Genomic DNA, 144,179 nt, shown 5'->3' with positions numbered 1-144,179 from the left:
TATATGCTCCAGTGACTTTGATTCCTCTCAGGCGACTACCCCGAGGACTACCCCTGGTCCGACTCCTCTCGGACCTAGCACTACGACTACCCCTGGTCCGACTCCTCTTCCACGTAACACTGCGACTACCCCTCGGGGAACTCCTTTGCTAGCCGCGCATGGCTTTGTCGGGAGTCCCGACGAGTTTGTAGCACAGATGAGTGATGAGGAGGCAGCGAGATTCTTCTCTCTGCTCTCTCAGAGGACCTCAGCAATTCCTTCCCCTACACCAATGGGTGGACGTACTGCCCAGCCATCCCCTCGCACCCCTAATTCGACCACGGGATCATCACTTGCGCATGCCTCTCGCAAGGGAAGGAAGAGTAGGACGGGCGGCTCATGTTGTGCTGACTCGGGAGATGTAGACGAGTCAGCACACTCACGCTCCTTTAGGTCTCCACTTGGTCCGGAGACACAGTATCAATCAAGTCCCTTTCCCTCTCCTACTCCCACTGCTACTCCTCGCTCCAGAAGCGCTCGCACAGCTTCGACTCCTTCAGACTCTGCTACCGTCAGTCCCCCTTACTCATCAGGGGATCTCTCCTATCAAATCACATCTGTCGGAGAGATAATGGAAGATAAAAAGGGCAAAGCAGTGATGGCCACCATGAGGAGGTTGATGAGTCATCACTTCAAGAGTGGCATAAATACTGATTGGCGGTATCAAGATGCCCAAAAGAAGCAGGCGGTGATCGATGAGTTAAAACAAAGATACCGTAATCTGCCAAATGTGGAGTTTAATGACAATTATATGCGAGAGCGCATGGGTTTGGTCCTGAAGCATCGTAGATCAACCTTGCGTACTTCCATCACAAAGGGGTTGTCTAAACCCAGTTGGGCAAACAAAGTTGATTGGAAGTACTTCAAGAAGCAACATAGGGACCATCCCGAATGTTCGAGGGTCAGAGGAGGGCTGCGAAGAGACAGCTGGACGTCGTAGGTACTTTGCACTTTGGTGCAGGCAGACAGTATGTGCTTGAGGCAACCGTGGTAAGTCTACTTCTTCTCATTTAATGTATTTTTCTATTTGTTTTACTACATATTACATGTACTTTAGCTAACTCTAACTCTCGTAAATTGGATCCACAGCAAGCTGCGATGGGTCATCTTCCTATAGATGCAGAGACGCGAAGCGCATTTCGGATAGGAACAAAGCTGTGGTTCATTGAGCAAGAGGCAATGGGAGCGACGATCGATTGGGCTGAGGTGGCTGCTCGCACGGTATAAGTTTACTCCTACTTTTAATCTCACTTTTTAATTTAAGTTCCAATCTAATTTTTGATTTATATGGTTCACTCTTAGGGTCAAAGCTCAAGCGTCCCATCATCGGAGGCGAGCGATCAACAGGGCTAAGGATCAACGTAGGTGGTGAGGACGAGGGAGAAGATGCAGGTGTCGAGGACCAAGGAACAAGCCAACAAGATGAGGATGATTCGGATTCGGATGAGTAGTAGTGGTAGTAGCATTTTGTATATCCGCTCGTTTGAGCAATTTTGTATCGCCCTTTCGAAAGGGTAATTTTGTTACAAACACTGTTGTATATGTCCGACATGTATATGCTTTTGTTGCTCATCATTTCACAAGAATGATTTTGTATCACCCTGTAGGCAAGGGAAATTTTGTTATAAAAAACTTTGTTTTGTAATTACCAAAAAAAAAAGCTAAACAGGACCAAAAGGAAGCCCTGTTTAGCCCCACTAACCCTTTTTTTTTTACTTCTGTTAATCGTCGCTATATAGTGATGTTTACCAGTGTCGTTATATAGCAACGATTAACAGTGTCGCTATATAGCGACGTTCCCAGCGTCGCTATATAGCGACGTTTACCAGTGTTGCTATATAGCGACGCTTTATAGTGACGGTCCTTTTCCAACGCTTTTAGCGACACTTATAACGACATTTGCACCCGTGAAAAAAAAAATTTAATGTAAAAAGCGTCGGTATTTTCGTCGAAAAATGGCCTATGCCTTGTAGTGATTAAATGAGAAGAAGTAGACTTACCACGGTTGCCTCGCATGCCAACCGTCCGCCTGCACTGAATTGCGAAGTACTACGGAGTCCAGCCGTCTCCTCGCAGCCCTCCTCTAACCCTTGAACAGTTCGGGATGGTCCCTATACTACTTCTTGAAAAACTTCCAATCAGCTTTGTTTGCTAGCCTTCCCCTTTGCAATGGAAGTATGCAAGGTTGACCTATGATGCTTCAAGAGGACCCCCATGCACTCTTTCATGTAATCCAAATTGAACTGCCAATTTGGAGGGTTAGGATATTGTCTTTTCAATTCATCGATGATTGCCTGATTCTTTCCCTCATCTTGGTACTGCCAGTCAGTAGAGCTATGCCGCTCCTGAAGTGGTGGCTCATCAACCGCCTCATGGTGGCCATCACTGATGCTGTGTCCTTTTTATTTTCTATTATCTCTCCAGCAACCATGATTTCATAGGATAGGTCCTCGACCGGGTAAGAAGGACTCATGGTAGTGGCAGAGTCAGAGCGAGTGGTGTTTGTGCGAGCACTTACGAAGCGAGGAGTAGCAGTGGGAGTAGGAGAGAGTAGGGACCTGACTGGTATTGGGTCTCAAGACCAAGTGGAGACCTGTACAGATGTGAGTGTGCTGACTCGTCTACATCTCTCGAGTCAGCACAACATAAGCGACCCCTCCTACTCTTCCTTCCCTTATGATGGGCACGCCCAGGTGATGACCCCTCAGTCAAAAGGGACTAGCGGGGATGGCTAGACAGTGGATCCAACCATCGGTGTAGGAGAGGGATTTGCTGAGGTCCTCTAGGATAGCAGAGAGAAGAATCTTGCTACCTCCACATTGATCATCTGTGCGACAAACTCGTTGGGACTCCTCACAAAGCCATGGGCTGCTAGCAAAGGAGTTCCCCGAGAGGTAGTTGCAATGCTACTCCGAGAGGAGTTGGGCCAGTCACAGGGCTAGGCCCCTGAGGTGTCGCCTGAGTGGAATCAAAGTCCTCTAGAGAATAGAGATCATGATGTCTCCTCCTATGTGCGACGTGATCCCATGTCTAATTTGAGGGGATTGGATAAACGTAGACACAAACATGAAAACAAAAACCAAAAAACAAGAGCAGGGAAGAAGTGGAAAGCATATGAGGGAAGAAATCATGATGTCTCCTCCTATGTGCGACGTGATCCCATGTCTAGTTTGAGAGGATTGGATAAACGTAGACACAAACATGAAAACAAAAGCCAAAAAACAAGAGCGGGGAAGAAGTGGAAAGCATATGAGGGAAAGCATAAGAGATTGATCCTTTTGATTGACAAGACCTTTGACATTGTGTGCCCAAGTAGTTTCTCATGTATTTCAAGGGACACCAACATAGCTAATGTCATCCTCTTTGCAGCTATTTGATCTAAGCCCGTGTTCTTCTTTCTATTGGCGTGCAACTGCAACCGCTTCCTGTTGCTACTCTACAAGCTAAAGTTTTCTTTCTTCTCGTTGCTTCTCCCTTTCCAAATGCAAAATTGTATTCTGTTACTGTTTTGATACTATGGCATTACCTTACTCAACCTGCAGTCAATTCCTTATGCATTGACCAAGCTTTATTATCTCGCAGCCTCTGTCTACTTCTCTTGCAAGTCATGACGAGATGCATCTGGCCATTGATGCCATGGAAATGGTCAATGAACTGCCGGAATAGAACCTCTATAACGTAGACCAGCTAGCTTGTGAGGTGAGCAAAGAATAGAAAACTACTGCTTACTTGAGTCGTCCCACCTCAATGTTGTTATGCATCTCCGTCCACCCACTACTACACATCCTCTAGGATGCAAGGGCCATCTCAGCATTTAGCATCTCAATTCGGATGCTCCTTAGAGGAGAGAGGTTTTGGGTTTATGTTCAAGGGCAAGATTGATGAGCAAGGATTACAGTGCAGGTTGGAGCATCCGAAGACTTATAGGCGAGAGGTGTGAATAATCAAAATTTGCGGGAGTAGTAAAATTTACATCCCCCGACACTTCCCCCCTCCGACGATATGCGTTAGCGAAATCGAATATCCCAAGCAAGTGCAATGTAAACTAAATTGCTTCAAAACACAAATAGGCCAAAGGGCACTCCATCGACTTTGATGCTATGTATGATGAAAATGCAATGACCTTTGGCATGCTTATGAGCCATGTAGCAAGTAAGTGCATGGAAAAAGAACCGATTCAAAATTGTAAATGGTGTTGCAAATTATTCCATTCTAGGGTGAACCTAGATAAAAATATTACCAACTATCAATGTCTTAAGACCACCATGCAGTAGTCCTAGTAGTTTGGATTCCAAATTTTTAATCCTTGGTTTTCTACAAATCAAGAAAAATTATGGAGCATGCCCTTGGATACTCTTCAGGATGCATGCTTCAAATGCAATGTAGCAATTATAATTCTTTAACGGTCCATTCTAAATTTTTATTACATATTTTTTTGGTCTCATGTTCAAGATTAACAACTTGAATACAAAGTATGTCAAATTCTGTTGAGCTATGCATACTAGGATTTTATCAATATAGAGTAAGGCATGAATTATGTTTCCTAGTTTTGCATTATTAGTTCAAAATAATAGTGTGAGTAAATAAACCTTTTATTGAGAAAGAATATTGCCAAAAAAAATTTTTGATTTGGGAATGATATTTTCATAAAGTAAACTTATCATTTGGAAAGGATTTTTCGGATGTGGACCCAAAAATAGGGAAAATAGTCCAAAGTTAATGAAATGTGTGTTTCATATAATACACCATTTATCCATGTCTTCATTGCACTGAGTTATCCCTATGAATTTAACCATGTTTGGAGGTGCTTCCAAATTACTACCTTCATTCACAACAAGACAAAGCAACATAGACGCACTTGATAGATGCGCAAAATAGTGGGCGCATCTATAGGCATAGCCAGAATAGTGAAAATATGGGCGCATATATGAGCGTGTCTATGAGCGCATCTAATAGCACATCTGCACTATGATTTAGACGCCTTTATGAATGAAGAACAGAGAATATAGAAAGTGATGTTTTGGTGTAGACTGATAAATGTGCATCACTGCTTTCCAAACATTGCCCATGATTACCAAAGCACATAATTTTAATAAAAATATCAATGCTTTTTGGCAAATCCACATATACAAAAATTAAGTGAGGTGAGGAGAATCAGACAATATGTAAAATGGCTTTGCCAATATCAATGATGTTTGATCTCATCCTCAATGAGATCAACCCTTGCCAGACTATCTACTTTAAAATCCAAACCAATGTTGAGATATACAAATACATTCAACCCACTACTACTTATCCTACTAATGTGCTCATCGAAATCAGCATCACCATTGGTAGGCTCATCCTCACGGGTAATGGTCTCAACATGTGTATCTCCTATCACATGATCATCCTCCTCTCTCGTATCACGGTCATCATCACCTCCATGGCCATGATCATCCTCCATAGACTCCATACTAGTAAATATACTATACATCACTTTGGAACATGGCATAATAGGTATGACATTCCACCACCTATTATTATCCACCATTGGTTGATAGACAACCTAATTCAAACACAAATACAATCATGTTATTTTCCTTGCATCGAAGGTATCTAATATTTAAAAGATAGTATTTTTATATGTGTACACTACCTGTTCACATTATTGCAGTAGTACTAGTGTGTCCTTCTTGCTTTACCAAAACTTTGTGGAGTCAATAGTTACAAAGCCACTTGCATGGAGTTTGATTGTTGCATTAGGACCTCTTTCCACTACGTCATTAAACCACTTGACATCCAAAACATACACAAAGAAGCATCAAAAGTCAAGCTTAATAATAGCTTGGATTATGCCACAATAATCATCCATGGCTCCATTGGCTCCCTCAAAGCTAGCAATGTTGACGCCACAATCTTTTGTGTTTCTCTTATCATCAATCCATTATGTCTAAAAATGCTTACCCTCACACCATATAGCATTGAACATAGTACACTACACCAAGACAAAATCAATTAAATAACCAATCTAAATTGTTGAAAGCTCCTACTTATGCATAACATTCTATATACCAACCTTGCTCATGCATCCTCTAGCATACTCCCATTCTTCCATTATGATATGCATCCCCTCATCTCTCTCTGCTCTCTCCATTTCGTCAAGTAGCCAATCCACATGAATATCCTTTAGAAGTGTCTCTTCGATGTTGAGGGTATGGCACACGAGATCCGTGTTTTGTAAAAAAGAGGACCCTTTCTCCTTGTCTTCTTGCCTTTGCATCCTTGTATCTTGTCACCCATCTTTTTATCACATCACTATTAAGCGTGCAATAGAGGTTGATATTATTAAGCAACTCTGTGTCTATTACTTTGTTCCGTCCTTTCCCTTGAGGCACAATAGAGATCATTGTTAGGTCTTCATCATCTCTCCATAGTTGTGGGAGAGAGCTATCCACATCAATAAGAAACTTAGAAATATATACAAGTGACACTTGTACCAATCAACCCTCGGCCATGCTACCTTTAGGCCTTGCATTTTGCCTCATGAAACCTTTCAAGGTCTTCATGAAGTGCTCGAGGAAGAATAACCATCGTGCATATACAATACCGCATATAGCAATCTCATCCACCAAATGCACTATGAGATGTAGTTGGCTTGTGATAATAGAACATGAAAAGGTCTTCTCCACTAAGCAAACCACCTCCACTGACATAACTCAAGCATTCTGAAGCATGGTGGGATCTATTTCCTTTGAGCTCACATACATAGAAAGAAAAAAGTACACCATATTAGCAATATGAAGACCTTGCATGGAGCATTGATATGCTTCATATTTTATATCCTGTAAAGTACCTCACAAGCTCGCCCATCTTGTAAATACAATCCTTCACATCCTTCGATGCACTATGAGAAATGCTAGTAGGTAGTATGAACTGAACACATGAGGAATGGTTGATTAGTTGCTTCTAATTCACTCACAAATTTGGAAGAAAAAAGATATTATGCACATTGAATACTTACTTGGAGCATCTTATGCAAATCATGAGATTTCAAGCCATATAATTACTGTACATCTCTTTTCTTACTCTTTGTGAAGGCCCCCTTCAAACACCTAATGGATCTAGTGGGAGTATGAATTGTAGTGATAGCTCGCTTCATTGCCACCATCTCTAGCTTTGAGAACCTCCACGGTGCACGGGGTAAAAAGACACCCATTTGGCCTCTCTTGTGGCCAAGATTCACACATCCTCCTTGTGATCCGTAGATCCTCCCTTATGCCTGCAAAATCTCGTGTCCCATTCAAATGTTCCCAAATGGTACACACCACATTCTTGAAGATATGCATGGGATCAAGCAGGTGATTGACCTTGAGGTGGGACTAATATGGTAGTCGATAAAAGATGGAGTATATAAACAAATGATGGTGTTAGCGTGCAATCTTTATTTCCATTCAATATAGCACACAATAGTTACAAACCCTTCCCACCTCTCTTATGCATAAGCATAAGCATATGTCTCCTTCTCTTATGCTCATGCATAACATTAGCATATGTCTCCTCTTATGCTCATGCATAAGCATAAGCATAAGCATGAGCATATGTCTCCTTCTCTTATGCTTATGCTTATGCATGACCATATGTCTTCCTCTTTCAATATCTTTTCCTCTTTTCCTCTCTCTTTCCCCCCTCTTTCCCCTCTTTCAATCTCTTTTGCTCTCTTTTTCTTTTATGCTTATATGCTCATGCATAAGCATAAGCATATGCTTTGTTTCCTTTCCCTCTTCTTCCTCTTATGCATAAGCATAAGCATATGTCTCCTTGTCTTATGCTCATGCATAAGCATAAGCATGAGCATATGTCTCCTTCTCTTATGCTTATACTTATGCATGAGCATATGTCTCCCTCTTTCAATCTCTTTTCCTCTTTTCCTCTCTTTCCCTCCCTCTTTCCTCTCTTTTAATCTCTTTTTCTCTCTTTTTCTTTTATGCTTATATGCTCATGCATAAGCATGAGCATATGTCTCCGTCTCCTTCTTCTTCTCCTCTTTTCCTCCTTTCCTCTCTCTTTCCCCCCCTCTTTTCCCTCTTTCAATCTCGTTTCATAAGCAAATGTATTTGCCTATGCATAAGTATAAGCATATGTCTCCTTCTCTTATGCTCATGCATAAGCATAAGCATGAGCATGAGCATATGTCTCCTTCTCTTATGCTTATGCTTATGCATGAGCATATGTCTCCTTCTCCTTCTCCTTCTTATGTTTATGCTCGAAATTCCCCTCTTTCAATCTCTTTTTCTCTTTTCCTCTCTCTTTCCCCCCCTCTTTCCCCTCTTTCAATCTCTTTTTCTCTCTTTTTCTTTTATGCTTAAGCTTTCTCTCTTTTTCTTTTATGCTTATATGCTCATTTTCCTCTTTTCCTCTCTCTTTGTCCCCCTCTTCCCCCTCTTTCAATCTCTTTTCATAAACATATGTATTTGCCTATGCTTAAACTTTCTCTCTTTTTCTTTTATGCTCATATGCTCATGCATAAGCATAAGCATAAGCATGAGCATGAGCATAAGCTTTCTCCCCCTCTTCCCCTTCTTTCGATCGTAAGCATATGTATATGCCTATGCCTATGCCTATGCTTATGTTTGTTTTTCGTTTTCGTGTTTGTGTCTACGTTAGACATGGGATCACGTCGCACGTCCAATGAGTATGGACAGCCTCGTAGGAGGAGACATCATGATCTCTATGCTCCAGAGGACTTTGATTCCTCTCAGGCGACACCTCAGGGGCCTACCCCTGCGACTACCCCTTGCTCAACTCCTCTCGGACGTAGCACTGCGACTATCCCTCGGGGAACTCCTTTGCTAGCAACCCATGGCTTTGTCGAGAGTCTCGATGAGTTCGTAGCACAAATGTCCAATGAGGAGGCAGCGAGATTCTTTTCTCTGCTATCTCAGAGGACCTGAGCAATTCCCTCTCCTACACTGACGGCTGGACCTACTGCCCAGCCGTCTCCTCGTGCCCCTTCGACCAAGGGGTCATCACCTGTGCGTGCCTATCATAAGGGAAGGAAGAGTAGGAGGGGCCGCTTATGTTATGCTGACTCGAGAGATGTAGACGAGTCAGCACATTCACATCCCTACAGGTCTCCACTTGGTCTCGAGACACAGTATCAATCAGGTCCCTTGCCCTGTCCTACTCCGACTGCTACTCCTCGCTCCAGAATGCTCGCACAGCTTCCACTGGCTCTGACTCTGCCACTACCATGAGTCCTCCTTACCCAGTCAAGGACCTCTCCTATCAAATCACGGCTGCCGGAGAGATAATAGAAGATAGAAAGGGTAAAGCAGTGATGGCCACCATGAGGCGGTTGATGAGCCACCACTTCAAGAGCAGCATTGCTATTGATTGGCGGTATCAAGATGACCAAAAGAAGCAGGCGGTCATCGATGAATTAAAACAAAAATACCCTAACCCACCAAATTGGGAGTTCAATGAGAATTATATGCAAGAGCGCATGGGTTTGGTCTTGAAGCATCGTAGATCAACCTTGCGTACTTCCATCGCAAAGGGGATGGCTAAACCCAACTGGGCAGACAAAGCTGATTGAAAGTTCTTCAAGAAGAAGAATAGGGACCATCCCGAAATGTTCGAGGGTCAGAGGAGGGCTGCGAGGAGACGGCTAGACGCCATAAGTACTTCGCACTTTGGTACAGGCGGACGGTTGGCATTCGAGGCAACCGTGGTAAGTCTACTTCTTCTCATTTAATGTATTGTTCTATTTGTTGTACTACATATTACATACACTTTATCTAACTCTCGTAAATTGGATCCACAACAAGCTGCGATGGGTCGTCTTCCTACAGATGCAGAGACGCGACGCACGTTTCGCATAGGAACAAAGCTGTGGTTTATTGAGCAGGAGGCAATGGAAGCGACGATCGATTGGGCTGAGGTGGCTGCTCGCATGGTATAAGTCTACTCCTACTTGTAATCTCACTTTTTAAATTGTTTTATTCTTTAAGTTCCAATCTAATTTTCAATTCATATGGTTTCACTCTTAGGATCAAAGCTCGAGCGTCCCATCACTAGAGGCGAGCGATCACGAGGGCTAGGGATCAGGCACACCTGACGAGGGTCAGAGAGCAGGCGCAGCTCACGAGGACCAAGAATCAGGCCAGCAAGACGAGGATGAGGAGGAGGATGACGACAATTCGAATGAGTAGTAGTAGTAGTTTGCATATACTTCGCCACGTATATCATTTTGTATATCGGCTCGTTTGAGCGATTTTGTATCACCTTTTTCAAAAAGGTAACAAACAATGTTGTATATCTTCGACATGTATATGCTTTTGTTGCTCAATCATTTCATTTGAGTGATTTTGTATCACCCTTTTTGCAAGGGAAATTTGTAATTAAAAACTTTTTTTTGTAATTACAAAAGAAAAAAAACATAAGTGGGGCAAAACAAGGCTTGCTATGCCCTGTTTAACCCCACTAATGCTTTTTTTAAAGTTCTGTTAATCGTCGTTGTATAGCGACGTTTATCAGTGTCGCTATATAGCACCTTTTACCAATGTCGCTATATAGCGACGTTTATAGGCGTCGCTATATAGCGATCGCTCTTTTTCGACGCTTGTAACGATGTTTGCACCCGTTTTTTAAAAAATATATAGTATAAAAAACATCGGTATTTTTGTCAAAAAAGGGCCTATGCCTTGTAGTGGATGAGCTCTGCAATGGATTTGCACTTGAACATATGTTAGATGTAAGGGATTATGGTAAACCTTAGAGGGCCTTCCCACGCGAGCCACTGGCTCTAGGGGAGCCCTATTGGTAGGGTGTATTTGTAGCCCCATGGAGCCGGAGAGCTAGCTTAGCCGGGCTCCCTGGCAGTCCAAAACCAGCCCAGAGGGCTTGAAAATTGAGATTCTAGCCCAGCATTGGATTGCTGGGAGGAAAGATCCTCTCCCATTGGTGGAGAGGGGGACAGTGCAGGCTGTTAAGCCACTGGAGGATGCAAACCCAGCAGCAGTAGCAGTATTCCAACTTTCTTCAAAGCATGGGGATGCGGAATTGATCGCAGAGGCCCCTGCTATCTCAGCAACCTCCCTAGTGTCTGGCGCGACGTGGGGAGCTGCTCTTACGAAATAGATCTTTCGTCATTGTCATGACCTACAGAATCACACCCCCTCGCTTTCAATCCTCGCAACGCCCTTCACATACGAGAAAGTGTCTCCGTCAGCTTGAGAGGCTCCCGACCGACGACTCTCGTGTCCGTTTCCCTATGGCCTTGCTCCCTTACCCAAAGGGTTTCTATTTCTATATGACTAGTTTGAAACCCGTGCCAACCTGTTGCGGGAAGCTCTCTCAAGCAAGGCAACCGGTAAACAACTGCAATGAAATGTAGAATAGAGCAAATACAACGTTTCAAGCTATCTAATTATATGGTGGTCAATTTGTCCAAAATTCAATGAGTCCATATATTTCATGTTATTACAACGCCATGAGATCCGAGAGACGTCGTGAGATTTTGATCCCATGATCTCACACCAAGTAGCATTGTTTCACGATTCGCGAATCCAGCGATAAATAGCACAGGACAGCCATTATCTAATTTCTTCGCAAAGCGGGATCATCAACCCTGCCTTTCACACGCGAGAACCTAGTGCCTTTTACATATATCAACATTCCGCGATCTCTGCTTGCAACATCATAATATATTAACTACGCATTCCAATTATAATTATGCGCTGAAATTTCACTTCTAGCATGTGAAATCTTAAAGGTTTGATTTTCTCCTATAGATCTTTGGTCGAAGAGCAATATAAGCTGTCCCAAGTGCTTTTTCCGTACTGACATATTCGCGTAATGATTGCTTTGCCTCTCATCCTCTGTCCAAGCAATGAACGCATCATTTTTCTTCACGAACCAAACAGTAATCTTGATGGAGAGGATCTGTGCATGTGTGTTATTTTCTTTCGCCCGTTTCGGCCTGAAAAGAGCTTTTGCCACAAACAGGGACCGGTCCTTCAACGCATGAATGGTTGAGATTTACGTTCTCATCATCCTTCGTAAAATCAAGTCCGCCACGGAGACATTCTGATTGTACATCCCAGCAAGGGACGACCATGTTTGTTCAGTTTATCCCTTTCGACTTGGATACCGTGAGGCAGCCCAATGAAAGTCTTGGAATAAGCAGGAGGAATTCTCAGATCCTCCAAACGTAGAGCTCGTGGGGCTTTAAATCCAAATACGTTACCTACAATGGAAGTGAATAGATTGGTGACTGAACACTCTTCAAATAGATCCAAAGTATAAGCTACATATGCGATATATTGATTCTCTTCCGCAGCAACGTATTGATGTAGACGAACGAATGTTGAATGGACATGCCAAACGCTGAACACGCCAATCTAACTACCACTTTGCATGGAAACTACCAAGTGTACCACGTATGCAGCCAAATTAGCATCTAATGGTACACAATGTTCTATTTCAATCTAACGATCTAGAATTACTCAATCGTTCTCCCCCAAACCTCTCCTTAAGAGTTAAGCAGGTAAACGAGATTAGCTTTTCTATAACAATATAAAAGTAGCTTCACTAAAAAAGTGTTTGGGTGTGTGTGGATGTGCCCTCTTCCACTCATCTCACACTCCATCAAGTTTTCCTAGACCATATTTTGCTCACAAAGTTGTTGCTGTAGGTCCCCTTATATGCATCTATATGCTTTTAATATTTTCTTGATACATCCTGTTTCAATGCATGCACTCCTCACCTCGTCCTAGTCTTATATCTTCGTCTTGTTATGGCCTTTAGTGCGCTTTAGGCACCGTGACGTACCTTGGGAGCTCTTCCTTCTTGGGTTTGCTTGTCACCGCTTTTGTTGACCGGCCAATTGGCACTTGAGGAAGAAAGATTGTTCAATATAATTGCCGTTGCTCCTTTCTAAACTGAGTCAATCTTGATTATAAGTGCTGGTGCCAGTTACCACTGCTCCTCTCGCAAAACGAAACTATCGGCAACGCCATGGACAAAAGTTGAGTAGATAACGGATATCTTAAAGCCTGCCTTGATCAAGCATCGTATACAGAGAATTGGAAAGAGGGTTGCGAAACTAAGATTCGCCAGCTTCACTTCCCATTACCAATAGAGGTAATTTCCATTGCCATGGATAGTTGAACAGCATAACCTCCCGAATCGTCGAAAGAGAAAAAGCTGCTCAGTTGAGTTGATGGTAGGTCCTTTTCACTTTCATATTGACTTTCAATTTTGACGGCGTCTCTCGCCCTTAAGCTTAACGATTGCAGCATCTTTGATCTACACGTTGAATTCAATCTGCTTATTGTCACGTGGGATTAGTAGAATGCTATGTCAGTGGGGTTGTGTAAGAAACATCCGGGTTGCCGATTGCCTTCGTTCCATTACTGGGGACTGTGAATCAATCTTCGGTTCTATAAGTTAAATTGCAATTTCGTTCTAGAGAGAATTGTGCAGGAACACTACAGAATTTTGTACTACAGGATATGGCATTCAAGTCGTAAGAAGAAACAATTTATCGTAATTGACTGATCTCACAAATAGAGGACTATCTATAAAATATTAAAGTACCGTAATACCATTTTTTCCATCTTATTGTATTGTTGAATTATTAGGATAAAGGGGTAATTTACGATGAAAGCCAATGCATATATCGAAGAAGGTGGATAAAGTTTTCGATTCCATAGAGTTAGAACTTTTGTACACATTGACACATTGACGGAGACAACATCAAAGGAGAGTACCACAAAGCTAGAAAAATTACATCAAGAATCATAGGGCACCAGGTAGACATAAGTTGTCTCCTCATTGAAATATATGCTTGTGCAATTGCAACAACAATATATGCAATACATGAATTGAACAATGCAGATATGAATTTTGAATACAAGGACCTTGTTCCATGGAGCTCGTCATGGCTACATAGAACAAGTGTCAAGTGGGAAAGGGTAGAGAGATTAGAGGCAAGGATCTTTCACACACAAAAGTGAGTAAAGAGCAACTGAGAGAGCAAGTCAAGGGTGGGGATATGACCAACATCCATCCACTCTCATCCCTAGAGTAGTTATACCTTACATTGCATACTCCTCCTAGAAAGAGAATTTAGAATTGTAGCTCTAGCCATCACTCAATAGCTCACAAGATCACAAGAACAATGCATCAAAAGGTTGAGCAGCGAAGTGGAGCTCCTGTGACATGCTCCACCACAACAATCTCATTAGGCTTACAAGGAAGCACATCTTGAACCAGCTTTGATCCTGCAACCTTTAGCCCTTTTAGTGATGCTTTTTGATTAAAGAGATCAATCACAGGTAGCTTGCTCGCAAGGGGCAACTTCCCCTGTGGTAGCATACTCCAAAAGTCCTTTTGCATCAAGGGAACCACAAAATCTTCCTTAGCATGTTGGACCACATTGTCTGCAGCACTAATATGTGCTCCTGGCTCCATGTGATTCGTTGAGAAGCTTGTTTGGTTGGGAAAATTTGGGTAGAGTGCCACATAGCCTCGTAGATACATCATATCGATGAGGAATTTCTTCCATGAAGCTTGCCATCCATTGGTCCTAGATTTGGGGATTTGTACAGAGTTGGCCTTAGCATCCTCAGTGTAGCGCATCCCCATGTAGACATAAAACTCACGCCAGTGCTTGGGAAAGAAGAGAGCACCCCAACTACAAGGCAATTGATGAAGGTAAGGAGTGTTAGGATGGGTAGACTTAAAGAAATTAGTGGCATTCCACTTGGGCCTTTCTTTGACAACCTCTACGAGTCTAGGAGAGTAGAGAGCAATGGCACTAAGCTCTGGGAGAGAGACTTGGGGGTTGTAGTGGTAGGCAAGCAAGGTGGATTTAAGCCACATATAGTAGAAAGGAGAGACCTCAATGTCATCCTCTAAGAGCAGGCCAAAGTCATCATCTGTAGTAGGATACCAGCTCTCACTCACTGCCCTAATGAGCCCTCCTTGGATGATCCGACGTCGTAAAGTCTTAGGACCGTGAGGCCACTGGAAGCTTTCCACCATTTTGAGTGTCTCTACATCTACCTTGCTATCCATGTTGAAGGAAAGAGGTATCTCATCACCTAGATAGTATGCATCAGAGAGAGCTTTGAGAAGGCGTCGAAGGGAGTAACTCCTATTTTGTGTGATCACATTCACTGATATCCTCATATTCTTCCAACCTAGAAAACAAGAAAACAAATGTGAGTTTGCAATGGTCAAATCAATAAATAGTGAAGGTAGATGATAACAACATGGAATCATTGGCAATTTGTTGCACATAAACACTAATAGATTAAATGGCAATATTGGCTAGTCAAATACAAAAAATGATAACATTAGTAAATTAAAACAATGAATAAAAATAAATGACAACACATTATCTCTTGTTTATGACAAGCCATAAACATTAGAAGCAACTAATTTGATGATCAAGCTAACCTTAGAAGAAATATGAATTTGGGAAATCTTCAAGTAGCAAAGGACTATATGAGGTAAAAGATTAGAAGCTCAATTTTGTAGGATAAGGGTGAAAGGAGGTACCACTCATGAAATTTTTAGGGGCCATGTCAACATTTTGGTATACCATTGACCTTGGTAGCAATAACCTATAGGACTATGACATTCATGATATCACATTTTCAATATACAGGGGGATTGATGATCCAATATATAACATTTCTAATTGCATAACTTGAGTTGGTCAAAGATGATGGTTGACAAAATAATCATCAAATCATCAAATCGAATCGTTTTATAAGGCCCCAAATCAGAATCCTTCCCTTGCTATTTCAAACATCCCTTCTACTTTAACTAAACCGCCAAACCCCCCAAGGTTTAATAGTTGCATTCAATTGAGTTGTTGGTTGCTGGATCCTCATCCCCATGCATTTGCCAAATGGGAAGGAATTGGAGCTTATATTTGACCTCAACCCACTAGTTTCTATGGTGGAGAGCTTTGTTAAGGTCTTTTCGTATTCCCTTGATAAGTGGGTAAAGACACAATATTTAGTGGTGTTCGAATGAATGAATGAACAAACAAGCTTTGATCTATCATGACTCACCTTGCTGGCATTAAGTCAATGGAAAAGATCGTAAGTATCAGATTAACAAGGTATAAGCAATGGGCAACAAGCATATTGAAAGGCTTGCCCGAAATTCTAGTAAAAGAAAAAATCTATACTAGCTCGCAATTTTTATCTCCCTCCCTCTCCATCCACTGAGCCCGCTCTCTCTCACTATCTCGCTCTCCATCCACTGATCCCCCCCTCTCCCACTATCTCCCTCTCCTTCCCACTCTCTCCCTCCGTTCAACTTGCTGTCTCCCTCTTCCTCCCCTTGTCTCCATCCTCTCAATCCCCCTCTCTCTCTCTCCTAAGAATGCCTACCCCTTGTCTTGACACAATGAGTGGATGAAAGTAGGATTAAGCAATGACAGAGGGAGCAGACAAAATGAAAAGAATGGAGCAAGAGAGTACAAGTACTCGTAAGCACTGATTTGGGAAGAGAGGGGGAGAGAGAGAGGGAGAGGGGGGGAGAGAGAGAGAGAGAGAGAGAGAGAGAGAGAGACGAGTTGATTTGGGAAGGGGGGAGGAGAGAGGGAGGGGGAGAGAGAGAAAGAGAGAGAGAGGCATGAGAATAGAAAGGAGTATGAGTGGGGAAACATGGCTAAAAAAAATTGGAGGGACACTTTTGAAAAGAAGTGTCAAGAGAGCAATGTCTGCAATGCAGTGCCAATAAAGGAAGAGGAAGAAAAAGAAGAGATAAAGGGGGAGGAAGCAATCACGAAGGGAGTGGACAAAATGAAAGGAGTGGAAGAAAGGGAGAGTGCAGAGAGGGAGCGATCACGAAAAAGACAAAGAAAGAGGGAGCAGGGAAGAGTGAAAGAAAGGAGGGGCAAGGAGGCATAAAAGAAAGGAAAGGAGGAGTCAAACAAAGGGGCTGTAGAGAGGGGTCAAAGAAACAAAGAGCATAGGGAGTGAGTGGAGGTGAGCTAGAAGAAGACAAAGTTCGAGGAGAGAAAGAAACAAGGAAAGGGATAGGACAAGTGAGATTTTTATGCTAGGCCAAATCAAATTTTCATGTGCACTACTTAGGTTAACTCAATCTAGTTCTCATAGCCAAGGTAATCTCATTATTTTGTGAAGGGAGGGACGAAGCTAACTAATTGAATTTCGATTAAAATTTCTCTAGGGGGACACATTCATTCTTTGAAAATTAATATATCTCCCCTCTCCCCAAGTGATAAAGAATTAAAGGCTCTTAACCATAGGGTCAAAGGAATAATGTGAATCCCTCTCTTTCCCTTAAGGACAAATTCATGTGAATTTTTGCATTAGAAATAAATAGCTTTTAGACATATCTAAAAGTTTATCCTATTGTTGAGAAGATTACCATATGTAAAAGCATAGGTTCATTAACCCTTGTAAGCTAGAATTTATTAATACTTCTTTGAAGTCTTTTAATTTGGGGAACTATTGGGTGTTTACAATAAAAATGAAAGTGCTCTTGGGATCTTTTCACACCTATCCTCTGCCTTGTACTAAGTAGTGGGAATTTAAGGGCACCTAGTTACTCCCTAGTTATAATGTGTTCGATATTCATATCTCATTAACCTCTCACCTCTCCCTTAATGTGGGCCCATTTTTACCTCGATATTCAACAAACCCTCTAAAGCATTGTTTTGAGCCCCTAATTCTTACATATATCTAGCTATTTTCCTTTAATCTCAACAGAGTCTTATTATTCCAAACATATTATTTGACCTATAATTACCATCTACCTATTCTCCTTGAATTTCAACAACTCCTTATTGTAAACATATAACTTGATTTGATCTATCATAAAGATTGGCCTTAATCTCAACAAAATTTGCCATACATGTAATTTGACCTAAGGCAAAAAGAAAGCCCAATTTAGCTAAGGTCAAAGGGGTAACTTCAAAATTTCCTCCAAAGGGGGAAGCTCAAGACATCATTTACCCACTTATAGGACCTTTCCACTAAGGCTATGTGGGATGTTAGGAAGAAAATATTGTTATGAGTTTTCATTCTTACCCTCATAAACAAGAGTGCACAAGGGCACATAGGTACATCCTCATAGTGTAGGAGTAAAGCAAGCGCTTTACTTTTTTTTTTTTTTTAAGTTTCAATCCTTCAATATTTATCCATTCTTTTCAATTTGAGGACGTAATTGTTCGTGTTGGGGCAACTCTCTATCTAAACCTTTTAAGTTTCTTTTAATGATGTTCATCCCCGTTCCTTAACCACCCCTCCCTCTACACCAAAGGGTTGATGACATGGAGGGAAAAGGGTTTCCATGGGAAAAACAAATTTCCTATGGTTGAATGTCATACTCCTTAGTAAAACATGGATTTTATGTCATTTTCAGCCCTTAAATGCTTCACAAACTTTGTTCCCACAAAACCATTGAGGTCAAGTGCTCAGCGGTACTTTTGTGGGAAAAAAATGTTTGGGGGTCCTATTTTGTAAGGCTTAGTGCACACTGGTGGCATTGAAGTTTTGGCCACACTTAAGAAGAGGATGGCGCATTTGAGCGCCCTCAGGTGCTCAAAAATGCACCTTCAATTTCGAAGGTGCACAAAGCAGCACCTATGGATAGATCAATACTTACAGGCAGCAGCCAGTCATCCAGAAACTATTACCGGAACTTGGAGGTCTGGTGAGCTGAAGAGCCTCAGCAGAGGGTACGACAGACATAGGAGACAGTGACTATTCGCACCTTGTAAAATTGCGCATGAGCTACACTATTCCGTTTCAGGCTTAATTTCTCATTTATAGGGGATGCTTGAAGACTTTCTTGTTAACTGTTGGTCCTCTGTCCAGCACCCGTGAATTACTAGAGGTACAATCTCGTGTCCATTTCTACATATTATCACTTGTCCATTCCTATATATTCTCCATCAATTTCCATTTCTATGTATTACGAGACTCAATGCGATTATACGTACAAAGTACTTACTTCTCAAAGCTCCGATCCGGACGTCCGCAATCCAGAGACTGTGGGGAATGGCTTTGCGGGGCAGTAACGCCACAGCTGTGTTGTTTCCATGCCTCGACGTAGCCAACGACAGCGCCTCGCTCACGCTCTTCGGCGTGTCGTCTACCGCAACAATCAGTGCTGGATTGTGTATCGTAATCAGACCCTTCATCGATGCGTAGATCTCCTGCAGCAGCGACACATCCGAGTGCTGCGCCTTGGCGATCGATCCCACCTCTATATCGATCATCTTGAACCGTCGGTCATGGCAGCTGCCCGCCGGCCACCCCAGCTGCTTTGCAGCGGCCTCGCAGGGGCAGAACGTGCCGCCCGACACCACCACGAACGCCTTCTTGCCTGGAATTGATCGGATTCGGTTGACGAGGGGAGCTAGAGCAGCCACCTCGCTGATGGAGTGCGCGTAGAAGAGTATATCGCACTCCTGTGGATGCATGGTCGCCCACTGAGTCACGTAGCCCCTTGTCAGAGCTCTCCACCACTGGTCGTCTCGTACCTCCACGATGTTTTTGAAGATCACCGTCGTTTCTGAGATTTGGGCCAGCCTGTGTTCGCTGTCGCCCCATGAGTCCTTGTCAACGGGGTTAATCGGCATCACGAACGAGCCTGCGTCTCTATACTTCTGGAGCTGATAGCTGTAACGAATCCAGGAGACAAACAAATCCAGTAAGGCTCGGGAGTCATTAGCAACAATATTTTTTTTGGCAAAGGAGCAATTGCTTGTCATCCCGACTAATGTGAAACAGAGACTTCTCGGCGACAACCCTACTTGATTGAAACGAAATCTTCGATGGGATGCGTGAAAAATGCCTTCATCGACGACTATTTTAAATCTCATGCAGTTCTTTAACACCAAACGGATTCACATTGCGCAGACACGGTGTTTATCCTACACACCTCAAATGCAAATCCTCGCCAGTCGAAAACGTGAATGGCGTTTCTATGAACAGCGCCTTCACCAGCTCGCTTGACAAAAACCATGAGCTCGAGAGAAAGTCCACCTGCACTATCCTGTTCACCTGAATATCGTAAGCAGGATCCGGTAGATACAGTCCTGCTTCCTTCGCACCGAATTTTCGGTAGCTTGGAAAGCTGTAGTCTTTCTGCCTGAACGGTAGAATTCGGCCTATGCTGCCCAAAACGGCATTGCCGTATTTTTTGGTTCCGGCAGTGTGGGTGAGGATCTTCAGCATCTTTCTTCCCGGAATCATGTCGTCGTCCAGAATGTAGACATAGTCAGCCCCCTCTGCCTGCAAAGCCATTTGGAACCTCCCATAGTACTTGAAGTCGTAAGAAGAGCTCACAAAACTGATACGAGAATCGTTGTATTGCTCCACAATGGTCCGCAGTTTCGCTTCATTGGGGCTCCCAAAAGCTAGTATCCACGCGCTATGGAAAGGTAGCGTCTGCTTCAGCAATGCATTTAGCTGGGCACACAGTGTCTTTCGCTTGAAATGGTTGAGAATTACAGTCACGTTAGGCTGGCGGCCTGTAGTCCACTTGGAGGGAAGGGCCATGAGATCTTTTAGGGTCTCACAACCCCTTGTTTTCTGCTGAAAGTCCATAAGCTCTTTGTAGAACTCTTTTTTCAAGTTCAGCATTTTTGTATCGTTAGACTTCTTTTGAACGAAATCAATTTTCTCAAACTCGCACGCCGTCTCCTTTGAGACTTCCAGCAACTCCACACGTGCAGAGCGAGAAATGAAGCTGTTCCATTCTTTGAGAACCTGAGATGCCCAGGAGATGTTGCGGTGAGTAAGCAAATCTATGGTGGGGCTCATGAAGAAAAGCAAGAAGGTGGCGTAAACCGCGAACCCGAATTGAAGGCAAGTGAGGCTGACAACAACGCGAGAATTTTTCTTGGGTCTCTTGCTGTTAACAGAAGGGAGCTTCCTCAGCATTTGTTCGGCACCCATTTTGGTATAGGCTGCAGCTGCTCAGGGCCCAGGCACTAGATTAGCAATTGCTCTGAGCTACAAGCTCAGGAGGCTGATTGCATGGAGCTATGGTTTCCGAGAGGTGAATTAGCATCGAAGCAGCACTACATAGATAGGGGGACTAAAAAGTTGTTAGGAAGAAGAAGCAAGCCATGGAAGGCGTGGCGAAGTTGCGGATCCTAGGGGAAGAAGGGCAAAGATTGAAGGACCAACAAAGAGACGGACGAGGAGCTGCAATAAAAAGTGTCGGAAAGATAAGGTGGTGACCAGGGAGCACGAGAGCCACATGCAGAAGGTAGCGTAACGCGCAGCTCGTGAGGTAGGAATCTGTGTACCATCTTCACCAGCTCATATCATGCAGACTCCAGACTCGTCCACAGCTCCAAAGCTGTGAAGAAGCCATAAAAGCTGGCGCATCCTACACAGGCGGTACAGATTCACAGTGCACACCCATCTCTCAAGTAGATTTACCAATTCCGCAGCGTTTTCTTCTGCAGGAGGTTGCAAAACTAACCTCCACGATCATTCCTCCTGAAATCTGCATGAGCAATGAGGCCGTTCCAACTTGCCAGTAAATCAAGGCTGACAGCTCTCGTTAGCTGCAGGCTTCAGCCCGCAGGCTTTAGCCCGTTGCGTCGACATGATTTAAGGCTCTATCGAAGGCACTCTCCGCATGCAAGAACCTGTGATACTCATGGTCACATTAACTTCTAACGCAACTAGTTTCAAGAACCCTCACGATTCAAATTTCACCCCGTCATTCAGGGTGGTAGACGAACTGCATTCAATAACAGATTTTGACTCTCTCTTTTCCAGATCACCTGTGCTTATGCTGTCCTGAATTTTGCGATGGTTCCCAAAAGTCGGAGCAACTTTTGAAACTTTTGGAAAGATGAGGGTGACCACAACCACAAATTACAACATCCTTCACAAAAACGCCAGACCTTGTTTAATGCAAGTTCACAAACACCCAACTTCATCCACACTCCACAGCTACTCGCTATTTTCACCTTGGTTTTTTTAGTGCTACTCATTGCTCCACGTGGGATAGATTTCCCCCTGGTGTGGAAGTAGTGTTCGTCAAGGGCCGCGGTCGGGTGGAAGCTTTCTTCCGCGGTCTGACCGTTGGCTCTTCTACCAAGGAAGACGCATCATGTGAGCTCGTGCATCTCAAAATTCTGCGTCAGATCAGGAATCTCGTCGGAGGATGAGTCGCAAGTCACCATCAAACGTTGGAAGACTTAGGGAAACCTCCGTATTCCGAGGTGGCACACAAAAGATGAACCTCTTGTCACAATCAATGCCTCCCGCGGCCCCTCAACGACGTGCGTGAAAAGCCCGCGAGAGGCTTTTCCCCAATGTGAAAATGGCTCACGATAGTGCCGCTCACCATTTTCACGTTGAGGAAAAGCCTCCCTCAGGCTTTTCACTCATACATGAAAAACTGGGCTACAATGTCAGGTGAATGGCCTAGAAATTAACCTTCAAATTTGAAAATAAAAGTTCTTAAAAATTGCAAAATCTAAAAGAAAAACAAACCTCTTTAGCTTGACAATTTTTGTATATGTTAAGAAAGCGGTTTTCTATGAACATTGTGTAGGAGAGGAAGCAATGCTTTACTTATTACTTCATATTGATTATAAATTCCTTTTATAAATAATCTGTTGCAAGTCTATCATGTAATGGAGGCATGGGCCTATTATTGCAACAAATCAAGGAGCATAGTTCTCATTATTTAAAATTGTCTTAAATGGAAAAAGTTCCATTTTGAGCTCATTTCCACTTTGTCAACCTACCTACTACTTTCTTTGCTTGACTAATTTCCTTAGGTTCTAGTCATGTTTTTCTAAAATAACCTAGAGTCTAACTAAATTAAGGGCTAAAAGACTCCAAAGATGTAAACTTGGAGAATTGTAAATTTAATGGTATAAATCTTATCGAAACATTGATCAGAGTATAGCTGTATAATGTACCATCGTGTACGATACAATGAGGCCACGAGGACATGTAGCATCATGTACTATAAAACAAGGCCATGAGGGCCTTGAAAGTGTCCTTCACAATAATTTCTCTATGTATTGGCACCCTTTTCTGTATGAACCCCTCTCTTATTCGCTCCCTCTTTGTCCTTTTCATCGTCTTCTCCTCTCCAAGTGGTAGGAATACAAACACATATATAATGTGTGCCTATAGATTTACTTACCACAGCATTAGACAACAAAAACTCTCTCATGAATGAGGTTGTAAAGCTTGTCTCTCTCAAAAAGACTCTTGAATCCCAACTTTTTGATGTTAGAGAGGAAGTAAAGAAACTTGATGAAAAGATTGGAACTCTAGAAGTACAACTGCAGGATGAGACACAATGTTCTAAGGACATCGACACCATGTATTAGGAGCTCCAGGAGCAGCACTCATGCCCTATAGTGTAAGACATTGATTGATTGCTTGAAATTGTATTTCCATCTATGAAAATGAAAGTGGTTGCAAGATAAGGATGCCCACTTTTGGCTCCCTTTCACATCAGTTTTGTACACTAAATGGCTAATCTCACCTACTTTCCAAGGTATATCACTTTGTGGGCTTCTGCGAAAGCATCACATAATATCTTCTATGCACACAAGGATATGGTTCAATCAAAGATCCAATTTTTAAGTCCCATCACTTTGTTCATAGTTTGGGTATAAATTGACCATCCTAGCTTATAGGTAGAGTTTATGATATTGAATTAACTAAATTTTCCCTCATATTACATCTCAATTTTTAGGTGAATTGCCTACATAGTGTGAAGATTAACCTAATTTTTTTTATAGTTTTATAATGTATTTCATAAATAAAATTGACTTTCCAACATTAAAATTTTGAGAATATGCTCTTTGATGTGCACACTTTCACAAGCGGTAGGTTATTTATTTCAAATGTTTCACCTCATAGAGGGCTAGTAGACACATAGTGTATGCACAATCTATTATCCAATGGTGAGACATCGTAGGATATATTTTTATTTTCCCTTTAAGTTGTAAGACATTTGGTCCAGAAAATTAGAAACCACAACAACACAAAGCACCCATAGACGCGGACACAGACGTGTTTCCTTAACTAAAAAAAAACTTACAGGTGCATCTATTTGTGCATCTATTAGTGCGTCTACAGACCCGTGTCTATAGCTGCATCTATATAATAGACAGACGTGCCTATAGACACACTTTTAGATGCTCTATAGAAATTTAAAAAAATAGAAAGATGCATTCATAGACACGCTTATAAGCGCTCTGTATTTTTTGTTTTTTGAATAAAAGTAGAATTTTGTGTGGCTGAATAGAATGCTTTGTATGTTGTGTATGTTGTGTGGTTACAAGAATCCCATTTTCATAGTGTGCAATTCAATTCTGATAGCCAACCACATTTTAATTAGCATGATTCCAAGCATGTCTTTAGTCGACGATTATAATTCCAAATAAAACATTACAACTCCAAAACATTTAGTTCACAAGGCATTCATTAATAGAACGTTGCACAAGGAAATTGAAAGCCAAAAAAATAAAAGGAGTATATATTGATTCATAGACCAAAAAGTGCTTATATGTACATATAGCACGATGCCAAGCCACGTCCTATGCCTTCAAGTACAAAAAATAAGGGAAGTGTATATACAAGAGAGGCACAAAGCCAAACCAATGGATTTAAGTACAAAAAACAGAAGCTAGCACTACTTCTACAACTAATCTAAGTTCTTCGCCTCCTCGCTCCCTTCTTCGTTGCCTTCTTCCTCATGTTCTTCCTCCTAATCAGTCCTAGGGCTTTGTAAACGAGGGACAACATGTATCAATGTATGAAAAATCAAATCTTTATTTAAATTATTGACATTATTTAAGTACTTTTAAATACCTAGTGGGCGCTCCAGTAGCTTCGATATACTGCTCCTCAGTAATCAACCCGTCATCATAGAAGTGCCTCCATGTATCTCCTATGCGATGGTGGTGGTGGCAGGCTACTGTCTCGACAAGAGAAGGGCACCTACCCACGATATCAAGTTACAAGATGACACAATTTACGGAGGGGTTAGTACAAAGAAACAACCTCCTAATAAACCATATATAGACAATATAATTTGAGATCGATACTTACAAATTGGGCCTCCCATGATTCAACACCCCCTGCTCCAAAATGCACATTTCCATATTGCTCCATTTGGATCCTTCGTGCCTCCACGTGCTGCAGACTGGGGTCCGCCTTCACTACCTTCATTACTTTCTTCCACTCATGCTTGTGAGTGGTGTGGGGCTGGCCCCTTGGTGGTTGAGCTCCCTCTCTCCTGGCAATCTCGACTAGTGCTCGCCTCTTAAGTGAAGATCTTTTATTGGTAGGTATAATAACAATCTTTGACTTTTCCCATTTATCTGTGAGCTGAACATTGGGGGGATTGGGATACCTAGAACGTACAGCAGCGATGGTCTCATTAGCCAACTTTTCTGGCTGCTCTTTGTGGTGAATAAAGCAATCTACGAACAACTACAGAGCGCATGAAGGCCATGATGTCCTTCCCCCCTGCATCCATCAAGATGCCTCCTTTTTGAGTGATGCCAGAGAAGATCGTACCATCAGTACCCTGTGGCATGTCTGAATCATCCCCGCCCCCACCATTACCCCTCCCAAAGCAATGTGCCATGCATGCCTAACCGCTTTCCCTGCTACTACGCGTGCTGCCTTGTCGTGTCGAGCTAGTATGCTAGCCACTCGTATCTGGAGATGCGACTCTCAACTGCATGGGAGTACGTTGGCAGTTTTGCGAGGCAGAAGGGCCTCCTGATCGCAGGGGGGGAGAAGGGGCTCCAAATCACCATAGGGGAGAAGGGAGTGCTGATGATCGAGGAGAAGGGACACTAGACCGCAGGGGAGAAGGGACTCCTTATGATTGAGCAGAAGGGGCACGGCTCTGTCACCTACTGGGCTATCTCGAGTCCATAGGAGTAATCTCAGTTGGTGTGGGGTTTGGGTGGTTTGGAGGCTGTACTGCCGACTCCTAGGGGTTGCTTAGAGTACTTGTCATGTATGTGTATAACTCCTCCGGAGTGGGAGAGTGCCCCAAAATGTTATATAACTCTCAAAAGATGGCATCCTGAAGATCAGGCGAGGCTGAAGAGCTTCCTAGCCACATGATGAACTAAAGAAAAGAAAAGAAGAAGATTAGCATCGAGCATGCCCTCTTTCCATCATGCATGCAATTATTGGGGCAAAAGAAAAAATTAGAGTGACAACCCGACATTAAGCAAGCATTTACAGACTCTTGCATTCTTTGAATTAGAGCGACAAAAGTCTATATCTGCTTGCTCAATGTCAGGCTATTGAAGCTTCACATGGGAAAAAAGAGAGGAAAAGAGAGGGAAAAAGAGAGGAAAAGAGAGAAGGAAAGAGAGGAGAAAAAAGAGAGAAAAAGAGAGGATAAAAGAGAGAAAAAGAGAGAAGGAAAGAGAGGAGAAAAGAGAGGGGGAAAGAGAGGAGAAAAGAGAGAAAAAGAGAGGAGAAAAGAGAGAAAAAGAGAGAAGGAAAGAGAGGAGAAAAGAGAGGGGAAAAGAGAGGAGAAAAGAGAGAAAAAGAGAGGAAAAGAGAGGAGAAAAGAGAGGAAAAGAGAGGAAAAGAGAGAAGGAAAGAGAGGAGAAAGAAAGAAAAAGAGACGATAAAAGAGAGAAAAAGAGAGGAGGAAACACAGGAAAAGAGAGGGGAAAAGAGAGAAAAAGATAGAAAAAGAGAGAGAAGAAAAGAGAGGAGGAAAGAGAGGAAAAGAGAGGGGAAAAGAGAGGAAAAGAGAGGAAAGAGAGGAGAAAAAAGAGGGGGAAAGAGAGGAAAAGAGAGAATGAAAGAGGAGAAAAAAGAGAGAAAAAGAGAGGATAAAAGAGAGAAAAAGAGAGAAGGAAAGAGAGGAGAAAAGAGAGGAAAAGAGAGGAGAAAAAAGAGAGAAAAAGAGAGGAGATAAGAGAGAAAATCACAGGAAAAAAGAAGGAAAGAGTGGAGAAAATAGAGGAAAAGAGAGGGTAAAAGAGAGTGGAAAAGAGAGGAAAAAAGAGGAGAAAAACGAGAGAAAAAGAATGCTGCATCATGCATGTCCTCTTTCTTTATCTTGCCCTCATGCTTCAGTCCAAATTTTCTCTTTCTTGGACCCGCCCTCATGCAATCACTTATTTTCATCATTTATGCAATCCCTTATTTCCTCCCAAATGCTTAAGGCATTGAAAATTCGACTTAAACATGCATGCAAAGGAGAAAGGAAAGAGAAGGAAAGGGAAGGGAAAGGGGAAAGGGGAAGGGGAAGGCAAAGGGAAAGGGAAGGAAAGGGAATAAAACATAAGAAAATTGTTGGAGCGCGTCTATAGGCACCGCTACCTCTTTTTCAAAAAATTAGATGCGTTGTTAGATGCGCTCCGACAGATGCCTTTTAAAAAAAAGGTAAAAAGGACATGCGCCCAATCCCAAAACGAACAACACTAGTACCAAAAACATCCCTTCCCTGCATACGACAAAGGACGAGAATCCAAGGAGAGCAACTTCCAAAGAAGACCAACCACCAAGAGCCTTACCTTGGATAGAGGTATGGAACACAACAACACAAAGCACCCATAAACGCGCACAGATGCGTTTCCTTAACTTTAAAAAAAACTTACGGGCGTGTCTATTTGCACATCTATTTATGCATCTACAGACCCGCATCTATATAACAAATAGACATGCCTATAGACGCGCTTTTAGATGCTCTGTAGAAAATTTTTATAAAAAAGAAAGACACGTATATAGACGTGCTTATAGACGCTCTGCAGAATCTGTTTTTTTAATAAAAGTAGAATTTTGAGTGGTTGAAGAGAATGTTGTGTATGTTGTGTATGCTATGTGGTTACAAGAATCCCATTTTCACATTGTGCAATTCAATTCTTATAGCCAACCGCATTTTAATTGAGAGTGGAAGGCATTGTAACATTGTGATTATATGCACCTCTTGAGTAGAAGCTGAAATCAAAGGTGCCCTCTGGATAGTAACCTTGAAATTTCACAAAAATGGGAAATTTTGGCAGCCACTGAGGAAATATTAAAGACATCAACAACAATACGTGAAGGGCACACACTCACACGAGCCGAGGTGCCAGTGTCCTGTGAAATGGTGAAATCAATGGAGAAGGTTATATGAGAAAGAATGACCGCAGAGGAGCGCTATTTCTTCAAGAAGTTTTATTGAAGGAGAGAGTAGGCAATGGAGATGAACACAACAACAAGAGAAACAAATGTTGGAGATTCAAGCACTTAGAGCGAGAGCAATAGAGCAACAAGAAAGGTGCAAGCCACTTCACAGTGTCACGTAGTACATTTGCAAGTTTCATTTGGCTAAACAAATCTAACCCATGGAGGAATGATAACCCAGCATGGTTGTAGTTATTGTCGTCACTAGATTCTGGCAGTTTTAAGATATTCTCAACATGATATTCTAAATCATTGCCCACACTAGAGCCATGCCAGATTCTCGAATAGTAGATATGGTGGCTATGATGCAATACAGTGAGGGGATATGGCGGCTATGATGCAATGAAGTCCCTCTCTTCCTCATCCTCCCATCATTTCTCCCTAGACTCCTCTCCTAAAAAAGAATCTCCAAATCAAGTGCATCACCTTTTCTAATACTTTGCCAATTTTTAGAGGTGCAACATGCAATTTGCATGTTTTTGTCTATCTTGTGCATGAAGGGTGGTGAAAAACAAGGAAAAATGAACCCTCAACCATGAATACAAGATATTATGGGCACCATACTGTGCATGGGTCTCAAGGTGGAGGATATTGAGGATTGTGCAACAGAGATTTTCATGTTTGAATGAGGCATCCCGATGCATGTTTTTTTTACTCGTGCATGACGGGTGGTGAAAAACAAAAAGAATGCATCCCTGACCATGAAAATGCTATCCTATGGGCATGATACTTTGCATAGTCCTATAAGTTCTTAATATTGAATTAACATAACCACCAAAGACTCGCATGTTTAAATGGGGCACCCCGCTACATGTTTTTTGACCCTTCTGCATGATGGGTGATGAAAATTAATAAAAAATGCATTTTGAACCATGCAAAAAACATTTGACGGGCACAATAATTTGCATGATACTTAAAGTGGGTGAGTTTATGGCCCTTACAAAGTATTATTCCCATTGGAGACTTGCACATTCGAATGAGGCACCCCTTTTAACCCTTGTGCTTGATCGGTGGTGAAAAACAAGACAAAATGTATCCTTGACCATGCAAACAATATCCAATGGGCATGATACTTTGCACAAGACTTAAATCAGATAAAATTTAGGCCCATGTGAAATATCATATCTACCAGACACTTCCACATTTGTGTGAGGCACCCTAATGAATTTTTTTTAATTCTTGTGCATGATGGGTGGTGAAAAATGAGGAAAAATGTGTCCCAAGATATGCAGAAAATATCCAAAGAGCATGATAATTTGCATGGGTATTAAAATTATATATTGAAGCTTGTATGAATTAGCGCACCAATTGGAGACTCGCACATTAGAATGAGACACCCCGATACAAGTATTTTTCTATCTTACACATAATGGGTGCTGAAAAACAAGGGAAAATGCACCCCCACCACACAAACAAGATTTGTGGGCACCATAGTTTGCACGGGTCTAAATTTGTGTGATTTAGAGGATTGTGCAAATTATCAATCATTATATCTAGCAGTTCCCAATCTTCATTTGTCTTTCTCTCCTTGTAGACCAGTTGAGGTCATATATTAAGGATCCCGTCTTAGTTTCGCATGTTTGAATGAGGAAACCTAATGCTGTTTTTTTACCCTTGTGCATCCTTGCCCATGAAAATGATATTCAATGGGCATGCTACTTTTCATAGGCCTAAAAGTACTTGAGATTCAAGTACTGTGTCGATCAAAGACTTGCACATTTAAATGAGGCACCCCAATATTATTTTACCCTTCTTTCTGCATGATGGGTGGTCAAAAACAAGAAAAAATACATCACAAACCATGCAAAAAGTATTTTATGGCTATAATACTTTTCATGGTACTTAAACTGGGTGAGATTGTGTCCTATGAAAAGTATCATGCCCATTGGATATTTGTGCATTTGAATGAGACAAGGAATCTTGAATGCATCTTTGTCCATGCGAACAATATCCAATGGGCATGATGTTTTGAGCATGCCTTAATAAATTTGATATTGAGGCCCTTGCAATCTATCATGTGTATTGGAAACTTTCATGTTTGAATGCCAAACCCTAATGCATGTTTTATGACCCTTGTGAAAAACAAGGGAAAATGCATCCCTTACCATGCAAATAATATTTGAAGGGCATGATACTTTGTTATGGCCTTAAAATGGGTGGTCCATAGAGGCTAGTACAAAGTAGCATACCAATTGTAGACTCAAACATTTGAAAGAGATACTTGACACTTGTTTTTTTAAATCTTATGCATGACAGGTGGTGAAAAACAAAGAAAAATACATTCCCAACCATGCAAACAATATCTAGTAGGTCCATGGGCCCTTAAGTGGGTGATATTAATACACCTACATATTATCATGCCATCAAAGACTTGCTCGTTCGAATGAGGTGCCCTTATGTGTGTTCTTTAACCCTTATGCATGGTGGGTGGCAAAAGATGAGAAAAAATGAGTCCCCAACCATGTGAATGATATCCAATGGGAAACAATATTTGCACATGCCTTAAAGTGTGTGAGATTGACGTTGGTGCAAAGTATTATGCCCATCAAAGTCTTGCACTATCAAATGTTCAAGGCACCCTGATGTGTATTTTTTTCTATTTTGTGCATGGCAGGTGGTGAAAAACAAAATCAAATGCATCTTCATACAAAAATGAACAAATGGAAATGATAAATTGTATGTGAATTAAACAAAATCATATTGTACCATGTGCAAAGTGTCATGCTGATCGAAGACTTGCACATCCGAATGAGACACACCGATACATGTTTTTGACACTTATGCATGACAAGTGGTGAAAAACAAAGAAAAATACATCCTCAAATTTACAAAATGATATTATAAATGGGAACAATACTTTGCAAGAGGAAGTAATTGATATTGATGATAATTCAAAGTATGGTTCCCATCGAAGACTCACTCATTTCAATAAGGCACCCCGACGCATGTCTTTTAACCCTTATGCATGATGGGTGGTGAAAAACAAGGAAAAATGCCTCCCTTACCAAGAAAAGGATATCCAATGGGCACGATAATTTGCATCAGACTTAAAATGGATGATAGTGAGTCTTTTGTTAAGTATCATGCCCATGAGAGACTTGCACATTGGAATGAGACACCCAATGTGTGTTTTTTGACCCTTGTGCATGATGGGTGGTGAAAAACAAGGAAAAATGCATTCCCATTCTTGCAAAAAATATCTAATAGACATGATAGCTTTCATGAACCTTAAAGAGGGTGAGATTCATACTTGTGCAAAGTATCATACGTTGAACAAGACTCACATGTCTGAAAGAGGTAACCCTATGCTTTTTGACCCTTATGCATTACAAATGGTGGAAAAACAAGGGGAAACGTGTCTTTGACCAAGAAAATGATATCCAATGGGCACGATACATTGCCATGGTCCTTGAAATGGCTGAGATTGAGGCCCATGTACCCATCAAAGACTCACCAATTTAAATTAGATACTCAAAGCACATTTTTTTCTATCTTGTGTATGACATGTGGTCGGAAACAAGGAAAAATACATCCCCAACCATCTTGCTCATCTGCGATTATTTTTTCCATTACTATCTCTGATTGCACAAGTGGAGAAATGGATATTAGGAATTCAATCAACATGTCATTTACTTTTGTAAGGAAGAAGCTTCGTCCTATAACCCCCCCATTCCTTGAGATCTGTAAGTGTGCCAAGCTTTGACTCTCTTGAAGTACAATGTTGATATCAACATAAAAAGAGATATTAGGAGAGGTAGCGAAGCTAAAAAATCAAGTGGGGAGCAAATGATGATATTAAGCACTTCAAGCCCAGAAGTCACACCAAACAAGGAAGAGCACCAAAAGAAACAAAAGTTGGTAGGGGGTCAGAAGTGGAGACCAATGAAGCTAAAAGTTTGATGTAAATATATTTTATTTCTTTCATCATGCTACATTATCAACATTTCACATCCTTAATGGTTGTTTCTTTAAAGTGTGGTGCCCATCAGATATTGATTGCTTAGTTAGGGATGCACAAGATTTAAAAAACATGCATCGGGGTGTCTCCTTCAAATTTGTGTCTTTGATGGGCACATTACTTCACATAGCCTTCAATCTCACCACTTCATATATTGTGCAAAGTATTTTGACCATTGGATATCATATGCATGGTTAGGGATGCATTTTTCCTTTTTTTTAAACCATCTGTCATGCACATGGGTAATCAAGTTGGCTCATTCAGGCGTTTGCGTCTTTTGATGGGCATGATAATTTGCATGAGCCTTAAAGTATTATGACCATCTAATATTTTTTGCATGGTTGGGGGTACATTTTTCCTTGTTTTATACCATTCGTCATGCACAAGGGTCAAAAAACACACATCAGGTGCCTCATTTGGATGTGATGGGAACAATACTTTGCAGGGGCCTAAATCTCACGCAGCATTAAATCTCGTGCAAAGTATCATGACCATCAGTTATTGTTTGCATAGTTTGGGATGCATTTTTTGTGTTTTTTACCACATGTCATGCACATGGGGTCAAAAAACATGCATCGAAGTGCCTCATTTGAATGTGTGACTCTTTGATGGGGCACAATAGTTTGTAAAGTATCGTGCCCATCAAATATCATTTGCATGGTCTAGGACACATTTTTTGTTGTATGCACAAGGGTCAAAAAACACGCATCGGGGTGCCTCAATCAAATGTGCAAGTCTGTAATGGACACCATACTTTGCAAGGGCCTCAATCTCACCATGTTTAAGACCAATGCAAAGTATCATACCCATAAAATATTTTTTGCATGGTTGGGGATGCATTTTTCTTTGTTTTTCATGACTTGTAATGCACAAGGTAGGGAAAAACATGCATCAGGGTGTCTCATTTGAATGTGTGAGTCTCCAATGGGCATGGTACTTTACATCGAGATGTCTCATTTAGACTTTTTAGTATCCAATGGGCATGGTACATTGCATAGGACTGAATATGAACTACTTTAACTTTTTTGCAAAGTATCATGCCCATTAGATATAATTTGCATGGCTTGGAATGCATTTTTCCTTGTTTTTCCACCACCCGTCTCATGCACAAGGGTGAAAGAACACGCATGGCAATGCCTCATTTGGACGTCCGAGTATTTGATGGAAAAAATATTTATATGGGCCTCAATATCACCCACGTTTAAATATCATGCAAAGTAATGTATCCATATGATATTGTTTGCATGGTTAGGGATGCATTTTCCTACTTTTTCACCACTTGTCATGCACAAGGTAAAAAACATAAATTAGGTGCCTCATTCAAATGTGAGTCCCCAATGGGTATGATACTTCACATGGGCCTATATGTCACCCAATTTAGGGCCCATGCAAAAAATCATGCCCATTTGATATCATTTGCATGGCCAAGGATGCATTTCGCCTCACCCATCATGCACAAGGAAAAAAACATTAGGGTGTCTCATTTGAATGTGCAAGTACCTAATGGGCACGATACTTTACACGGGCATCACTATCACCCACTTTAAGATTTGTGCAAAGTATCATTTTCGTACAATATTTTTTGCATAGCCAAGGACATAATGTTTTGTCTTTTTCACCACCTATCTTGCACAAGGGTCAAAAACATGCTTTAGGGTGCCTCATTTGAATGTGCGAGCTTGTTACCACCCGTCATGAACAAAATAGAAAAAACATGCATTGGGGTGCCTCATTCAAATGTGTGAGTCTCCAATAGGAATGGTACTTTGCACATGCCTCAGTATCACCCACTTTAAGGCCTATAAAAAGCACCATGCCCATTGGATATCGGTTACATGGTCAACACATTTTTCCTTGTTTCTCACCACCTATCATGTACAGGGTCAAAAAACACACATCGGAGTGACTCAATCAAACATGTGAGTCTCTAATGGGGATTACACTTTGCATGAGTCTCTAATGGGGATTATACTTTCGATGGTTCTCAATTTCACCCACTTTAACATCTCTGCAAATTATTGTGCCCATCAATGATATTTTTTGCATGGTTGGGGATGCATTTTTCCTTGTTTTCATCACTCATCATGCACAAGAGAGAAAAAAGCATGCACCGGGGTGTCTCATTTGAATGTGTGAGCCTTCAATTGGCATGATACTTTACACATGCCTCAAAATCACCCTATTTAAGGCCTATACAAATTATCATGCCCTTGAAGAAGCATTTACATTATCAGGGAGGAATTTTTCCTTGTCTTTTCACCACTTGTCAGGCGCAAGGGTCAAAAAGCATGCATTGGTGTGCCGAGGGTGTGCCTCATTTGAACTTGCAAGTCTCCGAGGGGAACGATAATTTTTATGTTCATGAAACACACCCAATTCAAGAACTGTTCAAAGTATCATGCTCATGGTATATCATTTGCATAGTCGAGGATGCATTTTTTTTTATTTTTCACTACATGTTAGCACAAGGATAAAAAACGTGCATTAGGATGCCTCATTCACCCCACACGATGCCGCCTTTCACAACTCTATTTTGCAGGAAAAGAAAAAAAAATCTCCTCCTTCATTATACTTCATGACCTCACTTTCCTCCAATCTTTTCTCCACACTCCTCACCCCTTGTGCTCCCTCTTCACCCTTCTCCCTCTCTGCTCGTCTGAAAGGATGTTTTTCAATAAGGTGTGTCTCTTCAAGCAATGCAGGTTCACTTTTTGTGAGATTTCATTTTGTGAGTGTTGAAGCATGTTTCTCCTTGCATTGCTAAACCCATGTGCTAATTTTCATGCTTGATTTTTAGAGTTGGACAAAAAACGAGATTTGGTGAAAAAAAGAAGACTCATCTCTTCTTTTTTTAGTATTTCCCTTCCTCCTCTTTCCCTTCCTTTCATGCTTTCTCCTTGTTTGTAGGCTTATGCTTGTCCCCTCAATCCAATCCCTTTGGAAAGTTGTTTCTCCAAACTCCTCCTGTCACTAATTAGTTATCTGCAAAATGGTATGTTTCCTCTCTTTTGTAGGGTTAGTCCATGAAAAACCTCCTCTTCTGAGCGGGACTTTTCCAGGTAAAAAAATGCTTCCTCTCTTTTCCTATTTTTATTTTCGTGATTTGCATTGGCCTGCAGCTAGCACCTTAAGCGCTAGCTGTAGTGATGGGCGTAGGAACCCTCTCTTCCCCTCTCTTCTCTTATTTCCTCTTCTTCCCCTCTTTCCCTCTTTTGCTCCCTCTTTCCCCCCTCTTTCCCTCCCTCTCTTATTTCCTCTTCTTCCTCCCCTCTCTTTTCGTCTCTTTTGTGTATGCTTATGCTTATGCATGAGCTCATAAGCATATGCTCATCCTATGCTCATATGCTTATGTTTATTCTTATGCTTATGCATGAGCTCATGAGCATATGCTCATATGCTTATGCTTAAATGCATGAGTATATGCTCATATGCTCATGTCATAAGCATAAGCATATGCTTTCTCTCTTCGTTTCTTTTTCCCCTCTCTTTCAATCTCTTCCTTCTCTTCTTTTTCCTTTTCTTTTCTCCTCTCTTTTTCATCTACTCTTTCATCATCTCTTCTCTCTTTTCTCCTTTCTTTTCCCCTCTTTTTTCCTCTCTTCCTCTCTTTCGTCCTCTTCCTTCTCTTCTTTTCTCCTCTCTCTTCTCCTCTCTTTTCCTTCTACTCTTTCATCCTCTCCTCTCTCTTTTCTTCTTTTCCCCTCTCCTTTTTCCTCTCTCTTCCTCTCTTTCATCCTCTTCCTTCTCTTCTTTTCCCCTATCTCTTATTTCCTCTAATACAATCAAACTTGCATTGCTCGGTCTACAAGTTTAGTAACTCAAGGGAGGCACGTAGAATAGAGAATGTGCACCCCTCAAACAGTGGAGTCGATGCTGCAATAAAAAGATCATCCTACTCCATGCTATTATCCCTACCTGAGGACTGTTAGGCATATAAATCCCACACCATATCATCAAACACCTCCTCCTCCACGGCATGGCGGAGGGCTACTATCACCATCACTCCATGCATCTGTAACGGTCCCTCCTGAAGATCCCACTTCATATCGCCGATGCTTTGCCTCCTCATGATGAGCATAGGGCAACATATGCCAGTGTGGCACTGCATCCTGTATTAAATTAAAAAAGGATCATATATCAAACACATGAAAACCCATAGGTATCTCAATCAACCTTAATGATTTAACACTTACCCGAGATACGATCGCATCCCATCCTCCATGCTTTGAGACGTGATTGAGTGTAATTCTGCATGCACGATACATGTTTCCTCGACATCGATCACACATATATTTGGATTTTTGCTCCAACCACATTTTGCGATGGAGGATACAGAGGGATTCATCCTCACTGGAGCTATGTGTTGAGGATGAAGACATCCTATAGATAAAAGAGTTGTAAATGTCAAAACTCTATGTAGCATCTAAAACCGAATCTAACACTGCATCTGTACTGTGGAACATGTCTATAGGTGCATCTAAATCACAATGTAGATGCGTTAATAGACACGCTTTTAGCCGCTTTGATAGATGCGCTTTTAGATGTGCAAACTGCGAACTGGTTTTCAAACCTACTTTTAACATGCTTGCTTTTGAGGTCATAGGTTTTTTTTTTCCTTGCTATGTAGGCAACAGGATCGTATGTAATTATTTTGCTACTTTGATATAGTTCTCCTTTTTTGCTGCAAAAATTCTCTTAAAAAGATGTATATAAGGAAGCATTTTCTTATGAATTCTAATATTTTATTGTCAAGTATCGTAACAATCTTTGACTCTGCCCATTTATCTGTGAACTGAACATTGGGGGGGTTAGGATACCTAGAGCGAACAGCAGCGAGGGTCTCATCAGCCAACCTCTTTGGATGGTCTTTGTAGTGGATAAAGCAATCTCTGTAATTGTTAGCAATTATAGAGTGCATGAAGGCCATGATGTCCATCCCCCATGCATCCATCAAGATGCCTCCTGTCTGAGTGATGTCATAGAAGATCATACCATCACCCAAAGGCACGTCTAAATCATCTGAATCATCCTCGTCCCCACCACCACCCCTCCCAAAGCACTGTGCCATGCATCCCCCACCACTCTCCTTGCTACTACGCCTGCTACCGTGTCGTGTCGAGCTAGTACATTGGCCACTCATAGCTGGAGATTGCACGGGACTACGTGGACCACTCGTAGCTAGAGAACCGAGTCTCGACTACACAGGAGTACGTCGACAGCTCTGCGAGACAGAAGGACCTACTGACAGCATGGGGGAAGGGGCATAAGACGGCATGGGGGAAGGGGCTTGGCTGTGTAGCCGGCTGGGCTATGCTAACTCCGCTGGGGTAATCTCAGCTGGTGTGGGGTTGGGGTGGTTTGGAGTCTGTAGTGCCAACTCCTGAGGGGTGTTCTGAGTACCCCTCATGTAGCCATATAACTCCCCAAGACTGGGAGGGTGCCCCAAAAGGTTATATACTCCCGAAAGATGGTCTCTCGAAGTTTAGGTGAGCCTGAAGAGCTTCTTGGCCACATGATGAACTAGAAAAAAGAAAAAAAGAAGATTACTGATGAGCTGAGAAGAGAAAAAGAAGAGAAAAAGAGAGACAAAAATTACCACGAAAAGAGAGGGAAAGAGAGGATAAAAGAGAGAAGGAAAGAGAGGCAAATATAGGAAAAGAGAGAAGAAAAGAGAGGCAAATCCTTTTCTTGGAAGTGGAAGTGGAAAGGAAAAGGGAAAGGGAAGAGCCGGAAAAGGAAAGGAAAGGCAAGGAAAGAGAAGAGAAGGGAAGGGAAGGGAAGGGAAGAGAAGGGAAGGGAAGGGTCTAAAACTGTCGGAGTGCGTCTATAGATGCGTCTGAGTGGCATGTCTATTTTCACGTATGACAGCGCATCTATAGATGCTACTATCTATTCTGAAAACAAAGTAGATGCGTCTATAGACGCGCTTGTAGATGTGGTTTTAGATGCGCTCCGACAGATGGACTATTCTAAAATCTCAAAAAGGACATGCGCCCGACACAAAGGCGCAACACTGATACCAAAAACATTCGTTAATTGGATACGACAAAGGACGAATCCAAAGAGAGCAACTTTCAAAGAACATCAACCGTAAAGAGACTTACGTTGGATAGAGGTATGGAATCTTCTTGTCCTTCTTTAATTTTGAGCTCACATACCTAGAAAGGAGAAAGTACACCATATTAGCAATATGAAAACCTTGCATGAAGCATTGATACGCTTCACATTTGTATCGTGTAAAGTACCTCACAAGCTCGCCCATCTTGTAAATACAATACTTCACGTCCTTCGATGCACTACGAGAAATGCTAGTAGGTAGTATGAACTAAACACACGAGGAATGATGATTAGTTGCTTCTAATTCACTCACAAATTTGGAAGGAAAAATATATTATGCACATAAAATACTTATTGGAGCATCTTGTGCCAATCATGAGATTTCAAACCATATAATTGCTTTATACCTCTTTTCTTGCTCTTTGTGAAGGCCCCCTTCAAACACCTCATGCATCTAGTGGGAGCATGACTTGTAGTGATGGCTCGCTTCACCACCACCATCTCTAGCTTTGATAACCTTCATGGTGCATGAGGTAAAAAGACACGCCCATTTGGCCTCTCTTGTGTGGCCAAGCTTCACGCATCCTCCTTGTGGTGCATAGATCCTCCCTTATGCCTGCGGAATCTCGTGTCCCATTCAAATGTTCCCAAATGGTAGATGCCACATTCTTGAAGATATGCATGGGATCAAGAAAGTGATTGATCTTGAGGTGGGACCAATATGGTAGTCGATAAAAGATGGAGTACCTAAACAAAAGCTGGTGTTAGCATGCAATCTTTATTTCCATTCAATATAGCACACAATAGTTACAAACCCTTACCGGCTCATGCCAAGTGGTGGAGTCATGCAACCATCCCAAATTCTCATCCAATCTCCTGCAGTGAGTGACTGTGGGGGGACTTCATTCCAAGGAGTGACATATCTAGGATGATCAGGTGGGAGAAATCGATGGTGATTCTCATAGATGACCTTATTCAATGCATCTACCCATGAGGTAACTAGCGAAGGACTACAAACGGGACATGCATGGTAACCTGATGTAGTGACCTAAACAATAGATGCAATTAAAGGTTCCAGGTGGGTTCAAGGTGCCACAGCGATTTCCTACTCATAATTGAAAGTTCAATGCTTACCTGAACACTCGCCATAGCCTAGGAAGTCATGCATCATCCACATCAAGACTACTTTGCAGTTGAAGTCTCCTCTCCAAAGTTTTTCTAGCCCATCAATCAAAGGCTCCAAATAAACATCAAGATTTTTGATTTTATGTTTCCCTGGAATTAGAAGGGATAACATAACATGTCCTTTCTTAATTGCCATAGAGGGTGGAAGATTATAATTTACCAATATCACTGGTCATACACTATAAGAGGTGCTTTTGAGACCCAATGGGTTCACACTTATCCATACCCAATCCAAGTCTCAAGTTCCTAGGTTCTTCCTTGAAGCTTGGCCATGTGTCTTCAATATGCTTCCACGCAAGAGTGTCTGCGGGAGTTCTCCACTTGCCATCAATTGATCGATAGGAGGAATGCCATGACATGAGCTCTGCAATGGATTTGCACTTGAACATATGTTGGATGCGAGGGATCATGGGAAAATGTCATAGAACCTTATGAGGCACATCCAAAGTTTTGAGATCTTCTCTATATCTTGCCTCTCCACAAGTAAGACACTCTCTTGCATCCTTATGTAGTCCACGAAATAGAACCCAATCGTTGATGCATGCATGGATGCGCTTGTAATGTAATCCTCCAAGAGGGGTCACATGTTGCCTTTCCATATCTCTTGAGGTCGGTAATTTATTCTCCCTTGGAAGCATTTTACACAATAGCCTACACGTGAAGACCATAAATGAGAAGAAGCATTTGAGTAATTGACCCACTAGCATAATAGACTTTAAAGCTTCCTTGAGTAATGCATTCAAAGTTGCATTGCTCCATCCATCAATGGTCTGCAAGTTTAGTAACTCAAGGGAGGCATGTAGAACAGAGAATGTGCACCTCTCAAACAGTGGAGTCGATGTTGCTGTAAAACGATTATCCTACTCCATGCTATCATCCCTACCTAAGGATTGATGGTCATATAAATCCCACACCATATCACCATACGTCTCCTTGTCCACGGCCTCATGAGGTAGTGGTGGAGGGCTACTATCACCATCACTCCATGCATCCATAATGGTCCCTCCTGAAGATCCTACTTCATATCACCGGCGCTTTGCCTCCTCACAACGAGCATAGGGCAACATATGCGGGTGTGGCACTGCATCCTATATCAAATTAAAAAAAGATCATATATCAAACACATGAACACCCATAGGTATCTCAATCGAACTTAACTCTTTAATACTTACCATGTTTATGGTCGCATCCCATTCTCTGTACTTTGAGACGTGATTGAGTGTAATTCTGCATGCATGATACACGTTTCCTCGACATCGATCACACTTACATTTGATTTTTTACTCTAACCACATTTCGTGATGGTGGATACGAAGGGATTCATCCTCACTAGAGCTACTTGTTGAAGATGAAGACATCCTACAGATAAATGTCAAAACTCTGTGTAGCACCTAAAAGCGCATCCGTACTGTGGAATGCTTCTATAGGCATGTCTAAAACATAGTGTAGACACGTTAATAGACACACTTTTAGATGCACATACTGTGAACTGATTTTCAAACCTACTTTTAGCACGCTTGCTTTCCTTCACATACTTTTTGTGACGCGCGGCTTGCTTTCCTATTAACAAACACAACTCCAGACATCCACACTCATCTCCAAGCGCCCACACTCATCTCCAGGCTTATACATAGTCATCCCCAAGCATACAAGAGAAGAGGGTGAACAAGGAAGAGAAGAAGGAGAAGCAACTTTGAAGAAGGACAAGAAGCTTCCATAGCTCTATCCAAGGCAAGTCTCTTGCCGGTTGGTCTTCTTTGGAAGTTGCTCTCCTTGGATTCGTCCTTTCTTGTATGCAGGGAAAGGATGTTTCTGGTACTAGTGTTGTTCTTTTTGGGACAGAGCGCATGTCCTTTTCAGCTTCTTTTAAAAAGGCATCTATCAGAGTGCATCTATAGATGTGTCTATGTCTAACATCACGTCTAATTTTTGGAAAAACAGGCAGCTGCACCTATAGACGCACTGTTAGATGCGTCTAGTGTGCGCTACAATAGCTTTCTTATGTTTTCTTGTGTGTTCTTCCCTTTCCCCTTCCCCTTCCTCTTTTCCCTTTCCCTTCCCCTTCCCCTTCCCCTTTCCCCTTCCCCTTCCCATTCCTTCTCTTTTCCTTAAGCATTCGTGAGGAAATAAGGGATTGCATGAATGATGGAAATAAGTGATTGCATGAGGGTGGGTCCAAGAAAGAGGAAAATTGGACTGAAGCATGAGGGCGGGATAAAGAAAGAGGGCATGCATGATGGAGCATTCTTTTTCTCTCTTTTTTCTCCTATTTGTTCCTCTCTTTTCCTCTATTTTCTCCTTTCTTTCCTTCTCTTTTTTCCTCGCTTTTTCTCTCTTATCTCCTCTCTTTTTCTCTCTTTTTTCTCCTCTCTTTTCTCCTCTCTTTTTGTCTCTTTTCCTCTCTTATCTCCTCTCTTTTTCTCTCTTTTTTATCATCTCTTTTCCTCTCTTTTCTCCTCTCTTTTCTTCTCTTTTTTCCTCTCTTTTCCTCTCTTATCTCCTCTCTTTTTCTCTTTTTTCTCCTCTCTTTTCCTCTATTTTCCTCTCTTTTCTCCTCTCTTTTCTTCTCACTTTTCCTCTTTGTTATCCTCACTTTTTCTCTCTTTTTCCTTCTCTCTTTTATCCTCTCTTTTCATCTCTTTTCCTCTCTTATCTCCTCTCTTTTTCTCTCTTTTTTCTCATCTCTTTTCCTCTCTTTTCTCCTCTCATTCCTTCTATTTTTTCCTCTATTTTCTCTCTTATCTCGTCTCTTTTTCTCTCTCTTATCTACTCTTTTTTCCTCTCTTTTTTCTCCTCTCTTTTCTCCTCTCTTTCCTTCTCTCTTTTTCTCTCTTTTATCCTCTCTTTTTCTCTCTTTTTTCTCCTCTCTTTTTACCTCTCTTTTCCTCTCTTTTCTCCTCTCTTTCCTTCTCTCTTTTCCTATAGAGCCATGCCCTTTCTCCACAATCATCAGCACTCCCTTCTCCCCTACAGTAGTCTGGAGTCCCTTCTCCCTTCTTGCGATGGTTAGGAGGCTCTTCTGTTTCGCAGAGCTGTCAGCATACTCTCGTGCAGTCAAGAGTCACTTCTCTAGATACGAGTGGCCAACGTGCTAGCTCCACATGACAACGCAATAGGCATCGTAGTAGGGAGAGCGGTGGGGGATGCATGGCATAGAGCTTTGGGAGGGGTAATGGTGGGGACGGGGATGATTCAGATATGATGCATACGTGCCACAGGGTGATGGTACAATCTTCTATGACATCACTAAGACAAAAGGCATCTTTATGGATGCACAGGGGAAGGACATCATGGCCTTCATGTGCTCTGTAATTGCTAACAACTACAGAGATTGCTTTATTACTACAAAGAGTAGCCAAAAAAGTTGGCTGATGAGACCATCGTTGCTATTCGCTCTAGGTATTCCAATCCCCCCAATGTTCAGTTCATAGATAAATGGGAAAAGTCAAAGATTGTTATGATACTTGCCAATAAAAAATCTTCACTTAAGAGACATGCACTAGCCGAGATTGCCAGGAGAAAGGGAGGTCAACCACCAAGGGGCCAGCCCCACACCGCTCACAAGCGTGAGTGGAAGAAAGCAATGAAGGCAATGAGGGCAGACCCCAGTCTGATTTGCAGCACGTGGAGGCACGAAGGATCCAAATGGAGCAATATGGAAACGTGCATTTTGGAGCAGGGGGTGTTGAATCATGGGAGGCCCAATTTGTAAGTATGGATCTCCTTTGCAGCTTGATATCATGGGCAAGTACCCCACTCCTGTCGAGATAGCCTACCACTGCCACCATCGCAGAGGAGATACATGGAGGCACTTTTATGATGACGGGTCGATTACTCAAGAGCAATATATCCGGGCTACTAGAGCGCCCCCCCAGGTATTTAAAAGTAATTAAATAATGTCAATATTGTAAATAAAGATTTGATTTTTCATACATTGATACATGTTGTCCCTCATTTACGGGGCCCTAGGGCTGATCAGGAGGAAGAAGATGAGGAAGAAGGGAGCGAGGACATGGAGAACTTAGATTAGTCGTAGAAGTAGTGCTAGCTACTCTTTTTTGTACTTGAAGCCATTGACTTGGCTTCGTGCCTCTCTTGCATATACACTCCTCTTATTTTTGTACTTGAAGCCACAGGACGTGGCTTGGCTTCGTGCTATATGTACATACAAGCACTTTTTGGGCTATGAATTAATATACACTCTTATTTTTTTGGCTATCAATTTTCTTGTGCAATGTTCTATCAATGAATGCCTTGTGAACTAAATGTTTTGGAGTTGTAATGTTTTATTCGGAATTGTAATCATTCGCTATAGACATGCTTGGAGATGTTGCATTCTCAAGTGCAGAGTCAATTGAAATGTTACAAGAGCTCCCTATGAGCTACGATTATGTTTTGTGTGAGTTGCCACGAATAACTTCAAGGTCTCCTATTCAAGGAATTGAGCAAAAGAATGATGGGCATGTATGGATAGAATACACCACTAGCACACAAGATTTCTTCAAAAGTATTGTTAGAATGAGCAGATGTGAAAGGTATTTGAGATGCTATAATGTGGATTGTGCTTATATAGAACACAGTGACATGGTGAAAGAAACACAGTGCAAGGGCAAGTTGAAAAAGGTTCCCCATGTTGGCCCAATCTTGAAAGACAAGGGAATGCTGGTTTGTAAACACTATGCTGAGTGACCAGAGTATGTTGCTATGTGTAGTGCAATAATCTACTATTGCTTTCCCACGAACACAACAAGATTACAAGATGTGCAATACATGTGGGGATGCATGACTACCTAGTCGAACTACAAAACTCAAGATTGAAGAGCAAATGGGTGGAAGACATGGTGTCAATGCGAGTTAAACTAGCTCCATACGATTCTTGCAAGAACATTTAGATGTCGATGACAAAAGACATATTGATGGACATGCTGCTTGTTGAAGAGGGTGACATAGGTGATGAGCTAGATGAGTCCAGGTTCAACGAGGTGCTGGAATCAATGACACATTGTGCCACCGTAGGCATCTTCAAAGATCTGTCGAATGTGCAAGAAAAAGTTCCTACATAGGTGAAGGTGGCTTGGATGCAATTTTGGCTTTAAAGAAATGGTGTACTTATCCTTTCTTGAAAGCATATTGTTTTGATGACATCTTGAGGATAATGTCCAGCCTCATATTTTTAAAGGTCAGAATGACCAAAACAGGTGCCTGACAATAGTGGGCTTAAGAAAGCAAATTTGGGCAATTTGCCTAAGGCACTTGACAAGAGTGTGCTTAAGAAAGTGATTTGGGAACTTAGCCTGGGGAGCCTAAAAATAGTGTGTTTAAGAAAGCAATTTAGGCACTTGGCCCTAGGCCAAGTGCCTAAATCACTTTCTTAAGCACACTCTTGTCAAGCGCCTATTTCAGTCCTTTGACCCCTCCCAGTGGCCAAATTTAGTGATTCAAAAGCTTTTTTTGAGGGTTTTCACCTGCTTTAAACACAATGGTCATGCCAAAACCACCAATTTTTGCACTATTTTAGTAGAAAACTATTTGGTTCCTTGGACAAAGTATTTTTGACACACTAAAAAATGCTCGAGTGGGAACTTTAAAATATCAATTTATCAATTTCTCGATTTATATCTCTAATTGAATGCTTGGCCGTATAATTTTGTGCTTCTCACTGTTGAAATTTTTCATTTTGAGCTAAAAATTTTTGAAAATCATGAATTTCTTACAGGGCCCCAAAATGAGCTCCTATTTTTCCTAATCATTAGGAAAAGACAAAGCTCATTTTGAAGCTTTTTTAGGTTAGACAAAAATTAAAGATCCTAATATAAGAGAAAATCCAATGTTATGTTAGAAATGTTTTTTTAATAAAGGACTTTATCTATCTAGAGACGCTCGATGCACAGACATTTTGAAGTTTCTGCTCTTGTTTCCTAGTGCATTATAAATGCTACACCAAATCTTGCAACTAATAAAATGAAATTTTGAAGTTTCCACTAGAGCATTTTTTAATGTGTCACAAATGTCTTCCCAGAGAGGTCAAAATGACCAAACAAGTGCCTAACAAGAATGTGCTTAAGAAAGCGATTTGGATACTTGACCTAGGGTCAAGTACCTACATCGCTTTCTTAAGTATAAATTATTTTCCACTATTTTGTGCAAATAGTGGTGGTTTTGGCATCACCATTGTGTCCGAAGCAGGCATAAACCCTCAAAACAACTTTTGAATCGCTAAATTTGTCCTCTCAAAGGGGTCAAAATAATAAGACAGGTGCCTGACAAGAGTGTGCTTAAGAGAGCGATTTGAGAACTTGGCATGGGGAGTCTGACAAGAGTATGCTTAAGAAAGCAATTTAGGCACTTGGTCCCAAGCGAAGTGCCCAAATCAATTTCTTAAGCGTGCACACTCTTGTCAGTCACCGGTTTGGTGGTTCTTACCCCTCCGAGAGGCCAAATTTATTGATTCAAAAGTCGTTTGGCATCTTTTCACTTGCTCCAAAAACAATGGTGATGCCAAAAGCACCAATTTTTTCACAAAAATAGTAGAAATTATCCTTTTTGGTCCTTGGGCATAGCATTTATGACACTAAAAAACACTCGACCGGGAACTTCAAAATTTTAGTTTATCTATTTCGTGATAAATATCTCCAATTGAATGCTTGACTATATAAATTTATGCTTCTCACTCTATAAACTTTTAATTTTGAGCCAAGAAAATTAGAAAATCCTGAATTTCTGGCCCCAAAATGAGCTCTGATTCTTTCTAATATGGATTATTCCTCATGCACCTTAATGAAAAATGGTTCAAACAGTTTCCAATTGGATATTTCCCTAATTAGTATGCAATATTTGAATCATTCTTATGAGGTTTAGGTAGAAATTCAATAAAGAAGATGTTTAAACAAAGCTAAGTGAGCTAAAGTAAAACAACGGAGAGTCAGTCTAAGACTTTGTACTTAGAATGTGAGCACTGAAGCAAAACAAAGGAGAGTCCATCCAAGACTTTTTACTTAGAATGTGAGATCTTATCAATCAATTAAGTGTGTCCTAGATGACAAGTCTATGTGATCCTGGTTGATCATAGGTCGCACTCATATAGATTTGTGCAACAGATAGTCAATCCGATTGATTAAGACTTATGAATAATTGCTAGACCAAGTTGTCACTCAACAAGTCTAGAAAACAGTAAAGTCTTAAAGAGCAAAGCAAAGAAGAAAGATGCTAACAGCGACACCGAGAAGATGCCAGCAAAGAAAGATAAGCTCAAAACTAGGAGGAAGGACTAAATGTATTTGGCATTTAAGGAAAACAGGAAACAATGAAAAATAGTGTAATAGGTGTTCTAGGTATGTGGACACTTAGATTTGGAATGCAAAACTAAGTATTGCAATACTTGTACCAAGTTTTGGCTTCATAACTCATATTGCTAATTCAATGGTAAGCATTGCTAAGTGTCAACGAACAAGGTGATGATTGATTGATGCTTGACCAACAAATGGTAAGCCACCATGCCCCAAGTAGAAGGAAAAAGTTAAGAATGATAAGAAGAAAACATATCATGTAAGAGATTCAAGTGTTTTTGTTGTGGAGAAAATCATATATGTTATGATTATCCCAACATGGGCTGAAAATTCAAAACTAACATGGAAAGAAAGGAAGTGGATCCAGAACTTGCAACCAAACTGGTGGATGCAGTTGATGCCAAGGTGGTTACTCGATCTAAAGGATCATTTACAACCACTGTAGACACATATTCTTCAAATAAAGATATTAATTGGAAGGCTCAAAAGGAGTTGGATACTAAAATTGCAAGAGAATTAAAGGGGAAAACTCCAGTAATGAAAATGTCTGAACATATTTAGTAGTCCATTTCTGAGCAAGGGGAATCCTCAAAGTGCAAGGGAGTAATAGTAGATGGTGGTTCTATGGTGAACATCATTTCTGAAGAAATTGCTAAGAGGTTGAAGTTTAAGTCCTACAAACCCTCATCTCTCTAAGTACTTTTGGTAGATCTCTTTTCGAGTAACTTCACTGAAGACATTGAAGGGGAATGAGAGCTAGTTTAAATACCGGTAATTATTACAAGACTTGGTACTGATAAGTAGGAAGTACCAAAGACAACACAAGAACTAACTCTCATAACTGTGCAATGGTAGTGGTAAGTGCCAATCTTTCTTACGAGCACCTAAGGGCTAGAAAAGATTTATTTTTCAGTTATAAGGATGTTTTTGCCAAGATTTACACTGACCTACAATGAGTTTCTCCTAAGTTGTGTCAACATAAGATACATTTGGTGCCAGATGCCAAACCTGACCTTTTGTACATAAATGCACATCTACATTACATACTTGTAAATAATTGTACAAATGATCAACTTGTATACTTGTATATAGGAGCTCGGGCTTTTCCCTTGTGCTCCCCAAGGGTTTTTTCATCCGTAGCTAGAGACCTTTGTTTGAGTGGGGGTGTTAGAGCTATATATAGCTTGTCCTAACTTGAACTAGGTCTCACCTATATATGTGTAACTAGTGATCAATATGAATTAGTTTTTGGGAGTCTATTTGGTGCGTCTATCGTCTCTTCTTCTTCTCTCTCAACACAAGAGACAAGGCAACGCCAACTTGAGTAACAACACCCACCATGGTGGAATCAAACTACAAACTTTTGTATGCCTAACAAACAATTGGTGGCAAGTCAATTCCAAATCTAAAGAAGAGAGACGCTCTTGGAAGAGGTAGAGTTGGACGTGGAGGTGATGGAGGAGAAGGCGATAAAGGTGGAGGTGGAGGTGGAGGTGGAGCTAGAGCTAGAGTTGGAGGAGCTAGAGGACCCCCTAGAGGGAGTCGTCAGAAGAAAGCCTGGCATGAAGGCTTTGTTTGAAATTAGGAAGTATCAAAAAAGTGTGGAGCCCCATTTGCTCAATTAGTAAAGGAGATCATGCAAGAGTATAAATATGGCCTACAGATTCAATCGCTTGCATTGTTAGCTCTACAAGAGGCATGCACTCATATCCCTTCTTGAGGACACCAACTTCTGTGCCATCCATGCCAAGAGGGTTACAATCATGGCCAAAGACATGCAGCTGGCTAGGCAGATTAGAGTTGTGGTGATGAAGTTGTTACAACAACGCCTCAACACTACTCCAAAGCTTCACCACCAGTTTCCAGGAAAGAGAGTTTATATGGAAGGATCTTGTATTTGGCATTGAAGGTTATCAGCAATAGCTGAAAGGTCGATTTTGTTGTGCTAAACTTATCACTATTCATCCACGGTATACTTCCTACTAGTCTCAACGTTCAGGATATATTGGTTTGTTGCATTCCCAAAAACAATTCTTTTATGCAGCTTTTCTTTTGGTTGGCTTCCCGATAGTAGCCCAATTTTGTAATGCTACGATGAGTATATGTATATAGAGCTCCATCTTCTATTTTGCTGCCATAGAGTTGCTTTGGTGTTGTGGTCAATCGTGACGTTCGGGTTGCAAGAGTTTTAATGCATACTTTATGTATCAGTACATGAAGGCATTGCCATTCCACGGTGTTTCCTCCAAGTGGGTTATCTCTAGCTACATGATTTCTTTCCTCTAGAGTTGCAAGCTACAACTTATGTCTCCAAATATGGCTTTGTTTTGTTATCATGGAGCCATTGGTTTAAAAAGGGTCATGGTTGGCTTGTGTTGAGTGTTCCTACTAAAGAAGCCCTTTCTTACTATGCGCATATTTGCTTGAAGGTATCACCTTCTCTGTTCACCCAAAGTTTCTCATGGAAGATCCGATCTTAAGTGTATGGGAGGAAATGCATGAAACAGATCATGCAGAGCCATAGAAACAAAGTTCCTGGAAAGAATATTGCAGTTTAGGTAGACCAAACACGAGGATTGAGAGTAGTGCTGTGGCCTCATCATTAGTAACCCCTACAAAGATTGATGAGAGAAAAAACTCCATCAATATTTGTGCAGAGGGTTATGATGAAAGAGAAGCATAACAAATTGTAAGTTAATGACGTCAATATTTATGATGTGATGTTTTTAATTCAAAGATTTCCAAAAAAGCTTATTGATCTGATTATTACAGCTTTCAAGATATTATTGAAGTTGATGATTTGCATTGCATCATGCGAGCTGGTAGCATCGTTGTAGACTCTGCAACTCCTCTGCGATTGGACATTACATGGGGATGTTTAAGTGTCAGAGTCTTGTTGTCATATGCATTCCTTGTACTCACCTCACGAAAAGGGGGAGCTGATCAAATGCAAGGCACTTTCAAAGCTAGTGTCTATTGTGTCCTCACCTCCATCAATCCATAAGTGCATTTCAGTTGGGCAAGATCTTGCTCTTGCAACTTTTGGGGAAAGAATGGTAGGAAGGCTTTTGGCAATTGCTGTTATGGGGGCTTTGACAGGTGTTTATGATTCTAAAAAAATTGTGGAGATGTTAACAGAACCGACTGTCTTTACAGCCCAACAAAGAGATGCAATCTTGGACAAAGTGGAGGATGTAAGCAAGCAAATATCTTGTACAAAAAATCATGAAATCATGTTGTGATGACTTCAGTTTACTAAAAATATTGTAAATACAAATGCAGATCTAATATACACATTTTTTTTCCATGGTAGTCTTAATTTGCAATGATATTAAATTTTACTATGATAGAATTATCTTTATATTTTGTGTAAACAATTTTGATGCATAATGTGTTTCAATATTTTGTATATAAGAAATTCAAAATTTTTACTAAAAAATGCCAATATAGGCTAACACTGTTGAGTACACACTATGCTTTCCCATAACATACCATTCACTTGGCCACTAAATCAATTGTCTACACATTTGGTATGATTAATAATATGATAGATATTGGTGAAATGCCATGGTTGAGGTGATAATTAACTTAATGATAAGTGCACATTCCAAGTGGATCCTATTAATGACATAAAAGTCATTCTAAATCATCATGTCATTGATAATGTGGGAGGCTAAATTAACTCAATCTAGAATTTCCAATTATAATTCCCAAAGTCTAGCATTAACAAGAGGTTATTCTAAGGGCAACAAGAGAGCAACATCTGGTCAAGCCTACCCGTACCCACAGGTAGGAAAGATGTAGAATCTAAGTGCTTGTTGTGAGTAAATGATGAACCAAAAATCACAATTCATCATTTACTCAAAACAACAAAAAAACTGGTATAACCAACTTTGGCTATGGCTAGGGTAAATACTAGCAGATAGGTGCAATTAGTCTTCATGAGAGGATTAAAGCAATGCAACTAAGTGATAGGGCTAAAGGAGCGAGAAACCAGGCTTTGATACCATGTTACTAAACAAGGGAGTGAGAGGATGAGGCGAGAGAGAGAGAGAGAGAGAGAGAGAGGGGGGGGGGAGAGAGAGGGGAGAGAGAGAGAGAGAGAGAGAGAGAGAGAGAGAGAGAGAGAGAGAGAGAGAGAGAGAGAGAGAGAGAGAGAGCTAGTGTGAGCACACTTGGGATGAGGTGGTAATGATGACAACTTTGCCCCAATATGTGTGTGAGTTAGACTTTTTGCATGGAGAGCATCTAGATCTAGCTTCCTCCATCAAGGTCTAGATTTTTTACTTGTCTCTTGTTTTCAAAAGTGATGTGGGTAATGGTCTTTTGGTGGGTGATTCCAATTTTGGCATAGTACCATTAGAATTGGAGAGCGCCATATTCATCACTGCCATCTGTCCAAATCATCTAGAGCATGCAACCTTTTTGAGTCAGAACCATCACATGGTGCTCCTAGAACTTTGGGAATGTGTCACTCTTGTGTTAGATTATGTAAGTGTAGGTGTAGTTGTGAAATCATCTACAAAAATCAAGAAATGAGTGGTGCTACCCAAGGAACGAGTTCACATAGTGTCATAGAGGTTTGAGTGTACCAACTGAAGGAGCATCGTAGAATTCCTCCCAAGTAAACCAAAGAAGGTGTCAAAATGTTTCTTTCCATAACACATGGCTCACAAGAGTTAAAGGTTTGTAGACATGTGGGTAGCCCATCAACATTGTGAGAAGTGGCCATTTTGGAGAAAGCAACAAAGTTGATGTGGCAAAAAATTTGGTGTCACTAGGAAGACTTGCCAACAAGATCATCACCATGAAAATATTCTCAAACCCTAGAGGGTACAAACCATTGGCTTGGGCACATTTGATGGGTGGGACTTCATGTGGATCACTTGCATGCATGAGAAATGGCAAGGGATAGAACTTAATGACAAAGCCTTGGGAAGTGAAAGCATTTGACTGTAGGCGTGAAACCAATAGCACATCAAAAATCATGATGATGCCACCATCTAGGACATGGACACATGTTATGCCACTAATACTTGCCTTGAGGTTGCAATCATACCTCCCAAGAACATTTTGAGGGGTTGTTGACTGGTTTGACATCAACAAGCAAGGAGTTTTGGAAGGTCAAGTGATGTGAGGTCAAGATTAAGGTTAAGTTTACGTCATTTCAAATGGGTTGAGAGTGAAGATTGAGGATCAGATGGCTTTGATACACCATGTATTAGAAACTCAAAACATAGATAGCAATCACAAAAATGCTGGTGCTAATTCCATGAGAGTGCATGTATATGTGATATGTGAGTATAAGGCATAGAATCCTATTAAAGACCTACACAACCAAACTAATATAGATCATATATCTTAGTATGTCTACTCGAGAGAAAATCACATAATAGATTGACCAATGTGATTGATGCTCTTGTTACAATCAACAAGAGTCCATGGTCAAACGTAAGAAAATATCCATAGTCCAATTTCTGAGTCTACTTTTCCAAGGTCACATCTACAAGGCGAAACATCGACATCAATCTTTTGCACATCTTCAGCACATAAAGTGAAACACCCAATATGGGCTCAATTGGAAATCACTTGGATTGCATTCAATACAACACGTGCATCGATTTTCAACATACCTCTTGATGTTTTGTGGGCCTTAGAATTTTTTTTCTATTGTGGTTATGGGAAATGTCGATACCATTTCAAGTCAAAAAACCATAGGTATTGCCATCACTATTATTGTCAGTATTTCCATCAATATAATCATCAATACTCGACGGACATACCGATGATTATGTCGATGGTAGTACCGATGTTGATTTTGGTAAAACATTTACCGACTAATATTCTGACTTGTATACCAACTCTAGCATTTCCCGATGGAATTTACAGAATGTTGTTTGAAGTAGAAGTAAAATTTATTTTACACACTACAAGTTTGATCATTTAATGACGATAAGACTTCTAAGAGTATGTACACCAAATTTGAGTTAAAAATACTCAGACATTCATGATGAACTTGATATATAAATCGACATAATGCAAGCATAAAAGTGAAACAACAAAGGATAAGAAGCCTTCTCGATGGCAAAGGAATCAATTACTAGCATTTACATCAAATGATGGAGTCTACATCAAATTTTGTGTCTTCAGCCAAGTCCATCATGCCAAATAAGTCTATCTCTAGCTTAATAAATATTTGAGAATGTCTTTGAATGTAGAAAAATTTGATTATGATTGTCATTTTCTCCATATACTTCTATCAAATTGCTTGATTTATTCTAGGAAATGTTCTCACATTGGAATGATATTTTTGATTTGTTGATAATGTTTATATCTTTCTAGCACATACCAAAATGTTTATATAACAAAGGATATTGTGGTATTAACCTACTATTAATATGTTTCATGTCAATCTTAAATAGTATCTCAACATGTAGCACCATAACATAGCATATTATAAAATGCCCCTATATTAATGTTTTCTTGATTATGTTAACTATAACATGTTTCACATACAATCGTCAATAGTAGTTCAACATGCATCACTGCACAATACATCCCCTATATTTACAAACCTTTTCAAAGATTTTACTTCCTTTTCTATGGAAACATGTTCTACTTTTGAACTTGAAGGTCCCCTTTGTATTTTCACATTAAATAACTACATTGGATATGTTCCTTTTAAACCCCTTCATGCTTCTATAGTCCCCCTTTAAAACATTACATATTTGTAATGTGACCAGTTAAGTTTTTGTAAGATGTTTGAATTGGATTTATTTTTTAAGGCCTTGTATTAATTTAGTCATTACCATAAAAGTTGATACTCTCTCTCTCTCTCTCTCTCTCTCTCTCTCTCTCTCACACACACACACACACAAAAGTGATGATATGTATTTCTCTCTTTATTACCCAAATCTTAGCTATGTTCCTTGAGCAAGCATGTTGCAACCTTTATCAATGTTAATTTATAGACATAGTAGTATAGGGTGCTTGACTCTACGAGGCACTAGCCCAGTGGTAGGGCACTTGCCTACTAGGGCAGTGGCTTGCATTCAAACCCTATTGCATGTAACGCAAAAGCCAGCCTAAGTTATTTACTTAATTAAACTTTTAGACATAGTAATACGCTACACTTTCTCACGTTTGGTATCCCATTTGGTGTAAGTTTGTAAATTTCGTTAAATTAACACAAGAAGCACGGTGTGGTGTTTTGAATTTCTACCAAAAGTAAAGAAAATGGAGTCACAATCGATTCATAACATTCGCTACCACAAAAGTAGGTGGAGACTTCCATGACTCTTTCGATCAAAGTGATTGCTTGGTTTCCAATCGGGTTACTATGCTTTGAGATTCTTCTCAGATCATGATCGTACATCTTTTAGGCTAACCTACTTTTCAAAGATTTCCTATAGGAGTGCTTCAAAATAGATTTACCTCCCAAAGTAACTAAGCATTTGTTTTGGGCTAAAAGGATGCACGACATAAATCTTTCAGTATAATGACAATTATTATTGTCAGAAGACCACATCATCTTGATATATTTTTGGCCTGCCCTCTGGGTAGCCTTAGCAATGGTTTGAGTTTTGCAAAGCTAAAAATTCCTGATTATTTGTATTTTTTGGGGTGTGAATTTCCTATTGGTTGCCTTTGGCAAGCTAGTATTTATGACTTTGTGGTACAAAAGTCGTCGTTTATTCAATGACCTACATGTTCTTGAGTAAATGGCTTCTGGTGACCTTCTATCATCTTGTTCATGCTCCCAAACTCTTTGTCATCTTCCACTCCCACCATAGCTCGTGCATAGCTTCCAACTTATCCCGTTAAACCTTTCTCTTGGTTTATTTAGAGTGTGAGGATCATTCTATTCATCAAATCTTTCATAACATTGCACCAGCTTTGCATTCTCTACACTTCAAAGCAACTGCTCAGGTGCTTCTCTTTCGCTTTCCCCTCCTCCATGCCTCTGATACCATCTCCTACCATATCTCCTCCCCCCATCTCTCCTTCCATGACCTCCTCTCCTTGCCCCCCCCCCCTCCACTTCAGTGCGCCTACAGGTGTTTTCTGGCCATTATTCTCGTTGCATTCCTCTAAAACCTGTGACAAAAGACGTTCATTTTGACCCGAACGCATGCATCATAGGGATGGAAGTATGAAACTGCAATAGTCACAGTTACCTTTTGGTAAATACATTTCAACTCGAAAGAGCAAAATAACGTAGATTGCAGCAGTTGCCCGTAGGTGTGGGAATGATCTTCTGCAGAGATACTAAGAGTGGTTTGGGCTTTCAAGCCGAGGTTTACTCTTAACCACGTCCATATAATATAATCGAGTTGTCTTCCCTTGGAGGAAAAAACACACATGCTCACAGCCAAGTTTTGAGTTTCCTCGTGCCTACACAGTACTAGAGAAATCCCATAGTTGTGAAGGAGGTTATGTTGCGCGTGCATAGTTAATAATTTGTTTCGCAAACGATGTTATTGTTTAACGGTAGTGGAGGAGGCAATAAGATGAGGCACTTACTGAGATACTTGAGGAGGAAGCGCTTGCAGTAGGTAGTGAAGATGGATTAAGGAAGGAGTGAGTAGTTGCGTTGCAGACTATGTGTGCATGTGTAGGAAGTGTTGGAGATGGCGAAACGTGATTATGTCCTCTTCTCCCTCGGGGATCCAGAGCACAACCCACTTAACCATTTGGAATTTTGGGTAGTTGCAGGGTTGGACCAATTCAAGCCTCCAAACTTCGTAGTTGCTTCGGTCTCCAAACGCAATCAGAGGAGACATTCGCGAGTGCCAACGTGTATGGGAAGGATTGAAGTTGGCGATGGAGGTGCAACGGCAATTTTCAACAGGTTTTGAAGTTGTTTAGCAATGTTGGCTTGTTGTCAGTTGGAGTCTCTCTTTCCTTGCAGCATCCATAGCCACATTTGATCATTGATCTTAAGCTTCATCATCTTCATCTTCATCTTCTCAATTCATGGACATACAATAACGTTTCTTAGTAGGTTTTTGTAGATTGAATCACAACATTTGGGCATGAGCTTGTAGATCTAAGCTCGTTAGCTTGTTGTCTATTCAAGTTTAATCTCTTTCCCTGTAATAGCCATAGCCGCAGCTGATCATCTTTGTGGGCTTCGTTGTCCTTTTACTGTTGTTGCTACTTCTCACTTCTCTTATCACCAAAGTTTCTTGGTTTATTCGCCGTGGCACTGTGGGAGTTTTTGTACACGAAATACCACAGTCTAGAGGAGTTTTAATGCTCACACAGACGTAGAAACCGCCTGGATAATGTGATGGATTGCCATCGCTTGCAGACCGCCACAGCCTAGAAGACGCATGTCATTGGCAGCAGAGCAATAATTCGTTCTAACAACTCATCAGGAAGAACACTCAAGAGGTCTTCACTAAGGGGCTCGCTGAATTGCCGTTGGAGACAAAGGGATAGGCATCCACCCAATATTGTGTGCGTGGGATGGCAAGCAAAGGTCTTTCCTTACAACAACCATAGCCATAGTTGATCATTCATCATCTTCTTCTTCTTCTTCTTTTCTTCTTTTTCTCAATTCTTTATGGCCATAGTTTCGTAGCTTCCAAGCTCGACATAAGCCTTTCTCTGCATTTTTGGCTAGATCTTCCCAAAAAAAATTATTCAGCAGGGCTACATTGTCTTTTTTTCCTTATCTTCCTTATCTTTTTTCTTCGTTACTGACGAACTTCTTTAGGGCAGGCCTAATGAATGAAATTCACCTTGTTCTTTGATGGATACATCGAGTACGATTGTACCAACGTGCTGCGCTTTCTTTGACCTCGGGAACTGGCCCTTCAACCAAACGAAGTTAGTTTTTAGGATGGGGATCGTAGGCACATGCCCAAAATCATGGCCGTTGGTGAAAGGATTTAGCTGATCAGCTAGTAGAGGTGATATCAAGGTTCTAAAGAGGTCTTTGAGAGTGACACTACAATGAAATGCTAATGGCGTATTAGAGCACAGCCACATGGGCCGCTAAACGTAGAGAAATTGGATCTACAGCGGAAAATTCTTGGCCACATGCAAACGAATGCTCTACACCAAAATTCGATGTGCATATCTTCAAACGGAGGTGCCAAAATATGCACCAACTGCCTTGAAAGCCACCCAGCTGGAGAACGGAGGTATGGAGGCTCAATGGCGGTGCCAAAAAACCCCCTCCGTTCACCAGCCAAAGCTCTCATGAGACGACCAGTGTTCACAGAAAACATTTTTCTCAACAAATCAAAAACCTTGGGGTTTCAAATTTTGAAGGTTTTTCCTAAGAATTTGCAGACCTTTTAGCTAAAATATAACTAAATTGCCTAGATTTTACAAAATTCAGAAAATATTTTTTACAGGTGAAAATGAAAATGTTAGAGGTTCGTTGTATATAGTTTGCAGGTTTTCTGTGAACACCGGAGACGACTCGCTGGCCTCCAAGGCTACTCCTCAACGAGTGTGCCTGCACATTGATATTAGGCAATCGATTAATAGCCGCACATGTCGTCTACGCATGGTACTCCATGCCGACACTTGTCGCCACACTTTCCACAGTTCTTAGGATCTTTGAAAATGTTCACGCGATTGCCGCTGCAGCAGTTGTCTTTAGGAGCGGAACATTTACGGCCACATCGGCCACAGTGAAGAACGTCAATGGCGAGGTCCTTACATCGGTTGTCGCAACACTTCACTGTAATAGAATGGTGCCTTGTATAACATACGAAAGGATCTGTATTACAGAAACCCGTATGGATCCGCGGACGTGAGCTTACATAGCTCTCCGACAATAGGAACGGCCTCCTGTGTTGCGCTGCGACGAGCTGTATGCAGGAGCTCTGCAGCAGCAAGAGAGCAGCCAAGATTAGAAGCGCGGGAGAGGCCATGGCAGATCGAAGTGCCTCAATGGTGATGTGGATTGCAGAATTGCGGATTTGGGCCATCCAAGGAGAATCGCCCAAGGGACTCGTGCAGGTGGTTGCAGTGTGCGGGCGCTTGGGCAGGGCCAAGAGCGATTTGTGGGTGCTGCAGGTGGGAGCAGTGGCTGGTAAGGAATGAGAGGAGCATGGGTTTTTGAAGAGGAGAGTGAGATGATTTGAGTGAGGCTTTTCCGTGGGATCCGCGGGGGGAACAATATCGTTGCTTTGGTGCACGTCTGCGACTGTTGTGGCTTTTGCGCTTCTTACTTTCTCAACTACAAGGTCGATTAGCAGTCCTAATGGTTTTGATCTACCATGTAAAAAGGTACTTTGGAGATTTCCTCGCAGGTTGGTTGGTTAGTGGCGTGTTGGCCTGATAAAGTTGCTAGATGTCGCTTACAGAGCGTTTTGTATGAGATATCCTTTGGGATCTTTTAAGTAATACAAGAGCAAACCACTTTCAATTTAAAAAAAACTACAAGGTGGCTCCTCCGTAGACTTGTTTATGAGAGCAACTAAGAAGGATGTATGTTTGTGTATTCTATGCAAATGTGGGTTTTACTCTACAAGGTGACTCCTCCCTTGACTTCTTACCTAGAGCTCGTAGAGGAAGGATGTATTCAATGTTACACGAGTAGGACACATGCACATTGCTATGGCACAACATGATTGTACGTTGTGGGAAGTGCATAAAATGAGAGGAAGCCGCGGCAGCCCAGTGGTAGGGCTGCCAACCTACTAGGGTGGCAGGCCTCGTTCAATCCCCTTGGGGAGTAGAGGCAGGGCAGGTTGCCTCTCGATAGCCTCAACTGGGTGTGTGAGTTGGGTGGGTGAGTTCAACAAAAAAAAAAAGTGTACAAAATGAAGGAATACTCTTAGATTATTGTTTACATGGCAAAGGAAAGTATCATTATGGGCTTGTTAGCATAGTGGTAGAGAGAACAACGTCAATTATATATAGTATAGATATGTGGCTTTTACACTACTTACTTTTCTCAACTACAAGGTGGCTCCTACGTTGACTTGTTAATGAGAGCAACGGAGAAGGATGTATGTATGTGTATTATATGTATATGTGGCTTTTGCGCTACTTACTTTTCGCAACTACAAGGTGGCTTCTGCATTGACTTGTTAATGAGAGTAGCGAAGAAGTATATATGTATATTATATATATATATATATATATATATGGCTTTTGCTCTACTTACTTTTCTCAACTACAAGCTGGTGCCTTTTGCATTGACTTGTTAATGAAAGTAGCGAAGAAGGATGCATGTATGGAGTGTTCCCAGAAAACATTTTCCTTAAGAGATACAAAAACCTTCAAGTTCAAAAATTTTAAACTTTTTTATTGAAATGTTGCAAACTTTAACTATAAGTATGCCTTGAATTGTGAGGGTTTTAAAACCTTCTATTGTGAAATTTAAATGTTAGCTTTTAAAATTTTCCATTCACCTAACCTCAATTTTTTGTGAATAATTGATATATGCGTATTATTACTAGTATGAAACTCGTGTGGCAAGCCATAGATATATTGTGCCATGAAATGTAGAATATAGCACATACAATGTTTAAAATGTTGAAATTCTATAACTTATGAGATGCTATTTATATTTTTCAACAAAGTAGAGCACATATAATGTTGGAAGTGCTAATATTATATATCTCATGACATACTATTTTAATTTCTATATACAGTAGAATAGATATATAATGTTTGAAATGTTAACATTACATATCTCAAGGCACATAATTTCTATGTCTTAATATGGGTGACAAATAAATTATTATTATTAAATAAAATAGTGATCATCTTCAAAAGTGTATCTTATAAATTGTTGCATTTGAAGAAATACCGATAGTATACCCTAAGGCTCATGGATTGTCCAATTTTGAAGAACAACTTGTCTATGCCCTTAAGAGTTCAACATCTGTGCGGACATGGATGAAGAAGAGCCGAGGTAAAATGTTGCCCCTTGAACACTGTATTCAAAATTTTTGGAATTTCTATCTTATTTTGGGCTTTGTTTTTTAAACAGACATCTCCGCTTCATATTCACCTAGTACACTAAAAAATGGGGGTTTTTGGAGCATTGCATATATTCACCTCCACACAAGTATGGCCAACAAAATAAAAATAAAGGTGTGGGTAGGAAAGAGAATTTAAGGCCAGGAAGGAAAACTCCTTTCTAATACAGTATTATGCGCATTTGACATTAAAAGAGAACTCATTCTCATTTTTCCAATTATTTTGACTACAAACATAAAAAATGAACTTCTCAATGATAAAAGTTTTAGATAATTTCTAATGTAATTATTATGTACTTCATCCTCTCATTACTTTTTCAATTGGTTGTTGATTCAATTTCTATTTAAGAATATTAACTTATTAGTTTCTTAAGAAATTATTAATTTATTTTCTAATTATCAATATCTTTGAATTAGTTATTATATCATTTTTGTTACTAAATAGTATCTTGATAATTATTTACCAAATAATTTATTAATTCTAATAAATATATTAATTTTAAAGTACATAAAGTAAATAACTTGTATATGATAATTCAAGTTGTTATCAACATAGCAGTGGTGTAAAGATACACCTTTTGTTGAAAATGATGCATTAGATGTCTCCTCTTATGACTCCAAATCTCTTTCAGAGTCATCCGACTCAATTACAGGATTTTCACATTAGGGGAGAAATGAGGTCTCAAAAGGGCCTCATAAGGAATGGATTAGGGGAGGATTATGAAACTTAATCTCATCCTATGTGGAGGGGTCATAATGGAGGGTCAAGTGGTTTTGTTAAGCTAGAGGGCAAGCAATAAAGAGGGAGGGGTCCAAAAAACGTCCAGTAGGTTCTAAATATTTGTAAGTGGTTAACTTATATGGACACATGACTGGTTGTTGGCTTGGTGGCAAGGGCCCCTGGGTGGGGGCTACATGGTCGCAGGCTCAAATCTTGTCAAGTAATCATAAATTTTTTGGAGGGTGGTGGGTTTATTAGGTGCCCAAGGTGGCGACTACATGCTACATGTCCATGTGGTAGGCCTACGTGATGCACGGCCTTCCCTCTGTCTACTGTACTCATGGGGGGAGCCACTTGCAGCCCCCCTTTTTGACTTTTTGGGCATGCCATAAATGCACCCCCTCCCCAAATTTTGAATTTTGGGGACACATGGAAGCACATGGTTCTCCCTTCCCACTCTTGGTGGTTTTCTCCCCAAAATCCATGGTATTTCATCCCCTTTTTTTATATTAAAACCACCTATGACCTAAGCATAGTAAATGCCACATGCCACCTCAACATATCATTGCCCCACACCTTCTAGCACTCTCATTGGTACACCTCAAATCCCTCTCAACACCTATTTCATTAATTTTGGACTTTTTGTGTTGTTTTTGGACGAAGCCCAAAAATCCTTCCCAAATGAAAACTTTACTTTATGAAAATATTCTTTCCAAATCAAAATTTTACTTTCTAAAAATATTCTTCCCAAATCAAAAGTTCACTTTGTGGCACTATCATATTCACATAAAAATATTGTTTTTTCAATCTATACTTTTGCACCAACATGCAAGAATTTGAAATAATCCTATATTAGAAATTCTAGTTATATCTAAGTTATTTGTTAATTTAATTATTTTTAATATTTTTCCTTGACGTTTTTCCTTCCCAAATCAAAAGTTCACTTTGTGGCTCTATCATATTCACATAAAAATATTGTTTTTTCAATCTATACTTTTGCACCAACATGCAAGAATTTGAAATAATCCTATATTAGAAATTCTAGCTATATCTAAGTTATTTGTTAATTTAATTATTTTTAATATTTTTCCTTGACGTTTTTCGTTGACATGATAAATCTATAAATCCATGAAAGGAGACTTAAATATTTCATGAAAATAACATTGTCACTCGGAAATATGCACAAAATTTAACAATACTTTTAATAAATAGAAAGAAGACATGATGCCATAAGACCCAAGTTTTGTATTGAACCAAAGAGGTATAATATCAATTATAGCTTTCTTTATATGATTACATTGAGAGACGTTGCTCTAAGCTAGAGTCTTTATATCCAAAATGATATAGATTGAACATATGTTTACAATTTAAATTGTTGCTCTTAAAGAGCCTCAATTCGTGCCATCTGCATAATTTGACACCCCATTGTCTTATTACTCAATGTCACGACAGTCCCTTGCCAGTTGCCATCTGCATAATTTGACCTAGGCTTGTCTTGCCAAGCCTTGCCGCTTGGGTGCATTGACTCCCCATTGTCTTATTGCTCAATGTGATAGTCCCTTGCCAGGTGCCATCTGCATTAACTCCCTATTGTCTTGCCAAGCCTTGACCCTTGGGTGACATCCAGTGCAAAATACAGGTGCCATCTGCATTAACTCCCACAAGTTATCTTGCCAAGCCTTGCCCCTTGGGTGCATTGACTCCCCATTGTCTTATTGCTCAATGTGATAGTCCCTTGCCAGGTGCCATCTGCATTAACTCCCTATTGTCTTGGCAAGCCTTGACCCTTGGGTGACATCCAGTGCATATTTTGACTCTCATTTGACATAGGAGGTGATGACTCTGATTATAATTGTCTTGGATTGGCTCCTTGCCTAGTACCCAAATAAAATCCTTCAATGGACTTCAATACAAAGCTTTAATCATGGACATTCTTCATTTGTGTTGTCTCCTTCTACTTCCTCCATGGCGAGCATCCTTAAAAATTCGTGTATATGCAAAATAGTTTGCTGTGGTATTTTTATTTTTCCTTCTACCTCATATCCCATGTGCTTCTTTGATTTCTTTGCCCTTGAATGCCAAAACACTATGATTGTCTCCGTCGAAACTTGAGAGACCGCTTTATCATTTGGGACCCACTCCTTCATTATACAATTAGTATATAATGTGTTGTTATCCATATTCTCCTTCCTGCCCTTTGGCTCATACCATACCGCTGTAAATGTTGTAGCTCTCCCTTGGTCATCTCTTTGCACATCAACTACTTTTGCAACCCAAAACTTCACATTCTCATATTCATCATCCAATGGCCGAACCACAACAAAAGAATCGACCTCTATATCTACTTGTGGCATAAACTCTCTCTTCTTCGGTCCACAATATGGACGTGGGAGTAATGATACAAATTCATTTTCAAAGACTGGAGCTGGGCGCAAATCGTTATGAACATTTGGCCAAAACATATTGCATTCTTCCTTGACATCCTTTGAGCCTCGCATTCTCTCAAGGTCCTTTATTAAATTTCGTGTCTTGTTAATTACAGTGGTAGTGTGTTCTCTCCTCCGGAGCATTTCCTCTTTGTATGCAATAAATGCTTTTAATCCATCTATTTCACAATTAGACCTCTCATTAAATTCTTGTATAGGAGCCCATGTTGGATACCTTTCCTTGCTGGGAATTGAAGTTAAGAGACTGTAAGGTTCTTCAGGTTCCCATTTTGTATCATGAGAATACTGTTGCCATTGCATTACGGACTTTTCATCTTTTTTAAAAAAACGAAAGTAGTGTGGATTGGTATGACCTGTCGATGCATCACCACCCGTTTGTATGAAAGGTAGAATGAAGCTCTTCCAATCATACATTCTTTCGAGCCTCTCACATACTGTACTTTCCCTTACGACCACCAACTTGCCTACCACATCTTCTTACCAAGTCATCTATTGTCTCCACATCGTTGCATTTAAGCTCCCTTGAGACTGTGCTAAAAACCTGATTGATATCCTCATGTGTATGCCTAACATACAAAAATCCACATTCGACCTCATTGAAGATTCGATGAGAAACTAGCATGGAGCAGAATGCAAACATGAGTACATTCTTATTTTCTCGCCAGCAATTATCAGCTTGTATTCTCAAAGTCGGTGGCAGGCGACCTTTTTCTGCATGTACATTGCGAATTGCCTTCATAATAGATGTTACAACTTGATTGCTATCATGTAGATGCAAGGAATCAATCCATATATCTGCAAAGAACTTAATTCCATGCACTAACACTCCACATAGATGTGTCTCTAGAAAGTGCTTTCCTTGTAATTTAGGTGGAGTGGCAACAAAACGAGGCAATGTTGTTGTATTCTAATCCATGCCATCTACAATAAGGCACATGTAGTCATCAGGATGCGAAATAGCTTGCTCCTTCCAAAATGCATATTTTTGTCTGGAATGTCGAATAAGGTCATGATGAGATTTTCGATTTTTTTTGTATAATTCCCTTTGATTTGGACATGTTGCACTCTCAATCGCTCGCTTTAAATCATCACAGACATTGCACTTTGACATTTTTTGCCTCCTTGGGATTTTAACATATCCAAAGTTCTTCTTCCAAAGAGTATACAAAGTATGAGAAGAAGCTACGGCATCCCCTCTTTGCCTTTGCTTTTCTGCAATAGAGTCAATGCTAAATTTGTTGCCGCCCTTTGCCTTGGTGACTAAATCCCAATATGTACCATGGGATAATCCAGTAATATTGCGATATGCCTTATTGCAAATCCTTTTTCCATTTACGAGAGGTTTTACCTTTTGTCTTGAACTTAGCCTTTTATTGCCATTCTGAAGAAAGCAAGAGAGACTTGTGAGAAGGTATTCATTTCTTTCGCTTCCTCTTCTTTGCCACACCTGTCCTCTACATTCCCTGATGTCTGCAAGATCAATGAAGCGCATACATCTTCGCTTGCAACATAGATATCCCAATGCACACAATTTTATGATATGAATGTGTGATGATGTGATTATTTGGAAATAAATCCTTGTGTGATGAGAGTTTTGATATGAATATGTGATGATGTAATATTTGTAATATATTTCTTCATGCACACAATTTTATGATATGAATGTGTGATGATGTGATTATTTGGAAATAAATCCTTGTGTGATGAGAATTTTGATATGAATATGTGATGATGTAATATTTGTAATATATTTCTTCATGCACACAATTTTATGATATGAATGTGTGATGATGTGATTATTTGGAAATAAATCCTTGTGTGATGAGAATTTTATTCAGTTGGATAGTCTCCACTCACTTAAAGTAGAGCATTCGCAATGCTTCTCTCACTTTATTCCAACCCTTATCCTTATCATCTCCACTCACTTAAAGTAGAGCATTCAATCTCCACTCGCTTTATTCCAACCCTTATCCTTATCATAGTGAACACATCGTGCCTCTCACTTTATTCCAACCCTTATCCTTATCGTAGTGAACACATCGTGCCTTAGTGCACTTGTATTCTTCCATCCTAGTCCTTCCACAAACACTCTCTTATTTCTTACATCCTAGTCCTTCTGAGTAACTTGTATTCTTCTATCCTAGTCCTTCCGCAAACACTCTCAAAGTCTTCTTTCATCCATCCTGATAACCAAGTATTCTTCTATCCTAGTTCTTCCACAAACACTCTCTTCTTTCATCCATCCTAGTGCTTCTCATTAACTTGTATTCTTCCATCGTAGTTCATCTCCCTTTCTTTATCATCTCCCCACCCATGGATGTCCTTGGCATTGTCGAAGACATGGAGTTCGGAATTAACAATCTCAAAGAATGGATTGCTGACCAAGGAGCCCAGAGAGAGGCCAGAATTCGACAAGGTTCTCCTTTGACACACATGGAGAGAGAGGAATTTGCTACACAAAGGCACGCAGAGAGGGAGGAGACTCTCAAGATAGCAAACAGTGAAAGACTTCTAAGACGTATGATAAAAGCACGACAAGATCTATTAGACTTCTTAAGTAACCTGCGTTATCGCAGCTCTCGTCATGGGCGATTTGATGCGGATGCTGAGAGAACAATAAGAGCCTCTCAGAGAAATTATAAAGAAACAATTTGTGATTGCTTAAATTTCTTCTTCGCATGTAATTATGTTAAGGATACAGCTGTGGAGGCAGTGAAAGATTGGGTTGTTGAGAAGATAAGAGAGACCAATGATGAGATCTTCTAGACTTAGATAAGAGAGACTGTATTAAGGTGTTTTTTGACACCATATGGCTTTGTATTAAGGTATTTTTTGACACCATATGGCTTTGAGTAATATGATCTACTTCTTGTACAAATGTGATGTTAAGATGATGTTAAGAGAGACTGTATTAAGGTGTTTTTTGACACCATATGGCTTTGAGTAATATGATCTACTTCTTTACAAATGTGATGTGCTCTTTTTGAAATGTACTCTAGTTTTCATAACATGTCACGCCATTTTTTCTAATTTGATTTTTTAAAATCTTACTTTTTGTCTCTTTTAACAATGTGATGTACTCTATTTTTAATGTACTCTAGTTGTAATAACATCTCACGTCATTTTTTCTAATTTGATTTTTTAAAATCTTCCTTTTTGACTCAATGTTTTGTTTTATAAGAGCCTCTTTTTTTGAAATGTTTTATCCAAAATTATCTCACAAAATGAATTTGGACAGTGCAAGAGTCCAAAATTAATGAAATAGGTGTTTCTCTAATCCCTTGAAATTGGGGAGCACTAATTAGAGGCCCTTTTGAGACCCCAAATCTCCCCTAATGGATGGATCAAGTCTATTTAAATGATATTTAATATGCGTGTAACTATTGTCAAGGATCGTGATAACTTTCTCCACATCATACCCATGCTTCTTTGTCAAACTTTGACTCATCGACTTCCAATAATGAACAATGCTACTCACCTCCGCTTCACTCAAGACCTCTTTGTTTGGAACCCATTCACGTTTCTTTTGCAAACAACCCTCATAAAGTTGTTTCATTGTATACTTTTGTAGGAGATTTTACAAAGGCTTTGGTTCATATTACAAAGCTATGAACGCCTTGGGATTCACATTTCATCCCTTGCTATATTTGAGCAACCTTTGTGATTGAAATTGGTCCCCCTTGGTCATCTAAGTCTGATTCCAGATCAGTTGCCCAAACGGCAACAAAAAGATGGCATTGTGATTTCATCAGATGGTAAAAAATCTAGCAAGGGCTTATCGCCTTTCCTTCCATAAAATTTGTGAGGTAAAAGGCATTGCTCTGCATCTTCCATTTATAGTATCTATGATAAATTTAAAATATTCTCAACTCATCCTATTGTGATCAAATTAAATCTGAGTATTATATGCTCGATAGAGTCCTTGCCCTTTTAGATATTTGACAAGAGCTTCATTTGAATTAATTATCTCGGTATTTTTTATATGATTGATTTGGTTATTTTTGCATCATACTTCTAACATGAGAAATGAATGCCTGCAAGACCTTCATTTGATTTATGTCAAGTGCTTTATTTTTTGCAAGAAAAAATATATTTTCTTCCAAGGGTATTATCTTTTCCAATAAAGCATATGGCTAACTATATAAGTCATCTCCGACCTACTAAATCTGAGTGCTTCCATTCCATCATTGGAGTATTGTTATGCATGCTAAACCTGAAGTGATGTGGATTTGTATGACCTATTAGTGGATCATCTCCTTTTTTCAAATGTGGCTCAATAAATGTCCTCTAGACTTCAAACACAATTTAAATGACGCTTTCAAACAGAGAGGCTATAAGATGATCCCGCTCTCCAACTAAGCAAGATCGAACAAGGCCGTCGAGAAGATGTATGCACGTACTTGGGTAAGATGAAAAGATTATTCGCCAAATGTGACCCACGCCCAGATGCAAAGTACCTCACAGCCTAGTTCATTGCAAGACTAACAAAGAAAATCCAAAAGGATATGAAAAAGATAAGCAGCTATGAAATGTTCAGTGCTGCTCATGCGGCAGCCATTGACATCAAGGATGGCATGACCAACTCAGACACTAGTAGTGATGACGACAGATCTAGTGCACAAGATAAGCGCTCGAATAAGGGGAAATCAAAGTCCATTGCCGAAACATCAAATGAAGATCGCCTAGAGGCCATGACCATGAAGCTGAAAGAAGACATGATGTAGGCCATGGAACAAAAACTTCACTTGTCTCAGCCACCAACTCAGACATATCCACGACGAGAAAATGTCTGGTGTCCACATTGCATGGCCAATCATACAGCAAATGAGTGCCTGGTCTTAAGAGCCAAGATCACTGCACAATCCACCGCCAAGGTTGTGGTGCCATATCTGCGTCGTCATCGACCATGATGAAAATAGTTGCATCTTCAACATGCGCAACAACCCGCCTCGACCTCAACAATACCAAGCGGCACCCATGCCAGTGTATAGGCAATCGGCACTTGCACAAGCGCCCCTAGCTTCAAGACTAAATCTTGTTCCCGTTCAAACACAAGTCCCACAACTACTCAAGAATCTGAATCCCACAACCATATCCAAGAGCACCAAATCCAGCTCCTCAGGTAGTTCCAATACATCAATTACACGCCGAGAAACTAGACTCGTCATTTGAGTATGAAACAAAGTACCTAGTGTACTATGTAGAAGGTGCAGAGGATCTAATACCAGTTTATGCAAATCAAGTACGTCCCAACACATATCGAGCACCAATCAAGTGCTACAGTTGTGGAGGAAATCACCGGATCGCAGAGTGCCCTCATCGTGGTAGCCCTGCTACATTCCAACCACTCTACAGAGATTGTGGCATAGGACATGCCTGTATGGATTGTCCCATGAAAAATAAAGTCTCACAACAAAGAGAGGTTAAGCCTGTCATCCCAATCGGCATCATTGGGATGGACCATCAAAGTCTGGGTCGGCAAGTGTAATATCACAACCTGTAAATGTCATTACATGCCAACAGAAAGAGGCCACCAAGGATCCTAACATTCCAATCCAACCAAAGCGACTTCTTACAAAGAAAGCACAAGTGCCTCCACCTTCGCCAAGCAATGAGCAGTCGAGCTCATCCACATCAACTCCCGATCCTCAAAAAGAAGCTCCATACCCAAATGCAAAGGTGGAGAAGGCTCGTTTTCAGGCTTTTCAACAATGGGTACTAAAGGAACAAGCTCAATCTGACGTTGAGAAACAAGCTCAATTTGAGGCTGAGAAACAAGCTCAAGACCCAATCCATGACTTGGCCCCACAAAGTATTGATACTGTACTCGAGCCTCTGTTCCAACAATAGACTCCACAACATAATGTACCACCACGTCAACTTAAAGGAGCCACACTCTCTAGCATCCTGAGTTGCCCTATGTCCCATTGTAATCCTCCTACAAGATTATCCCGATCTCTAGGAGAGTTTCAAAGGATGGATTGAACTCGCAAATCCTCCTCCACCTATGAATGACATCGAAGATATCCCTGTGTGGATGGGTGAGAGAGATGATGCAACATTACTGTGCCTTTGATCCACAAGGCATATAATGAAGTCCAAGCCATAGAGGATGGTGGAGCAGGTGTAAATGTCCTATCAAAGGTGAATGGGGTCTCCCACCAATGCAAAAGGCTAATTTCAACATATGCCTTGCCGATGATTCACGGGCTAAAAACCCTTGGAAATAGTAAATGGCGTGTCCACAAAGATCGCAAGAGTTTGCTTTTCCCTTCAGTTCACAATCTTAGATCTCCCCAAAAAATCCTATCAAGTCTTACTAGGACGTCCTTGGTTATGGGAAGCATCAGTCCTCCATGACTGGGGAACTAATAGACTGACAATCTAGAATCGCAACACTGCAGTCAGGGTGAATGTGGGAACAAGAGCTATAAAACCAATTGTGCCTAGAGCATTGGATGACACATCTTCAACGACAATCTCAAGCAATTTGTAAATGAGACACCCAAATCTAAAAAGCATCCATTGTATGTCCCTCTACATATAAGGCTTCTAGAATCCTGATATTGTCAGAATGACGTCTCACATGAAGCTCAAAAATTATCATAACCACCAAAAAGTGGTCCAATGTGGAAACCTTGGGTGCAATGCATACTAAGCCACCTTTGTCAATGATGCATGAATGGGCATATGTAGTCCCTTGTTTGACCATGAAAACAAGAGAAAATGAGGCAACGTGTGAAAGGCATCATATATCCAAGCATCTCTACCATTGAACTGGAAAAGAAAGGAATCCCAAGATGCTCTCTCTAGTGAATGAATTCCACCTCCTCTTCCCCCCTTTTTGTTTAAGGGTAACTCCACCATGTTGAATCCATGTCCAAGAATCCATGAGTGTGCAATGGGCATCCAAGAGAGAGGTTCCTTCCAGAAAAGAAAACAATCCCCTGTGTGATTGGGGCATAAAAGTTGGCAAGAGCAACCTTACATCCCCCTATCAACAATAAGACCCACTGTGCCCTAGAGGGTTTGAGGATATCATGTCTAACCATAAGGGGAAGGAATCAAATAATGAAATACATTTTCCTCCCCTAGTGCCCAAATCAGGAGACCAAAAGATATGACTAGGAAGCAATCTACCTAACTTTGCACAATCTCTAGAATCCAGCTTGTGCTCTTGAATAAAAATAATGTCAATAGATCCCCTAGTGACACCTGGATAAAGCTAATTATGAATCAGTTGCCTTCAGTGGTGATGAGGTACACCACCAAGGCTCTAAATATTCAAGCTTACAATCCTCATCATCAGCAAGAGAAAAAAGGCTAGAAAACCTAACTCGACCAAGTGGCAAAAACAACTCCCTCCTAAGGGTAGAAGATCTTCTCAAGTAGTGAAGAGGAGGGAGACCCACAAGGGACACAATCCCCACACTTAAGAAAGAAGATGCCCTATCAAGAGGAAAACCAAGAACCATGTCACCAAAAGTAGAATGCACAAACTCTTCCTCTCTAAACTCAACCAAAGGAGAGAAAAAGTTTTCAGGATCAAGTAAGGCACCAGATTCCATAGAATCCTTGTCTTGATCAATAAATGGTATCTAAAGAATCGACTTCTGAGGGGATTGTTGGGATGTGAGGCTAGGGACTAAAGGAGCGAGTCAAGGAACATTATCCCTAGCATTGACCAAAGTTGGTTAGGAAAATGTTGTTCACGACTTGAGCTAGTTCAGGGGCATCACTAGCCACAACAAAAATTGGAATATCACTCGCCCCATCCGTAGAATGGTGTGGGACAAGAGGGGGTCTCCTGACCTGCAACACCAAGTGGCGAAGGAGCCTCGCTAACTCTAATAGCAACCCAATCCGGGACAATAGGTGCAAGATGCGCGGCAGGTGCTGGACATACAGGAGATGCCTGAGGAACACTTTGACAAAGATGTGCAACGGGTGCTAGACGTGCAGGAGATGCCCGAGGAATACTTTGATAAGGATGAGGAGAGGCTACACCAGAAGGCTTCTTTAGCCATTTATTCTTCCTTGGGCAATCCGTAGCAAAAAATCCCAAAGGTCGTGCATATCTAACATCGATCTTGCCTACCTATGATACCAACTCTTTGTGGAAAAGGAGAGCCATCAAGACGGTGGAGCATGATGTGGTCATAAAAAATACCAAGGTCAGACACAATGACCCTAACTCTGGGAACCTCATCCAATGTGATTGCCTTTGTTGTGAAAGAGGTAAACCAAGGAGGGAGGATCTAGCCCAAACATAGCTCCAATCATGGCAAGGAGTCAATGGTAAACCTCAAGGAGGCTTGGAATCTAATAAAGAGTGCATGACCCAAATATCGTCCTCTACTAGGTCAAAACCCAACATGAAAGTTGTAAGAAATATCATCTTGAGACCCAACATCAAGGGACCATCCTTGCTCACATCTCTAGGAAAATCAAAGGCCACCTAAAAGAAACCTTGTCCCAACAAATGAACATTAGAAAGGCAAGGCCAAGGCCCAAAGTTACAGCAACAAGCATCCAAACCCTAGCCTATGATGTGGAAGGACGGGACTCATGGATGCATGCAAAAAGGGTGGTGGAGCTATCCAACTCCACATCCTTTCAGAGCTCCAACAACTTGACTTCTGAAAAAGTATGGTTTTCTTGTGGCTACTAGTGGTAATGGTTAAGGATTCGCTTAATGGGTGGCCATTTATCAATTGAAGGTGGAAGAATGCCTCAACCACTTTGGAGATCCCTCAAAAGTGGGAGTGGATGGGAGAGGCTGAGGGAGGGAGGTTGAGAAGGAGGGAGAGGCCGAAGGAGAGAAAGGAGCTAAGAAGGGAGATGGGAATGGAGGGGTTGAGAGGCTAGAGGTGGGGAGGCGGTGGAGGGACTGAGAGGTTAGAGGTGGGGAAGGGGTGAGTGGAGAGGCTGAGAGGATAGAGGAGGGGAGGAGAGAGGAAGGAGGGGAGGGAAGAGAAGAGATAAGGGAGAGGGGCCTAAGAGTGAGATTTCAGGGAACCCCATCCTTTAGACAGATCTCTCAGACTGGATGAATGGACAGATGGTCAGCCTTGAGGAAGAGGCCACCGAGGTAGTGGAAGCTACCGCAAAAGAGCCAAATTTGTTAAAGATACTGGTCAATAAACTAGGCCAATACTTTGAAAACGATGACACCAATGCTATACTTCCAATTACCTATAAAAAAAAGAATGCTAAGGCAATCTTGGATGGAGAAGCGGGTGTTAGCATTGTTACCAAATAGTGTTGGGCCAAGTGGGGAAGGCTTAAAATGGAAAGCACCAATTTGGTTGTCAAGCTAGGAAACCCAACGGGTAGGGTTTTGAGAGAGATTAAGATCAAAACTTTTGGCACTCTAAATGGACATCTAGAAGATAATCATTTACATCAAAATAAACTTCCATTCAAAGGTATTGGTGACATACCAATTTAACTTCCAAATACAAAGTCCCTTTATTGATGGGATTTGCTATGAATCTATTATTTGTCCTAGAATGATGTGGTCAAAAGATTTGGGCTCTCTTTGATAATAATAAGTTTATCTCATGAATCCACAAACAAAGGGACCATAGGTCATGGAGTAAGGGATGGAATATTTTACAAGCTGGCACTCACAGAACTCTTAAGATAGGAAGGAACCATAGGACATGGATTAAGAGATGGCATATTTTACAAGGTATCAGTCATGGTGTTCTTGAGATAGAAAGTATGTATGCTTGCACATATTGACTTCAAACTTGGGCACAAAAGGTTTTGGTCACCTTTAATTTAGAGCCACACAACTGCTAGAACACCAAACCTAGAGCACAGAAACATGGTCAATGGACTCCCAACTATCGCAAAAATTAGATTTATGTGAAGAATTCATTTACCAGAAACAACATAAAAATCTATTTTGCAAAAATGAGGCCACAAGAGTGAAGAGACTTGTGCATGATGACATTGTAGGGTAAACTATGCCATCACTTATCACATTTATTGATGGCTACGTTAACATATTAAAGAGCTTAGAGCGATGATAGAAACTCAATTTGGTTGTTGAACTAAGTATTCTCAATCTAACAATTGGTGCGAATATATCTACAAGACAATCACAAAGTTCTAAGGCAAAAGGAAATCCATAGAGTTTTGTTTTTCCAAGAAATAGCCAAAGAATGGATTAATAAAATGAAAGTTCTAAACCATTTTTGAATGGATTGATAAAAGAAAGAATGGATTAAAAAATAAGTGTCCACCATTTTTGAATGTGCAAGGACTATTATGATAACTAAGGGCATGTCTAAGTAATTTTGAGTAGAAGTGGTTTGCATAGTGGTCTATTTAATAAACTAATCCCCTACTTAAGCTTTAGGTGATATGTCATGGACCAGACAAATTAAGGTTTTTATCATCTCAAAGTTTTTTCCTAGGGCATTCACTATGCAATAACCTTATTTAGCATGTGGGTGCACTCAAGGGATACTCACATCCCTTATACACCTTATGTATGTACATTATCTATAACTCCATAAGAAAATAAAGCCTCTTGTGTTGAATGCACGTGCTATCTCACATATTGCTTAATGAACTTCCTAAGGTTTCCTAAATTGATTCCTGGATTGGAGATCCTCCAACATGTGTGGGAGGAATTTCCCATTGAGGAAGCAAGAAAAATGCAATCAAAGATAATCCTTGAATACTTTTAAGGTGTCATTGAACAAGGTTCAACTTCATTGGGAAGGACCTAAGGTGCAAGAATCCACACATGAGAAAGGAAGTGATGAGACATGCCATGTAGACCTGGTTCATGGTAATACAAATGAGAGAGGAACTAGAGTGGATGAGATAGAACACATTGTAGCATTGGATGAGGGTCTGTACACATGGATGCTTACAAGGGATCTACATATGAGACAGGAATTGAATTAGCTGAGACACGACATGCATTAGATGATACAGGACATGCACATGCATCTCAGACAAGAATTGAATTGGCTGAGACGCGACATACATCAAATGAGACAGGACATGCACATGCATCTCTTGTTTATGGTATTATTCACTTAGATGGTGTAACTCATGAAGTTGATGGAATAACAGAACAAGTGCAGCCCATGAGTATACTTGAAGTTGAGGCAATAGAAGAAGTAGGGCGATCTAAACATGCTAAAAGACAAGAGAGGTAAGTTTAACCAAAGTCAGAAGGGTATCCTGGTTGGGTATCTAAAATATAAAGCTTATACGCTATATAGTACTACAACTCACTAGCTCTTTTCTTCTCAAGATGTGACATTTAATGAGAAAGGAAAGAAAGCTATCTGCCATCATGGTTATGAAGAATCAGATGAAAGAATAGAATCACAATCAAGGACCCACAATGAATTGAATAAAATGTCAGAGATGCAAAATTTTAAATGTCCATAGAATGTGGAATATTTGAGAACTTGCCACCTAACACTAGTATGAGAAATCCGAGGAATGGAAAAGCATTCCACAATCAACTTGCAAACTCACGAGTAGAGAGTTCATCTCATGGCCAATGTGAGTAGGAAGATACCCTGAGACGCCAAGTCAGTATGTAATATGTTACTACCCTCATCCAAAATCTAAGGTATGGGGGAACAAGGTCCATATATAATATGCATGGATTTTTTAAAAAATTTTCAAATATGCAAAGGTCAAAATATGAAAATCTCATGTTCTCCCACCCTCAAAATATAAGGTATATACCTTTAAAAATATGCAAGATTTTAAGATTTGTATATATTTTTCATTATATGTGAGAGACCCAAGGGGGAAGGAGGGGGAGTCTTTTGGATGGGGGATAAAACAAAAAATACACTAAAATATGAAAACCCATCTCCTTTCAAATTAATGTAACTTTTTCATGTGTTACCCAAATTTCAAGGTGTAAAAGACATATTTGAAGCTCTTTCAATATAGACCATGTTAATTTGAATAATTTCTACTTATAGCATATTGTTAAATTCATCTCATACTCAAGATTTTGATGGATTTTCTTACTAAAGGAAGTTGGCGCCCCAGGGAAGATACATAATCTAGGCCAATGCCATAATGTTCTAAGAGGTTAGCAAAGGATATTGTGAAATAAGCCTACAAGACAACAAGCAACCTATAGGCATGGCATATGTCTTCCCAGAGGTGGATATATGCCATAGAAGAAGAATACAATGGCATCCCAAAAATTGAAGCTTGTGATTTGGTTGAACCACCTATAGGATACAAATGGTTCTACAAGGTTAATCATAAGGTTGGCATGTTAGAAATATAAGGCAAATTTGATAGCAAAGGGGTGTGCACTAGGAGAGGGCATAAACTTTAAGGAGAAATGTACTCCATGCACAAGAATGAAACCCATACATTTCATACTCTCTCTGTGCATCCAACATGGGATTACACTTGTGTCAAATGGATTTGGGTGTCTACTTGCTTAAATGAAAAATTGTAATAAGAGGTTTAAAAGAATCATCCTACAATAGTTTATTGAGAAAGGATATAAACATTTGGTATGCCAATTAAAGAAGGTACTTTACAATCTTAAGCAAGTGCCATGGGCAAGGTTAAGAAAGTGCCATGGGCAGGGTATAGCAAGATTGACACATATTCTAAATTCACAAGGAGTGAACTTCATTATGGAGTATATGTGAAGAGGAATCCAAATTTACTCACCATCATTGCACTCTATGTGAATGCCTTCATAATATATAGAAACGACAACAAGCTAATCAACAAGCAAAAGGTCGATCTTTGTAGGTAATTTGAGATGCATGATCTTAGCCACTACACAACATCTTGGTTGTTTAGGTTGAACTGACAAAGAGTGCCATACCTCTAAGTACATCTATTGAGACTGTGCATAAAACAAAAAGAACAAAGAAGCCTCCATTTTCAGACCCAACACTTTATTAGCAAAAGCAGTAGTAGGGAGAGTTAGCAAGGTGATACGTTTGATGGCTGAAGTATCTTTCTATCTAGGACTTTTAAGCTATTTATGGCAAGGCCATTTGTCCACCATTGGAATTAGAATAATTTAATTTTCGAATTCCCTAGTGGGATAGACAATCACAAGTGTTATATCTCAAAGAAAGCCGATATGCAGGACCATAGATGGTAGGACTCTGTGCGTAAATTAGGAGGTGGCCCCAAGCCTAACTCTATTTTTGGATACAAATGCAAGCTGAATCATCGTCCACAAGCCCTAAGGTACACCTATGCCACGCCAAACCATGAGAGGATGCATGGGATCTGGACGACCCCTGCTGTGGTGCCATTGCCTCAGTAAACCTATAAAAGGATACCCTCCTGTTGTCTCTGTCTGTTGCAGACAGACCTTTGTTCACATGGCCTATGCTGCCTGTGTAGATCTTCATTGCTCGTGGCAATCATAGACAAGTTGCTCCTGGATTTGACTGACCTATGACAGCCCCATAAGCTTCTGCCTTCTCTTATCATCATTGTTTCATTGTTGGCTGTCCCTGTGACAGCCCTCCTATGCCAGGCCAAACCATAAGAGGATGCATATGATTTAAGCAAGACAGACAACCATCTAAGTCAAATATTGCCCGCTTATGGGAACATCTGGTATACATTCTACACAAATCATAACAAACCCAGGCATACCTCCATGACAGAACCACCCTTTTACTAGTGACAGACCTGAGCATCAGCGACAATAAACACACACTGTTTCCTACCTTGAAAACCTGAGATCAAAAAATATTTTTTTCATCAAAAAATATTTGCCTCAGTACTATATGAGGCAAGTATTGAAAGTGACAAGGTTAGTTCTTTATATTGGGCAACTTTGGTGATAAAAGAATGGCGTTCTTTGCATGTCCTATAACTTTACTAATAAAATGTCATTTAAGAAAATGCAAAGGCTAGATTTTAGAATCATGAAGACATACATAAAATGCATGCATTCCACATGTTCTGAGAACTCATAAAGCGTCAAACCATAAATACCTTCATCCATAAGCCACACGTAATGTTGCATCATCCCTATTCATATGATTTGTGACGAAAAGAATGTGCAAATCAGCTAGATGGTGATACATTCAATCCGACATTCATATATTTATTTACACAGCTACATTGCGAGTTTCTACCTATTCTACACAAATCATGAAGTCCAGACTCAGAAATGGCATGTCTAGAGTCTAGAGTATAGTACAACAACACTTCAGATAAATACTGCAGTTTCAGGAAGACTATCCTGTAACAAATATCTATTATTCATTTTGCAAGTAGTCAATATGGCCAAACAGAAGGTTGGTCTGCAGTCTCAATTACAATACTTTGAGATTTGTACTTTATACAGAGACCGGTTTTGGTCCCTTCACCGGAGGCAAAGGGCAGGCTCAGCAATAATGAAGTCCCTATGGCCAGCAAGGCACTCTTGTTCAGGCAAATAATCAACTACTCTTGAAAAGACTGTCCTGTACACATGCCTTTTTTTCAATTTACATGGTTAAGACCAGAAATCGCATCAGCAATTGGTCTGTCAAACCCTTAGGCTTCACTTCTTGTACCATTGTCTACTTCAATGGTAGCCAGAATTGAAAACCATTGGCCATCAAAAAGAGGAGTGCTGAAAAAAATTAGCATTGTGCTAGACATGAAGATCATGTGAAAGGCAATGATATTTCAATATCCTTTGAATTCTTTACAAAATATGGGGAAATGTATGTTTTGAACCAAGATGAAAGTAAATTACTTGAAAGACTTTAAAATCATCTCTTACTGAAGGGAACAAGTGATGGACCTAATTCAGATGGAAGACGTTCATCATTGAGCAGCTCATAGGGGTCCACATATCGCCCCTGTGCCTCCTCAGTGCGAGTGCCAGAGTGTATGAATATAGGTCCATAATACTGCATTAAACAAATTAAGCAAAGTTAGTAACAGCCGAGCACAGAGGGAGTTATATGTATAGATACATGGAACGCTCAAATGAGGGGCAGATAATCAGAAAAGAAGCAGAAATTCCAAAATTAGCATTGTAGGTCCCAATCTCACATAGATTGGACTCCAAACAAGGTATACCAAACCCTTGTTTTGTCATATGTTGGGAGGGGCAATCAGTCACAGTTCTGCATCACTGATTCAAAAACAAGGTTTTCACTGCCATGCTGGGCTGAACTAGGTTGTTGCTTGGCGAGGATATTATAAAGTTTAACTAAGGCAATTTAGCCCCACTTAGAAGCTGCCACAAAGGTGCTAGACAGTAAAGTGATGCTGATCAGCCTAGTGAAAGATAGGGGTACTCCTGAACAATGCTCCCTAGCTGCCATCCTCTGGAAGTCCTTTCCATTTATTGAGGTATACAATGTATACCCTATTGCCGGTACTCTATCTCTAAAACCCACAATGGGCTCATGGACATAAAGGATATGACCCTCCTCATCCATAGGTGGCAGCTCAGGAAGTATGTGCACATGCTGGAGTACATGTGGTTTCAACAAAGACACATGAAATACATTGTGGATCTTGGAGGTGCTCGGTAGCTCCAATTGATATGCTACCTCCCCAATCTTGCAAATGATCCTATAAGGGTCATAATACCAATGAGCAAGCTTTGTGTTGATATTACTCCTTAATGAAGCATAACAATGTAGAAGAGCTCTCTCCAAGTCATTGTGTTTGCTGGTTTTCCACAGCATGTCTGCAATTGAGGAAGGCATTCCCACTTTGCATCCATACATTGCCTCAAATGGGCTCATGCCAATAGAGAGATGCTTAGTGCTGTTGTAGCAAAATTCAGCAAGTGCAAGCCATTTATTCCACGACCTCTGGGTGTCACGACAGAAATGCCTCAGGTGTTCCTCTACCCATTTCTTCACCCTTTCGGACTGACCATCAGTCTCAAGATGGTATGCAGTGCTAGAAGTGAGTGAAGTACCCACTGCTGTAAATATACTCTTCTTGATCCAATCCTGATAGATGGTAGAAACTGCAAACAATGTAAAGGCCTGCATCCTGGACAAGGCATTGCAACCACATTTTCTTTCCCCTTCTTGTACTCAATGTCAAAATCAATGGAAGCCAACCATCTCTTTGCTTCGCAGACAAATTGGGCTGCGTGTGGAAAAATCAGAGTGTCCTATGATCAGTTTTAACCTTGATTTTGCTCCCATGCAAGTAGTGATGCCACTTTTTGAAGGCCAGTAGAATGGCCAACATTTCCTTCTCATAAACCATGCTCTTGTTGTAAAACAGCCCCCAAGCCTTTGCCACTACCATCTACCTCCACAATGAATGGTTGTGAGAAGTCAAGGCATACCAACACAGGTGCATGAGTCAACGCAAATATCAGGTCTTCAAACCGAGCTGTGCTTCTTTTGACCATAGAAAGGCATCGTTCTTCAAGAGATCTGTAAGAGGAGCTTCCCTCTCGACAAATTTCCAAATAAATTGCCTATAGAAGGAAGCAAGACCCAAAAAACATATCAGCTGGATGGGATTAAGTGACCGTCCACCTTTCCTCACGCATTCCACCTTTGTAGTCAAATCCCATTTCTGCTCACAATGTGCCCCAAGTATTCAATCTCTTATGCCATAAAGGTACATTTTTGGGCTTTTGCATAAAGCTGATGCAACCACGAAATTTCCAGCACTTGTTTGACATGTTCAATGTACACTTGTTTGCTCATGCTGTAAATGAGGATGTCATCAAAGAAAGCCAGCACATATCGGAAGAGAAGTGGCTGCAATATTTTGTTCATGAGTGCTTGACAGATGGCCCGTGCATTAGTCAACAAATGGCATCAACCTTTAACTCATACAAACCCCTTTCAATGCAGAGGGATGCTTTAATGCTCATCACTCTCTTTTACTCTGATCTGATGATAGCTTGATCATAAATGTATCTTTGCGAAAAACTGAGCACCCTTTAGCTCATCCAACACATCATCAATCCTAGAAATTAGAAATCTCTTTTTTATGGTAGCCTTGTTGAGATCCATGTAATCAATGCACATACGGTATGACCCATCTTTCTTTTTTACAAGGAGCACTAGGGAGGCAAAGGGAGAAGTGCTATGAGAATTGAAATTATTCTCAAGCAACTCTCGTACCTATGCTGCCACTTCCTCCCTTTCCACTTTAGAAAGACGGTACGGAGCTTTGTTTATGGGCTCACGTCCAGGCTCCATAACTATGGCATGATGACCATCCCTCTTTGGAGGTAACTGACTTGGCATATCAACAAATCTGACAGCAACTATTGCATTTCCACATCCTTCACCTCGGGGATGCTGCCTGTATGAGTCACTGACACATTTAACGCATAAATGGCACTTTCTTGCTTGAGCTCTCGGGCCAACTGCCTTGCTGAAATGAGCTGCATTTTGGTGCTGTCAAGCCCTGTAATACCACTGTTTTGCCCTTATCTGTAGTTACGTGCAGAACAAAACCCACAACATTTCGAATCGGAATTTCTTCTTCATTCAATCACGGGTGTTGGCAACTTGATAATCCACCCAGCCTAACCTATGTGTGAGCAATCCCAAAATCTACAGAAAAAAACGAGTAAGCACCTGCATGCCACAACACAGCCCACAAGTCCCTAGATAGTTCCCTGGCCACATGTCATAATTTGGAGGCCCTTACCTTAGTGCACCATTTACCCCTCTTGGGATTCATTAAAAACTAATTGCCCTTTGACAATTTCACATTTATAGGTGCACCTAGGCCTCTAGCCCTCGAACTATCTAGTCCGTGCCAGTATGTCCACCAACCCTTCCAAGGTCATGTTACCTCAACTAGAGCGTAACATTCCTTCCCTCTTCAGGCATCAGCGTCCTCGATGATGAACTCTGGGAATGCTCTCCACAACTGGTATACAGATTCCCAGGTAGCTTCTGATAGAGGTAAACCATGCCATGCAACCAACACCGTGGGTATCTTCCGATTACGTACTTGAATTGTTCCTCGGTCCAAGATTCTTGTTGGTTTGCGCCTTGCATTATCCTCTATCTCCTGAAACAAAACAATACCCTCGATTAGTGAGTCACCTGGGTGCAAAAACTTTTTAAGACGAGCAACATAAAACACAAGATGCACCCTACATCCCTGTGGTAATTCCAACTTATAGGCCACCTCGCCTATTCTTTTTAGAATTAACCACGGTCCACAATATCGAGGCGATAATTTTACACACTCTCCAACTCTTAGGGAGGTAGAATTCAAAGGAACTCTAAGAAACACTTTTTCTCCTTCCTTAAATTCTCTAAAAGATCTTTTCTTATCCGCATAAGATTTTGCTCTATCCATAGCCTGGCGGATATTAGCTTTCGCAAGTGCTAGCATCTCCCGCATCTGAACTACATAGTTTGCGGCACTAGGCACTTTCTGAGGTATCCCAATTGTAGTTGGATTAGCTGGTCTATAGCCATAATTCAACTCAAATGGACTCATTCCAGTTTATGAATGTTTTCTATCATTGTAGGCAAACTCTTAACAATGGCAACCACTTGTTCCATGTATGCTGCCTCAATGACACATATGCTCTCAGCATATCCTCTAAAGTCTAGTTGACTCTCTCCATCTAACCATCCGTTTCAAGATGATCCCCACTACTCATTCCCAACTCAGTCTTTAGTGCATCAAATACAGCAATCCAAAAATGACTGGTGAATCGAACATCTCTATCTGACACTATGGATTTGGGTAATCCATGCAAATGAAATATATTAGAAATAAACAAATCCACCACTTGCGGAGCACTAACCGACTCCCTAGTCGGAATGAAGTGAGCCATCTTGGTTAGACGGTCAACTACCACAAGAATGAAATCAAACCCACCTTGTATCGTAGGCGAAAATAAAATCCATGGAAATGCTCTCCCATCTGCTTGATGGTATTTCTAATGGCTGCAGCAAGCCAGGTGGCTTCACCCCCTCTGCTTTGTTTACTTGACACGAAAAACACCGTGTCACATATTCATGAATATGCTTTTTCATCTTTGACCAAAAGAAATCTCACTTCATAAGATACTGATCCCAAGCTCGGGACTCCTCGTCAGGTGAAAGGAAATGTTTCTTAAATTCAGCTCTAAACCCTTCCCAGGTGGTTGGTGCAAGCTTATCTTTCTGTTGTTTCATCCACCACCTATCCGCTGCCTCAGTAAACATGTGAGTGGCCTCGCAGATTTTTTTCATGTCAACTCGGATTTCACAAATGGCAAAGGCTTCTTCCCATTTGTGCAACCAAGCTTCGATGATATTTGTGCTACGCTCTGTCATTCTACCAGAATATTTCTCTGGTCTATAATTTACTATATTAGGAATTTTTAACTTGGCATGTTCTAGCGTATGCACACTAGGCTCAGGATCTACCTGATCCTTACCCTTCTCCTCCCTTGAGGATCTAGCAGATATAACATTATGCATCATCTTTCTCAGGTCTTCCTAACCTGCATTTGCATGCACCTGCTGGCTTATTAACTTATTCAACGCATCTTCCAACATTGCAATCATGTCGACTAATGAAAGCCCAACAGGTTGAGGCATCTGCTGTACTGGTCGACCTCTTGATCCCACGAGATCAACCCTGGAAGTCTCCCTCTCTGCTTCCATGTTAGCAAATCTATCACAGAATGTGATTAACTCAAAGTTGGTGAAGAGGCAAGCCAAGTGGGTTTGTCCAAGTAGGGACTCAACGGGAGTACCCTAGGAAAAGTGGGTTTCAAAGGAGGTGGATTTCAAAGCCTAATACCTCGCAGCCTAGTGGCCAAACCAAGCTGATGAAGCCGGCTGGAGGGTCATCTAAACCAAGTACCTCTATTGGGATGAAACGCAAAGTCACTCCAATGGCAGCTAGGGCTTGGTCAAAGTCTTCTTTGAGAAAAAGCGAGGAGAGAAGGCTTGTGTTTTGGATGCCTTCAGCCTCATCAGTGGAAAGATTGTCCACGAAACAAGGATCGTCGGATGGCTGAGATGGTGATCCCAGAATGCCACGTGGAAATCGAGACAAGTCCCAGAGCAGAACGGATGCAGATTCAACTAGCGGGATCTTCTCAAAGGTCAATACATGTTTTGTTATGTGTGTCTGTTGCTAAGCTAGTAACCAGTGTACTTGAAAATGTCCACCGACCCTTCCAAGGTCAGATAATGTCAATTGGACCCATTTCTAGTGCAAAAAGATCCTATAAGATCGTAATCATGAGAGATGGATTCTCGAATCTTGGCAGCATAGTCTACTAATCATACATTGTCCATTACTGAGCTCACCTCTCAGCCCATGGTCTATCTCTACGGCAACAAGTCCCACCTTCTACAAGGTCCTAGTGTTGATGAGACTACGTGCTTCTGCTACCCACAAGCATATGGACAGCCCTTCCTTGATATCACTTTTAAGTCTCAATATCTCGGAACTCTTGTAACCCATCGATGCATCAAAAAATATGGAATAAAAGTACCGGCTGAGCATCCCAATTGTGATCCTCCTCATCCACTCAGGCATTCCCATTAGCACCACTCCAAGCTTGGAATGGTAGAGCAGCAGGATGCTCCATAAAAAAGACTCTAGGCATACGGGATGGAGTACCCTTGTGTGGCTGATCCCTAAGCTAAATAGTATCATCTGACCACTCCCAACTCCGGCATCTAGAGTGTGACCTGACTCATGTGCTCCATCCGTCTCCTCATGAGTCACATCAAGGATCTTAGGAGCATCCACCAGCTCCTCTTCATCATTGGAGAGCTCAATAATCATGCTCAGTTTGGCTGCCCCCATATTTCGCATTTGGCATACTTCCCTGTGCTCAAGAGTTCGTTTCTCACCACACTGAAAGCATTGATTCGCCCTCTTCCTGCTGCCAATAATGGCTCAAGTATGCTGTTTCATATCTGCTTTTTCTCCTACGCATGTGGCTTTCCTCCTGGTTTCCCATCGGAGTGCCTTTAAGGCTTCAAGTATGGCGTTTTGCTGCCCGAAATTGTAGGAAACCTTGGAAATAGGGCTGCTGCAGACTTCTAGAAAGTTCCGGTAACGCCATTCAAGTGTCCGGAGCTTCTTTTCATGCTCAAATGCAGTCCCATGTGGGCTGCCTGTAGCATTCTTGTACATGTTGGCATACTTGGGCTCGAATGCCTCCGCAATCTTGGTGGTTTGCTCAGTGATTTGAGGGTCGTAAGCCCTCACATTGGAGGCTAAGGACAGGTGCAAACCATGAATGAAATGCAGCAACCTTTCCTTCTCGGAAATGTCATGCACAAAAAGGGAAAGTCTCCAGAATCATTGTAGATACTCCTGGACCATGCTCATCAGTTGAGGTAGTGCATAGTATTCGGCCAAGTACTGCTCTAGTATCAGCATGGATACAACTGTAGTGGCAGTGCTTGGCCTTTGTGGAGAGTCCCTCATGTACCACCACCAAGTATAAGCATAATCTTGTAAATGCATGCTAGCAATATAATGCGTTCCTTGTCATGTTTGGGATAGAAGCGGGAGTAGTCTTCCAGCTTCATGGGGAGTGAATGTGTCACCCATGAATTTGTGCACAGTGAGATTATCCCTAACAACTTTTGCTGGATAATTCCTGCTTTAGCCACTCCCAAAAGTACGGGCATCATCACACTTAAGATTCACGCGATAATGGAATGGCATATCCTCAGCACCATAAGAGCGCAATGCCTCGGACAGCATATCAACACTCTAATGAGATGTAGAGACAAAAGTCTGATGCACGGGCTGTGTATGGCTATAAGTACTCATTGGCGGCAGAATGGAGGCTGTGTATACCCGCCAAATGCATCTCGCTGAAAGGACTGCATACCAAAAGGTTGAGAGGAGGATTGCTCTCTCCCCCACTGCTGTGAACTGCCATGTGAACCTAATACAACTCCAGGCATGCTGGCTAGTGTTGTGAAAGGACTAACGGTGCTCATATGAGCACTCATCAAATGCACACCAGTGGGTTGGCCCAAGAGAGATGGCTTCATCTGCAAGGGTGCAGATAGTTTTACATTGTAGAATGACCTCAAGTTGAACAAAAGACTCGAGGGTGCAGAGAATGTGCCCTCAACGCCACTATAATTGTCCAATAATGCATGTGCAGTATCTTGGTCGAGCTGTTGGCCAATCTGTTGAGAGATCTGCTAACCAAGCTGCTGCCCCAACTGAAGAAATGTGCCCTAGAGCATGGAGAGTGTCTCAAGGAATTGTGCCTCCGCAACTCAATATATAGGAGAGAGAGGCTGAGTAGTGGGAACCTCTGTACCACCAGTGGATGAACCTACTACAGAAGGTGCATGCTCTTGCTGAGCAGCCTCATCACTGTTATATAGTGATCCCTCAACAAAAGTGACACGCTTGGGTGCCATGGTGAACTGTCAAGGGAAATAGGAATCCGAATGCAGAAAATGTCCTGCAAGAAAGCCCCAATCTGATAGACACGGATGCACCCAAATGCGAGTACTAATGCAAGGCAAAGAAAGGAAGCTAAAATAGACAATAAAATCGGCTGTAATGAGCATCTGATACAGGGTGTAAAAACACTGAAAAATGTTGATAGCGATGCTTGAGAGGAACGTCAATGAAGAGGCTTCGAAACGGAGCCCAAATAAACCCATATGGGGCCGTGAAAGGCCAAGCAAAGCGGCCGTTAAAAAAGGCTCTCTTTTCCCTCTTTTGTTTTTTTTTTTGGGAGGGGGGGAGGGGGGGGGAGAGATTCCTAGGATAGTTAGGAGACAGCACTAACCTAAGACCTTTAGCACTGAGAGGACACTTAGTTAGCCTAATGAAACCGGCCTCAAGGCCAACAAGAGGGCGGTATTAGACAACAAACCAACTAATGCTTTCACATAAAAATATTCAGCAAATACCTCAAACATGAATAGAGAGCTAAAGTGCTCCTGCTCAAGCAAAAAGAAGGACACATATGCTCTACTCCACAACTGCTCTCTTCCCACTCTCCTTCGTCGCCCTTCTCCTTCACGTGATGATACTGCCTTGCGGCTTCTCTCCTGCTCACAGAGTACACGCCTCCTATCGTCCAAAGAACTCCCCAGCCCGCACAGTAGCGATCCACCCCAAAACCAGAAGCCCCCCACAAGAGTAACAGCCCCTCCTTCGACCAGGATCTGTGTTCAAACTCATAGCTGCCATCCTTGTATCGTGCCAACTCGTCAGAAGGACGTATAGCCAGCCCAGGTACCTCATGCATGCACACGTTTTTCCAGATAAATCAGCCACCTCATGCTTGATCCGGCCATATCATCAGGGTGAATTTACCACTCTCAAGATTTCTCCCCAAATTGTACACCAAGAATTAATGCACCAGAATCCCAACCTTAGGCTCACACATGCATGCCACCAACATTTAGTGCTTCAAACTATCCAGATATGATGAACCCAGATATTAGCTTTTTGCTTTATTTAGTGTTTTTCGTTTCTACTTTGTTCATTCTTTCACTAACTTTGGCTTTTGTCTTCCAGATTGAGATGGGATGATGTATCCTCCTAACTCTCACTTTGTCACCATGCCGTCTTGCTCGCTCAAGGCGTTCTTGTTTGGATGAACTTCTTTCAAATTGATTTTTGAATTTGTCCATAACTCCTTTGTCCCAAGGTCCTTTCCTTCTATCTTCTTCAATGTGTTCACCTCACAGCCCATTGGAAATACAAACTAATAGAGCCAATCCTTCCTTTATAGCCACTCTCATCCACTAAATATGCTACTAGAAAACAAAACACAGAGCAAAGTAACACTCACACAAAGTCCTCATCTCTACACATATCAACACTCGGTACATCTTCAGGCCACATGTCTTCAAGAACCCATTCTACTTCAGCCCACTCCTCATCATTCACATGCACTATCACAGACCAATAACCTCCATGAACCAGGAAAAGCATAACCTCAAACAAAATGCCAAGTATTTCCGGCCTAAGCTCAAGAGATAAAATCATCATTCACTCTAACTGCATCTGTAGAAACAAATTGAAGCCACGATCAGTAGGGTGTGGGCAGCTCGTGAGATAGAGCATAACTCCAGCATCCAGAGCATGTATCCACGTCATAGACTCAAGACAAGCTTCCACAACTGACTGAGATCAAACTCAAAAAACACACAGAAGATCCATGAAACATAAATCCCAAGAAAATGACAACTTCAGAACTGTATAACTGCCACGAACACTTCTGACAATTCAAGGAACAATCAGCCACACAAGCTATGAACCCTCAGCCCACAAGACAGCAATTATCAACTATCATCATGATCATGAGTTCACAAGGGACCGGCCCGTCAACTACAAGTAAGCACACCATGCTTCCATTCTACAGCCACATTGTTGCAACCTCCAATTGTACTCTCTACTCTCTTCTAGGATGCTACCAGCCCATGAACGGAATCATCATGACTACTACTTACAGCATGATCACAGGATCATAGGAGCGGCAGCCACTTCATGCATATTCCCAAGACCTTCATGCCAATTCTTTCATCGTCAAGTACTACTGTCACAGCTTTTAGCACCCAATTATGCAAGCATACCATACAACTTCAACTGCTCACTGCGCACAACCCAATAAAGGCCTTCATACGTTTTATATTCAAGCTATCTACTGAGTCGAATCAAGCGTAGAACTCCGTTGTCTAAACAACAGTTCTGAAATGCTCCCTGCAGCTAGCCATAGTGCTATTGCCCGTGCTTTGTACTATGTCTTTCCTGGAACCAACCTACAACTCAAATGCGGTCAATCACAACAATGAGCCCTCCTAGTCTCACACACGACTGCTTATAGGGACTCGTCAGCAAACCATTGCCTTCGAGAATTACCACAAGCTCAATGCAAGAGTGAGACACCATCTGTCTTCTCAACGTGATCAACAAACAATACTTCACATGACTTTCTTCAAAGGAGCTGTCTATCTTTGCCACAATTTATTTTAGAACTGTGCCCATATAAGTCACAAGGTGCTAGCTATGACCAGCAAGCAACCCGTGAGTGAAGTCGTCGTCAAACAGACCTTCCACTCCCAAAACAATTGTTGGCAAATATTCCCCACGGATTTCCGCTCTCAAACTCCTACTATGATACCATCTGCATCCACTTGAGCTATCATCGAGCCATCTCCATTGCAATTGGCGTAGATCTCTAGCTTCTCGTAATTTATCCACCCTCCACTCCGCTCCACAAGCGCTCTCTTCCCACTCTCCTTCGTCGCCTGTCTCCTTCACGTGATGATACTGCCTTGCTGCTTCTCTCCTGCTCATGGAGCACACGCCTCCTGTCGTTGAAAGAACAGAACTCCCCAGCCCGCACAGTAATGATCCAACCCAAAACCAGAAGCCCCCCACAAGAGCAACAACCCCCCCTTCAAGCAGGATCCGCACTCAGACTCATAGCTGCCATCCATGTGTCGTGCCAACGCGTGAGAAGGACCTAGAGCCAGCCCACGTATCTCATGCATGCACACGTTTTTTTCAGATAAATCAGCCACCTCATGCTTGATTCGGCCATGTCATCAGGGTGAATTTACCACTCAAGTTTTTTCCCCATGTTGTAAACCAAGAATTAATACACCACAATCCCAACCTTAGGCTCTATTAGGTTAGGTGTTATGAGGGCATGAGTTTTTGACTTTGCATGCGGGCTTGCAAGTGGGCAAGACCCTGAGAAATATCGTGGGCAAAGGCCTTGGGTTATTAAGTGTGTAAAGGCCCCTGGGAATTAAGGGCCTTGGGGGTGACTTGGTGGGATGGAACAAGATTGGTTTGGTTCCAAAAAGAGCTCCACTAGAGGGGGCTAGGGACAAATGGAGGAGTGTGCCATGTTGCACCTTCCAAATGCAAACCCGTTACGTGCATGTTTTGAAAGGAGGAGGAAAATTTCCTTGGTCTAGTGGAATCAACAGAACACCCATGTTTTGGATGCATCAGTGTCTCAGGGAGTCCTTGTGGCAGGTAGATGAATTGTGTGATTTGGAGTGGATTGCTAGTTACAGTTTTGAGGTGTATGCAAGTACTTGGGACAGTTCTAAATGTCTATTGCCTGATGTGGTGAAAGCAGAGTCCAAGAGGCCTAATGTATGGGCTAGTGATACCTCTTGGAAGTGTGGAATGCATTGAAGGCAAGAGGAGTTGAATCCATTGTATAAGCCCATCTTTCAAGGTTTGCTGAATATCAAAGAAATACTGAAAGAGGTGCCAAGGCTTTGGGACCGGGTGGATAAACTACGAGAAGCTAGAGATCTATGCTGATTGCAATGGAGACGGCTCGATGATAGCAAGTGGATGCAGATGGTATCACAGTAGGAGTTTGAGAGCGAAAATCAGTGGTGAATATTTGCCAACAATTGTTTTGGGAGTGGAAGGTCTGGGGACGACGACTCCACTCATGGGTTGCTTGCTGGTCATAGCTAGCACCTTGTGACTTATATGGTGTATAGTATGAGACGCAGTTCTAAAATAAATTGTGGGAAAGATAGACGGCTCCTTTATTGTTTTAACTTACTACACTTTATTGCCTCAGCTGGTAAATAATTCAACACTCTCTCGGAGTATGATGAAGTGGTGGTTGAGCTACAAGAGTATAATTTCTCATTTTTGTGGAGAATGCTTCCAGAGCCACACTGACAGATCTATTGACGTACAAAGAAGGTTCAATTTTGGTGAAAGAGGTGGAGAAGAGAATAGATAAAGAGGAGCATGATATCATTCCAGGAGCATCTGTCTTGCATTTTGATGGCTCATACAAGGAGAGCTTACATCAGGCCAAAGGAGGTTATGTGATCAGTGATTCAAAGGGCAAGCTGATTCAGAAGGAAGGAGTACATCTGGAAGCCGGAAGCAATAATCAAGCGGATTATGCAGCATTATGTGAAGGGCTGTAGGCTCCTCTAAAACTGAGAACTCAGAATTCAGAAATTAATGATTGAGGGAGATTATCTATTAGTGGTGAAGCAAGTCCTGGGAGTTGGTAAGCAAAAAACCCAAAGTTAAGAGGGTATCTGGCCAAAGTTAGAAGGTGGCTGCATCAGTACAGCATGGAATATCCAGCATGTGCGAAGAGAGGATAATCAAGTGGCACATGAGTTGGCTCAAGAAGTGAGTGTTTTGATAGAGAGGTTGTCTGCCATAGATATATTTGGAGATTATGTGAATAAGCAGGCCTCTAGGGCCGCTTACTTTTTGTCTTACACTTCTTATGCATTAGCATGTGGTGTTAAGGAGCCCAAATATCTAGAGGGCTATGGAAAACACCAGCTTGTAAGGTTTCGAGAGCCACCCATGATTGCATCAGGCCACACAGTCCAAGAAGAGGAATAGGTGGAGAGAGCTGAAGAAAAGGATAAAGAGACAGTCGACATCAAGCCAATAAAGAAGAAAAAGACTCCAATCAAGATCAAAAAGAGAGTTCCGATCGGCAGGCCCTGGGAGAAATAGGATTTAGTCATCGAATATAGCACAAACATTATATTAAATTTGAACTGATTTGTATAAAGTCTTTGATATCTGGTATGATCTTGTATAAATGATTAATAAGTTGATGATGAAATGATTTGTCACAGCAGAAGAAAGGGGTTGCTAGAGATGTGTGAATAAAAATGTAAGTAGTTTTTCCACTCGTTGCATGCTTGTGGGTAAGCACTTAGCCTTGCACATAGTCAAACTGTGAGCACCCTTTTATCAAAAGGATCTACTCTGATATAAAAAACTCTTTGAGCTTATGAATGGATTTTTGCAAGGTTTCACTGAGAAATGATAAGCCCAAGGTGTGGTGCATCAGGTACTCCAGAGCATGGTATCCAATGTGTGTTGTGTTGAGCATGTGTTCTTAATTGTTGTCCTAAGTCACATGTTTATGTTGTCATGAGTGTTTCCTGTATTCTGGGTGTCATGTAAATCTTCCATGTGTTGTGATTGGGTTCATCATATCTGGATAGTCTGTGAGCAACTAATCACTAAATGTTAGTGGCATGCATGTCTGATCCTAAAGTTGGGATTGTGGTGCATTAAATCTTGGTGTACAATTTGGGGGAAAAACTTGAGAGTGGTAAATTCACCCTGATGACATGGCTGGAGGTGGCTGATTTATCTGGAAAATATGTGTGCCTGCATGAGGTACGTGGGCTGGCTCTGGGTCCTTCTGACGAGTTGACATGATACAAGGATTGCAGCTATGAGTCTGAGCGCGGATCCTGCTCGAAGGGGGGGCTGTTGCTCTTGTGGGGGGCTTTTGGTTTTGGGGTGGATCGCTACTATTCGGGCTGGGGAGTTCTTTGGACGACAGGAGGCGTGTGCTCCGTGAGCAGGAGAGAAGCTGCAAGCCAGTATCATCACGTGGAGGAGACACGCAACGAAGGAGAGTGGGATGAGAGCACTTGTGAACTACAAGAAGCTAGAGATCTACCCTGATTGCAATGGTGGAGACGGCTCAATGATAGCTCAAGTGGATGCAAATGGTATCATAGTATGAGTTCAAGAGCGGAAATCCATGGTCAATATTTGCCAACAATTGTTTTGAGAATGGAAGGTCTGGGGGATGACGACTCCACTCACGAGTTGCTTGCTGGTCATAGCTACCACCTTGTGACTTATATGGTGTATAGTTTGAGGCGCAGTTCTAAAATAAATTGTGGCAAAGATGAAGCAAGTCCCGTTAATGAGCATGTGTTGGCGTTGCCTTGATCCCATATACTCACAGTGTTCTAGTGTGGGCTTCTCTCACGAAGTATCGTTTGTTGATCACGTTGAGCAAGCAAATGGAGTCTCACTCTTGCATTGAGCTTGTGGTAATTCTCGAAGGCAATGGTTTGCTGACGAGTCCCTATAAGCAATCGTGTGTGAGCCGCATTTGAGTTGTAGGTTGGTTCTAGGATAGAGACAATACAAAGCACGGGCCATAGCACTATGGCTAGCCGCAGGGAGCATTTTAGAACTGTTGTTTACACAACGCAGTTCTGCACTTGAGTCGACTCAGCAGATTGCTTGAATATAAAACGTATGAAGGCCTTTATTGGGTTGTGCCCAGTGAGCAGTTGAAGTTGTATGGTATGCTTGCATAATTAGGTGCTAAAAGCCGTGACAGTAGTGCTTGATGATCAAAGCTCTGTGTTTTGTTTTCTAGTAGCATATTTAGTGGATGAGAGTGGCTATAAAGGCAGGATTGGCTCTATCACTTTTGTACATCCAACGGACTGTGAGGTGAACACATTGAAGAAGATAGAAGGAAACAACCTTAGGACAAAGGAGTTATGGCCAAAGTCAAAAATCAATTGGAAAGAAGTTCATCCAAACAAGAACGCCTTGAGCAAGCAAGACGACATGGTGACAAAGTGAGAGTTAAGAGGATACATCCATCCCATCTCAATCTAGAAGACAAAAGCCAAAGTTAGTGAAAGCATAAACAAAGTAGAAACGAAAACACTAAATAAAGCAAAAATCTAATAAAGCTGAAAAGTTAATTAAAGTTAGTATGGATTAATTACGCTAACCTAACCTTGGGTTTAGACTTAAAATTAGATTTAGTTAATTTACGTAGTCATTTATAATCTTACTCCATGACCCTTCTATTTATACACAATTAATTAAAAGAGGGCTTCTAAACAATCAAATCTCCTACATTCCTAGGCTCACAACTTAGACTAAAAACCTTCAAGGGGTATATCGGTCTACCTGCCGTGCATACGAGTACCTAAGGCACCAAGTCAGCTATGGAGAGATTCTAGAGATCACTCCCATCTCACCAAATATCCTATGAAGTCATATATTACTGTCCAATACACAAGGCTCGCACCCAAGGCACAATTAAAGGTGTCAGGACTAATTAGTGTGTACAAAGTCCTTGAGAATTGGGAAGCGTCTCAGTCTCATACAAAATGTTGATCTATGATATGGTGAAGGGTGATTCGGTTTTAGACTAAAAAGTCGATGAGTAGTTGAAAAACTAAAAAGATCGAATCCAACATGTATGCTAGCTTTCATGATCCCATCACAAAAAAAGAAGCCTCCAACATAGCAGGGTTGACTGAAGTTTAAGGCACAATGAAAACATGCCAAGTGAGCACATGAAATGACTGATGACCAGTGCAGTGGATTTGCTCAAACCACATAGATGATCTGTAAGCAGTGAATAAATGAGGGAAAACAAAATGGATATCCATGAAATAATGATGGCCTATTACACATTATGTCCCAATATTCATGAGCAAAAGTTTAAAACACAACCAAGCTAAAGAAAGGAAAGAGACCAAAGAACGAGGGGGAAGAGATAGGGAAGAATGTGACAGAAGGAGAAGACTCAGGGAAACTGGACACTTAATGAATGTAGTTCTTTTAACCAGAAGTCTAGAACAAGACCACCCAATGGGAGAAAAGTGCTGACCTAATTATGATATTAATAAAATGAAATAATAAAGGGGAAGGAATGGCAGAAAACTGATGGAGAAACAAGGAGAAATAATAAGAATTGGGGGAGGACATGAAAAACTGAACATGGGGCTCAAAAAACATCTCACTGTTTTTTCAGCAGGGTGGGGACAAGTCAATTGAAATGGGGTACAGGAGCAGAGAACATTAAAAGTGCTACCTTTCAGACAATTCTTTCCTGAATTTTACCTAACAATGTCAAGATGAAATAATAAAGGGGAAGGAATGGCAACAAACTGATGGTGGAGAAACAAGGAGAAATAATAAGAATTGGGGGAGGACATGAAAAATTGAACATGGGGCTCAAAAAACATCTCACTGTTTTTCCAGCAGGGTGGGGACAAGTCAATTGAAATGGGGTACAGGAGCAGAGAACATTAGAAGTGCTACCCTCCAGACAATTCTTTCCTGAATTTTACCTAACAATGTCAAGACCGTTGAAGCATATCTATATTAGACTATAGACATAGGAACCCAGCTAGAGCATAGTTTTGTTGGTCTGTTAAGGTAGCTTCATGTTTCTATCTCATAACACAGACAGCCTGACTTGACAGAACTCTCAGACTAGGGAAGTATTCTATCTTCTAATGCCCCAAATCTAGTCGAGGCCTTGAAACAGAAATACCACTCACTAAAGCCACTATAACACAACACTCGGCATCACATTTGCAGCATGCAAACTTTTAAGGTGTTGATAGAACTCACAATGTATAGAACCACAAAAATAGTGAGACTCGAAAGGATTAAAGGCCAAAATGCAATGAAAAATGTTCCTCCAAGACGTAAAAGTGCTTGCGCTCTTGGGACCAAGCCCTGCAAACCACAAAAATGTAATTAGATACCACTTTCTAGAATGCCAGAATGAGAAAAATAGTCCACATATTTAGCCTACTAGACTATCGATCCAAGCGTCACAGAAAAAGAAATGAATGCAAGCTTAGAGGCTATAAGATACTATGCTAGGATCTCAGTAGGTAATGAATTTGCTTTGAAGGATTTACTATTAATGGTATCTTGTGGCCTTCTCTCTCTCTCTCTCTCTCTCTCTCTCTCTCTCTCTCTCTCTCTCGATGGATCATTGGTTGAGATCGTCTCCTCATATACCTACCTGGGTGTCGTCTTCTCTAGCCCGATTTTCACCATGAGACCAACGATGCAGGCCCATTTGAGCCGAGGATATGCCTCACTTGCTCGCCTGGAGAGACAGTGCTTCCACTCACACTTTCAGGACCCTCGTACCAAGGCTCTCCTTTTTGACTCCTTGGTTCGACCAGAAAGCATGTACAGCAGCCCTTGTTGGGGGCTAGATCTCTCAGACACAGAGTGGGCTCAACTGGAGAGATTACAGATCCTCTTGCTCTCGCGGATGATCTAAAGCAAGCCATCAGTGCCACAGCACATCATTCAGGCTGAGTTCCACGCGTCCCCACTGAACCTAGATGCGACATTCCAGACTATTACCTATCTACACCGCGTCAGACAATACGGGTCCAGTATAGTGAAGCAACGCAGGTTGCCACGGCTGGCTCTATCTTCATCCATGGGCCTCACAAATGGTGGGGATGAGAGAGGTTGGTATGCCCAGACATGTAGGTGGTTTGAGAGATTGGAGCTTCACATAGACAGGCTGCCTCCCTTTCAGTACAGCTTAGATGCTCTATCTATCCCATTGGGATAGCACGAGGTCAACCAGGTCATTCTAGAAGATCTACTACCAGTTCACACACTCAAGACATAGTTGGAGCCGAGGGAGCTTCCAATGAAGCTTAGTTTCTACAGAGACCACTGTCTGCACATCTCTGAGGAGGGTTTCATTGTCCCACTAGAGTATACTCGGATCCACCTGCCACACTCATTGAGGATCTCTATTGGGCAGTTTCGAATTTCATCACATCGACTCCGTATTGAGAGCCGACGAGCTGAGGGGATACCCTGAGGGGATACCCAGGGAGAGACGCATATGCACACTATGTGATCGACACGAGGTGGAGTCAAAGGAGCACTTCACCTTTAGATGCCCCGTGTACTACGAGATCCGCAGTCGATACCATTGCCATTTTACGAACGGTCTTGGGTCATTATCCAGACTTCTCTCATATCCAGACCAGGGATGCCTCACCGCTTTCATCCATGAGACGGTCTGCTATAGGGAGCACTTACTCACGACGCAGAGACAATCCTCAAACATAGGTTCCATTCCCTCTCACAGAGCAGGATCACAGAGTCTTCCACTCAGACCACACGCGCCCTATAGTCACTAATACCAGACGTAGCAGAGACCCAAAGCCTAAGATACACCGCACTCGACAACAGACGGACATGCACATCACACTGAGCGACCTCCCATCCCTATCCATGCCTAGGGCTCGGCCCAAAGGGGTAACTATAGCCCTGGTCAGCAGGAGCGGAGTCATTGCCACGAGAGCGAGACGGGTGGCACCCACAGATAGTCGCCAGCTACATATCAGTATCCCCCTGGCACTTTATCACTGGCTACATATCAGTATCCCCCTGACACACATACACCTCTGTAGGGCCGCTTGCATGGACCAGTGCCAGCCAGCCCTGATGGTGATTGACCCGAGTATGAGGATGTTGATGACCATGATGATGTCACTACTGATGATATGACTATGTAATACTTAGCACTTAGCATTCAGCATGGGTGATGATGCTCGTTTAGTAGCTCCACCCTTTCTGCTTGATTTGTATCAATTTTCTATCAGTCTCATAGGCCCATCGGTCTTCCAAAGACTTTAATAATCTCTCTCTCTCTCTCTCTCTCTCTCTCTCTCTCTCTCTCTCTCTCTCTCCATAGAGACACATGCTCAGCCTTATATTAGCACACCTATCCCCCTTCTATATCGCAAGAACATAGCCAGGTTCCGTACCAAATCTCATACATTTGCCATTGAGCAAGGAGCTTGGATACACCAGCCCAGACATGCTAGAGTCTGTACCCTTTGTGACATGCAGATAGTTGAGACGGAGGCACATGTAGCTCTACGGTGCCCCTGTTATGCACATATTAGGGAGGACTACCAGCAGATACTCGAGGACTCCGCTCAGTTGACATCAGTTCTCTCCATTGCCTCCCCGGCAGCTTTGGGATCTTTTGTCACTCGTCTTTTTACTTGTCGTCAGGAACTCATAGACTCCTGACTCCTCTCCTTGAGGAGACTCTTTTTACATTGTATTGAGACGGGTCCCATGGGTCATTTTTGGCCCCCCGAGGACGCTAATCAATTCTACTTCTCCTTCTCTCTCTCTCTCTCTCTCTCTTTGTGGATGGAGAGAAAGGGAGGATCTATTGTTGCTTTGTAGAGAGTACCACAAGCTCATTGGATGCAAAGATTGTAGGACATTCGTGTACCGAAGGTTATGCAATGGGGGATTGACACATTGTATGAGATGGTGCCTGGCAAAGTCCGGGCCCCCAGCGGGGGGTTCTGACATGGTGTTTAGCACTGTTGGAGTGAAGCAGGGATGCCCATTATCACCTACCCTATTTGGATTATATATTGATAAGGTGTCGGACTATATTGACAGAGGGGGAGGAGCTAGAGCTAGTCTAGTCGGGTATTGATACCGATCTTGTTATACGCAGATGACATAGTGATTATCTTAGACTCACCGAAGGAATTGCAACAGCATCTAGATGCATTATAGGCTTTTTGTACAAATAGAGACCTTAGGGTGAACCTTGGGAAAACCAAGGTTATGGCGTTCAACACCGCGGTAGCATGGATCACCAAATTTGATTGCAGTTTCACCCTCGGAGGTGCTTGAGCTGGTCCAAGAGTATGTTTATCTCGGGGTTACCTTCACAGGGCCACAGTTCTCACTAAGAGGGGCACTGGAGGCCAAGCTTACACAAGCATATACAGCTTTGGGTTCAGGAGCCACGCGCCAAATTCTGGCTCTTTGATACTATGGTGACACCCACACCCTTATATGGAGCAGCAGTTTGGGGACCGAGTCTTTACCGTACCAAAGAACATGATCTCGAGGGACAAGCTGGACCAAAGAAGAGGTACTGTGATGGATGGAATCGTAGGGAGAGACCTCCCGTTATGATGATATCGTGAATGATTCGGAGTAAAGGATCGGTCCCACATTAGAGTGTCAAAGCTGAGTTGGGAACAGCGCCAGTGGTTGTAGCAGCACTATTTCAGGCAATGACATTCTTACAAAAGATTTGGGAGCTCCCCTAGCAGCAGTATCCCCATTTGGCACTTATATGCTCTAGAGAGTTGGCAGCCAAAGGGGATGATGAGTGTTGGTTTTCCCAGATGAGCATATGGTTAGGTCTGCATAGCATGCAAATTGATAGACTCCCGTTCGATTACAACTTATATTGCCCCACCCTGGGTCTCAGCTGTTCAGAGCTGAATCCGGTGATGAGGATGGACATATTGAGACAGGATACCGAGAGGACATGGTTCCCTATGGGGGCAAAGATGTTGCAGTATCAGAGTCATTTCTTACACCACTCAGAGTGGATGGGTTCATCATACGGCCGAGCTACAGGATATCCCCCTTCCACATGGCATTTGCGTGGCCATCGGATAGCTACAGGCCTCATCGCACCAGCTACATGTAGAGACTGGCAGATGGACACATGTGGACACAAAGCAGCAGATATGCCAGCTTTGTGGGAGAGAGCCTAAGATGGACGAGCATTACATATGCATGCACCATTTACTACGATATCCGGGGGAGGTATCATTGCTTCTTCAGAGAGGGTTTTGGGACTTTGCATCGGTTATGGAGTTTGAGGATCAGAAATGTCTAGTCTATTCCTACTAGAGGTTCAGCGTTGCAGATCGGCGATCTTGAGGGAGTGGACCTCTGTTAGACCCCCTCCACCCAGCCAGAGATCTATCACTGATTTCTTCAGAGTAGTCCCTCCACGGGCTATCATGCCACCTACACCGGCAGCAGCCTCTGCACCGACTCCCCTTAGTCACCAGTAACCACCATCCTCTTCAAGCGGCATCACTTTGGATAGAACACTTGCACTCAGTTCGGCACAGCATCCTCGATACCCAGGCCACGCCCTAGGCGCCCTTTCCATGGACAAATTCGGCCATCATTGCGCAACATCGAAGGCGTCTGCCGAGACGTGCTGATCTCTTTGGCCTACATAGCATCATGATGGATATACTGGGATGAGAGGGAGAGAGCAGTATCTCAGATAGTTTGTATCTATAGATTTTTTCTCTTCATTTCATTTCTACCCCTAGTTAGAATAGTTGATACCAATATTGTCTTTTTCTCTAGTCTCATCGGTTACAGATAGGCCACTTGTAGATGTTTAATCTCTCTCTCTCTCTCTCTCTCTCTAGGCAGCATCGTGTTGCCTCTCCTTGCTGATCTATACTGCCCTGATGTCAGCTAGCTCCTCCTCCACCCACTATGTCCTAGAGCTGACTCAAATGCATGAAAATCCGTGACGTCATTGTGCTCGGTCTACCCTCGCCGCTATTGTCTGATCTGTCTCAGTAGTGCCAACAACATCTCAATCAAGTAGAGCCCAACACACACCTAATTGTGGAGGTGAATCAACCATGAGAGTGGACCAAAGCCGTTCCCTCCATGGTGAGGACTTCAAGTTCTTCAATTCATCCTCGCCTGAGTAAGGATAGGGAGCTGCTGCTCCTCCCCGCATGACTGCCCCTCCCTCACGTCAGCCTAGCCTCTCCGCTCTCTCAGCCCCCTCCTCCTCCTCCCTTGCTACCCCTCCCTCTCAGCCCCTCCCTCTCCGCCCGAGCCCGTCTCCCTCCCTCCCTCTCCTCCCATTCCCCCAGCTTCCTCCCAGCCGCTCCCTACCTCGCGCCTCCTCTACACCCCGCCTCCTCCCTTCCCTCCCTACCCCGCCTCCTCCCTCTCAGCCGCTCCCCTACCTCTCCTCCCTCTCAGCCCCGCTCCCTACCCCCCGCCTCTTCCCTCCCTCCCCCCACCTCAGCCCTTCCCCCGCCTCCTCTACCCTCCCCCCCGGCCTCCTCTACCCCCTTCTCAGCCCTCCCACCCCCCCACCTCCTCTACCCCCTTCTCAGCCCTCCCACCCCCCCACCTCCTCTACCCTCCCCCCCGGCCTCTTCTACCCTCCCCCCCGGCCTCTTCTACCCTCGCCTCATCCCCTCCACCCTTCCCCCTCTACTCATCCTCCCTCCTCTCTGCCTACCCTTTCTCCGCCTCCTCCCTGCTCCTCATCTTCCGCCTCCTCCCTTTCCTCCTCAGCCCCTCCTCCTCCTCCTCCTCCTCCTCAGCTCTCCTTCCTCCTCCTCCTCTCCCAGGCAGATTGTGCGGAAGGAACCTTTTCGTGTTCGAGTCATCCTCACCCACCTCGATTGGCGATGGCTCTGCCTTCACCTAATCTCTGTCCACTCCCACAGTCCGCGAAAACAATTTATTTTTTCAAAAGACAAGTTACAGCAGCTTAAAAAAGACGCAAAGCAAGAGAGTTCATCATCACTTTTTGCTCGCATCCATGGGTCCCATCCTTCCAAATTACACGCCAGGGACTGGATGCTCTCCACTCTACCTGGAGACCTCTCAAGGCACCTCACATATGTTCGTCTGCTTGGGTGAGGATTCTTCCAGGTTTTTTTTGACTCCTCGGAGGTAGCAAGTACAATGCTTCAAGCTAGTCCGTGAGCACTGAGCTCCAAGAGGATTCTTTTGACCCCTTTCTCATTGGGGTTTGATCCTGTCGAGGATGATAGCCGAACGACGTCTCTTTTCATCAGATTTTCCACCCTTCCTCAAGTGTACCACCAACTTTTGTATTCCATTGGAGCCGCCTTTGGGATGGTTACCGAGATCCCCGCTCTCCCTGGGATGCCTTCCGCAGCAACAGAGGCAGTCAGGTCGGATGGGGTACCGCGTGTTAGGGTCGTTGTCTCTGACCCTAACATCTCAGATGACCACATTATGCTTCACCGTCCAGATGGCTCCTTCTTCACACAGGATCGAGATTGTAGGGAGAAAGGACCAGTGTAGGATTTGTAGGACCCTTGGGTACTTTGCCAGAGATTACCCAAGGAAAAGAAAGAAGAAAAGACCTAAAAGGTCCACGGGTGCGCCTCACAGATCCACCCGACCTTGACCTTCCTCACGACCAGCTCCTACCTCTTCCCGCACTACTGGACCTTCGACATCACAGCCAGGACGGGCTTCCCGTCCTGGTTTTTTAGCACAGCCAGGACTTTCAACCTCGCGTCCTGGTACTTCTTCAATGCAGACAGGATAGTCAGTAAGTCTTGTTTCTGTCGTCCCCCATTGGGTGCCTGTCAGAGTTGGGGAGCCAGCTCCACCTCAAGCTACCACTGATGGTGCCACCGACCCGTCTCTTCAGGGAAGAGACATTCCTGTCCTGGTTCCATGTGTAGATTGTGAGTCTTTGGGAGAGAGAGAGAGAGAGCAAGAGAGTGAGCTGAGAGCTTAAAGCTTGAAAGCTTAGTTGCAATAGAAGAGTGTGAGAGTACAACTGAAAGAGTGAGAGATAAGGTTTTGTCCTAGAATCTTAGTAGTCACTAACCATAGTTAGTGGACTAACAGCGGTTAGGGGGAAAAACCTCTTAAAGAGGGAAAAGTGCCCCTAACTAGCTTATTAAATTACATTGGTCACTGCTGAATTATATCTATAATTCTAACACCCCCCTGCAGTGCCAATGTCATGTACAAGGCTGATTAATCACCAAACGGATATAAGTTCATGGCACTGCGAAATGCCTCAAACTTTTCACGTGATAGTGCTTTGGTGAAAATATTTGCAACATTGTCATGTGTGGACACAAAGATCATACTAATCTCTCCTGCATGCAACTTCTCTCTGACGTGGTGATAGTGAACCTCAATGTGCTTCGTGCGAGCATGAAACACTAGATTCTTTGCCACTGCAATGGCACTCTGACTATCAGTGAGAATCGGAGAAGGACCCTCCAATGACAGATGAAGATCAGCAAATAGACGTCGCAGCCAGACACATTCAACTGTTGCTGTGAAAGCTGCCCTGTACTCAACTTCACATGATGAGGTAGCCACTGAAGATTGTTTCTTGCTCAGCCAGGAAATGCAAGATTTACCCAAAAAGAAACAATTGCCACTAGTGGACTGCCTAGTGTCATAATCACCAGCCCAATCTGAATCACTGTAGGCATGCATCTGCAAGTCACCCCCCCTGGGAAATAACAAGCCAAAAGACTTCGTGCCCTGCAAATAACGGAAGATGCGCTTAACTGCCTGCCAATGCATAGTTTTTAGGCTGTGCATATACATGCTCACCTGAGATACTGCAAACTGAATATCAGGTCTAGTGTTGCAGAGATATATGAGGCATCCAACAGCCTGACTGTAAAGTGTGGCATCAACTAATTCTCCTGTATCATGCATTGTGAGTTTCAGCCCCGGCTCCATGGGAGTGGCTATGGGCTTACAATCATGCATGTTAAATCTGTCCAAGAGTTTCTGCACATACTTGGACTGAGACATAACAGTGCCACGTCTCTCTTGAGAGAACTGGATCCCCAAATAAGAGTAAAGCAGTCCCAAATCTGACATGTCAAAGTTGGTCTGCAAATCAGCTTTGAAATCTACAATATTATCTTCATTGGACCCTGTGAGCAGTAAGTCATCGACATAAAGAAGGATGACTAAAATTTCCCCTCCATCCATCTTGATGTAGAGGGTGCTCTTAGTAGGACTATCGTGCAGCCCCTTGCTGGTCAAAAAGGCATGAATCTTGGCATACCATGCAAGAGGGGCCTGTTTCAGCCCATACAAAGCTTTGTTTAGCTTGCATACATGAAGTGCATTTGCTGTAATTTCAAAACCTGGAGGTTGTTTGACATAAACCTCTTCCAACAAGTCTCCATTTAAGAAGGCTGTTTTTATGTCCAGCTGATGAACATTCCACTCAAAATGTGCAGCCATTGCAATAACAGATCGGATGGTGGTCATCCGGGATGTAGGAGCAAAAGCCTCCTCATAATCTATGCCCTTTTTCTGAGCATAGCCTTTAGCAACCAGCCTTGCCTTGTATCTGTCAATGGAGCCATCTGGCTTCCGTTTCACCTTGGAAACCCATCGTGTGCCAATGGCATGTTTACCTGGTGGCAAGTCTACAACATCCCAAGTCTGATTTTTCTCAATGGACTGCAACTCATCGTGCATGGCATTCATCCAATGCACATTGTCCTTTGCTTCTTCGAATGTTGCAGGCCCCTCATCGAGAAGAGTACCTGCATATGCTGATTCCACTGAATTAGCACCTTCCATGTGCCTTGCTGCACTGCGAGTCCTGCCAGGTAATGGAGCATCAATCTTACTCTCCCTGAGAGTCTGTAACAGCCAGTTTGGGACTGTTTTTGCTGCATGTATGTCTGCAATTTCTTGCTGAACCACCTGTTCCACTACCTGTGGAGGTGGCAAGACATCTTGTGGCTGAACTGGAGCATCGGGAGGTGGCTGTAAATTCTGATTTGCATCAGAAATATCAGCAGGGGAACCCAAGGCAATGGGTAGCAACCCCTTCAAGCCAGAATTTGTGAGGCATGTGTTTGCTTTTCAGCATACATCTGTCCATCTCCATAAGAGTTCTATTTTTCCTCTCAGCTTTGCCATTTTGCTGAGGGGTCAACCTCACTGTGAGCTGATGCACAATACCCTTGCCTTTCAGAAAAGCATCAAAATCTGAAGACAAGTATTCCCCACCTCTATCTGAACTGGAGCATCGGGAGGTGGCTGTAAATTCTGATTTGCATCAGAAATATCAGCAGGGGAACCCAAGGCAATGGGTAGCAACCCCTTCAAGCCAGAATTTGTGAGACATGTGTTTGCTTTTCAGCATACATCTGTCCATCTCCATAAGAGTTCTATTTTTCCTCTCAGCTTTGCCATTTTGCTGAGGGGTCAACCTCACTGTGAGCTGATGCACAATACCCTTGCCTTTCAGAAAAGCATCAAAATCTGAAGACAAGTATTCCCCACCTCTATCTGTGCGCAATGTCTGTATCTTGAGTCCAGTTTCATTTTCAACCATGGCTGAAAAATGTTTAAACACCATGAACACTTCTGATTTGCGCTTCAGCCCAAAGACCCAAGTGAAATTGGAGTAATCATCAATAAAAGTAACAAAGTAGAGATGACCACCCAATGATGGAGTCCTCATGGGACCACAGACATCACTCTATATAAGCCGTAATTTGCGGACAGCTTTAACTGAACCATCCTTTTTGAAGGGGAATCTATGCATCTTGCCTAAAATGCACCCTTCACAGGCATGTGGAGGAGGTATCTCAAGAAGTGACAATGCATCAACCATAGAGTGCTTCTGAAGTGTCATCAAGCTGTTGTAATGCATGTGGCCATATCGGGCATGCCATAATTCTGCATTCTGCATGGCAGCAGTAGGAGTAGAAACTGCAAGAGCATGGGCTGCTCTTTTCTCAAAAAGATCAAGCTGAAAAAGCCCACGCAGCAGAGTACCAGATAATCTCAAGGCATAATCATTTTCCATGTCTCGGACAGCACATTTGTCATCCTCAAAGATGACCTGAAATCCAGCCCTGTTAAGAGTGGACACTGAAAGGAGATTTTTTGTGATACCAGGCACATACAAGACATCTGAAAGTCTGAAAACTGAGCCATCAATGGCGGTAAGCTCAACTTCCCCTGTGCCACGTACTGAATATGACGAGTTGTTGGCACAAGTGACTTTCTTACCAACGGGAGGTGGATGCAAGGAAGTAAAGAGACACTTCCTAGAAGTGATATGCTTGGAGGCACCGCTGTCAAAATACCAAGTATTCAGTGTTTCATTGACACTGAAAGCTGGTGCATCCGTAGAGGGGTCATAACTACAAGTCAAAAAGGCACATGTATCATCATTTCAAGTGGTCTTACACAACCGGATATGCGGAATGATAAATCTTTTCACTGAAAGAGAGATGCATGACAAAGCTAAGGCATCCTGTGAATCCCATCTCTTCTGCTCTGGAGTAGTGGCTATAGCTGCACCAACAACTTGTTCTGCAGCTGCACCCTGTGCACGACCTCTTCCACCTCCTTGCTGGGGAGGGGTATTAGGTGCCATACCTGCTGGTCGGATCTCACCCCCATTCACATAATCCCATAAATTGCAAGAAATCAGAATATTGCGTACCATAAAACTCCAAAGGGAGTAGTTGGTACCATCCAACTTGTCTTCCTGTGAAAGACCACTGAACTGGAAATCATTCTAATTTTGCTTAGCCATATCTGAGAAAGAGATTTTAGCAGATACAAGACTGAATTCCCTTACTGGGAATGAAATGCACAACTCCCAAAAAACACAGCCAAACACTGGCTGTAAATGCAACTCAGATTTCTGCACTTGCACTATCAGAAATCTGTCCAAGCATCAAATAACTCTCCAGAATCTGCCAAAAGTGCTGCAAAACACTTCAAGAAAGGCAGTATGAACTGAAATCTCCAAAATTGCTCTCCCAACATAAAAGCCCCAAAATAGGCCCGAAATTGCAACCAGAAAGGGGCAAATTGATCAAAAGCCCCAAATGTTGCAAGAATTGCGCTCTGTCTGCAAAAGCCCCAAGTTTCAGTGCGAAATTGCAGTGTAATCACAAAATCCCCAAATTTCTTCAAGAAATTGTACAGCAAAATTGAAAGCCCCAAATTTCAAGCTTGAAATTGCAACCAGAAAGGGGCAAATTTACTAAAAGCCCCAAATTTTGCAATTATCTGCAAAGTCCCAAATTTTGTCTGCAAGATTGCAAGCAGAACCAAAAAGCCCCAATTTTCTGAAGCAGATTCTGCAACTTGATTGCAATGTCTACAACAAACAAGATGCCCCAAATGTGCTCCCAAAAACTAAGTCAAACAATGGCTGTCTGCAAAATGTGCCTGCCAAAGATCACCTGCAAGGAAGAGCTTGTGCGCAAGTACAACCTGTACGGCCGAGTACACACTTGTACGGTGTACGGACACTCAACGATGTATGGACCAGCTGTACCAAATGTCCTGCAGATGTACGGCAGTATGGACAGTCAACTAGTACGGATAGAGTACACTCGATGTACGGACAGTTGCACAGAATCGTACAGGGCGATATGCAGACAGAGAACGGGCGTTGTACAAACAGAGTACGGCACTATGTGCGGACAGAGTACGGCGCTAGCAGAGTACGTTGGTACGGTGCTGTATGGCGCACTTGCAGCAGGCTGTAGGGCAACTGTCACACCCGCAAAATTTGTACAGCAGACTTGCGATGGTGGTACAGAAGGCGTTGCAAGGACGAGTTCACCGCAGTTCCATACAATCATACGAACTGTATGGACGACGATTGTACGGATGGCGTCCTCCAATGGGAATGCAGCGTACAGACGGAATGCAACAGGAGGAGGAGCACGAACTATCTGGGTAGGAGGAGCTTGGGCTGAGAGCAGGAGCTCAACGAGGCTCTGATACCAAATGTGAGTCTTGGGGAGAGAGAGCAAGAGAGTGAGCTGAGAGCTTAAAGCTTGAAAGCTTAGTTGCAATAGAAGAGTGTGAGAGTACAACTGAAAGAGTGAGAGATAAGGTTTTGTCCTAGTGACAAAACCTTAGTAGTCACTAACCATAGTTAGTGGACTAACTGCGGTTAGGGGGAAAAACTTCTTAAAGAGGGAAAAGTGCCCCTAACTAGCTTATTAAATTACATTGGTCACTGCTGAATTATATCTATAATTCTAACACGGATGAGACTGCTCCTGCCCCTTCAAGTGTTCATGTGCAGAACTGCTCACCTAGGGAGATCCTTATGGCAAAGACCCGTGCCTCACTTGAGAATAATGTTAAACTCGTGGCCAAGGTCTTGCAGCACCTCCTTCCTCCTCTTGCACTTCTGTCTACACCTGACAGAGGTAAGGGGGTTATGGGTTCCACTCCTCCATCCGTAGGGCTCCTTTGCACTTCTGCGCCAAAGGTGACTCGCAGGAATTCTTTTTCAATTCCGACAGACTTGGCTGAGTTTGAGGCAAAGGAGGAGTTTGTACCCTCTATGCTCGAGAAGCACATTTATTAAACATCCGTGGACAGAGTTTCCTCCTCATCAGGTGTGGGTGTGCTATTCCCAGTAGACTTCCCTCCTCTTGATAGGAGGAACTTTTCTCAGGAGAGGATTTTCTCCGCTATCAGGTCGGGTAGGATCTTCCATCCGGCCTCTTCCTCTCGCAAATGAGGATTGTCAGTTGGAATGTTCACGGCCTCAGGGCATCGCCACCGTAGGTAGCTAATTCGTAACCAACTTCATCCAAGTGTTACTGGGGGATCCATTGATATTCTTATGATCCAAGAACACAAGTTGGATGTCAGGGATTGTGCCAAGTCGGGTAAGCTTCTCTCAAGCCATACTTTTTTGTCACCCGCCTTGGGCACCAGGGGAGGTACTTGCATCTCTGTTTCTTCTTATTTTCTCCCCTTGGTGATTGGACACAGCCCCTCTAGAGCGCAGTGGATTTTACTTTTGATTGGTGGGCAAAAGGTTGGTCTTTTAAACCTTTATGCACCCAATTCTAGAGGAGATCGGGTCATTCTATGGAAGGAACTACTCCCTTGGTCACATATTGCAGAGGCTTGGATTATAGGGAACGATTTCAACACGGTTGAGATGCCCTCAGACAAAAGGGGTGGTAGGGAAGGTGGTATCCACTCCCTAAAGAGAGCAGCTTGGGATGCCTTCCTTTTTCAGTACAATGGCAGGGATGCTTGGCACGATGATGCTTTTCACACTCAGCCACATTCTCTCTTGTTTTCTTGGTCAAATAGGAGATTGCAGATGCCTATCCATGCACATATTGACAGATTTTATGTGGATGATTGGGCTCTTGACAGAGGTGGCACAGTTAGCATTACAGCTGGGGTGTCCACTTCGGATCATTTTCCAGTCATTCTGATGGTTTCATATCCTCATGTGAGGGGCCGTTCTGCTAGTGTTAGGATTCCAAATGCCTTTTATACTGAGGAGGACCTTACAGAGATAGTGTTGAGGACCTGGGTTTCTCATATGCATGATGGGCAGCTTTCTCAGTCAGACTTAGCTATTGCAGCCGTCTCTAATATTAGCAACTTTTATCTTTCGGTTGCTCGTATCAGAAGGGGTGAGATCCTTAGACGTGAGATAAGTATCCGTCAGCAGTTGGCTACCCTCCAGAGGGAGGAGCAAAAGAGACCTATAGATGCTTGGATTCAGGAGCGCCTTACTGCAACAAGGGCCCAGCAATAGTCACTTTTAGATTAGAGAGAAAAGTTTGCCTTTCATGCCAAAGAGTCATTTTGGACTCAGACGGGAGGTAGGGTCAACAAGCAATTCTTCTCTACTCTTGGCCCCAGATAGTAGGCAGAGCGTGTCACTGCTTGTTGACTCAGGTGGAGTTCTTCAGACACATCCGGATGCCGTTTTGCAAGTTGCCACCGATTTCTATGCCTCCCTTCTTACAGCAGATCCTAACATTCAAGCCACAGATGATGCTAGAGTGGTTATTTGGCAGCACTTACCTAGGTTGGTGACTGTGGATATGACTGTCTCACTTGATGCACCCTTCACCAACTTAGAGTTCAAAACTGCTCTCTCTGTCCTTCACAAGGGCAAGTGTCTTGGTTCAGATGGACTTACCCCCTTATTTTTTATTACTTTTTGGGATCAGATTGGGGATCACATTACTTCAACCCTGCAGGGTGTTTAGGACTCCGGTGAGATGCCAGACTCACTTACGGAGGGCCTCATTCATTTGATTCCAAAAGGGGGTTGTAGGAAATAGTGTCTCAGTGGAGACCGATTACTTTGCTGGGTACTTTGTATAAAATCTTAGCAAAAGCTATCAACCTTCGTTTGCAACCCTTTCTGCCATATCTTATCCATGATATGCAGACAGGCTTTGTGCATCGCAGGAGCATCTTTGACAACATCTTCTCATTTCGGGAGACTTCTGACTTGGCATTGCATAATGGCCACAAGCTGGCCATTCTACTCTTGGACTTTGAGAAAGCTTACGACAGGGTAGACTGGGGATTTCTGGAGGGCACACTTACTCGCTTTGGTTTCTCAGATGCATGGACCAGAGGAGTGTCAGCCCTCTACAGATCAACCCACAGCGAGGTTCTTATTGGTGGAGTCAAGGGGGACAGGTTTGAGATTATCAGATCAGTCTACCAGGGATGAACTTTAGCCCCCTTTCTGTTCTTATTTGTGGTTGAAGCTATGAGCTATTACATTAGAGCTCAAGCTGATATTGTAGGGCTCGGCCTCCTTTGAGGCAAGAGGATGAGCTCTTAGACAGTGAGTTGGCAGATGATACGGCTGTTTTTTTGAATGCCACTCCACAGACTCTGACATCATTCAAGACGACGTTGGATTTGTTTTGCATTGCGGCACGTGCAGACATTAATTGGAACAAATCCAATGGCTTTTGGATCAGTGATGAGGACAGATGAGGACACTCCAGACTGGGGGAATGACATAGGGTTCACTTGGATTCAGAGGGGTGTTTCCGTCAGATCTCTGGGATGCCAGGTTGGGGTGGGCATCTCTCCAGCACAGCAGGTTTGCTCCAGTGTTGGAGAGTATCAGGAGGAAACTCATCTTTTGGAGTTCTGCCAGACTTGACCTTCCATCCAAAGTTGTGGTTGTGAACCAAGTATTATTAGCTACTGCCTGGTTCGTTTACTTTTGTTTGTGCATGTCTAGATGTTGTATCGCTCAGCTCATGAGACCTATCAGGCACTTCCTATGGAGCAGTTTAGATAGCACCTCAGATGTTATAGCCAAGGTGGCTTGGGAGACCCTCATTCTCCCCACTAGAGAAGGTCTCAATATTATGGACCCGAACTTGCAGTGTATGGCCTTGCTCTGCAAGTTCGTAGTACGTGGATTGATGCCTAGACAAGAGCCCTAGAAAGATTTCTTCTCACGCAACATTCAATCTTGTACTCCTCATGGGGGAGATTGGATGGATAGCATCAGATGGATCTTTACTTCAGCCCATCTCAAATCTCCCCCTTCCCCTCTCATGGCTGCTATTTTGGAAGCTTGGGGCAGCTTCGGAAACACTCTTTGCAAAGTTCCACCCACCTCTCGCAAAGAAATTCACAAGCAACCAGTCATGTGGAATGACTCGATATTGGATGACCATGGCAGGCCACTTGGAGTGTCACACTATATGCAGTGGTCTAGATGGGAGAGGGGACCTGCTTCTACAATAGGCGCATGGCAAGCCTTTAGGAGACTTCCAGAGGATTAGAGACTTTTAGCAGTTGGCCACCTCAGAGGGAGTGCAGTCAGGATATAGCACGATATAGCACATAGAGGCAGCCATTCCGGCAGAGTGGATAGACAAAGATGACATGCCGATCACAGAGTCCACTTGGTGGGGAGATTTCTCAGGGATGGGCATTCCTTTACAGATTATTGCCCTGCAGGATGCACATGAGGATACCCTAGTCTTTGATGTTCAGTCAGGAGGCAGACTTATTAGATCTTCTGATGATATTCTTTTGAAGGTTGCCTTTCAGCCTGTTAGGATTGCAGGTTTCATGGAGTGGGGCACGGACTCACAGTGGTTTCTTGACCCTGATCCCCTTCTCCTTGCGCTGGGGTCTTGGAGACTCTGGTTATATGGTGGTTCCCCTATTAGGTTCTTGCAGTGGGACCCAGGGGAGTGGTGATGAGGAGCACCGAGAGAAGAGCATCCCCTTCTTTCGTTATACAGTCAGAAATGCCAAGAGATTTCAGCTCAGCAGTAGAGGTAGGAGGCCCTCCAGAGCCCCTCATTGGGACAATTTTCAGATTTCCACAGCTGTGCAAAAAAACTTTTGGCGTAGGCTCTGGAAATCTCTCAGGAATAGAACGATCACTCTTTTCTTTTGGCTTTCTATTTGTGGAGGGATTGCAGTGAACCTGTGGAGATCCGGGTTCGGGGCTGACCCTACTTGTCCTCGTTGCCACATTGCATTTGAGTCAGTATAGCATTGCCTTTGGAAGTGCAGACAGGCAAGGACAATCTGGAAAGGTGTTGCTAGGATTTTTAGTATCTTTCAAACTGCACCTTTCTATATGACCTAGAGTTCAGTAGCATGGTTATCTCTTACTAGCCCTCAGGTGTTCTTCGAGGGACATGATCCAGATCCAGTTCTCATTGTACGGCGACACTCAGTGGAGTCTTATTCCCTTCAGGATGTTCCCTTCACTCCTTTCAGACCTGCTCATGCCTTAGTAGACACATCATGGGACATTCTGGCTAGCATTGCAGCTTGGCATATTTGGAGAGCCAGGTGTACAGAGGCGATGGTGGGTACCCAGGCTCACCCTTCCCAGGCTATGGCCAGTATTTGGACCGACACAGTACACACTCTAATGGCCATCTGGGCGAGCATGCAGGGATCCTCCAGAGCAGCCATTGCCAGGAGATAGCAATGACCCCTCGCCTCCTAGGCGGTCAATAAAGAATGTGATCTCATCAATGTAGAGTCCGAAGAGAGTCCGTGAAAGGGAGCATCCCTGCTTCACTCCGATGGTACTCTCAGCCCAATCTGATAGACCTCCCGGGTTATGAAGTCTCGTCTCCCCTTGATAGACTCGTATAGGCTCATCACCCCCCTAATTATGACCTCTGGAATCTGTATCTCCTAAAGTTTCCTGATCGTACGCGATTGTGGATTAGTGTCGAAGGCCTTCCGAAAATCTGCAAAGCAAGCGTAGACTTTCTAGTACCTCGACCTCGCCTCCTCAATGATAGCCCATACGGTGAAGATGTGATCTAGGGTGGAGTGATGTCACCGAAATCATGGCTGCTCTAGAGCCCGCTGTCCATGCACCTCTATGTAGCCACTGATCTCCCTCTCTAATACCGACCCGTAAATCTTGGCCAGAGTGTGCCCAACTATAAGAGTGTGGTAGTTCTCAGTGTCCATGGGGTCTCCTGCTTTGCGTATCGGCACAACGGTGGTAGTACTCCAAGCCAGTAGGAAGCCGTGGCATACAGCATGGTTGAATATATATGCTAAGATCGGAGCTAGGACCTCTTGCCCATGTGCAAAGTGCTCAATCCATAGCCCCTCATTATCCTGAGCTCTCCAATTATGAAGCCGACGGAGTGTAGCCTGTACAATCTATACAGTGAACAAATGACAAGCAGTGGGTCTAGGCATATCAAGTGGTGCCTACATCATCAGGACGTCATAGAGTGAGCTCACATATGTGTGCCAGACCTCTGGATCTGTGATGGAAATAGGCAGCTTCCCCTCATATAGAAGCCCCCACCCAATGGTAGGGATCTCGCCCTTGAAATGATCAAATCACCTCCTCAATCCTGTGTGAGGAAGGCTCGCCTCTTGCGATGTATCAGTCATAGTGAGATCCGTTGTGCCTTAGGTGTCATCATATGGCCCAAGGCTCGCTTATGTGTAAAATGAGATCTCATCTGTTTGCACTCGTCATCGAACTAAAAATTCTGAGGCATCTTTCTGAACTAGGGCATGTGCTGCAAATACAATTGTAGGAAAAGATCTAGCGGCAATGTCCTATATCACTGAGACAAGGATGTCCGAGGCATGTGTGAGATCTACATCATCTCAAGTAGATCAGGGAGCTGATGGGTCAGGTGACTCACATAGATTGGGTCAAGAGCATGATCAAAATGGATCTCGACAAGGGTGGGTGGGGGTGGCTCTTTCTGTGGCTTGGCTCTTTCTGTGGCTTGGCATGGTAGCCATGATGCTAAAAGCCAGGTATGATTGATCAGCTCGAAGTGGGGGAGGAGGCACAATCAAGTCGTGCATCCATGATACAAAGGCTAGGGGACCCATCATATAATCGACTGTACTTGTCCCTCCGCCATGTGGGAAACAAGTGAGCCCACCAAATGATGGCCATCTCTGGAGGCTGTTATATATAATCCAATCATGGACAGCCCCCAACTCAAGTAGGTGTTGCCCATATCCTGTCACATGTGGTGCATCAACTAAGCGGCTCACTATCCCAAACTCTACTCGAACTAGCTCTGGTACTATGAGGGAGTCAGAAGAAAAATCAAGCAAACCAACCTGTCTATCTCCTGTGTGTGCATTGAGGTCACCAAGGAGGAGATTGTTTCCCTACCTAGAGAACTCTGTGATGTCACCATATATTGTCTCATATGAGTTGTGTCCCTATGTGGTGACCTCATATGCATAGGATAATGTATCTGGGGGGGAAAAGCACACGGCAATGAAGATCAGCCGTGCATCTAGTAGCTGGACTCGTATCCACATATGTCGTGCATGCTCCTCTCTCCGTATCACTTATATAAGTGGTCTCAAATGTGACCTGAAGAGAACTGCCACCCCTCCAAAGCCCCATATCCCACTTTCTCTCCTCATCTCCCTCCTGTGGGCTGACTCCCAAGTGTATCCTATCACTGTGAGCAACCCCCTCTCTGGGCTATCATGTGTCTCAGTATAGAAAATCAAGTCTCTGTCGGTGTAGATCTTTGAGAAACCCCCCAGGTCAGACCAGAGGGTGCCATTACAGTTCCACATTGCACAGAAAATCAAGTCTCTGTCAGTGTAGGTCTTTGAGAAACCCCCGGGTCAAACCAGAGGGTGCCATTACAATTCCACATTGCCATCCTTAACCTATCTTGTGCTCTGTGCTCTCATCTCATGAGTCTGATGCCATCATTTGCTTCTCACTTCCCCTGCTTCCATTTCTTTCTCTATCTGCCCTCTCTCGAATGATCACTTTGCCGTCACTTTTCCCTTCTTGTCTTGCTGCCATTACCTGCACCATCCCCTCTCTCCTATGCTCTTGTTGTAAGAGTGTGAGATCATCATCTAAGAAAATCTTGGCGCCCTTCAATGTTGCTCTCATGCTCATGAGGGTGGATCTATCTGTGGCTGTCCATAGATTCACTACCATGGGCCTCATCGGTGCATCTACCTTACCCACCCTCCAAGCTGCTTCACAAGTAAAGATTGACCCCCATCTTGGCAAATAATTAGCGTCTGCCATGGGGGTGTTACCTACTGTTAGACCTCTAACCAGCACATTCGATGCCTTGCTACTCACCTCTTTTCTTCCTCCAAAGTTTCAGACATGAGCTCCTTTTTGGGTGCTACTCTGCCTTTTTTGACCACTTCTTTCCAAGCAAGAATACCTGCTTTCGCTTTCGTGATCTCAGCATGTTTTCCTTGCATCGTTGCTTGCAAATCTGCATTTCTTTCTTGAGCTTATCGTTCTCATATTTCAGCTCCTCAGTGATCTTGCATCCCCCTTCCGGTGTCCCCTTGGTATCCTTGAGCTGCTGTATTTAAATAGAAGCATAGGGAAGAAAGTGTTTTAAAAAGACATGAAAAAAATCAAAGAGTAAAACGTATAATAACTTGGTGGCAAAGCTACGTCTCCTCAAGGAGAAGATAGGCTACCTTTTTTTCCCCCAAAGAAAAGAACTTTTATCAAGTATGAACAAAACCCGCGAGAGCAAGCTCAAGGCAGATCTAAAATCTATCATCTCGAATGCTTTTCATCATGCTGGCTTGAGTTAATGTATGAGAGACTGATCATTGTTTGTCAAGACGAGATCATTCACATGGAGAATGACACAAGTGAAGCTGTCATTTTTCTGTAAAACAAAGAGATTTGGCTCTGATTTGGCCTTTTTCATGTGAAATGTCTGAAAGAAGGTATCTATCTTGGTGTTCCCTAAGTTGGATGCCTGCGTAAGTTCATGAAGTGACTCGAGTGGCATTCAAACCCTTTTTCTTGTTCCTTCTACACAGAGCCAGGGTTGTTGCACATGATCGCTCCATCCAAGTTTCCATTTAAGAAGTTTGATTTGACATCCATTTGCCACAGTGGCCATGCAAAGTGTGTTACCATGAATAGCAGAGTTCTTTAGTAGTTGACTTTGCAACTGGTTTATTTGTAGAAGTCTCTATAAAATTTACCCCTCTTCCTAGGAGTATGCTTTGGCAATTATTCTTGCAATGGATTCATGCTTTGACTTGCCTCTTGTACACCCACTTGCATCCTACTAAATTCTTTCCAGGTGGAAGGTCAGCATGGCCCCAAATCTTAGCCTTGACAATAGCATCCATTTCCTGTTCCATGGAATTTTTCCAATTCACATGCTTATTTGCTTGAGTGGAATTCTTAGTATGAATATGTGTATCATGAGGGCTGCATTTGCACTCTTCTTTGGTTGCTATAATTTGCATTGCCACCACCACATCTCCCTTTATCAAAGTTATCAGTAGGAGAAGAATTTTTGACAAATTTGGCCTTTCCCTTTCCAAATCCATGGGCTGGAAAATCTTGGTCATTTCCTGCAATTTTCCACAGGCCTTTGCCACTGAATAGCATCTTCATTGTGAACTTCCACACATGATAGTTTTGAATGCCATTCAAATTCTCATCCATAGAGGGCATGTGACTATTTGATGTCATACTTGCAAACAAATGCTGTCCCCAAACACTATGGCTGCAAGAACTGAAAATACTATAGGTCTAATAGTCCTTTGCAAAAGGTTAAAAACCTAGGTGCCGAGGATTGATAGTGCACCTACGGTGGCAGCTCATTATGAGAGGCAACGATTTTTGGCATACACTATGGGACAATTTCAGGCCCAGGAAGATCTCTCTTTTTCTTTAGTTTATAGCTCACAAAGCCCTGGCAGTGGGCACAAGGTTGGAATAAGAATGCAGACAGGTGGCTTGTTTGAGATTTGGCTTTGGCAAGGAGTCATAGAGGCACTATATCTGGGATTGCCCACATACAGATGAGCCTTGAGATTGGCCTTTGCTGGCACCCATGGAGAGGTGGTGGTGACCTGTGGCGTAGTTGCCTGAGTGGACCACCTTGCCGCTATGAGGATTTTCAGGGGAGCGTTGCTATAGGCCTCAAAGGACAGCAGATCACACCTATGCAAACCCCAGACTACACAGCAACAGAGTGGATTCCTCGTCACTGCCACAGATGGGATTTCATTGCCAGCATCATAGCGTAGTATATATGGACAGCTAAATGCAGACAGGCCATTGATCAGCAAAGTACTTTTGTGCTCCACACCATCACTTGTATCTGGAAAGACACTGTGCATACACTAGAGGTAGATGGGACAGATTGCGGGGACTCCGTCCGCATGAGGAGGAGAGAGGCCTTTCTTACTACCCAGGAACCAGGCCCTTCTTGCATTTTGGAGAGAGGCATTGTATGCCATTATAGGCCCCCTGAATGGCTTTTTACTCAATATATTGTACGACGGACACCCAATAAAGCATCCAGGAGAAATCTCCTCTCGTCTTTGTACCTTTCTAGGGAAGTTGCATTTCTACCTTTGTATCTTCGTAGTGCTAGGGGAGTCGTTTATGCAGACACAGGTGCACATGCTTGTGCAGGATTGTCTTAGGAGGATGGCCCACGTGAATTTTGTAAGAGAGGAGAGAAGACACAATAGTGGAGAAAGATGTAATGAATTGCATGCTTTGAAATACAAAGGAAAGCCGGTTTTGTAGAAAGTCCCTCACAGCTAATCTTATATGGATTCTCAAAGCATAATAATAAAAACTAGGAAACAAAAAAAAGGCATTCATTAGTGCCATTCTCCACAGTGCTTCCTCAGAGTACAAAACACTCGCTTGATGATCTGCAATGAGGTTCAAAGAGCCCCTCACTTCTCGATCTTTGTAAGCGTACAGTTCCAGCCAAAAAAGAACAAATGCATTAGTTAATTCAAATAGCAATAATGCTTAAGTACTGTAAATCAATTGCAAGACTATACAGAATAACATCTCTCAAATCCATCTAGCTTTTTATATCTTCAGCTGAACAGGCCGTATGCAAAATCTAACCATTGGGAGTTTATTTCTACTGCAATTTTTTGTTTTATAAAAAATGAAAGAATGAACTTGAACCATTTTCATTCAGAATATTAATGAGTTAATTGAGTGCATGCTACGCTTTGGCTGATTTCAAGTTCCCCTTGCCCTACAAAAAATAAAATCAATCCCCTATTCAGCCAGCAGTAACATTTTCCTCCTTTTCTCCCCAATTTCAAGACCTTAAGCCTCCGCAAGCAGCAGAGTTTACTTCAATGTCATTGAAAAAACACAGTATCTATATAAATAGTGAGCCAAAAATCACCTCAAGGCCTTCACTGTTTAAAGCCATCGATTGCTTCCTTTGATCTACCTGGCTTGGTTCACCAAACAATGCTTGGGGGATTTTTACTGAAGGTTCACTAGACTGAGCCCCACTAGACCCTGGCAAATCTTTGGTTTTTTCCACTTTTGCGTTTGTCTCACTACTACCTGCATCGTATGAGCTACTCTGTTTGTCATCAGAAACCGGTGATATTCCCCTCCGTCTCAGCTCCTTCATGAATAAAGATTCTGGAGGTTCCTCCCCTGCAAATTTCAAAATTTTGTATAATACATCACAGTGTAAAGAAGAACCATAGCATATTGGTATCTGCATAAGGGCCTGTATGTGCATGCATTTGCAGTTGAGTCTCTATGCAGTTACACTTTGCAATGCAAATGTCTATGAGAATATACATGAAACTATCTAAGAAGTCCAATGTACTTTCTTTGGTAGAGACCCTTGCACTTCTAAACAACCATCAAGTACAAGAGCCATTTTCTAGCATTGATAGAAAGCAATGAAACAGATTACAAATAAAGAGACACTATCAAGACATTTCAAGGAAAAGGAACAAGACACAAGGAAAGAAGATGTAGAGGCCAACGACCTCACTAGATATAAAGAAGCATGTAACACCGATCTTTGTTCTCTAATATAAAATAAAAAGCACAAGATCAATGACAGCTTAAATGCAAAACACACCTGTGTGCATGTTCAAGCACACACACAAAACACATGCATCGATTGTTGCAAAGCCCACACTTATTTAAAATCACAAACAAACAAAAAAGCATGTGAGCTACAAACTGTATATGTCACTATGCACAACTTGACATGACCGCACACTTATTTTACAACTTACAATCACAAACAGTGAAAGATGCATGTGGTCCCATCAAGCTGCAAACTGTATATTTCATCATGCACAACCTGGCATGGCCACAGTTCAGCATCCATATGCACATCATCAGTCCCCCAAAGAGAATTGAAGGTCATATGCATAAAAGCTGTGAAGGTCATATGCATAAAAGCTGTGTGCGCTTAAGCATACAAACATTTAAAAACATGCCAACAAGCTCAATTTATAATACTCCTCTAATGAAAGAGAAGCCAACTTCTTTGTGGAAGGGAGGCAAGACCTGCCATGCAAAAGGAGCAGCAAACAGCTCCAGATGGCTCCAAATAGGTTGCACTGGCAGAATGCAGCTCTAGGAGGCCCCAAATGAAGTCACAGCTCAGCAAAACTGCTACTGCAAGTGACGGCTCCACCTGCTGAGGCAGCTGCACCCTCTTTCATGCAATGGAAGTGCTCCAGAACAAGCTGGAAAGCACAGGGCAGGATCGGCCCCTCTTTGATACCACCAACAGCTTGTATGGAAGCAGTAGAGCAGAAATACAGCAGCTAGAAGGTAAAAAACGAGCTGTATTATTGCAGCAGCACTAGAGTGCAAGACAAGTGAAATTGATAGTACATCATTCCGCCTCCAAAACCTGGAACGAACATCCCGGGGCACTCTCTGGGTCACCCAATGCCTCTCCCTCAAGGGGGTCCACCTCAGCGAGTCCATCTGAAGCCTCGTGCCAATCCGTGTGGTGCAGGAAAAGAAGGGCACCTCATCCATCTGCTCGGCTAGGCCGCCCCTGGAAGGCAAGAACCACTCTCCCGGATCCCACTGGTCCTCCCTCAAGGGTCTACCCTCCCACAGCCAAAGGCGCCATCTAGGGGCATCCTACTCTAAGATACCGGGAGGGTCAATGTGTCACTCCTTCCCCAAACGTCCCACCACTATGATCATCTGCCAGTGAATCCTATCAAGATTCCCATCCACCTCAGGGTCTCTCTCAGTGAGTGGCTGAAGTAGGCCTCTAGGTCCTACACGGAAGAAGCCGGGGTGCATGCTACCTCGCTGCATCAACATCCTCAAGGGGACACCAGTACAAGAAAACTGCCCCAACCATCTGATGTCTCTCCATACGCGAAGTCCACATGGACTCAAGAATGGCTAAGGCAATCTCTCCCATCCGCTGCCCTACCCCTCACAGATGCGCTACGGCGTCAAGCCTCACCTCTACCTCCATGGGTAATCTGCTCCATCAGCCAAAGGACCCATCCAGACCACTGTCCCACTGTGCCCAACCAATGTGAGTCTATTGTCCGAGCATAGGTCCCTCCTGATCTCTGATCTATGAGTGCCACATAAGGGGCTGATGCTCAAACTCCTCTCTGCATCTGGGCGGAGCACGAATGAGACCCCCTACCAGTCTCTACCAGACCCTGTGGAGGCTCCTCATCAAGGGAGAACCCTTCCCCGTAAGGGGGGCCTCTGAGAAGATCCATATGTGTGAAGGTTGCCACTGTCCCCCAGTGCGTGGGGTGTGCCTTAGAAGCCCTCGCTGTAAGAGGAGCTTCCAAGGCTTTGCACCTGGGGTGAGGCCGCGAACAACCAACTTGCCCAGGAGGGCTCTGCTCTGCATCTTCGGATCAATGATATCCAAGCCTCCCAATGCCTGCGGCATGATCACCGTCTACCAAGCTACCCGGGCTCTAGTGTTCCTCGTGCCGTCCAAACCTAAAGGAAGTTCCGAACCAACCGTCAGAGCTGCCCAATGCATCCTCTATGAAAGCACCAGCAGGAGGCAATATACCAAGCCGTGGCAAGGACATGGTTTGCCACTAAGGCACGACCTGCTAGAGATCCCCTGCTGCACGCACCGGGCCCATCATATACGTCTTCTTCTTGAACATTGCAGTTTGGAGTTACGATTTATATTTGGAAGTTGGGGTTTCCAAGTGTGAATACAATTTCGGGTGTAAGTTTCTTTTATTTAAAGAAAACCCAATCGACCTAAATGGAAGTTGAAGAATCGCGTAGAATCGGGAGTCCGGTCGACCCCACCGTAAGTGTCGAGCCCAACAAACCATACACTGTCTGGTAGAATTGCATTATTGGAAGATGCCTTGCAACAAATTCTGACACAACAACTGCAAGCAAATGTAGGGCAATCCGAGCTTAGGAAATTGGTTCATAGTATGTCTACTACCATCTCATGAGGAGAAACGTAAAGCCCCAATGGAGCCTGAAACCAATGTTCATCGGTTGAGCCTAGGAGGGCTAAGGTGCCTAATATTGCCAATTATAGTCCAGAAAAGTATTATATAATCGGATGTCTGACCATAGTTACGATATCATAGAGACCTGGTTACACAAAGGGGATAAGGCTTTCGCCATTTGTGAAATCAGAAATGATATGAAGAAAATTCACGAGGCCACCCACATGTTTAATGAGGCAACGGATAGATGGTGGATAAAACAACAGAAGAATGGAGTGGCATCCATTACTTGGAGGGATTCAAGCAAGAATGTCAAAAACAATTCTTGCCTCCTAACGCCTGAGCTTGGGATCAATATAGAAACCTTCGTTAGAGAAATTTATCAATGGTGGCTAAATACACTGATAAGTTTAGAGAAAGTGTAATGAAAGTTTATGAACCTCTAGCACATTCGGTACAGGTAAAAGATCTTATCTTCGGACTGAACGATCGGATCAAGATGGAAGTTCAAGCTATGTATGCGAGCACGCTAGATCAAGCAATTGTTATAGCCTTGAACTATGAGGATGCCAAAGGAAATAGACCAAGTAGGTTTGTGCAAGTTGGGACTCGGTATGAGTATCCGAAGAAAACTGGGTTTAAAAAGAAGTGGGTTAGCAAAGGGAGTGCCTCACAGCCTAGTGGCCAAGCCAAGCAGGCGAAGCCAGTTGAGACTCCTTCTAAACCAAGTACCACCATTGGAGTGAAAAGAAAAGTAACACCAATGACAGCCCGAGCTTGGCCAAAATCTTCTTTGACCCTAGAGGAAAAAGAGAAAGCGAGGAGAGAAGGTTTGTGTTTTGGATACCTTCAACCTCATTAGTGGGAAGATTGTCCACGAAACAAGGATCATCGGATGGCTGAGATGGTGATGTCAAAATGCGACGTGGAAATGGAGGAAAGTCCCAGAGCAGAACAGATGTAGATTCAGCTAGCGGGAGCTTCTCAGAAGTCAGTACCTCTTTTGTTATGTGTGTCTGTTGCTAAGCTAGTAAACAATGCACCTAATAATATCATGTCAAAGCCCGCAGCAACGGAGTATACAACCTTTAACAATACGGAGTTAATTAAGATAAAGGGACAAGTAGCCAATCATGACGTCATTATGTTGTTTGACTCAACGTCAACGCACAATGTAATTAACTCCAAGCTTCTAAAGAGGCTGAAATTAAAAACTAGTCCATCTGACTATGCATATACAGTCAGGATGGTAGATGGAAGTTCAACTGAAGTATGGGACCAAGGGTTACCCAATTGGAACTTCGAATTCAGGACTATGCGGAGAAGCTTAATTTCGAAATAACATGAACACGCAGATACAGTGTCACAAGATACATTTCGAGAAACACGTTTACGTTTCTGGGTTTTGCCAAGCGTTTCATCTAGAAATGGGTTTAAAATTTGTATTTTATATTAATTATATATCAAACATAAATAATTATCTCTAGATTCTCTCTCTCTCTCTCTCTGAAAAGAGCTCTCAGATACACACATACACACTGAGCACACTCAAAAGAGTAAAAAATAGTAACACTCTGGTACCAGGGCGTTTCGCCCAATGCACTGGTGTTTCGCCTAGAAACGTTTCTACACGTTTCGCCTAGGCGAAACGCGTTTTCTAGTTACACTACGCAGATATAGCCCTGGGTAAGGCTTGGCATTCTAGGATGAATCCAGCCATAGATTGAAAAAAGAACATTTATCAATTCAAGATAAACGATGTGTTGTATGTTTTACGAGGTGAAAAGGATATACCTCAGGGACCATTGGTTTCCGTAATGGAAGTTCAAAAAGCTCAAGAAGAGTTTTCGTTTCTTTGTACAGCGTCAGTAGAGCCGACTGATGGTCCATCGGCTAGCACTAATGTTACCCAAGATGGGGAGATGGCCAAGTTGGCTGATCTAATAGCAGAGTTGTTCTCTTATTGTTTTAGGGATGAGTTGCCTTATGGGTTACCTCCAGAGCAGAATGTTCAGCATAAAATTGAACTAATCCCGGGGGCAGAACCTGTAAATAGACCTCCCTATAAACTTTTATTGAAGAAGTGGAGGTGCGAAGACAACTAGGAGAATACCTCAAGCTGGGACAGATTTAGCCCAGTTTCTCTCCTTTTGCTTCACCATTGATATTGAAGAAAAAGAAAGACGATACTTTTCGCCTCTATACAGATTACAAAGCACTGAACAATATCACTGTTAAGCACAGGTATCCAATGGCTTGGATCGATGATTTGCTAGATGCATTACATGGGGCCATAATTTTCAGCAAGATAGATCTTAAGTGTGGCTACCATCCGATCCGTATTAGACCCAAGAATGTGCATAAAACCGCTTTTAGAAGCAGGTTTGGACATTATAAGTTTTTGGTAATGCCATTTGGACTTACCAATGCTCCAACTACATTCGTCATGCTTATGAACGATTTACTACGTCCGTATATCGAGAAGTTTGTAGCACATTTTATTGATGACATTCTTGTTTTCAGCAAAAGTATTGCTGAGCATCACGAACACTTAAGAATAGTGTTCAGTACTTCAAGGAAAGCCAGTCTATATGTAAATAAAAAGAAAACTGTGCTGTGCATGGTAAGACTTGAATATTTACGATTCATTATTACTCCTGAGGGAGTGCAAATGGATCCAAAGAAAGTGGTTGCAATACTAACTTGGCCTATCCCTCAGAGTTTGACCGCTTTGCGATCATTCTTGGGATTTGTCCAATTTTATCAAAGGCATATCAAAGGATATTCTGAGATGGTATTGCCATTGACTGCTCTGACCTCAGATTAAGTACCTTTTATATGGGGACAGAATCAACAAGAAAGTTTTAACGCCATAAAATAAGCTGTGGTCTCAAAGCCGGTGTTAAAAATAGTTGATTCCCAAAACCTTTTTTCATAGAAACCGATGCGAGTGGCATTGCGGTGGGAGCAATTCTCCTCCAAGAGGGAAGGCCAGTAGCCTTTTGAAAGCAAGAAGCTTTCTTCCTCTCAACGAAATTGGCCAACTCATGAATTAGAGTTGTATGCCGTTGTCCATGCTTTGAAAACATGGAGACATTATTTGCATGGATCAGAGTTTTATGTTGATGTTGATCATGATACTCTGAAACATTTCTGTGAACAACTTGACTGAAGAGGCCGCCAAGCTAGGTGGACTGAACTCATGTAGAAGTTCAATATGGCGATTCGGTACCGAAGAGGGAAGGATAATAAAATTGCTGATGAGTTGTCTCGCATTATGCATAATATGAGTTTCACGGTATTAGAGAGTGCTCTAATGGCTGAGATTAAAGAAACCCAAAAGGTGGACGCCTAAGGCTCATGTGCTTAAACCTGAGGAAAAGGGTGACCTGGCATCCAAAAAAGGCCAAACTTATGCAAGATATACCATAAGGGATGGTATGCTGAAAAGAAATGGCAGGGTTATAGTACCTAATCAGAATGATCTCAGACAGAGAGTCATTCAACATTGCCATGATAACCCATGTGCGGGACATTCAGGAGTTGAGAAAAAGTATGATCTCGTGAAACGAGATTTCTTTTGGTCAAAAATGAAAAAAGATATTAATGAATATGTGACACATTTTTTTTCATGTCAAGTGAGTAAAGCAGAGTGGATGCAGCCACCCGGGCTTTTACAACCCTTGGAAATAACACTCGGTAGGTGGGAAAGAATTTCCAGACTTTATAGTAGGGCTACTTACGACACAAGGTGCATATGATCCTATCCTTGTGGCGGTTGATCGTCTTACCTAGATGGCTCACTTTATTCTGACTAGAGAGTCTGTTAGTGCCCCGCAAGTGGCAGATTTGTTTATTAAACATATATTTCATCTGCATGGATTACCCAGATCCATATTGTCAGACAAGGATGTTAAATTTACCAGTCATTTTTAGACTGCAGTGTTTGAAACACTAAGGATTGAGTTGGGAATGAGTAGTGGGGATCATCCAGAAACGGATGGTAAGACGGAAATAGTCAAGTAGATTTTAAAAGATATGCTTAGACCATACATTTGATTGAGGCAACATACGTGGGACAAATGGTTGCCACTGTTAGAATTTACCTACAATGATAGAAACCATTCCTCTACAGTGATCACAGTCCGTTCGAGTTGAACTATGGTTATAGGCCAACAAATACAACTATAGTTAGAATACCTCAGAAAGTGCCTAGTACCGCAAACTTTGTCGTTCAGATGCGGGAGATGCTAGCATTTGCAAGAGCTAACATCCGCTAGGCTATGGATAGAGCTAAGGCGTATGCGGATAAAAACAGATCCGTTAGGAAATTTAAGAAAGGAGAAAAAGTTTTTCTCAAATTTTCTTCACACTCGAAGTCTTTGACTGCGGGAGTATGCTAAGTTATCACCTCGATATTGTGGGTCGTGGTTAATTCTAAAAAGAATAGGCAAGGTGGCCTATAAATTAGAATTACCACAAGGTTGTAAGGTGCATCTAGTGTTTCATGTCTCTCGTTTAAAGAACTTTTTGCACGCAGGTGACTCACTAATTGAGGGTGTTGTTTTGTTTCAGGAGATGGAGGATAATGCAAGATGCAAACCAACAAGAATCCTAGACCGAGAAACAATGCAAGTACGCAATTGGAAGATACCCACGGTGCTGGTTGCATGGCAAGGTCTACCTCTATCTGAGGCTACTTGGGAATCCGTGTATCAGATACGGAGAGCATTCCCAGATTTTCTCATCGGGGACGCTGATACCTGAAGAGGGAAGGAATGTTATGCTCAAGCTGAGATAACACGACCTCATAGAGATCAGTGGACATTCTCCTTTAGAGGACCAATTGTCGTATTAGCGCTTCATGCAAATGGTCAAAGGAATCAATGTCAAGGTCCTTCATGAGGGTCTGGGGCTCCAAACGGGCCCCGTAACCCAAGAGTGGGCTGCCCCGAGAAAAGCTCCGTCTACCCTCAGTGCGGTCAGTCATGGGATGCCTTCCCGCACTTGAGATAGCCTAGTTGGCAGTGTGCCAACTCCGTCCAGCCATCAGGCCACACATGGCCCCCATCTGGTGTCCAAACCAGGACCCACCGGATAACCGAGCTACTCAAATGCCTTCTCCTCATATGGGGGGCTTATAAGTAGAGTTGGCCGGTTCCCGCGTAGCTACATGAGAGTGGAGCATTGATATCTAACACCCCCCTCAATGTCTACCCGCAAGTGAACTTACTTTTTTGGTCCAATGCCAAGTCGATGAAGATGCCTCTCCAGCAAGTCTCTTCCAAGAGCCTTCGTGAAGATGTCCGCAACATTCTCTGTAGTTGGGCAGTACACCAAGTCGACCTCTCCATCCATAATGAGCTCGCATACAAAGTGATATTGAATCTCAATGTGTTTTGTGCGACCGTGGAACACAAGGTTCTTTGCAATCGCTATGCAACTCTGATTGTCACATGATAACTACGTAGGCTTGTTCTGCACTGCACCCATGTCCCCCAAAATCCTGCTCAACCACATTGCCTCGCAAGAAGCAAAGCATGCTGATTTGTACTTCGTCTCGGTAGAAGAAAGAGCAAATGTAGGTTGCTTCTTGCTGACCCATGACATAGCTCCAGATCCAAGTGAGAAACAGTAACCTGTCACTAATCTCCTGCTGTCCATGTCATGGCACAGACTAGATGGGTCTAAGGCTATGGGTCTTAAATGCATTAAATGTGTATTGTGCCTAGGAGCAAATGAATTTAATATGATCCCAAGAAAGGGGTAAATGAGGCATTTAAGACGTACCCTAGAATGATGACATGTGGCAGACTAGATCCATCTAGGGATTTGTGGGCTTTGTGGATTAGCAAGCAAGAGCCTTAACGTGGAAAAATGTCTCGTGAGCTTGCTAACACAGAGATAGGCTGGGAGGTTCTTGGTAGTGCCATAACCCGAGATTTGCAAGAGAGAGATCTGAATTTTGGTTTATTGTCTCAGGAAGTGCTTCAAGAGGAGGTGGTTAAACTTTCGAAAGCTGACATAATTTATCCAATTGTCCATTTGAATTGAGCCAGTCTGGTGGTCATAGTACCCAAGAAAGATGGCAAATGGAGAATATGTGTTGATTATAAGCCACTCAATGCATTGACGAAGAGTAACCCCTATCCATTGCCCCACATGGATGATATTCTGGATAGAGTTGCAGGCCATCAAAGGTACAGCCTTTGTGATGACTATTCAGGGTACTTTCAGACGGAGATAGCTCCTGAAGATCAGGTTAAGACAACTTTTATTACTCCCTGGGGATATTTCAGTTATAGAAGGATGCCATTTGGATTGAAGAATGCCCCTTCTCATTACCAGGAAAATACTGATGAAGTACTTGCTCCGTTTCTTGACAAGTTCTGTAAAGCATTTATTGATGATATTTGTGTGTGTATAGTGATCGGAGAGATCATTGTACGAAGCTTGATCAAGTTTTCAGGAGGATTGATGAAAGTGGAGGTCAACTCAACCCAAGAAAATGCTAGCTGGCTTAAACTAAAATCAAGGTGTTGGGACATGTGGTGTCTGAAAATGGAATTGAACCAGATTCCGACAAGATTAAGGCTCTTGTAACATGGGCATCACCAATAAATACACAGCAGCTACACACTTTTCTCTAGAAAGTTAAGTACTTGTCAAGATTTATCTTTATTCTTTCTCAAGCTCTTTATCCACTACAGCAGGCAGTAAAAAGTGTGCCTTTGCATTGGACTAAGAAGTGTGAGGAAGTCTTTGAGTCCATGAAAGGGATACTTGGGAATGTGACTTGTGTGAAGGCACCAGATTTTACCAAGCCTTTCTATGTCAATCCCTCAGTTTGGAATGATGCATTAGGGGCAATATTACTGCAGCAAGGTGAGCATTCTAGATACATGAGACCGGTGTATTTTGCAAGTCGAGTAAAGAATGATGCCGAGCAGAAATATAATGATGCAGAAATGCTATTATCCAGCCTTTTATATGCTTGCAAAAGGTTCCGTAATTACTTATTGCCTCATCCTTATATTGTTCTCACAATGTGTTCCTTACTACCTCAGTTGTTGAATAATACTACACTCTCTCGAAGAATGATTAAGTGGATAACAGAATTGCGAGAGTATTCCTTCTCTTTCTTGGTTGAGGATACTACCCATGCAACACTTGCAGATTTGCTTACGTATAAGGAGAGGCCAATTTCAGTTAAAGAAGTTGAAGAGAAGAAGGAGAAAATGCAGGAGCAGATTTTGGAAGACAGTTTTATCCTATTTTTAATGGCTCATTTAAGAAGAGTTTAAACAAAGCTAATGGGGGATTTGTGATTTATAATCCTCAGGGTGAAATAGTGCTGAAAACAGGTTTGGAGCTGAGCGTGAGTAGTAGCTGAGCGTGAGTAGTAATAACGACGCTGAATATTCAGCCTCGTTCGAAGGCCTTCAGAAATGTATGAAGATGGGGATAAGGAGACTTACAATTAGATGAAATTCTCTGTTGGTTGTGAAGAAAATATTGGGGATTTGGAAACTAAACATCAGCATTTAAAGAATTGGGTTGTGGCTGTCAAGAAACAGTTAAAGCATTTTGATAAGTGGATACTCCAACATGTGGATAGAAGCATGAATCAGGAAGCCCATGATGCTGCTTGTAGTAAGAATGAAGTGCAGGTCTGTGCAGTTAAGGTTCAAGAGCCCTTATATAAGGAAAGGGAGTCTCTAGCAAAGGAAGAAAGTTTTCTTTTGACAGGAAGAATTCCAGAGGAAGTCCCGAAAGGAAAGAGGTACAGATTTGGACCTTATTGTCTCATTGGTGATGAACTTTATATGAAGGGGGCTGATCTAGTACTCCGGAGAGTTCCCCGGCAAGAGGAGGTAATTCATGTTTTAAAGTCAAATCATAAGGGGATATGTGGAGGGCATTTTGCCTTTAAAACCATGCTGAGGAAAATTTTAATGGAAGGACATGTGTGGCCTTCACGTCAGAGAGACATCCAGCACTAGTGTAGATCATGTCTACAGTGTCAACAAATGGGAAGAAGGGTGTTACATCTTGAGTTGAGAAATGTGATCATTGCTTATAATATTTTTGAGAAATGGGGGATAGATGCAATTGGTCCCATACCCATGACAGCAAGAGGGAAATGTTATCTCCTCATGGTAGTAGATTATCTTTCGAGGCACGAGCTGTCTGTGCAGAGAATGCTAAGGAAGTTTGCAAATTCGTGCATGAAGATAGTTGGTGAGTGATAAAGGACCAGGGTTCAGAATTGAGCTAATTAACATGTTGTGTAACAAATTGAAGATTAAGCATAGATATAGAAGACCATACTATCCACAGTGTCATAGCAAGAATGAATATTTTAATGGTGAGGTAATCAACATGATGAGTAAAATAATGAAGATGCATGGAAAGAGCTGGGATCAAGTTGTTCCAGAGGCTCTGTGGGCATACAGGATTGCAGTCAAAGAAGGTACGCAGTTATCTCCATTCCATCTTGTGAATGGAAAGGAAGCCATGTTGCCACTGGAGGTTGAAATTCCAGCATTGAAGATGTTAATGAAGCTTAAAGAGAGTCCGAAAGATGACTATAAAGAAGGCTGCTTGAGATGCAAGAAGCTAGGTGCGTCAATTTTACGAGCAAAAACCTATGAGCAGGTTTATCCGAGCGTGTTTGTCAAGAGATTTAAAATTTTATATTTCTTTAGGAAACATGGTCTTAACACTTTTATTTTCACTAGAACTAGATCCCTTTATCATAAAAATATATAGACTAGTCACTCGTTCATTTTTACATAACATAAATTTTATTATTCATAGACATCCCTTTGTACCCCTATTATTACCTTAAAAAAGTATTGAAAAATAATTCCTTAAGAAACACCCCTCATAATCACTCTCAATGTAATAATATTATACATATATAATTACTTATTAAACACATTTATATCATATGACAACAGCTTTCTAGTGTTTTTATAACATAAATAACAAGATATTTATGGATATGTTTCTAAAGAAGTTTAAATTACTATGAATAAGTATTAACTTGGGCTTATATATTAACTCATAAAATACATGTAATATTTAATACTATATTTGTAAGATTTTTCAAAATATAACCCCATAGATGTTCTCAAATGGGGTTTTCTTATCAATTTGAGTGGCTGAATGCCTATATTTGGGCATTGGATGTGAAAGTTATGTCACTTTGAAAAGTGAAACTTTCTACAAATCTTGTGATCAACACATCTTCTGATGTCACCTGGTGAGAGAGACCCAGTGCTTGTGGGTGTGCTCGCCCCCCAAAAGGATAGGCTAGACCAAAGAGAGAGCCATGTTTTCTGGGCACCCGCCCTTTGTGAGGATAGAGGATTGGGAGCTCACTTTGACACATATGCTTGCCAAGCCCGTGTGGTGGTTCCAGCTCCTATTTAGGGGTCTCTTTGGCCCATATGCATGCCACAGTGGCTAGCAGTCGAGGCGCCCTTAGTGGGCCAAAAGAGGTGGCCCTGTAGGCAACTCGGTTGGGTAGTATATCCGACTGTCAAGTTGGTTTCGCGAGCCCCGCGTGTCTTACTGAGGTGGTCCGACCTATTGTATGGCTACTTGACAGCCTCTACATGGTTGCGTGTCAGTCTCCCATGTGGCGGGTCCCAAGGAAGAGGGGGTCGCCCCCCTAGAGGTGCAGCAAGGCTGAGTGCCAGCCTTGTATATAGTGCACGGGGTTGGCCAAGAGGCCTAGTGGGTCGGCCCACTAGCAAGCTAGTCGGCTCCCTCTCTTGTTGACCGACCAAGGAGGGGTTGGGGCTACTTATAGGCCCCCCTCAGCCCTCATTTCATCATCTATTGCAATAGTTCATCCAGCCCCATTGTGCATGTTCTAGAGCAAGGTTGTGGAGCAGTTCTTCCGCACCTGTGTGCATCCCACGGTTGAGGTTGTTGAGCAATCTTGTGGAGCTCTTGAGCAGCTGTTGTGCAGAGGTTTTCTCCGAAGTGTAGAGGGGCCTTTGCCAGAGATCACTTGCAGTTCTCCTGTTTCTTTCTCTTCCTCTCAGTGTGGTGTGTGTGAGGCGTGCAATCTCTCCATTTCTGTTCATTTCCGCTGCACTTCTCACACCATCTTGGTAAAACGATCAACCATCACAGGGATAGAATCATATCCACCTTGTGTCATAGGCAGACCAACTATAAAGTCAATTGAAAATGCTCTCCCATCTACCTAATGGTATTTCCAAGGGCTGTAAAAGGCTAGGTGACTTCACCCGCTCTGCCTTACTCACTTGACATGAAAAACAACATGTCACATATTCATGAATATGCATTTTTGTTTTTTATCAAAAAAATTATCGCTTCACGAGATGATGATGTCTTCTCGACACCTGGATGTCCCGCACGCGGGCTATCTTGACACTGTTGAATGACCCTCTGCCTGAGATCATTCTGATTAGGTACTACTACCTTACCATTCGTTTTAGCATACCATCCACTATGGTATATCTTACATAGGTTTGGCCTTTTCTGGATGCCAGGTCATCCTTTTCCCCGAGTTTAAGCACATAAGCCTTAGGCCAAAGGTTATGGACGAACTCATTTACTTTTTGAGTTTCTCTAATCTCGGTCATTAGAGCACTCTCTAATACCGTAAAACTCATATTATGCATAAAGCGTGACAATGTATCAGCAGCTTTATTTTCCTTCCCTCTTTAGTACCGGTCATATTAAACTCATGCATGAGTTCTGCTACCTCGCTTAGCCGTCTCTCAAGTCGGGTTGTTTACAGAAATGTTCCAGAGTATCATGATCTACATCTACATAAAACTCTAAACCATAGAATTAATGCCTCCATGTTTTCAAAGCATGGACAACAGCGTTCAACTCTAATTCATGAGTTGGCCAATTTCGTTGAGAGGGAGAAAGCTTCTTGCTTTCAAAGGCTACTGGCTTTCCCTCTTGGAGAAGAACTGCTCCTACCGCAATGCCACTTGCATCAGTTTCTATGAACGGTTTCTTGAGATCAAAGATTTTTAACACCGGTCTTGAGGCCACAACTTGTTTTAAAACTTTCTTGTCGATCCTATTCCCATATAAAAGATACTTTATATAAGGTTAGATCAATCAATGGTGATACTATCTCAAAATATTCTTTGATATGCCTTCGATAAAATTCAACAAATCCCAAGAATGATCGCAAAGTGGTCAAAGTCTAAGGAATAGGCCAGGTTGGTATGGCAGCCACTTTCTTTGGATCCATTCCACCCCATCAGCAGTAATAATGAATCCTAAATATTCAAGTCTTACCACGCACAGCACAGTTTACATACGGAATGGCTTTCCTCAAAGTACCGAATACTATTCTTAAGTGTTCACGATGCTCAACAATACTTTTGCTGAAAACAAAGACATTGCCAATAAAATGTACAACAGTTTTTCTGATATATGGGTGTAGTAAATCGTACATAAGCATCTAGGCTTAATAGGCTCTGTAATCTATACAAAGATGGAAAGTATCGTCTTTTTTTCTTCAATATCACAAGCGACACAAAAGGTAAGAAATCTACCCCAACTTCAAGTATTCTTACAGTTGCCTTCACACCTCTGCTTCCTCAGTAAAACTTGACCTATAGGGAGGCCATTTACAAGTTCTGCCCCCGAGTTAAGTTCAATCTTATGCTGAACATTCCGCTCTGGAGGTAAACCATCAGGCAACCCATCCCTAATACAGTCAGAGAACTCCTCTGTAATCTTATCAGCCAACTTGGCCTTGGGTAACATCAATGCTAGTCGATGGACCATCAATCGACTCTACAGATGTTGTACAAAGAAACAAAAACTCTTCTTGAGTTTTTCAAACTTCCATTACAGAAACTAACGGTCCCTGAGGCAAATCCTTTTCACATCGTTCATCTTGAACTGATAAATATGCTTTTTTCAATCAATGGCTAATTTCTTCTTAGGCCTTTCCCAGGGCTATGTCTGCGTGAACAAGTCTGGACATTTCAAAGTCCAGCTTCTACGCATGGTCATAAATCCAAAGTTCCAACTGGATAACCCTTTGGTCCCATACTTCACTTGAACTTCCTTCTATCATCCTGACGGTATATGCATAGTCAGATGGACTAGTCTTTAATTTCAGTCTCTTTACAAGCTTGTGCGTTGACGCAGGGGTGAAACAACACAATGACATCATGAATGGCCAGTTGCCTTTTCATCTTAATTAGATCCGTATCACTCAAAGCTGTATACCCCATTGCTGCAAGCTCAGAGATGATATTATCAAGTGCACTATTTACTAACTTAGCTACAGACACACAATAAAACAAGTACTGACCTCTCAGAAGATCCCGCTAGCTGAATCTGCATCTGTTCGGGGCTCTGGGACTTACCTCCATCTCCACATCGCACCCTAAGATTACCATCTCAGCCATCCGACGATCCTTGTTCCGTGGACAATCTTTCCACACTGATGAGGCTAAAGGCATCCGAAGCACCAACCTTCTCTCCTTGCTTTCTCTTTTTGCTCTGGGGTCAAAGAAGATTTTGACCAAGCCTGGGCTGCCATTGGAGTTACCTTTCTTTTAACCCCAATGGTGGTACTTGGTTTAGGAGGAGTCTCATCTAGCTTTGCCTGTGCTTGGCTTGGCCACTAGGCTGTGTGACACTCCCTTACTTACCCACTTCTTATTAAACCCACTCTTCTTCAAGTTAAATACCGAGTCCAAGCTTGCACAAACCCACTTGGTCTGCTCCCTTTGGCATCCTCATAGCTCAAGGCTATGACAATTGCTTCGTCAAAAGTCTTCGCGTACTTGCCCGAACTTCCATTTTGATCCTATCATTTAGTTCAAAAATAAAATTCTTTACTTGTAACAACTGAGGAAGAGGTTCATAAAGCTTCATTACACATTCTCTAAATTTATCAGTGTATTCAGCCACTGACAAATTTCTTTGACGAAGGTTTCTATACAGATACCAAGCTCGGGATGCTTCGTCAAAAGGTAAGAAACGTTTTCTAAATTCTTTCTTGAACCCCTCCCAAGTAGTGGATGTCACTCCATCCCTTTGTTGTTTAATCCACCATCTATATGCTGTCTCATTAAACATATGCGTGGCCTCGCAGATTTTCATGTCATCCTTGATTTCACAAATGACGAAAGCCTCTTCCCATTTGTGCAACTAGTTTCTATGGCATCAAAGCTATGGTCAATCATCCGACCAAAATACTTTTCTGACCTATAATTAGCAATATTAGGCATCTTAGCCATCCTACCTCAACTGTATGAACACTGGTTTTAGGCTCTACTGGAGCTTTTCCTTTTTTCTCTCGGGAGGGTCTTGTAGACATGCTGTAAACCATTTTTCTAAGTTCGGATTGCCCCTAAATTTGCTTGCAATTGCTGAGCCAAAATCTGTTATGAGACACCCTCTAATATAGCAATCCTACCTGATAACACCTGCTGGGTTGGTTGCACTACCGACTCTACGGGGTCCACCCTTGAGGCCTCTTCTTCAACCTCCATTGCTATAGCTTTGCCTTTATCCATAGAGCCTTAGACCTAAAAGGTTTAACCCTGCTTGGGTTGGTTGAGTTTCTGTTTAGATAAAGAAAGGAAGCCCCCTAGTCACTTTGTCTTGATCACGAACGATAATCGAATAATCAGCTCCTTTCCTTTTACGATTTCACACTAACTCAGGTCCCTTTGGAGCAGCCAGCCAATCTAGTTATTTGATCTTGCCGAAACACTGGATCTGGACTACAAAACAAACGTACAGCAGAGCTGTTTTGCTTAGAACAGAAGGATTTGAGTGCAATCCAGCAGCAGCAAATTTGTGTGCGTCGATCGTTCCCCGTGGCCAAATGCAGTGACGTTAGGTTGTTGCATCCTTTTATCGATCCTCACGTAACGCCAAAACTCTAGGTAAATGGGTTAAGTACAAGCGCTTCTAAACCAATTACCGCCTCACGACCACGTGATGGCCAATCAGACCATTATAAAATTACTGTCGTTGAGACTTGACAGTGAACATTTGACCCTACGTAGACTTTCCATAAACCATCTATTGTTGTTGCCCGTTCATCTCAGCGTGGGTTCGCTGGACTTCAGTAGATAACGCGGGTGCTTGCGCCTAGCAAGTTGCCAGCAAGTTGGTCATCGCATCAAACGTAGAGCGAACGGTGCGTCTCTCAATCGCTTACAGAATCAACGCTCACACGACGTGCAGCTCTAGCACTCAATCCAATCGCGTACGGATATGCTCCTAGTGCCTTGAAAGCTTTTCCCTTCAACACACAGCTCCTGCGATGCCAAATCGACTACCACAACAATCGCCAAACGCCTTGATGCTCTGATACAAATTGAAACGAACACTCACCAAATCTTAACCAATCACGGGCGATGACACACTTCTGATCCACCTGTGTTAGCAAGCTCGATTCAAAACTCACGTGTATTCTTCCTACATGCTATATACACAAAGCTCACAGTTCCCTAGATGATTCTACATGCCACATGTCACATTAATAAGTCCATCCTTTGGTGCACCATTTACCCCTCTCTTGGAGTGCCCATTTAATTCCGTTTGCCCCTTGGCCATTTAACATTTTGGTGCACCTAGGCCCCTAACCTTTAGAACCATCGTCAGTGCCAATTCACCCTCACCAAGGACCTTGACATTAATTCCTTTAACCACATGCTTGAAGCGCAATGAAATATAACACAAAAGTAGTTGATCCTCCAATGAAATATAATACAAAAGTTGGTCCTCCAATGGAAAATGTCCACGGACCCTTCCGAAGTCTTATTGCCTCAGCTTGAGCATAACACTAACAAAGCTCCACATTGAGTTGTAGTTCGTCTCTCACTTGTCCAAGTTTGTAGCATCTCGTTCTTGTATCTAGTCATACTATGACTATTGTAGGGCCCAACCGTCAGCCAGCACATAAGCTGGAGCAGCCTAAATCAGTTCAATTTCGCGTGTTCTAAGCTCATTTTCGGCAACTGTGCATTCTAGACCATTGTTCGGGCATGTCTGCAATATTCCATATGGCTCCATGCAATTGTGGAACTGTTTTCAAGTGGATAGACATTCCATGACATTTTTTATGTATTTCATATGTTTCAGCACCTTCACTGATTTGCAAGTATTCAGACATGGTGCTGCTTGTGAGTGATTTTGGGGTTGGGGATGCATCTCGAAAGTTCTGTGTTTCTGTCAATTTTTGCACATTCTAGCCTCTATTTAAAAGATGCTATTTGTCACCCATTCTGCTGGCACCATTTCCAGCATTGGAAAACTATAGCAGCAACTCTATTTTGGTTTTGTACCTTATTTTCAGTCATGCTCAGTCTTGAAGCATAATTACAGGCCATTTTATGCCCTATCTGCAGTACATGCAATTTTGCAAGGTCCCAGTGATGCATAGCATTACAAATCTCTTGCTGATACTGTGTGCCAACAGGTGACTTTTGCATTTCTAGATTTTGTTTCCGCCTCAAGAGAACTTTAGCTTCATTGCTTGTGAAGTTTTTAATGTCCTTTGGGTGCAGGCTTTCATCAACTTTGCCAAAATGTCACAAGACTCAAATAGCTTTGGCTCTCTTAGCCTTGAATAAGCTTGTATATTGATTGTCACATTAGGCCACTTCCCCACCAATAAGCCCCCAGAGGAGGAGCACATGGGGGAGGTGTACCAGCAGCATATGCAAGATGCCATCTGGGCGTGGGAAAATCTGAGATAATGTACAGGGCTGCCACATGGGCAGCATGCAGGCTGCCATGTAGGCAGGATAAGCAGCATGGACAGCAAGGGAAGCTTTCAGAAGACCGTGACAAAGGCAGCAGCAGCTTGGAGCACGGAAGACCCTGCAAGGACAGCCAACAAGGGCTTTCAGGATCACATCAAAGTCCTGCAGACCTGTGCAGCAAACAGGTGCAGTCTGGAGCAGATGGACAGGTCAGGGAAGGCAGGAAAACTGCAGCAGACAGGTGCAGGACGGCAGAGCTGCCATGTGGCAGCAGGGCGCTGGGTTGGGCCATTCCGCAGACTGGTCGGGCAGTTTTCAGGGGTTTCCAAGCCCTATATAAAGGCCGCAGGGTACCTGTGCTGCTAGATGGTGGCACACTGTGCACACCTTTTGTCCAAGGTTTTGGTCCATCCTTGGAACAATATATGTCTACTGTTTCTACTCTCTTGAACATAGTTTAATTATTGTCTGCATCTCTCTCTCAATGCACTTGTACAGATTAAGGAAAGAATTGTGATTTGAATTAGCACTGTGTCATTTCTGGGTATAAATTTTCATTATCTTCCGCTGCCGCACGGAGTGTTGGCTGTACCACGCGACCTCCACCTCTGTTAACATATGGGTCCCTCGTAACAAAGGAAGATCAACGAATGTCATTACATTTGATTCCACTATAGGCCAGTTAGTCCACATGGAAATGTTGGAAAACGTAGGGTAATTGATTGCTATATGACAAATCCCTCGCAATGAAAGATTGATCCCGAGATCGCAAGACACTTAATAAAGACACAAGGCAACTCCATGTTCTTTATTAACAATAATGAGAAAAATACAGCTCTGAAAGAGAATTCAGATGTACAACCAAAACAGAATATATATGATGGTAGAAACCAAGTACAAAACTGCCAACACTTGTAACTACACCTTCAGTAGACGACCACTAAGGTAGCATGCCAAATCTGGTGCCGATTGCTGCACCTTTTGAAGTGGACGACAACTCTTCTGCCAGTGGCTCTGTGTAGGCTTCAGTGGCTGCTCAAAGGTAGAGTACTCCTGCAAAGTTCTGCTCCTGAGTTCAATGCTGATAGAGCTCCTCTTATGCACCTCCTCCTGTTCTCTATGGGCTGTAGGTATGCTCCGGAATGCTGGACTTCCGCTCCTGCAAGAATTTGTATCAATAGTGCTACCTCTGCTCTTCACCCTCAGAGATGATCTGGAGATTGAACACCTATGGATAGATGGAACCCCAAATGGGGCTCCTTACATAAGGGATAGACCGACCACAGCCTGGCCAACTGGCCAATCTGTAGACATCTGATGAGGGTCAGCCAACCCAGTCTATAGCCAGCCGGCCAGCAGCCAGGTCAAACTACCTGCTGCTCCAGTTCCTTGGCCTATATAAGGCCAATCTTGCAAATTGCCAATCCGGGTCCTTGGCTCCTTGATCAATTTGACCTTATCCATTACACCACTGCCAATGGCTGGCCATTTGCACAGCCTACCTGACCTCCCCAGGCCCTTGTACCTGGCATAGTACCTGCTGAAACTGCCAACCAGTACCTGCTGCACTTTGCCGACCAGTACCTGTTGTCCTACCAACTAGTACCTCCTATCCTGCTGACCTGTTCCTCCGTACAGTCCTGATGTGCCATACCTTTGTGCTGTCCTGCCCCATCCTTTGAACCTCTCCATGGGCTCTTGGCCGTTCTACATGCAGCCCCACATTCTGCCAGTACAGTGAGCGCTATATCAGCCCTACATGCAAACCTTGGTGACCTCATGGGCCATCCTAATCAAACCAACAAGGAGATCTATGTACTGCCCATGTGGCAGCCAATCTGCTGCCCACAGGCAGCCGTAATCCATCCGCCTTTCTCCCATCCTATGCTGTGTGTCATCCTCTCCCATGTCCTCCTCATATGGGGGCCCACAGGTGGGGAGGTGGCGCTATATTCCAACAGGAAAGGGGGAAAAGCCTTTCTAGTACTTCAGCAACTACATCTACAACAGATCGAGTGACAGAGTTTGATAAGCATATAGCACAGGCTCTTTCTATTTTTTTTCTGTCATGAGAAGGAGTATCAGAGAATGCCAAAGATGCTACACAAGAATGGGATATCTCATTGACATGTACCAATTAGAATGAGACACATGAGATTGCTTTTAGGAAGCCCTTGAATCAGCTCAAGATGTGTGACATAGTGCAAGCACTAATCTCAAATATCACAGATCTGCAAGATCAATTGCCACCCTCAATGGAGGAATTGAGAAAAGAAAATGGTGTCAGTCAATCTTAACTCTCTTGCTACTTGCTTAGATTCTAAATTTTCCAGATAGACCATAACAATTAGCCTTTTCACCGCAATGGCATCCAAGACTCCTCTCAAGGACACATAGAATAAGGCAATCCTCATTCCTCGTTAGGAAAGATGAAGGCCACAAAAATGGTTAATCTTTTCCTTGTAAGAATGGGTGAAATCAATTCCTCCAGACAATGATGCCACATTCACCTATAGCTTTTTGCGAGCCAACAATTGAGAGCTTGGGCAATTAACACTATATAATTTCGTTTTTCATCCACAGTGATGGATAAAGTGAGGTGCTTTGATAGATCTTATAAAGACCTATGCCCATGGACACAACACTTTATTGGAGAAGTATATTGAGTTCACTAACATGTTCCATACAATCACAGGAACACGTGATTATGTCTATATAGAAATACACTTAAAACTTATGTTCTACTGACACTGATTGATGGATGCAGGTTTCCCAACGACCCTCACCTTTGCACTGATATGAAGAAGCTTCTTAGTTGAGGCCTACTGGCTAAAAGGAAACATCCCCGTATGGAATCATCCATGGAAAGTTTTGCAACAACAGCTGTAAACTTCCAAAGGTACGCAATGAAATCTTATCTTTTCAGCCCTTTGACCCGGGACTACCAATATGGGTTGAGTGTAAAACTATTGACTTGGACCTTGAAATACTTGTCACCACCATTTCTTCTTGTTTTGCATACCATACACTCCTCCAAAAAGCAGATCTGGCAATCTTTGCCCTTGATATTAAACACTTGGCAAAAAATTTGTGAGTTCACTGGAGGTTAGAGGTGGGAGAGCTGGGCTTTCCTATGTTCTTCACCTTGAATAATAAAATGGGTGCTCATTCTGATCACGCTGTGCCTTTCTTGAGCATGGCAGGACCATGTGTTAGCAGAAAGAAGCTGATTGAAAAAAAACTATTTCTGTGCCCAAGCTGCTTCCTCTCGTGTAGTGCTGGCTGAGGGCTGGCAAAATAAAACACACTCTTTTCTCTCAGTTCAACTGTAACTACTACTTACTTCTTAGTGGCAGCTTGTCAACAGTCACCCGAGAACAATGTGACCCAGTCTGCACCCAAATTCAACATGGATATGCCTGCTAACCTCTTTTTACCGTCAATTGGTGCAATTTGTCAAAGGCTGCCTCTCTGGAGCCCTGAAATTGTGCAAATTAAAGGAGAAACACAGTGCTGCTCTCAGACTGATAGTATCTGCAAATCATGGCAGCTCTTCAATTGTACTGCTGCCCAACAGACTTGGAAACATATGAAGTCCACAGGTGGACGTGATGACTTCAACCACAGTGGGCGGCAATATAATGGCTCTACATCTATATCTATGTATGTATGCATAGATCCAGAGCTGCAGAGTCAGGCACTTCTTGGCAAGCTAGTCATCCGCGGTCTGACCCCAGGAGGACAGACGTGGAAGCTCTTGCTACAGCATGGTCTCAGTGGGTGTACTCCCCAGAGAGGGGGTGTTTGGCAGCCTTCTATTCGATGGATCTTCACTTCAGCTCCTTTGACTCAGCCCCGTTCCCCCTTCCTCCGTAGCCTCATTTCGGTCTGGAGGAAGTTGCGACACAGCCTTTCCCAGGTTCCCCCTAGCTGCCGAGAGGAGACAGACAGACAGCCCTTGATCTGGAGCAGCCAGGTGACAGATGATACAGGTCCTCAGCTTGGAGAGAGATCCCATATCCCTTGGGCGCTCTGGGCGCATGGGCCCGCACGCTCGTTCCGGGTTTGGAGGGACGTCTACAGTCGGATGAGCCCAGGCGAGCTGGCAACAGCAGTAGGTACGGCACGTGGGATCCAGGCTCGGCGAGCGGAGATTGATGCTGCCATCCCTGCAGGTTGGAGGATTCCCGTAGGCACCGGACAGCTCTTCCTGGGAGATGAGAGGTGGCTAGGACAGTTCACTCCACGAGGCATTCCTTTGGTGGTGGCAGGCCTCTTCTCGGATTCTTCGGTACATTTCTTCTCCATCACTGATGACAGTCGCCTACAGAGCAGAGAGGCCGTGATCGACCCCCAGCTTCCCTGGCAGCGCCTTCGCATTGTAGGGCTGCAAGGGAAGACTTGGCATATAGACCCCCTGATTATGCAGGACCAGGATTGGAGACTCTGGATATGGGAGGGCCGTTCCTTGTCAGAGGTGGAGTGGGACCCAAGGGAGTGGCTTTGGCCACCGTCGGAGACCTCAAAGAACCCTACCCCCTTCTTTTCTTACAGTGCACGCACGGGTCGGCGTGCTCTTGGGGCTCTCCAGCGTGAGCTACCCACACAGGCACATAGGTGGTATGCCCAGGGGATATCCTTGGTCTTTCTTCGCACTTTCTGGAAGACTCTTTGGGCTAGTTGGCGTCCGAGGAAGATCTCCTACTTCCTTTGGATGGTGGCACACAAGGGGCTTCCAGTTGGTAGATGGCTGAGACAGATGGGGCAGGAGGGGCATTGCCAGATGTGTCTTCAGGAGGAGTCGTCCCTGAAGCATTGCCTTTGGAGCTGCTCGCACGCGTAGACGGTTTGGAAGGGAATCATGGGGATCTTAGCTAGGGCTACACCCGATCTAGGACCGATCACTTGGGGAGCCGTTTGTTGGTGCAGCATTGAGCCGAGACATCACTTGGCCTATGAGTTCTCTAGACAGGATCCCGTCTTTTTCATCACGCAGGCCACTTGGGCATACATGGACAGCTTCCCATGGCATTTGACAGAGACAGATGCAGGAGCGATGCCTCGGCACCCAGTTTGGGAGATCATAGGGAGCACCACAGGCTGGCATATCTGGACTTCCAGATGCGCGCAGACTGTAGGAGCTCAGACTTCTTCTACTACCCAGACCCTCGTAGATATCTGGAGCACGATCATTCACACGCTCAAGGGTCAGTGGGATCAGATTCAGGGAGAGTCCCGGGCAGGGAAGGAAAAGAGAAGACGTTTCCTTCGCGACTGGGACCACCGGGAGTTATTCTTCCAGCACTCCACTCAGAGTCTTCAGTGGCATTACACCCCTCCACCGTGGCTGTTTGTCCACTCTCCGATGATTATGCCCTAGGAGGCTTGTATTTAGCATTCTGACTTCTCGAGCTGAATCCGTTTTATGATTACAGCCCGCTGGCCTTCAGGCCTTCTTGTGCTCTCGCTTTCAAGTAATATAACTAGCACTACTTTTTGCGCAAAAAAAAAAATGTATGTATGTGTCCAAATGAATGAAGAAACAATCTTCAAAATCAAGCAAATAATGCAACCTCATGATAGTGGGCAAAAAGTTTGAAAACCATCAACTCGTTATGCACAGCAGGCACTAGCATGAGGCGTGACTCTGCCAGGCACTAATCTATGTCAATCAAAGACCCACTAATTTATATCAATCAAAGACCAAGTTGGTTACACTGAATGGAAACGTAGTTAATAACCGATCAATGCCGTCTGCAATGAAGTATATAGTGACGTCGCCGCCTATTGGGGATAGCAGTGATGTCAGTGCCACTGCTAAGCTGGGATGACTCAAATACACGATCGCCCACTAGGGCATAGCCACAAGCTGAAAAACCCAATCGCAATGAATGAGGTTGTGTCGTTTAGAGTAAAATATGAATCACGTGAAGCTGGCATGGATAAGTGTTTGAGAGTGCATATTGCTATAAACAAAAGTAAGTAGAAGACCCATAACCATATCGGAAAACCTTTTAGTTTCGTTTCGAAGGTCTATAGCATTATGGTTCTCCTTGTTCTCAAGGTATCCCAAATTGGATATTGAAATTTGCCAATGCCTGACGTGCAGACATTATGAAGGTAAACAGTAGGAATCCAGTTATCAAGGTCATACGAAGGCAAACAATAGGAATCCATTTTTGAACAGTCATAAACTAAGTTGGATGGTTAATTAATACTTAATGCGACCTACGCTGTCGTTTTTCTACGATCGGCAGTTTTCTTACTTGGCAATGAGGCAGTTTCTTGCTGGACAATTAGATGTTTATACTAGATTTATTTCTGGATTGTCGTGATCCAAGAGGAAAACATCAGCCACAGAAGTAACGATTGGCTTGGAATAACAAAGTGGGTAGAATGCTTCACGTTACTCAATAAACAATGACATTCCAAAAACGCACAAGCACGGCACAGTGGCAGACAAACGTATGATTTTTCCCTGTTGATGTCTTCTGAGAGGGCCAAATTGCAACAAACCTGAATCCGTACGATCATCTCCGAGTCGCATAAATGTCAAGCCTTTTCTGCAATTTCCGGAGTGGGTGCGAGGAATGCCATTGAAGGAGGCACTAAGCCCAAATTCTCGAGGGCCACCAAGGAAGGAGGAAGAAAGAGCAGTGGTGGCAAAGGAGTGATGAAGCATAGTGTGATTTTGGGGAGGAGTTGAATTTTGTCTTAAATCTTGACAAGCCTATCACACTCTTTTCTTCAAAGTTTCTATCCTATACATTGCTTTGTCCTCCTCATGTCCACCCTTTTCATAGAATAACCTCATCCCCTTCTCCTTTGCTTTCCCAATCATTCACATAGTCCCTTTCATTCTCTGGACGTCTCCCCACCTCACCTCCCCCTACCCACATTCGAATCCTACACGATGTCTCCCTGAGCTCGTTGCCCCACATTCGAATCCTACACAATGCCTCCCTCCTGCCTGGCAACATAGGCCACGTGCAAAGTTTGTAATTTGTACTACATAAAGACTAGTATTCAGGACTCCAACTTAAAAACCTCTCTTAATGCCTTTGGCTACACTTGGTAGTTTCCTGAGTTTTTGTCTCTGATTAAACATTCCTTCCCATCAATGTCATGGCTTCCGTAGTTCAATCTTCCTAAGAAAGTTATAAAGAACATCATTGATTAATATTTATCCATAGTAAACATACCCACAACAACTAGACAAGTTCCTTTCTTATAATGTATATATTGCATAGGTAGCTATGTAAATGATTGTAGTTCTTGCTCTCAACATGATGTTTAAATGATCTTTAATGAATGAGCTTGGGGACTTCACATATCAAGGTGAGAAATTGGTTAAACTTACAAGATTTGCATGTCTACATTTTTAGGTGAGCAATAGATAAAACCTATTGCATTTGCATTAGGACAAGGGCCCCACGTAAATGTGCCAAAGGGGTTGAGTAGAGAACTTGTTAACTCATACATCTTGTGTTTGTTATTTTGCATATATTCTATGTGGGTTTATCCACTGAGCTTCTATTGCCCTTAGCTCCACATATACCATACTAAGAAACGTTTTGATTAGTAATGTCCATGAGGGTGAGGCATACGTTTAAACAAACCCCGATAGTTGATCAACCACATGTCAATCATGATTAAGTCATATCAACGTTTAGTCATATCCATATACATGGGGGAATATGTGTGTGTGTGTGTGTGTGTGTGTGTGTGTGTGTGTTTTACAGTGGTGAGAGGTGGTGTGTGTGTGGGTGTGTTACAGTGGTGAGAGAGCATCAGAGAGCGTGAGAGAGGAGGTCGACGCAGAGCCAGGTCCCCGTACAGCTCCCCTTTCCGTCCGTACATCTGTACGGACGTCGTACGGTTGTACGGCGTTGTACGCACAAGTTCGGCCTATCCCTACGCAGCCTCGACTGAACCCGCTGCTGTTCACCTCGCCATCGATTTTTTCATTCTAAACTTCCCTCCGTACGTCCGTACCTCCCTGCCTCTTCCGTACAGTTTAGCCCCTTCGTGTCCTGTCAACTTCTCTTTTCCGTACAGTTTTGTCTATCTTCTCCGTGTGAGTATTCCGTACGATTCTGTCATCTTTTCCGTATCTCCGTACAGTGCCTCCGTACGTCCGTACATCCCTAGCTCCTCCGTACAGCTTAGCCCCATCGTGTCCCCTCAGCACCTCTGTTCCGTACAATTCTGTCAACTTCTCCGTGTCAATATTCCGTACAGTTTTGTCGCTTCTCCGTACATCCGTACGTACCACACTTCGGCGTCCCTTCCGTACAGTTCAGCCAGCTTCTCCTTTCGTCAATATAGTGCTTCAACCTTATCTCTTTCTCTTCGCTTGATATCTGTTGAATCCCTTAGCCTCCATGGCAGAAGCAAACAAGTATTATGTCAAGAGAGCCTCTCTCCTGAACCCAAATGACAATCAAGGGAAACCTCTCCCCCCATAGCTCCTTCATCTGAAGATGCTTCCTATGTGTTTGATATGTTGAATGATGATTTTCAACAAAGTAGAAGGGAATGGATTCAACCTGCTCCGAAACTCACTTACAAAATGAAGTTGCCTTCTCTTGTGCATCCTTTGAAGAAGCTCTCTCAAACTGCAGTGATCATCTTTCTCCCAGGCAAAATTCCCTCTGCTAATGATGTGGGACAATGGGTGAATTCTCTCCTAGGTGGATGCTATGTAGAAGGAGTCTATTTTGCCTCCCGAGGATTTTATGAAGTACATCTTTTGGATGCCTTGACAAAACAAAAGATGCTGGAAATGTCTCCTTTATTTTTTGGTCGACAAATGGTGCATATCATGCCCTGGTCCCCTAATAAGGACTATCAGAACCTCATCAAGCATCATTGCCCTGTATGGGTTGAAGTGGTTGATTTTCCAGATTACATGAGAACAGAGCTTCCAGGTTTAGCTATGACATTGGGACAAGTGATATGTCCCCCTCGTCCCACAGGTAATAAAAATCGTTTTTGCA

At 42.7% G+C, this 144,179-nt stretch overlaps 2 protein-coding genes across 3 annotated transcripts; both read right to left on the bottom strand.

The window, feature by feature from the left end:
* Window positions 1–13,838: 13,838 nt before the first annotated feature.
* On the bottom strand, window positions 13,839–21,199 carry LOC147901633 (uncharacterized). Its single transcript, XM_087374601.1, has 3 exons — window positions 19,960–21,199; window positions 19,027–19,697; window positions 13,839–15,227 (listed from the first exon to the last, which is right to left on the bottom strand). The coding sequence occupies exons 1-3, from the start codon at window positions 20,976–20,978 to the stop codon at window positions 14,209–14,211; spliced, it is 2,709 nt and encodes a 902-aa protein (XP_087230727.1). The 5' UTR covers window positions 20,979–21,199; the 3' UTR covers window positions 13,839–14,208.
* Window positions 21,200–77,005: 55,806 nt separating this feature from the next.
* On the bottom strand, window positions 77,006–141,935 carry LOC147901632 (tubulin alpha-6 chain). 2 transcript variants are annotated; one of them, XM_087374962.1, is made up of 4 exons: window positions 141,697–141,935; window positions 116,383–116,645; window positions 93,935–94,042; window positions 77,006–77,721 (listed from the first exon to the last, which is right to left on the bottom strand). In XM_087374962.1, the coding sequence occupies exons 1-4, from the start codon at window positions 141,860–141,862 to the stop codon at window positions 77,581–77,583; spliced, it is 678 nt and encodes a 225-aa protein (XP_087231088.1). In that variant the 5' UTR covers window positions 141,863–141,935; the 3' UTR covers window positions 77,006–77,580. The 2 variants fall into 2 exon arrangements, with proteins under 2 accessions (XP_087231088.1, XP_087231087.1); XM_087374961.1 differs by lacking the exon at window positions 77,006–77,721 and adding an exon at window positions 80,612–80,827.
* Between the last annotated feature and the right edge of the window lie 2,244 nt (window positions 141,936–144,179).

The sequence above is a fragment of the Dipteris shenzhenensis genome, chromosome 5 (assembly GCF_047967505.1).
Source record: "Dipteris shenzhenensis isolate YYH24624 ecotype China chromosome 5, Dip_SZ_1.0, whole genome shotgun sequence".
Taxonomy (NCBI): Eukaryota; Viridiplantae; Streptophyta; class Polypodiopsida; order Gleicheniales; family Dipteridaceae; genus Dipteris; species Dipteris shenzhenensis.
This window is presented reverse-complemented; position numbering and strand designations above follow the sequence as displayed.

What these genes read in the sequence shown, in the direction of transcription:
- LOC147901633 (XM_087374601.1), bottom strand. Translation starts at nt 20,978, where the DNA reads ATGGGTGCCGAACAAATGCTGAGGAAGCTCCCTTCTGTTAACAGCAAG. An exon ending in GGCGAGGATTTGCATTTGAG is followed by an intron (nt 19,698 to 19,959) that starts GTGTGTAGGATA and finishes GATTCGTTACAG; the next exon opens with CTATCAGCTCCAGAAGTATA. An exon ending in CCGGATCGGAGCTTTGAGAA is followed by an intron (nt 15,228 to 19,026) that starts GTAAGTACTTTG and finishes CTTGTTTTCTAG; the next exon opens with GTTGGAAGAATATGAGGATA.
- LOC147901632 (XM_087374961.1), bottom strand. Translation starts at nt 141,862, where the DNA reads ATGCTTCATCACTCCTTTGCCACCACTGCTCTTTCTTCCTCCTTCCTT. An exon ending in AGATGATCGTACGGATTCAG is followed by an intron (nt 116,646 to 141,696) that starts GTTTGTTGCAAT and finishes TGAAATTTGCAG; the next exon opens with GGGAGGAACCTCCAGAATCT. An exon ending in TTTTTGTGGTTCTATACATT is followed by an intron (nt 80,828 to 93,934) that starts GTGAGTTCTATC and finishes GTTTTGTTTCAG; the next exon opens with GAGATAGAGGATAATGCAAG.